This window comes from Rissa tridactyla, chromosome 2 (genome assembly GCF_028500815.1).
Source record: "Rissa tridactyla isolate bRisTri1 chromosome 2, bRisTri1.patW.cur.20221130, whole genome shotgun sequence".
Classification (NCBI taxonomy): Eukaryota; Metazoa; Chordata; class Aves; order Charadriiformes; family Laridae; genus Rissa; species Rissa tridactyla.
Genome location: NC_071467.1, coordinates 52,609,054 through 52,753,232, shown reverse-complemented (window position 1 = coordinate 52,753,232; position 144,179 = coordinate 52,609,054). Strand labels below are relative to the sequence as shown.

Here is a 144,179-nt window from a genome sequence, read left to right as displayed (position 1 = left end):
CTAAGGAAAAAAAGTTATTTCAGTACTGGCATATCTGGATAAAACTTGATTATCCTGTGATTAACTAGAGATCCGACCAGATGATCTCATTCACTTTTTTTTCTGGCTCCAAACACTATAAACTCTTGTCCTGGGCTACAGCCCATCAAAGGCCATCTGACTCTCTGGAAATACTCCTATTGACTTTACTCTGCATGAACAAGACTTCAACTCCATCTACAGCCTCTGTCCGAGTCAACGGGAGTTCCCAAAAGAATGCAGCTCGGCTTGCAGTAAATATATATACCTAAAAGACCACAAGCAGAGCTATTCAGAAAGGGCTAGTAATAGCATCTTCACAGAAATTAAATGTGTGAATGCTCTATTAGCTAAAGATATCTTCAGGAGGTATTATTCTCAGCTTTCTGTATGAAAGGTCTGTTGAAGTTAAAAGCTTTTAAAGTTACTTATAGGAGAGAAGTATAGCACGGGCTATAGGGCCCTGCAGGATTCAGCCACTGGAGAAAAGCAGTTTCACCACAGTTTGTCCATTTCCCAAAACAAAACTGAGATCAGCCCACATAATTTACATGAGTATTGGCTGGGTTTTAAATGAGAAAAGACTCATGCTCTGGGCCAGAAGCGCAGCTGGTATAACCCGAAGGATCTAGTTCATAGCAGTAATATTTTTCTGCAGTTTTAAGCCAGAGTTCCTGCAAGTTTCAGTATGACAGCTCTTAGCTTTAGACTCAAGACATAACAGAGTGCTGGGAGCAATTAACTGTGCACTTTTACCCAAAATATCTCAGTTTAAGACGCCTATGTATTTCACGGCAGAGAGATGATTCCAGTTTAAATGTTATGCTTTTTGCTAAATAGTAAGTTGGGATTTTTCTGTTCTTTTTCATGCAATGATATAGAATCAGTGAGAAATAGATGCATATTTGCATATAAAGTAAGTAAGTCATTATTGTCGTAAGAGAGGTGTTTATATAGCATTTATGTGTCTGCATTTAAATAATGCTATTTAAATAATAAGGTATTTAGGAATGTTAGTTCAGGAATGAGGAATATTTCACTTTTTACAAGTTGCAACAACACAAACATCTTGAAAACTTCGCTACGTTATTGTCTTTATGCGTAGTCACAAGAAGGGAGATTTGCATATGATGGTTTTGTGTCTTTGTGGATGGATTTGTTGTCTGCACTTTCCATCCTTAGAATATAAAAACTCAGGACTTTATGAGGCAAAGGTAGCTTGAGATATAACTTTGGTCTACTTGGCAATTCAAAATTCCCACAGACGAGACCAAAAATTTTAAAGCATATAAGGATTAGGGTCAGTTTTCCCAGTGTGGGTATATTAAATTAGGGAGGTAGCTGGTTAGCCAGGGATGATAACAAAGGCCCTGATTTTCAGGTGTGCTAACCACCTCAAATTTCTTTTCCAGAGTCTAAGTCTCCTTGGCTACATCTATTCTGCCACACCAAAATTTGGAGTTTAAGTTGCTGAACTGTGTCTCAAAGCGCTGGTTTCTACACTGTCTGAAGGAAAGGGCCAGTTTCTCCCTTGTTCCTGGGCTTTTCTAGCTGTCAGCCTATTAACTTGCTTGGGACATCAGCCAGAGCTTGAAGATTCACATAAGCAGCATGGACGATCTGATATTCAGATGCAAGCACAAGTCTGACCCCAGAGTTAACAAGTACTGATGGATCCAGGATTGCCTTCTGGAGCTGCCAGCCTTCTCCCTAGCAGAAGTTGAAGGTGCGTCCCCTCAAATCTCGTGAATGGTTGGGGCCCCATGTAGAGCATAAATGAGAGCCCAAGGTCTCGGTCAGCCTCATGCACTGGTGAGCAAAGGAGACCACGCTGATGGCCATCGGGTGTGCTTGAGCGAGCAGGCAGTAGAAAACGTGAAGCGCTAAGTACGTACATGTGAGTGTAAAATGCAGTAGCTGGTCAGGCAGCAGGGCTGTGTGTGTTTGAGAGTGATGACTGACCTGGAAAATTTACTTGTGGCTAAGATAATAACGTGTTTTCGTAAGACAGGGTTGGTTTTTTTTCCCTGATTGTTTGTGAGTTGTGCTTTGTTTGCGTTTGTTTTCAATTATTTTATTTGTAATTATTGCATTTTCCTGAAAAATTATAACTTGGGCACATATAATTGGAAACCATATTTCATCTATGTCAGAAGCATGAACTCAAGACCATTAGAAGTGATGTGTTTGCTTTTTAATAAGAAATTAACTTCCACGGGAAATTATCTTGTAAAAAAAATCCAACAAAGGCTACTTTTGCTATATGATATATTTTAGAAATGTCTTAGCAGTCTCCAAACTGCAAAAACTATGCCAGCCATTTCAAAACACTCTGGGGAAAGGCAGCTGAATCTCACTTTTAATTGTGACATGATAGGCATAGTTTCATGCATTTGGGGGAATGTAAAATATTTCTATTATTGTTTCTTCCCTTTCTCCTGTTCCCCGCCTCCTCCATCTCTCCTTTCTCCCTCACTACTCAAAGCAACATTTGGGACGGGAGAGCCACATATCAGGAATACACATAAAAAGCTTTCACACAGAGTTTCACCAAAAATACATATTGATTAAAGGCCGGGGGAACAGACTTTTTCAAGAAAAGGCTTGAAAGGAGAAATTGAGCATTTAATACAGCTGTGTGGAGAGAAATGCTGGAACACCGCCATGGGGGTTGGCAGCTGAAGAGGGAGCATAAGGGTGTGGGGTATCACAAAGGGATCAAAGTAGCAAAAAATTATCTTAAATATAAGGGGAAATAGCCTGGCACTGTTAGACTGGAATAGAATCCAACGGGAAAATTTGGTGTCTGAAGATAGAGACTGGACAAAGGACTGGAAATGCTTCCTGGGCAAGAACTGTGCACTGACAGGGAGATGGATGTGTGTCTTTCAGCTCAAATACCATGAGCAGAGACACAGGATTAGTCATGAGCTACTAACTTCCACATGGTGATCCCAGGAGGCTGCAGCCCTGACACTGCCTGTTATAAATCTCCTGTGAAGAAGCAAGGTGCCCAAGAAAGATGTTTAGCACACAGACAAAGAGATGGGAGACCCGACTTCCATGTATCTCAATACCACATCCTTCCTGGTTGTCTTATTTGTTCGGGGGCTGAGTTTCCTCTGGAGATACTTGACTCCAGGGAGGGATATCAATTATGTAGATCACAGCTGTTTCTCAAACCAGATGTTAGAAACTGCCTCCAGCAAGCTTCTCCCAGGAGCTGAGTCGCCTGTGGTCAGCTGCGCAGACAGCTCCTCCTCTGCCCTCCTCCCCATCCCACCAGACCTGAAAGCCAGTCCCTGTGCTCCTCGGTGACACCCCACCAGACTGGTTGTTATTACAAGTCAGGACTGATAAGCCTCAGTCTGACAGTTCGGAACTGTGGTTGAAAGAGAATTAGATCATTATGGAACTATGTGTCTCTTCGGATTGATAAGCAATGTTTTCATTGCAGATGAGGATGCTCGGGCAATATGTAAGCTATCAATCAGAGCTGTGTTTCATTGCAGTTTCTGTAGTATCCAGGCTGTGCTCTGTTTCCAGACTGACATTAGATAGCAGTGTGCATCAACCAACAATCTCCACTGCCCACCCAACCCTGACATGACTGCACAACTTACACAGCTTACACAAGGGGACTGGCACCTAGGATATGTGCGTAGATGCAAGCTAAAACGCACCCAGGGAAGCATGGCGTGATGTATCAGGTTGTGAATACTTGCCACAAAGACTTCCACTAATGGGGTGATGAGCCCAAGGGAGATGAGGAACAGCTGTAGAAGCTGCACAGGAACTCATCTCAGTTTGAGTTTAAGAGCCGTAGCTCCAGGGGGAACTGTCGTTCTTCTGGCCACTGTTCTGCATTACCAAATAAAAGGGCTCCTGTCTTCTCCTGCCTCAGTGACATTCCTCCATTAAGGACTTAATTGTCTCCTTAGCTGTCACTGTCTGAGGGAGGAGGATATAGCAGAGGAAAGGTCTTAGGAAACCAAGTGGAAAACAAATATCTGGCCAGTACATTTAATTCAGTAGATAAAAGGGGTTTGAATTCTTAAATGCCTTGTGTGCATCTGACCTGGATTCACATTTAGAGTTTAGGTTTTGTTTCTTCAAGTTCAAGCAACATTTAATTAAGATTTACTATACAGAGTTGCAACTTATAGTTTCCTGATAGTAGTGCAGATCCTTCCACTAAATGACATCTTTAAGAGTGAATAACACTAATTCTTTTACCTATTAAATGCATAAATAATGCTCGCTCCCTAACAACGGAATTTGGTGCTGGCTTGCCTCCTGTTACTACGTGGGTTGGGTGTTTTCACTACATCTGAGGAAACAAACCAGACAGGGGTCACTTATTCTGCAAAGTATACTTTAAAATATTTGTTTGGCACCTCTGAACTATTAATTTCCTTTCACTGCCATTACAGAAAAATACGGTTTCGTACGTAATGAACATCAGTGAGAAGCTTTCTATTCTTGCTTAAACAGAAGTAAACTTGAAGGCCTTGTCAAAACAAGTAGGTTAAGCTTGACTAATCAGCTGAACTCATTCTATTAATAGCCAAGGTGGCATCATTATTCCATTAAGCTTTGTCTGTAATATTGGGGGCAGGTAGAGAAGAGGTTAACCCAGATGAACCTTTCCAAAATTAAAATAGAATAATTGTCTTTTTTTCTATATTTCTTCAGTCTGGGAAGGAGTATTCTGCCTGGATGAACAAAACAGAACACATGAAATTGAGACTTTTTCAGAAAATTTTGTTATTTTGTATTCTGCAAACAGTTGCTTTGTTATGGCTTGGTTGAGTTTGAAGTGATGCTGCCATTCTCATGGAATACGATCATATCTGTAGTCAAACTATGTGCATTGTTCACCCTCTATAAAGTACTTCTCAGGCAAATTATGTCTCAGCTGGGACATTAAATGCAATCTGATGCAATTAAGGTAATCAGGAAACAAAGATGCACTTTTGATTTCTGTCAGTCTCATGGTAGAAAGGTATAAAATTGAAAGAGAGGTAAAATCAGGTTTTATATTTTTAGATTAAGTACATGCAAATTTATCAGCTCCATCCAAACTATGATTGATTACCTGGAAGCTCACATTTGGGTGCTATTCACCATTTCCTTCATCCATAACATGAATCACTTAATCCAACAGTGCCTTGTGTAAAGAAGCTAAGTCAGTGCAAGGGCATCCATTGACAGCATTTGGGTTTAGTTGGGTTTTTTTTGTGACAGATTCCTCTTTAGCTCTAACTGATAAGTGTTGTCTATGGCTCCAAGAGGGAGTTGAGCTTTAGATATTGCTGTGCATATTTTCTCTAAGTGATCATCAGCACCGCTGAAAAACCTGGGCACTTACTCATGAAAAATCTTCCGCAGCAGCAGTTTCTCCTTCTCATCTCTCCTAGGAAAGTGTTTCCATCTCTGAATCTTTAGCCCAACAAACAAAAATGCAACAAAATCTTTACCTAAGAGAAAAGGCCTGAGACTGATGTTTAGGCATTGCTTTTAGCCACCAGCTGAGGCAACAAACTGCAACAGAGAGCTGCTATCTATATACTGCTGAAACCATACAGATAAGCAACTAGGATAAGCATCCCAAGGTCCCAAGCATCTGGGGTTTAGGTAAGAGCTGTGTAAGCCACCCCGAGTGCAGGGGCATAAGAGAAAACCCTGTGGTTTAGCCTACGTGCCTCCAAAATATTAACGCTATCACTGAAACATTTTCTCATGTTAGTAATGTGCAAGCATCAAATGGACAAATGATCCCCATCTCTCTATCAACTGTCATAATGTTGTGGAGCTTTAGGGCGCTCAGATTTCACTGTTTCAATGAAAACATTTAATAATCTTTGTCACAGTCCTTTGTTGCCATTTCATGGCATCTATGCTTTCCCTTTAGTAGCATAATCATTTATTGCAATGGCTTCTTGCAGATGTAAATTTCCATTACTTGAGACCTTGAGGAGATCACATAATTTATGGGAACATTGCTGAGAAAAAAACAGACTACAATTCCCCATCTGTCTGAAACATTTCTGTTAAAAGAGCGGTATGTGTAAAGGGAGAGTGGATTAATAAAGAGAGATGCTATCACATAAGTAAGTTGTAGGGGCTCCCTACTTTTCTTACAGGTCATTGTGTTAGCAAAGGATTTACCACTATTGAAACCACATCTAACCTCTGTTCTTGCTACACATGACAAGTATTGTAGGGTCTAAGTCAGGCTTCAGTTCTCACATATGGAAACAGACTTAGGAATTTTTGGTCATTGAAGAAGTGTACATACTCACATTTAATTCAGAAGGGAACAGCTACCAAAGAAATCATAATAAAAAGTCATGCCCTGGGACACATAGCAGCATGAGAAAATAGTAGTTGTTTTAATTGTCATATTGTGTCCAAACTCCACTTTCAGTTTTCTTGAAGAACAGAAGTAGTTTTAGAAATGAAATATATGTACTTCATTTTGCAACATGTTCAGAGGTACGAACATGTTCAGATTAAGTACTCTCTTAGATGTTTTCGGTATTCAGGCATAAAAAAAAATATTTCAATTTTTAAAGTGTCATGCTTTTATACCCATAATTGCTGATAGCTACTGTCTTTATTCTCTCTTTCCTTTAGATTTGATATGGGGAAGTTCTCTTTCCATTCCCTTCAGCTAAAGGAAGAGCTTCCTTCCTGTTCTAGCTTCAGAGCTAATAGATGATATTTCTTTTTTTGTTCAGAGAAATTAGTTAAAACATTTTGACAGAAACTTCCTCAACAAAATGCTTTTACTTCTGCCCAAAGGCCACGAGCAACCAGTGTGAGCTTATCTTCAATACCTGGAGAACCTTCACGTGTATAACCCCATCAGAAGGATACTCTTGTGGCAATACAGTGAATGTAAGTTAAGACTGGGATAGTCGTATAAAGCGCTCACTTATCCTTCATGCATCCTGGCTTGTAACTGTTGCCAGAGCAGGGAGCAGTTTACAGAATAAAACCTTATAGTCTATTTATTTCAACATTGGTCAATATTAAAGAGAAATGTATATCAACAGTCTTCCAAGTGGGAGCAGACAGCCAGTTGCATTCACTCTCTTATGTGCACTTAAAGCAGTTGCTCTTTGCACAAAAAAACCCTTCATGTAAACTTAACTTTTGTTTGTAATGTTTGCTTGCAATTAAATAGCATTTGCTGCTAAACTTAAGCCTTGATGTTTGGACTTACTGCAAAAACAGAAAAGGGATTTTTCATGTCGTGGAGAAAACAGAAAAAATATATTTTGTCAACAACTCACAACATTTATCCATATCATATGAAAAGTCCACTTCAATGTGGACATTTGCCAGAAATACCAAGTCTATGTCCTTAGCACACCATTTTTCTATTTCTTACTTTTCAACTGGGTCCTCTAAGGTCTTGCTCTTCCATTTCTTATTCTTTGTGTTCCAAGTAGCCGAGAAGCTGATGGTAAAATGAAAGAGATTTACTGACAGACAGCTCCCATTTTGCGATTATACAAAAACCCTATTTGCATATGCAACCGGAGGCAATTGTATTAGGAATCCAGTTATGTGGCTGTGTTTGCCAACGCAGATTTTGCAAGATATCCTCATAGCCTCCCCAGTCAAAAGTTTTCCTCAAATGTTCTCTCTAAATCATCTTGCCGTTTCGCTGGCAGATGATTCACTCCTTCACTGAGAGCTGCAGCTAATCCCTCCGAGCCAAAGGAAGCTGTGCAAAGACAGCACTGTCCAGGGAGGGAGACTCTCCTGCTGAAATCCTGGGGCTGGGAGGAGTGGTTGTGAGATCTCCTACCTTTTATAGCCCTTATAAAATGCTTTGAGTCAAGCTGGCAGCATGGTATTTAATGGTATTGGGCTGCAGTGGCGTATTACCCACTGGGTGAGACACCGTGCTGTGCTCTCACCCGTAGAGCAGCAGTCTGTCTTCACAAGGGATGAGGAGTTTCGACCAAATGCCATTACACAGGTAAACATAGCATCCTTGTCTAGCTCTTCTGGTTTCTTTCATTGAACGAGATGTTTTCTTCACTGTCCTGTCCCTAAATGCTTTCGCGTTGATGCTAGCACGCTGCAATGGCTGCATATTGCTGATATGATCACAGTAAGGTAGGTATTGTCTATTCCACTAAAGCACTTGGTATACATTGTATTTTGTTGCATTTCATTTTTGTTTAATCGTACACCAGCAAAACACCAAGCACAACAAATCTGAGTAAGGACTAGAGGAATTTAGCCTACTGATGAGTGCCTATTAAAAGTAAATGCCTCTTCCTATCATCTGGTAACGTACCAAGCCTGAACTGGAGAAGAACAGAGGCATTCACTGTATTGTCTAATTTCTTGTTTGCTCTTCAGGTAACCCAGAGTATTTGCAGAGCCCTGGCCTGCTTTGCTTTTTCTGGCATGTTGGCCATAATACAGCAATAACTGCTTAGCATACCCAACATGTACTTAATTTTACCTTCTTCCAGGTTAGTCAGGACAGGAAACCTTAGACTGCCTAACGTGCCAGAAATAAAGGTATTTTTGCTGATTGTCACATTTTCCATAACTCCAAGTATAAGGCCACCTGCTTCACTGCTTTCTTCATCACATTTTCTAAATGTGCTTTCTTTCTATCTGTTTGGATCATGGAGGTAATACATTTTGGCTGAAAACTTCTGAGCTGCTTTTCCAAAAAGCAAGATCTGCTTTTCCATTTTTTCAGTGTATATTTCAGGGTGTATGTATGCTCTCTTTAACGAGAGCAACATTGCAGGGAAGTCATAAGGGAGTTTAATCCTCTGTAACCAGTTGTACAAAAGGAAGTATTTAGTGATGGGAAGTACCTATTCTCCAGGCTCCAGGCTTGGATTTCAATATATTGAGCAAAGAATATTATTGCTCCACTGTCTGGGGAATCTCCTCCTGGAGATTTCTGTGAAAATCATCTGAAACCGCAGGGTTGCACAAAAGTAGCCCTGCTATAAAAAGGCTGGTGTTTGCAGAGGGGTGGCTCACTTGCTGACCGATAACCCACTTTCTTAGGGGAAATAGCTCTCCTGCCCACTAAAGGATCCTTGAAAAATCAGAGGTGGTCAGTTCAGTCCTTGGATGGCTTGGGTGGTATTTCCACTGAGGAAAGCAAAGGCAGTCCCACACACAAGCTGTGGGGAGAAAACTTGGCTTGCAGAGTACATCCCGTAGGAGCACCTGATCCCAAGCAGCAGCCTCCCAGAGAAGGCTGTTGCTCTTCAGTTCGGTCACAAACTAAATGGTGTTATTTCTGGATAACTTTGCTTCCTTTTTTTTTTTTTCAGTCACTTTCTGAGAATTTAGTGGGATTTTACTAGTTCCTTGTTATCCACCAAGCATACATCAAAACTGCTTGATATCTATTAGCTTTTTGTTCTGTACATGTGGACGGAAGCGAGCAAGATGGCTTTGCTGCTGTCCCAAGCAGTCCTTGCAAAAACAGCCGCTATGATGTCAAAAGAAACATTAAATCTCTGGCATAACAAAAGAGAATCAAAGTGACTTACAAAAAATGTTAAAGCGGTGTTATTTTCCCAACACACACACACTCAACAGTATTGTAGAAAATTCCTTAAGCAACAGAAATGGAAAGAGAAACAAAGTTTAACATTTCAGTGTCTTACTCAGCAAAGTTTTATGAGGAAAATAGATCAGCTGAAATCGTACACTTTGTTAGTTTTTCCATATTCTTTATTCAAATAAAGATATGTGAGCTACATATGTTCCTGTTTAATTTGAAGATTTTATTCTAAATGCCTTTGATGTACATTAACTTGATATTTTCATTTGTTAGTTATTGAAAAGAGTGACACACAGGCATAATGTTGAATGTGCTGTAAGTCAGTGCAGTATTTAGTTTGTAGAGATTTAATCAGAAAAGCAAGATCTGTAGAGGGAGGAAATATCTTTTATTAGCCTAGCTGCCATAGTTGGGAAAAAAGGACACAAATCTAAAAGCTTTGCCCATTTTTCCAATTAAGTCTAATAGTCTAATAGAAAATAGTACCTTTCTTGTATCCCTAAACCACAAAAGCTACAGCAACAACAGTTAGATGATAGAAAAGATTAATCATTTGTGCAGACATGGCCACAAAGCTATGTAACCTCATTGTCTGCATCTTCCCCTCTGCCCAGATTATGAACTATGGTTATTGCACTCACAGCTAATGATTTTGTTAGAAGAGGAGAGGCCGTAGTTGAAGCGTTTCACGAGGGAAATGAGCTTAGGCAGGTAAGACGAGCCTGTCTCAGCCTCATGCAGCCGGCGGGAGGATGGTGCGTGTGGGACAGCTGCAGTATAGCACAGCACATGCAACCATTTCAGACCCTGAGCACTCACAACAAACCAAAAATAAATCCCATCTCTGTGATCCTTGTTTTAAGTATTGCTCAGGCTGATGAAAAGATGCAGGATTTGGTTTGAGTGACAAGTTTAACCTCCTGTTAGGGCAAAGGTTTGAAATTCCTTTACCTAATGAGTAATTGTATCATGCCACCCCTGCTGAGCTGCTAATAGCAAATGAGAGACATTTGGGGACAGAAGGAAACTAGGAGTCCTTTCTAATTAAGTGTGCCCCTCTCTGAGTCTCTAGATAAATTCCACAATACTTTTTAGCCCATACTTGCATACCACACCTTTTTCTTCCTTTGCTGTTTTTCCTGCATGCTCTATCCACTGCTCTGCAGGCAGAGAATTCCACTTGAATTCCTTTTGTGTCTGGTCATTCCATAGATTAAATCAGAGCCCCTTGGTTTATTATTAGGAATGCAATCATCTCTGGTATTGACATGTCTCTGGACCCTTCCTATTTCTATTTCCACCCTTAAGGTTCCTTCGAGTCTTTTATTTTATGAAGTCAAAAGCCCTATTAATCTTCTTAAACTATGATCTGTGAATTTTTGCATCATCTGGTTTATCTCCAGCACTTTTTATATGCCAAGAAATACACAGAATGTCGTGAAGCGCGCTCAGTTCTGCTCTCGATGTGTCGCCACTTCTCTCAGACTTCAGCTGGATGTGTGCAAGGTTGCGCTGAGCCCAGGAGCCCTGCAATGGTTAAGATGCTCTGCAAGGGCTGGAACTGGCTTATCACAGACTTGCACCCCAAAATCTTTGTGCCTCTTGGTGAATCGTCCCATTTCTTCTTTGTGTCCTCATCAACATGCGGTTCTGCCCCATGCCTTTAGTTTCTCTGATGTCCCCCATGTATCGCGCCATTGCAATGCGGATGACCCCCTCCAGTGTCCTTCAGTGCCCCTAAATCTTCTGGACACCACAAGCTGTGGCTGCTGGGGAAGCGCGTGCATGCCAGCCGGCCAGCTAACGTGCACGTGGGGACAGGTCGGGTGGCCACTGTCAGACTGAACAATGGCCGAGCTCTGTCTGCATTCCCTTGAGGAACAGATGCTCCTCTGGCTCTTGTTTCTCCACATGGACAAATGGTTCAATCAAACGTTTGGGAACCGAACAACTTTGAGCCCTGTGCCCTTCTGCTGAATCTGACTGAAACTGGTGAATTGCATTGCAAAGTTCTTAAGAGAAGTGTGATAGAAGACACACAGATCGTAGTACAAACAGCCTGCAAATATCACGTAGGAATCATTTTCTTGGGAAATAAGGCTAAAAATCTAATAGCCTGGGTGGAGAATGACATCAGGGAAGCTGGATTTGGCTTCCTGATTGTGAGGCTCAGCCTGTGCCTTGCCATAAATAACGTTGCTGACAGGCAGTTTTAAATTGCACAACAAATGGACCAGGGCAGGACTACTCGATGGAGCAGAGCAAAACACATGCCCTCCTCTTTCCTGCGTTTCTGCTTGTTGCTGCCAGATGCCTCCTCCTCCCCCTTCCCTTACACAGCCAAGTGTAAAGAAGAGTATCTGCACTAGCAGGCTTCTCCTGGCCTGAAGGGAAAATATGTCCTGATGGTCATTGTACCCCCCAGGTCCCCTCATGCAAAATATAGCCAACTTGTAGGAGTGGATCTTGGGCAGGTTGAGATACCTTCTCATCTACAGCCAACTCTGGTGCTGGTCTGTGTCTGGTTCTTGTGTGTGGTTTAGTTCTGGTGCATGTAAAATTTCACGTGCTCCCGGTGGTGTAAATCCCTATGGTAGACAATGGCTACTTGCAAATTTTTAAAGGCCAGATACAAAAGTTGTGAGGGCACAAACTAAATAAACGGGCAAGACAAGCAAAGAGTATGCTTGTGAAGGAAATTTCATAGTGTATGGGCCCTTTGCAGCAATTTTAACAGAAACTAGCAATTTTCTAGGGTCTTTGTTATATTCCATCTTCCTGGCACCTCCTCCACGATGTGAAATGGAGGTGGTTTGGCACTGGAATTTTGTCACTCTTCAGATATTCTAATTATCTGCCCTAACAGGAGCCTGGTTTCCTAGTTCACTGTTTCATTTTCCTCTCTTGAGACTATTTCTGGCATCTGTTTCCACATCATTATGTGAACACTGAGTGCAAAAATGTCTTTAATGTTTTAGCAAGACTCTACCTAGCTTGTCAAGTAAATGCAAATCTGTAAATTTGTAAGAAAACCTACTGTCTTTTTCACTGACCCTTTGTACCATTAGGATGAGCTTGAAAAGTGCCTTGTAACACGTATGAAAAACTTCTGATTTCCTCTCCCTTTTTTACCTCCTGACCTGGCACACCTAATGTGAAGCATCGCTGGCTTCATTTATCTGCTCTCATCCATTTAGAGCCCAGTCTTCACTGATGGTAATGGGTGTAGGGAGAGAGGGAAGGTGGCACCTCACAGAATTCATCTCTAAGAGGTAAAAAAGAAATACTAAAGAGATCTTGAAGTCAGATTTTAAGTCTCAGGCAAATTTTGAAAAGAGCAAGTTAAACACATTGGGATATTGTAAACAGACTTCAGGGATTTCAAGGACTATTTCTAAGCTGAGTAAGAGTGGCAACTCTCAATATTGCTTATATTTGCAGCCTCTCATACAATGAATACAGACTCCTTATTCTGCAGAGAAAATCGAAGAATGGTGGTATGGATAGACAGACAACGTAATAGTTATTTAAAACATTTTCTTTGATGACCTTCCCCTTCAAAACTTGCATCATTGTAAGATTATCTACAGCCCACATGGACCTGCAGAGCTCATACAGACATTTCATTTAGCTGTTTTGTGCAAACATATAGTGCCAAGCAGAGGCACTGAGGCCTTTGCAAGGCTGCCACGAAAAAGAGAGGCCAGGGACAGTCCCAAAGAGGAGGCAGGAGGAGCAGGGCTGGTGTGGGGAACAGGGGGGATAGCAGAGAGGCTGCTCCTGTGCAGCCAGCGGCGGGCAGGGGTCTAGCCATCGCGGCCTGGGAGAGCTGCCCCCACCAAAACTGCCTCCTCGGAAGCTGTAGCAGAAGCAGGAGTGAGTCTGTTTGTCCAGAACTGTGCTCCAGGCAAAGGAGGTGTCCAGGTCACCGTCATTTTGCCATGCGGATGCTCCGCCACAGCAGCTCTCTGCTTTGCCACCTGCTGCCTTCCCTGGGACAGGCAAAGAGCCGCTCCATGTCTGCTTTGCCCTCACTCTGTCAGGTTACCCAAAACCAAAACCCAGCCCTTCGATGCATGCATAAAAGATGTCCAAACATCCATTTCTGAACTCCCGAGTGGGCTTTGTAGTTTCTTTACTGTCCCTGCCCGGCTTTAAAAGTATGTGCTAAGCTACGCTCTGTCCACAAAGAGAAACATGCCAACTTAGTAAAGTAGATAATTAAGATTTTATTGAAAACATACATCAGCAAGAATGTCTACTTAAAAACTGCCTTCCCACATGTAAGCACAGGCTCTACCTTTTGCTTTCAGCTCAGGGACGGGCGAACCACGCAGAAAGGATTTACAAGGAATGCTCATTAAGAACCAGCAGTTTCAAAGAAGAGTCTGAACTGCAGCATGCAGAAATGCTAATGGTGTCATGAAGCAGAGCAGAGTTGCAAAGAGACTAACTGCCTTTTCGTCTTTGGAAGTTTCACTCCTGGCAGCTGCTACTAGCCGATTCCCCGTTCTGCCCTGCCCGAGAGGTGTGTATGTGATAGGTACCAAATATGGCATAGTAAAAGGAAAAAAATAAAAAGGAAAATACTTTGATCTTAATGAGAAAATGTCTATCTCACAAGGTTTAAAATGGAGAAATTGCTCTGTGCTTTTTCCTCACAAAATATAAACCCTTGAAAATGTAGATATGTGTAAAACGGGCCCCAAAAAAACTCTTTAAAGAACAAATTAGTTAGTTCTGTGGCATGTCACCAGGCTGTGGAATTTATGAAAACCACATTCCTTGGATTCTAAAACACTGGCCATCCCGCTGCTCTTTCAAATAATGTTGATTTTGCTGACTAGTCTCTCTGAGAGCCAGCACAGTTGTCTAATTGTAAGTAAATAATCTCGGAACAAATCCGTGTTTGACATACTGTCATACTAACATTTACTGTTTTGCAAAAGGGATTTACTTCAAGGATATTGAAAAATTCCATTGGTGTTTAAGAGGAGTAGCAATTGTGACCCTCTATAAATTAAAATGCTTGACCCTGCTATATGATATAGATGATCCAAAGTATTTCACATGTTCAGATCAGTAGAGGCAGAAACAAAACCTCCTTATGAAGGTGTGGTATTATGTTCACACAAACATCCGCAAGGGCTATGAAGGTTTACAAGGGTTAGCTATTTAAAGCTGAGACTCTTCAGCTCACGTGTAGCCCCGAAAGCTTCTTTGGGAATGTATAAGGTTGATTATAAAGGTCTACCCTCGCAGATCATATTGCCATGAAAGGACATGTGGGCCACATTCAGAGCCGCTAATATAGCACTTAAGGAGGACATTGGTGCCACTGTGATGTCAAAGTTCAAGAGCTTCATGAGCCCTTCGGACCACCTACAACCTGAGGCTGCTAAATCCTAGCATCCTGTGTATTCAAGGGAAGAAAGGGTTATGAAACCTAGGGTAAAATCCTGGAGTAGACACCCTGAGCATGGCCCATCACTGGTCTTCTGAGATCCCTGCAGGGCAGGCTGGGATCATACAGGGACTCAAGGTCCAGCAGCCCCACTGCTCCTGAATGTAATGCCATAGTAGTGGTGGCACCTAAGACAAGTGCCTGTAGCAAAGAGTTTGCTTAGCTGAGATGACACAATGCTCTTTCTAGGCCAATATAAGCCAGGACCTTGCAATCTGGCATACAGAAACACAGAATGGTAGGAGTTGGAAGGGACCTCTGGAGATCATCTAGTCCAACCCCCCTGCCAGAGCAGGGTCACCTGGAGCAGGTTGCACAGGAACGCATCCAGGCGGGTTTTGAATGTCTCCAGAGATGGAGACTCCACCACCCTCTGGGCAGCCTGTGCCAGTGCTCTGCCACCCTCCAAGTAAAGAAGTTCCTCCTCATGTTTAGGTGGAACTTCCTATGTTCAAGTTTGTGCCCGTTACCTCTTGTCCTGTTGCTGGGCACCACTGAAAAGAACCTGGCCCCATTCTTCTGACACCCACCCTTTAAGTATTTATAAGCGTTGATAAGATTCCCCCTCAGTCGTCTTTTTTGCAGACTGAAAAGACCCAAATCCAAGCTCTGAAGAGCCCATGATGCTGTTGAATGAGGACACCACAGTAGCAACATAAGCACAGCAGTCTGCATGGCCCATGGTGCCTGGGACCCCTAACCCTGCAAACCTCTGACCCTTGAGAGGATCTACAGACATGCAGGACAAGGCAGATGACGTGGTGTATCTCAATTGCAGGCTCACTTCCGGAGATTACAAATCTATACACACAAATTGAATACTGTGGCCAGTAGTAGGAAGGGTGCTGGACTGGGGATTGAGGGTATCTATCTGAATTCCCACCTCTCACTCTTTGAATGAATGTAAGAAGCTGCTTTGTGTGTTGGTTTTTCCCATCACCAGCATGATGACACAGATCCATACCTCCTTTTGGGAAACTGACGTTTAGGATGTCATCATCATAGTTGCTGTTTTCTTTTCCATGGCCACTGCTTACCGTAGCTCTTGTTTAACATAGCCATGGAAAGAATGCATCCTGCACAGCCACGGTAATATCACGGTCACTGTTTGACCTGCTTGAAAAGGGGTGCAGAGCTCACACAAGTTCCAGTGATGCAAAATTCAAACCTGTGAGCAGAGTTATCCCAGCTCCGTTAAACCAGTGCACCTTAGTTAGGCACAGAGCAAATTCTGAGTGCGATGCAAAATTCCCAAATTTGTGTGCTTTGGCTTCTTAGATGTAGGCTGACGTTTGGGGTTTTTTAAGAAGAAAGCTTGCCAGTTTCTCTCAGCCTTAGTCCCACTGCTGAATCCAATGTACCTCAAACCATTAAGTGTAAGAAGGCAAAAAGGTAACAGAACTTTGCTACTGACTTCAGACCAAGAACAATTTAGGATATAAGTTTTCATGTCATATTTTTACATGGGTGAATACTTTTTTTCTTTTTACTGTGCATTTACTGTACATGTCACAGCTTTTGCCTGTGACATGTTTTAGTTCTAACCCCTTTAATATTCCCATTATAAAGAAGCAGCAAAGATGGCTTATTGTGAACAAATTTAGTAGAAATATTCATAAGAAATAACAAAAATGTTCTGTGACTAATGAAAGCATTTGAATTAGCTATCCAGATGTCTAATCAGTCCGGCTAATAACAAGTTTGCATTTGTCTGAAAACTCAAACTATTGAAGTACAGTCAGTGTGATGGAGGTGTGTGAAGTTTTGTTTAAATTCTTGGCTCCTGCAGGGAAAAACTGTCTCTTTGGATTTGTGTACATCTGTTTCTATCTGAAACTAAAATCCAAAGAAACAGGAGCTGGAACAGTTTTTGGTGTTGATTCAAATGGCGCCTGAAAAATCAGGTCAGTTCTCCCTGGATCAGTACCAATTTCACTATTTCCAGTCAAAAAAAGTTATGATGCGTGTTGTTAAAATGTTCTTGAATGGGACTGCATAAAAAAGTGCAGCGTCAAGCCCATTCTTTTGGACTTGCGTGCTACCCATGGAGAGATCGCACATAAATGCTGCTAACAAATTTGCCCTTTGCGACCTCATGCTGTGAAGTTACCACAATAATTAAAAGAGTTCCTATATCAAATAACAAAGCCCTTTTTTTGACTGTGGAATGTGTAATGTTTGTAGATTTTCCTCTCCAGTAAGCTGTCAACATTTTCAAAGGAAAACAGGAAGACGTCTAGTGGGGAGATCACAAGGTAGGGAGTCAGGAGGTCTAGGTTTATTCCTGGCCCTGTCACCATCACAGTACGTGATGCACGGCTCCTCTGTGCTTCATTTTCATCATCTGCCACCCAACAGCGCCGTTCCTTATGGACTTTGTCTGGGCTGTGCTCTGGGTGCTGGGGGCCATTGGGAAAGCACCGGTTGCAGGAGGTGTTCACAGTCATCCAGAGGTGCCGAGCACATCTAGCAGTGTGAATTTTCAGCAAACATCGACTGCCTCTGAAAAAAAAAAAAAGGTCCAGTTTTTTGCCTCTCTGAAAAGTTCAGCTGCTTTGCAGGGAATATTAACCACTTTCCCATGAATGCATGTACTGGCCACGAAGGTGCCATTATAATAGTTGTCATTTAATCCAATGTTTCTCTTAAGCAATAAATTTTCAGCAACAATCCAATAATATTTCCATGGGATCCCAAATGGCTTCTTTTTTTTTTTTTTTCTTTTCTTTTTTGAGGCTGAATTAACAGTTACGTAATATAAGGAGATTTTTTTTTTTCCTTGTGCTTCATAAATGATTTTTTGTTAGGCACAGTGGAAAAAGAACACCATATAACAATTCAAAATGAAGCCATCTGTCTTTGTGTCCATCTAACAATGTTAACAAATATCCCACATCTAAAAGAAATATGAAGCACTATTTCTGTGCTGTGTTCATTTACTTTACTTTGAAGGACCATAGCACATACATACATATTTTAAGTGAGGCACATATTGCTTCATTTTTTCCGCAGCGTTTCATTGCTTCTTTGCCTGTGTCTCAGCAATCTTGCCCTCCATTGTGGTGAGCCTTAAAAAATAAGATGCACAAATTCTCCCAGCCGTGACCTTACCAGGTCAACTACTTCACATGAGGGGAAAGTGGAAGGGAACTGCAGTTATCACCAGGATGCAGCTATGCTATAAGTTCATGCCCTTAATTTACTTCCAAGTAACTTGTTGGCTTGTCCCATACCCTGATGGGTTTATGCTTGCAGCATGCGAGTACATTGGATGATGCAAGATAAATATGCTCCCATATGAAAAATGTCTCTCTGTTGGCATTTTGATATTGCTTGTGGGAAGAAGAAGAAAAGAGCAGAAGGGATTTCAAGCTTAAATTCATGCTACTGGGAAAGTCTTACAATTAGTCTACACCCAGTGTTCCTTAATGTGTGGTCTCCAAGACATCAGAAGGGAGACTGTGAAACAATTGCGAAAAAATTAAAAAAACACCCGCACGCACACACATTCCCACAGATGCAAACAAGGAAGCAGGCAAAAGGGGAGAAAATAAAACTAATCAATGGGTTTATGAAGCCTAGCCTTGGTATTTGGTTGTAGTGAAAACTATTTTGGCAACACTGTGCAAGGTGATCCTCGGACTTCTTTTTTTCCCCCAACCCTTTAGGTGGTACTTCAGTAAGGAGAACTGATAAACACTAGCAAACACCTTTAGTGAAGACAGAGCTTTCGCCAATAAATGGAGCTTTGTGTTCACACAGTAAAAGGACTTCACAGAACAACATCACAGAGTTTGTGGAGATAAATCTGTTCGTTGGGGAGTGCTTATTTTTATGCTCCTTTCTGATAAGACATAGGCCAACAGAACTTCAGTGGCCTTCCACCACAAGAAGGTAGGCCACCTTTGATGAAATAGCTGTGCTAGGAAGTGAAGATGGGCATCTCTGTAGCTGCAACTGTACTTTGGTTTGGAGGGAATTACATCCCTCTTGGATACCTCCTGGTATATAATGCAGCAAACTGCCCCTTGCGTGAGCACAGAGGACGGGCAATGTCCAAGGGCTTGTGCTGCTTGTGTGGCTCCTCCACCCCTCTGCTCCCACCTCTGAAGGAAACTGCAGGTGACAGACGGTAGGAAATACAAAAGAGCTTCTACAGGGCAGCTGTCTCACTCTCTGCACCTCTTCAGGCCCAGGACTGACACAGCTGAGCGAGCAGAAGTCCGGAGGACAGCCAAGCTTTAAGTCAAATAAATAAATAAATTAACGAAACGTTTATATTTCCAACACCTAATTTACATATAGCACCCACTTACAGAAACACTTCTGAAAAGTATCATTTGAGCCGCTCGAAGGATGAGAACAGTTTGGCATATACATCAGCAATCGCAATTTGTTGTCCCTGTTTATAAAAAAAGAAGAAAGAGTCCAAGGAGCCTCTTGCCTTCAAAGACGGGGGCCGGGGGCAGGCACCGGCAGCGGTGGGACTCCCACAGATGTGAATGGGCTGTGTACCAGGCTACAGGCTCTTGTTCTGGGGATCCCGATGTTTGCATGCACGCACACTCGTGCTTAGCTGATGCAACTCTGCTGTTACTATCAACAGCTTTGCTTCTTCTTTTTCATGACCATCTGCGATTTTGACTCATTCATTCCAAAACCGCGCAGCTAACTCTGCCCAGCTATCTAAAATTAAAGACCTTAGCTGATCTTAGCTGGCTTTTCCTTTTCTATTTTTTTTTTCCCCTTACTGTGGTTTCATTAAATTCTGCCCTCCCTTCTGCTCTCGTGACTGAGAGGAGCTCCTGCAGGTGTCCTAACACAGGGGAGAAGAGCCCAAAATTCCTGTACGGTGCCATCTCTATGTAGGCTAACATGCCTGAGAGACCATTGAAATCTTCTGTGTCTCTGCCTGAGACTTTCTCTTCTCCTCAGCTGTGGTGACACAAGTGTTTTCTTTGCCATTAGCTCACCATGTGGGAATCGGTGGCTTAACATGCATAGCAGTGCAGCAAAAGTTTAGAATACGCTACAAAGCTTAACGACAAAAATATGTGTAGAATCAAATAAATCAAAATCTTACTTTTGGACTGGTTTTTGTGGGCGGAAGGTCGTTCTTGCATTTCATTTTAAAGCCTTCATTCATTCCTGCAATAGAAAGCTATCTGTTTTGTTTCTAATTTGGTCAACTTCACACAGTTCTTCACATGCAACAGTCTGTAAAAGGCAAAAACTACACTAACCATTAGACAATAGATTTAAGATATCTCATTAATATCTTGTTCCTTTATCTGAGATATTTTTTAAAATATATGATGTTTACAGTTTGACAGAAAGTAATGTCTTTTACTCATTTTACAGGGCTTAGCACCAGGGGGCCCCATCAAATGGGTGTCTCTTAATCACACAGCCAAGCAGTTAAGCTGAAAAAGATGATTCTTTTTAACATAAACGTACAAAAATATGTCTTGCCAAGGCCTCCCAGTATGATGTAATACAAAAAATATATATAAACATAGGAATTATTCAGTGAAGTTTTGCAACCTTGACAAACTATCCATCATAAGATGGATCTTTTTAGTGAGAGGGAAAGTTAATCTTCGCATGAGAACAGAGCCATTTTCAAAGTAAAATAAGTGAAAAGGGGGCTGTATTTGTTCACAAGTAGCTCAGATTTGTATAGACCTTGAAAAAGCTGCAAACAAAGCAAGCCTGCTGAATTTTGCATCAACATGTGGAGAACTGCAGTAGAAACATTAGGGCTGGTACGAATGGAGCGGGAATGGGAAGGTCAGGGTGGGCTACCACCCGAAGCAGCAGCAGGGGAAGGTTTATGAGCGCAACAGCTGCCAATGGTGGCTGGATTAGCAGCCCATGAAAGACCCCACCTGATCTGTGTGCGGCTTCCCAGGACACCCAGACTGGGAGACACAGAGGTGGGACAGTCTGGAGTAACTAATGACTCTCAGCTCCTCAATGGTAGGAAAGAGGCACATACAAAACCAGATCATTGTCACCAACCTAAGAAGAAACCAGGAGATGTGAGGAGGACTTTCATAAGTGGCATCCCTTGTCCTGCCTGCCAGGGAGTCCTCACCAGACCACCTGGGTACTCACATCTGGATGCCTGAATGCATTGATTTGGGTGTATACCTCTGCTGGTGCTGGTCAGCATCAGAATATGGGCACAACTGTGTGAGTATGAATTAAATTTGTTCAGTTTTTCAAATAAAATCACCTTCTCCTCTATACAGCTTTGCCTTTATCTTTGCTAGATTGTCGCTAGTGTTGCAGCATTATTTCCTACACATGTGTGGGAATTCTGGTTTTCAAACAATGGGGCGCCTTGTTATGAATCAGCGATGACTCTGCCGCCTGCTTCCAATGAGCACGGGCAGGTTCCAGCACAATTTGCCTCTAATACGGATACAAAGAGGAGTTACGCATCCAAACCCATCATATGTTTGCTTAACTGTGTTGGATTTGTACAGCTTTCCTTTCTGCCAATAAAATACAAAAAAAAGGTAATCCTCTCAACATGCAGTGAAATCCTGGCTCCGCTGAAACGAGTGGCAGATATCCCATTGACTTCAGAAGGGCCAAGATTTCAGTGACGGCTTCTGGTCTTCCAAGCTGTTGAATGTGGAAGTTTAAAGCGAAGGATGTCCGTAAAGATGCCACCTTAGCAGGCTTTCTAGGGCTAGCACCATCAGAAAGAGCAAAAGTAGTAAAACTGCTCTAAAAAGAGCATCTTCAAGGAGCAGTTGAAGTTCAAGCAGCTACCTAATAGCTTTTAAAGAACTAAACAATACTCGCTCAAGTAAATAGGATCTTTTCCATTGACTTTAATGGCAGCTGAGTCCACCTCTCAGGAAACAAGCAGCAATATCTACATCCATGTCTGCATATGTCCTTGAAATCTGTTCATTTCCTTCACACACAGGTTTTAATAAACTGCCATCCTGTCTTAGAATAGTACCTAAAATGCTGGCTGACTTTTCCACCAAAATATTTGCTAATGAAACAGTGCTCTTTTAATCAAAATTGAAACATTTTAAAATATTTTTTAAAAAAGAAATTTAAAACATTTTAAAAAATGAACTCTGCCCCCAAATGCTTTCACAGCACAAACGCTGACTATTTCAAGAAAACAAACTGCATCATACATTATGAAACTTCGTTTTGGCATTCTGAAATTATGTTCCTATTTGTCTTGTATTCGTTTTTAAATAATTTCTATAACTTATGGCATGTTATACACTACTGCAGATGGCACATGACAACATAGCATAATGTCGTACTGACTAACATCATAGCTGAACTATTTTATTCCCTTACTGGGTGGTACTATCTTTTAAAATCATGACTGTGTGCTGCTGTCTGAGACTGAATGAAACCTCTTTCCTTGATCACGGTGTCTCCTGGGTTTTTTTGCAAAGAACTGGTATGTTACTCCCGTCCAAGTATTTCCTGTTTGTATTGGACCTGAACAGTCTGATAAACTGTTTCAACTCAACAGAAACCGGGGACAGTTACATCAAGAAGATAAAATGCTTTAATGGGTAGTAAACAGAAGCTGAACTTCATGATATTTTTCAAACAATAGAATAAAATATAGTCTCATTGAAGTCATAAACTGATTTAAAAATACTAAAACCGGTATAAAGTAATATCAATATAAAAATGTAAAAGCACAAAATAAGAAATACAGCAAACGTTTAAAAAATTTAAACCAAAATTTCAAACTCCAAAAGAAAACTTGCCATTTCCTAAATAGATAGTCTTTCTTTAATTTCTGTACCATAGGATGTAGGGAAAAAAGATTTCAAACATAATTTCTCTTTTGATTAAGAATAAAACATTTTCAATGGCAAAATTTCCTGAACACATAAATTCCATGCTTTGATCAGGACTGGTATTTACACAAACAAGTTAGAAGAAAACTTCTCTTTCCAAAATGCACCACATGGATATAATACAGCATGAGTCCAAGCATTTAATCAAAACTGTTTAAATTCAGAGTAGTATTAATAAACCATGAAGGAATTCAGTCATTGTTCCAATATCAATTCATATATCATCACTATGTACAGTGTAAGATTATATATAGGTTTCTTAATAGCCAAAAATGCTGCCCATCAGCATAATCGGGAAGCACAAGTCAAAGTAAAGCCGTGTAATTATATACGAACTATTTCAGTTCACTCTTGCCAAGAAAAACATTAACAAAAGTATTGGCTGCATGACCAATTAATTCCTGCAGAAGGATTAGCGCATCGGACCATGAACGAGGCTCTTCACCTGTGATCTCCCAGCTCCCCAGCCCCACGTTGGCTGCACATCTGTCCAGGCTTGGGTGTAAATGAGATCAGACATCGGTTGTTGACAGTTTATAGGACAGTTAAAGATGTTCAGTTACCAGAAAACCCACAATCACAGATTATCAGCAGCAGGAGGAGGAGAGAGTAGCTCTGAAGTCATTCAGCTGATTCTGTATCACCAGGATCTACAACCAAGTGAATACACCTGAGTATATCAGTCGTAAGGGTGTTTTGCATGACTAGCATAAAGTTGCCATAGAACTAGTAAGAACAGAGACTTTAATGTATAATTTAAAATGTCACAAAATTATCCACTCAATAGGGTTCACCTGGACACATACAGGTTATGAACTTTCAGCTTTCATGTTCGTTCTTTGCAGTTATTGGTTGCAGTCTTGTTTTCACAAGGCTTTTCAGATTCAGAGTCACCTTATAAACGCTTCAACACTTACAAATACTTAAAGGGTGGGTGTCAGAAGAATGGGGCCAGGCTCTTTTTAGTGGTGCCTGGCGACAGGACAAGAGGTAATGGGCACAAACTTGAACATAGGAAGTTCCACCTAAACATGAGGAGGAACTTCTTTACTTGGAGGGTGGCAGAGCACTGGAACAGGCTGCCCAGAGAGGTGGTGGAGTCTCCATCTCTGGGGACATTCAAAACCCACCTGGATGCGTTCCTGTGTGACCTGCTCTAGGTGACCCTGCACTGGCAGGGGGGTTGGACTAGATGATCTCCAGAGGTCCCTTCCAACCCCGACCATTCTGTGGTTCTATGATTCTGTGTTTTGGTAAGAGCAACCCATTACGAGAACTGCCACCACCTTGAAAAAAGCTTCCAGTGGTATAAAATGCTGCAGCCTACTTGGTTAGCACAGTGAATGACACCCCAATGCTGTATTCTTCACATTTTAGCCCCACCACATAAGAAATCCATTTCAAGATTTCTTGTCTGGTGATCAGATGCCCACATAGCTACGTCAGTGGATGAATTCATCTCCTGCATTTATCACCTCCTACAGCAGTTGTGTTTCTGGGGTGACTACCAAAGTCAGCAAAGAAGCTCCAAAGTGCAGAAAATGGAGGCCCCACAGAAGCAGTCTTCTTCTAGTTCAATGGAAATGCTGGGTCATGGCCATGCCACGTTACACAGGACTATGTATTGTACCTGGTATCAGCGCAGAGAGGATTTTCAGATTTTATGGATTTAAGGTTGAACTGGGACTGGAATCCATTCTGAGAAGACGTAACAAGAGTTACAGGCTCCCTATTTTTCCAAACAACTTATGCAAAACTCGTGCTTGTGAGTTACCTTAGCTCCAACAGTTCCTCACAGGCAACTAGTACGCCCAGCAAATGAATTGCCATCAGTGGAAACTGGGCTGTTACTGACTTCACTAGGATCAAGATGATATTAGTGCTCTGCTGTCTTTCTAAATGCATAACTCTCCTCACCTCAAACACTGTAACACCATTTATTTTGAATAAAAGAAAAATGGGGCTTTACTGTAATTATTTCCTTTTTTTTAAAGCTTGGAGCTACGATGTTAAGGAAGTGAATACATGGCAAGCCCAGATAAGCACCCAACTGTACAGCTAAAAAGACTGGCATTGGGGTCCCATTGTTAGTTGGGACATTTGTCAAGTACCATCCTCCAAATGCTTATACATGTTTAGAGCCTGGCTGTCCGTCAGTTCATCCCGGTTGTCACTTCTTCAGGAAGATGTCGAACACTTTTTCTGCAATTGGAGGTTGCACTTCCACCTCCCTTTCCTTCACCCCAAGGCTGCGAAAAGGTCCGAGGCATCATGAAGGATTACCCAAAAGCAGTTAGTCAGAAGGAACTCGCTCCCTGCAGGAGAGGGAAATGAGAGGTGGCTGCAGTTATGGCCAAGACTCCATTAGCTGACTGTATTTGCTGGCAGCAGCTCGGTTCCTCTCAGGCAAGGTAATGTTTGTTCCTGAGGCCAGCAAATACAGCCAGTTCTCACCCTCATCCCGGGAGGCACCAAGCTGCTGCTGAATCAGGGTTACACAAAGACGAATGGGTCCAATGGGAAGGGGCAGGAGACAGCTCACACTCATAAAATGAGAATCACAGAGTTAAAGTATTACTGAAACGACAAAAGCCATCTGCACTTTGGAAGGTCCTTCTATCAGCAGAGCCTGGGAAGCCTCCTTTCCCCCCAGTAATTCCTCTTCTATATCATCCAAACCTCAAATTCCTCTCTGGAAGTGAATGTGGATGGGGCTACATTTCCCTGTGATTGTTGCCGAATGACTCAAAACTTTTCCCTCCCTTTTCCTGTGAGACCAAGGGGCTACATCAGCCACCAGCAAAATTTTGCATTCTGTGTTTTAGTTCTGTGAAAGAAGTAGCCAAGAGGACATGAAAATGGCTCACAAGTTTCAGCTTGCTTTAATTGCAAACACAAATACTATCAATATGTAAAATACAATACAATAACATAAAGTTAAGCTCTTTGGCTGGGTTGAGGGAGGCTTGCAGGGGTAAACAAAAACTGTACAGCTCCGTAGCAGATTTATTCACATGTCCTAACTTTACTGCAATGTGTACTATTGCTTCTATGAGGCAGCAAACTGCCTTGAAGCACCGTTGCTGTATTGCCACAAACACCCCACACCTAATGTACATTAATCTGGGCCTATCTCCAGCAGGTTCTTCTTAGGACTTGTCTGGTAAGGTCAAGGGAGAGAGGACTACTGTCAGCAGCACCCTGTAGTCTCCAAGCTGGACCCACTGCTGACTGTAGCCATGCCAGCAGATGCAAGGCTGAGCAATGACATCTTTGCCTTGGTCTTCACCAACAAGGTCTCTCAGGCCTGTGGCTAGCAGCAATGGTCAGGGAGAAGGGAAACTCAAAAAAGGGGTAAAAGAATTGAGTCAGTGGTTTCTTGGGAAACTTTGATGTATACAAGTCCATGGAACTAGACAGGGTTTGTCTAAGGGTCTCAAAAGAGATAGTTTATATCATTGTATTATGTTGTTGCAAATCATCTTTGTTATCTCTGCAAGGTCATGGAGATCGGGGGAGGTTGCCAATGCCTGGGGAAAGACAACTGTCGCACCCATCTTCAAAAAGGGCAAAAAGGACAATCTGGGAAACTACAGGCCAATAAGCCTCATTTTGGTCCCTGGGAAAATCTTTGAGCAAGTCTCACTGGCTTCAGGGCAGATGAAGGAGAAGGTGTTAAGTGGGAACCAAGGGTAAATCATGCCAGACCAGCCTCGGTGCCTTGTGATGAAATGGCTGGACCTGAGGATGAGGGGGCAGCAATGAATGTCACTTACATCACTTTTAGGAATGCTTTTGATGCAATCTCCCAACAGAAATGTTTTGAAATTCAAGAACAAACTACAGTTTTCTGCTCCTGGGATGGGCTGACCTACTGCAATGGGACAGGCTGGTTACTGAGTGCCTGGGGAGCAGCTCTGCAGGAACGGCTGTGGGGGCTGTGGAGGACAGTGAGATGAACAGGATCCAGGAGTGCACCTTGGCAGCTTGGCAGGTGATAGCAGCTTCCTACGGGGAGGTTAGGGAGAACTTGGAGCAGGGCTCTTCACAATGGGTGGGAGGACGAGAGACAACAGGCATGAGTTGAAACAAGAGAGGTTCAGACAGGATATAAGGAGAAACTTTTTCAGCCTGAGTACATCCAGGCAGGGGCACCAGTTGCCCAGGGAGGTTGTGCAGTCTCCATCCTTGGAGGTTTTCAAGACCCAACTGGACAAAGCACTGAGCAACCTGGTCTGCTCTCATAGCCGACCCTACTTGGAACAGGAGGGTAGACCAGAGACCTCCTGAGGTTCCCTCCAACATAAATGACTCTGTGTTATAATTTTTCTATCCAAGTGATTTTTGTTCTCTGATACTTCTGCATATATTTGGGTATTTGTTTCTTTGCAAGTACTTTGACAACATCCATTTAACGAATAGAAAAATGTAACTTTATTACCCAGGGAAGTATCTCAAGGGGAAAAAAAGAACATTATGAGCAGACCAGCTGCCTGTTACTAATTTTGGAGCATGCTTTTAAAAGTCTAATGCAATACAAAACTAGTAAACCTCCTAAACTCAGAAAATTAAATGGCAACAGAAGAGCTAAACCCCTCCACTTAAACCTATAAACAGCCCCCAGGAACAGTGGTCAGGTGGCGCCTCTGGTGCCTTCTCTTGTTTTCCTTCCCCTGGGCAATGTTTCTTGCTTGCATTGCGTAAGACACTTGGGCTGAACACAGTGTCTGCTGCTGCTCCGTGCTTCACGCTCCTCCCTGCTCTTGCGGTTCTCCATTGACCAAGAAACCTGAGATCTCCAGATCATAAGGGAAAAGTTTGAAGGAACAGGTGTTCATATACTTGGTCTGCAGCTCATGCTGATTTTGGCACGTTTTGGCCAAAAATTGCTCTGTCGACAAGCTTACCTGGTCTTTTTCTGTGAAGGAAGCAGTATTACCAATGACAGCATGAAAACTCTGCACTTTAAAGTTTTATTTTATAAATGTGTAGCAGAATCATTCCCTCTCCGTCCCAACTGTCCCTGCAGTAACAAGAGAGACAGTGAGTAATATGGAGCTTTGCTCTTGGTCTCCGTGCTTTTGCCTCTCTGGGAGGCGGAGCGCTGGCGGCCTCGCTGGGCTGTGTCAGCAGCAGCAGATGTCTTGTTGCCAGAGCATAAGGCAATTTTTTCAATCCCAATACTCCGCTGTAGCACCTGCATTGAAATGGGCTAGTAACAGCTTTTGTTTGCTGAGCTTTAAACTGAAATGCCTGGAGTATCCTTCACACAAGACTGTGCAAGCCAGCTGCGTGCTGAGCAGTCATCTTCCAAGTAGGGAAAAGGATGGTCTACATTCTGCCTTGGAAGGTCTGAGTGGCTAATGCTGAGCTTGGAAGCACCAGCTGAAGGCTGTAACTCGTTGCTCAGGAAGGCTTGTAGGTATTTTTACGTAGATCTCAGAGAGATATGGATGCACATATCTCATTTCTCATAAATTTCTCAAGTAGAGAAAACTGAATTTTCTATTGGGAAAGAAACATTTGTAGGGCTTTTAGAAGACCCGACAGCCTGGAGTGACCAAAGAAAGGTCAAAATCAGCTTGTTCCCTTGTGTCCTCTCCATAGACATCTCCAATCACATTTTGGATTATATCTTCCCTTTACAGGGTTGCATGATAGATGGAAGATTAAAATCACTGGCCACCATGGTCATTCTTTCTTCATTCCTCAACTGGTTTTGGCCTTTCAGTAAAATTACCCAATACTTTCCATTATAAGGACCTTATAGCTTTGCCAAAGTTCAGTCATTCTAGCTGTAATTTCTCCTGCTGGCTGGATGCCTCTGGCTGATTTTGTTTGGACTTCTTTTGATAATTTTTTTGGAAAATTTTCAGACATTTCCAAGAAAGAACCTAGGCGGAAATGTGTATATTGTTGTCTATGTCAAAAACTTGTAGACATTTTCTTTTTAAAACTCTCGTTTCCCAGGCATTGAAGCACAGTCCTGAAATATGGTGGGTAAATGATCTTTGCGCCTGGAATGGCCTTTTCTCTTTCCCAGTGGAAATCCACACAGTGTAGAAGCAAGATGTCAACGACAGATTTGTGTAGTGAAGAAAACTTTAAGTCTTTAAGAGTCCTGCCTCACTTGCTGTAAAGGCCAGAGAAAAGGCAAAAAAGAAATTTTTATTTTCAAAGCTGGTGGCTTCAGTACTAGAGAAGAAGACTCTGACTCTGCCAGGCAGTGGCTAGGTGGCGTGAGAAACTGCACCGGGTCTGGTTGAGGTGGAGTTCTTTTTCTTCACAGCAGCCCGTTCTTTTTCTTCACAGAAGCAGCACTAAAACACAGTGCTGTGTTTTAGATTTGTGACCAAAACGGTGTTGATAGATAACACACCGATGCTTTTGCTACTGCTGAGCAGTGCTTGCACAGCATCAAGGCCTTCTCTGTTTCTCACCCTGCTGCCCTAGTGAGTAGGATGTGAGTAGGCAAGAGGTTAGGAGGGGACAGCTGACCCAAACTGACCAGAGAGATATTCCACACCATATAACATCATACTCAGCAATAAAACAGGGACGTTTTTTTCCAAAGTGGCTGCTGCTTGGAGACTGGCTGGGCATCGGTCTTCTGGTGGGAGGTGATGAGTGATTGCCTTTGCAATCCATTGGGATTTTTTTTCTTTTAGTTTTTCTCCCCGTTCACTTATTAAACTGCCTTCATCTCGACCCACAAGTTTTTCTCACTTTTGCCCTTCCAATTACCTCCCCCGTCCGTCTGGGGGACAGTGAGTGAGCAACCGGGTGGGGGCTGAGCTGCCACGGGTTGGCCTCAACCCACCCCAGCAACTCACCAACATCCAGCTCGTCCCAGTTTGTCACTACCCATGTTTTTTTCCACAGTCCTGATAGGAACCCAATGGTATCATTTGCAGAAGGGCTGAGTACTCATCACTGCCATGGAAGCCAATGGGATCTAACCTTCAAGCGTGGAAAATACTGTGCGTGACCGCAGCTGGATCGCCGGGTTTGTGCTATCAGCAGCACACCGAATGTCCCGACCTCTCAATCATCCGCATGCGGGATTTGGCTCAGAGTATGCCAGCATTGCCCTTTCCAGGTTTCATACACATGGAAATCGGGGAGAGGAAGGGCAGAGGCAGCATCATGGGTAGCTGAGTCTTGTGGGGCTGCGATGAGGACTTTTAGCTGGGTTTGCGAAGTGGAAAGTGGAAGGTGCCCTTGCGTATATAGTGTAAACATCAACTGTAACACTGAGAAATCATAGCACTTCAAGCGATTCACTTCTTATGAGACGATAACTTTTAACTTCAATCTTACTGTGGCTCAGTCCTATAAAATGGAGGTAATAATATTCCTTATCGCTTGCAAACTGTAATTAACATTTGTGAAATATATAAAGGCTACCCTGATGACAGGCATAGAGGAAATCAATAATTTTATCTTCAGCACAGAGTGTGCATGTTGCAGTGAATGAGACCTAGAGGAACAATGAAGAGAAGATAAAATATTGAATGGGTGCTCACTAAATGGGTTCGGTCCCTTCTCTGTTCTGAATATAAATGGAGTTACTGGAGAAAAATGAATACATTTTATAAACTAACTACATAGTATAAACTAACATTCATATTAATACTTTTTATCAGTAGGAATAACTATGTCTCATCAATAATTCCAAACATACCCAGGTAAGTTAAGGTCCCATGGGAAATCTTTGTCCTGGCATTTCCTAGCTTGTGAGTGCTCGATTTCACCACCTCGGTAATGTTCTTTGACAACAATTATTTGTGTGTGGTATTTATGAAGTCTGACAAAATGCAAAAGACGTGGGATCTCTCCAAAGATTTCATTAATATTTCCAGTGAATATCTAATGCCCTGTAATCTACCTGAAAGAAGACAGAAATACTGCATCAGAAGCAGCTGTTGATAATATGATCTCAGAAGCAACACAAAGGGACTATTATCACTACCTACCTTTTGGTTCACTTGTTCCTTTTGAAGTCTGTTTACTCTGAAAAGCAGAACCAATGTAAACCTGGTAAAGATGACTAAAAATACTTATTAGAGTGGCTATCTTTTATTGTCATTATGCCCCAACAAGCAAAACTTCAAAGGTTCAACATTCTCCATGGACAGTAATTTACATAAATTACAGATGTGTTCCATATAGTTAGCAAAATACTTTACAATTGCAATCATGATGTTCCCTGATTTTCAAAGTTTTTTTCTGTACTTTTTGGGTCAAACTCAGAGCTGAAGGTTGTAATTTAATATTCCCCTGGACCTACTTACACCCACTTGTTGAAGCGTCAGGGAGTCCTGGTGGGTGTAACTCCCAGGCTGAAGAGCCAAAATACATTGCAATAATGTTAACTTAATGTAGGGAGGATTCACTGTCTTTTTATTTGCTTTTCTTGCTGTGCTCGTCTCCTGTGGCCAAGCAGTATATAAGCCATACTCACTTAGCCTCTGTGTGACTCTTAGGTCTGCACTGCAAAAGAAGAAGTCAGGAAGACTAGATGACCTTTAAAGGTCCCTTCCAACCCAACAAATTCTATGATTCTATGATATATGATGCGTTTGGACTTGCCATGTTGCCGTAACTAGCAAATCTGGAGAGCTGATGCATCTGAACCAAGCTGTGTTGGTGTCTGCAAGTAGATTACACCAGCTTCCACTCCCTCTAGTGCCAGATGGCCTTATGGAGACACCTCTGTGCATCATCTTACCTCTGGGAGAAGCTGCACAGCTAGACAGGAGTGTGCAGAACATGCCCGGCTGTCCCCGAACCCCAGATGAAATGCGTGGCATGTAACAACAGCAGAAGGATGCTCCTCCGGGCTCTCAGAGCCCAACTTTGGGTTCCTGCTTGCTGGCTGCCCCTGAAGATAACTGGAAACTGAACATCACTGGCATTTGGACAGTCTCAAAACATGGCAAGATCTTCACCTTCCCCCATCAACATGAACCAAACCCTGGCCAGTATTGTTTTGACATACTCCAGCCAAAGAGACAACCCGGTTAGACCTCAGGCAATAGGAAACTATTTCTGAGGAAACCAGAATTATTTTACTGGGTGTGTTGAAAGAAACACACACTATGAACAAACAAAATGTTACTACTAATGTATAAAAATCTACTTCTGCAAGCATCCTAATAAAATTTGTCACTAATTATTTGGTCTTGGTTTTGCTGTCTTCAACATTTAAGCACTCTAGCAGTAATGGAATTACTTTTCATAATGTGAAATTTTGGAGTACAAAAGTCAATGTTTTATTGGTTTAAATATTCAGCAGACACAACAGCTACAATTGTTTTAGGCAATTTTGACAAAACACTGTGCAAGGAAATTGGTCTATAAATTGCCAGAATAAAATTTCCCAAACTTTCTGAACCAGAAATAATCACTCTTCATTCAAAATAGGAATAAAACCCGTAATGATGTGCTTCATCAAATATCAAAAATATGAAACAGTGGTCCTTAAATATCACCTGCAGGTAACTGTAATAGCTGCACTTTTAATTGCATACTGGCATTTTGCTTTTCTTTAAATTTAGTTAGGACAATGTGACTGTCCAGTCTATTCTAGAGCTGTCTTGTGTTTTCCTTCCAAGAAATCCAGTTTCTAAAAGAAAAAGGTGGCAGCAATTGAAAGACAAGAGAACTGGCGCATGGGCCTTTGCATGATCAACATCCAAACCATATCTAGAACGAGTCTGTATCTCTGAATAACTCTGGCATACTGAAAAGACAGCCAGGTGTTTTGAGGCTTTCAGAATCTCCTTCAGTTTCTCAGTTGATCACAAAACAGGAAAGGAAAACGAAAAACCCACCTCACTTGTCAGAGACAAGTCTAGCTAACTAAATACTTTCACATTATGCTGCTAATTACCCCGATTAAGAAAAGGCTCATCTGTGGATTTAACAAAATTATTAGCAAATAACTTCACCATTTGTTCAGGATCATTTACAAACTCATTACCCAGATCCAAGGATAATGTCTTCACTCTGGGCACATGTCCAAAATGGTCATTAACAACAATATGAAATTGTTGTGGAGGAAAAGATTTATCATTAAAATATGTTATAATACTCAACTCTTACTTTTCAAATGCACATTTTGTATTGAACCCAAATGGTGGTTACTTCAGACAAATGATCCTCCACATACGTTTCCCGTGTCAGAAGCAGTTCTCGTCAACGATGCATGCAATTCTTTTTCAGAATTTTAAATTTCATTATTGTCCTTTGTACTGCATGTTGTCTCAGGCAATGAGGAGGGTGCCAATCAAAAGAGAACGCCACGTGTACCTCCACGTGCGTGGACCAAGGCTTCCCGCGTCTCCAAGGCTTGCCAAATAGCCAAAGAGCTTGTGGTTGGAGAAGAGAGGAGCCATGCTGAAAAAAGCAATTGTAGGTTAGGCTGTGGGAAAGAGCCAGGTGAGGGTAATGGTCCGTTGTGAAGTGGAATCAAAGTGAACAGGAACTGAGCACATTACCTCTGGTTTTAGATCACTTCAGCAAAGTCTGCACAATTTATTCTGAAGCGCATACAGGGAGATTAAATTTCCATCTTTTTCTTTTGGATTACCGCTGGCTTTGAACATGTTTTGCAGAGTAAAAGTGAGTGCGAACCATTATAAATGAACTTCCTTGATATTCAAGAGAAGATGGTAGCAAGGAAAAAATGAACAACACACACGTCATTGGCAAGTGCTTAAAGTCACACTATAGCGCATCAACTGCAAAGCGCACACTTGGGTACCTTATTTCAGCATGTGATGAATAAATTGTAATAGCTCCATATAAACAAGCCATATTAAGCCAATATGTAAACATTTCTAAACAAGCATGATTTGTTTAGATCCTCTAGACCTTCTCTGAGTCTGAATCTGGCTGCAATGTGGGATCACTTTGTGACAGGCAGCCCGTTGCGGTAGGAAGCTGTTGTTATATTATTATTATTGGATGAAAAAACAGGCCTCACAATTTATGTCCTGAACGAGAGTAACAAAAAAGTCTGTAAAACGAATATTTCTGTAAAATTAGATTTCCCTAGAACGCAGTCTAAAGTTTCCTAAAAGTAAAAGAATATGAAAATATGCTTGAAACTTTTTCTAAGAAGATCAGTGGTTTTAACCAGAGAGGCAGTGTAATTGTGTTTGGCAAATTTCACCGTAGCTTTAAATGAAACTTGAAAAATGTAGAGTGTATAAAAAGTTCAAGCTTGTGAAGGCCCAGGACCGGACAATGCTAGTTACAAACTGCACCCTCTATTGTGTACTGTATTGCACCCTAAATATGTACATATTCTGTGGTTTACCTAGCTAGTAGGAATATCTCTTGATCCCCATGTGGTAAGAAATGGACATGAAGTTTCAGGTCTGGGAGGTCCAACTTCATGGCGAGCTTGTACCTAAGCAGAAATAAGAGGGGGAGTCTGAAAGTAGCACCTGATTTGGTTGTCCAGGGTCAGCACCTGTCTGAAACCCAGGCAGCGGAGGGAGGCTGGAGAGTGGCTGCTCTTGTTACCCAAAATCAAGTGTGCTGTGTTATCTGCACAGTAGCCATGGATGAAATTTGGGAGAACTGAGCTCAGTTTCTTTTCAGGCCACAGGTTGTGCCTCTGGGTGATTCCCAGCATCCTTGTGCCTGCGTGTCCTTGTGGGCAGAGCTAACAGGGCATAGGAAGAGAAAGGGAGAGATGCTCAAACCACAGGACAACCACACCATCTAACTCTGAGGAGCCCCAGTAAAGTGATCTAGTTCCACCCAGAATAAGAAACAGTTCAAACCTTGGGATCTGTGATGCCACTTCCAACAAAATATTCCAGGCAGGGTGGCTGGAAGAAGTGCCACGGGGACTGCTGTGTCTCTGTCAGCATTGTCCATGGCAGCACTGTCCCCCTGTACCTTCACCGTAGCCTGCCCCAGGAGACACCGGCAGCCGTACAAAAGGCTGCACCCCACAACGCACCTCCTGCAGGTAGGATGGGGTGTTGGAAACCGGGCTAAACATAAGGCAGGTCTCCTCCAGATGTAGTGGCTCAGACCATCACTTTCAGAGTGCTCATCCAACACGAGCTGGAAATTTGGGGAGCTGTTCATAGAGGCAACTGAAACACAGAGCGCTAAATCCGTTTACGGATGGAAAGGGACATGCTCTCACTGATTTTAAAAGCCAGTAATTCTAAACTATGCCTCTCAGTGGTTGGGGTGGGGGTTTGGGGGATCTAGAATTCTCCTGTTTAATCAAACTGGTTTTGATAAAGAGAGTATATGCTCGGTAACATCAATGACCCACTGATATTCAGCTCATGAAGTATGCTTGCTCAATAACCCCATCTCCATGAACCATCAACAATCTGCCTTCCCCTTCATTAATCCCAGGGTTGATACTGGTGGTGATAGTGTCTAACAGCTATACCTCCCTCTGGGGGACAGCGATGGGTCACTGGGAAGAAAAAAGGAACACTTACTTCAGAAACCAAAACATAAAATGCTTGTTTATCGAGGAAAGGTTTGACACATGAAGCAGTTCACCAGTTTCCTGAATTTCTTTACTAACACTAAATTTTTAAAGTAGTATTAGTAGAAGCTCATCAGCTGTTTAAATATATAACGTATTTATAAGAAATCCAATGTGGAATACAATTTACGCTATTAAAAGATAATACAGAAGCTCACTTTAGAAATATGAAGTGTTCCACTATGTCCACAAATTAATAAATATTTTAAAGTCACGAGAATGGAGCGAGATCTCAGGCCTAATGAATCAATAACCCTGTATGAATTCAAAATTACATTAATTAAATTAATTAATTACATTTCTTTCAATTAGTAAGGAACATGTTTTCCGCAGACACAGAAGTTCATTCATAAGTCTGCGATTTTTGGTTGCCATCCTTCAGTTCACTAAGGTTGCTGTCTGAAGAATTAGAACAGTGTTATCAATTACTGCTTTTGAGGAATTTTCTGAATTCCTGCACAGTCTGGCTCCTTGCACATTCCCTGATGACACAGGTTTAATGAAATGTTCTTCTTTTGTCTTCTTTTTTAAAGTGTTCCTTCTGCACTGTGTTTTCAAATAGAAGTACTTTTCCTTTGCAGAAATGGAGCTTCGTTATTGATTTCATCCAGTGCATGAGAATTAATGGAAAGATTCTTTCTTGGAAACATACTCATGGGCTTTGGGTCGGAGTTTTGATAGTTTTTAGTTTGGGAAACTGAATTATATTGATTCTTCAAAGCAAAAATTGTAAGTTACCTTGGGATCCAAAATAAATCACACAACGGAGAAAGCAATAAGCAAGAGCCGTTGTCCTAATCCATCCCAACACTACAGGACATCTGTAATTACCTGATGACTGTATTCAGATTTAAGTGTTTTACTCATGACTTGTATCAAAAATAGATATTCCAGTCAACTACCAGAGCGTAAACTAAAAGCTGAGTCAAGTCTCTTTGATATCTGAGCCCTGCTTTAAAGCAGCAATGGCTACTGCAGCTGGTATTCATGTATTTTTGGCAATCCCAAACTGAAGGTATTGCCTCCGAGTCAGCGAAACGCACTCAAGCAGACGTCAACTCAAGTCATCAGACCAACGGAGAGAATTCAGATTTCTAAATCTGTTCTTTAATTTTTGCTCTACAGGGGTTACTTTTTGTGGATTTAATCCTCCGTCCCTTGCTCAGGTGAAATCGTACCCGATAAGTTTTCGATGCTTTTTGACCTGGTGTTAAACTAATGCTGTAACACTGTACTATGACCTTTCTGGTACGCTATGGTCCTTACAGGAGCCACAGGCCCCCTGAAAAGACCATGTCATAGAAACATTGCTTTGGGGATCCCCACAGTCAAAAGACTGCAATACCTCTAATTGCAAATGCAAAATTGTGCATCTCCTCTCTGTGATGGGAAAGACTCTCTGGTGCCTCCACTACTTTGTCCGTTCCCAGAACACACCAGTGCACCAGTTCTGCTTCCTCAGCACTGACGTTAATAGTCGAAGCTGTATCATAGACACTTATCACCATCTTCACTAGCATAAAAATGGGTAGGTTTGCAGAAAATTAAAGCACGCCTTTCATGAAAACGGGAGCCTGGAAACAATCCATTATTCCTGGCAACATCCAGAACTAGAGAAATAAAAGACGACTGGCCTGTATATCCCTAATCCCACAAATATTTACACACATTCTTGTGTGCGTGCACTGCGCACAATCCCATTGAATCTGACGGGACCACTCACGGCGCTTCGTTTGGTGCCAGGGTGAACTTTGCACGTCCCGCAGCCTCTTCCCAACCGGTGTACGTGCACCCACAGCTCCGGGATCTCTCGTCTGGCGTGAGGCACGCTGCCGTGGCCAGCCCGGGCCGTGCGACCCTCACGAAGAGGACGGCTTTAGCCAAAAACCCCTGGGTGGGGAGGGCAGGGAGAGGGCCGTTCTCCCTGTCCGCGGCATCATGTCCGACCCAAGCTCCCCGGTCACCGGTGGGTGCCCTGCGACCCCCGCCCTGGGCTGCTCCCCACGGCCAGACCCTGCTGGCCACCCCCCCCCCCCCGCGCACCCCGGTAACCCCACGGGACGCGTCGGGGCGACCTGCGCGTCCTCCAGCCCCAGCCGTCGGCGGGACCCCGAGCCCTCCCCCGCCGCCCGGCCCCGGCCGCGGCCCCTTCCCCGGGGCGGAGGGAGGGAGGCGGGGCCGGGCCGCGGCTCGGCGGGGCCGGGCCGGGCCGCTCGGGGCTGGCGGCGAGAGCGCGGTGCCGCCGGCGGACTAGGACCGACGGCGAGCGGCGGCCGGGGCAGGGGCAGCGGCAGGGGCAGCGGCAGCGGCAGCGGCCGGGGCTGCGCAGCGGCGGGGGCGCGCCCGGCCCCCGGCATGGCCCGGCAGTAGGCAGGGAGCGCCGCCCGCTCGCCCGCCCGCCGCTCCCGGCGGCAGCCCCCGCCGCGCCCCGTCCCGTCCCGTCCCGTCCCGTCCCGTCCTATGTGACCCGCCCCGGCGCCAAGATGAAAGGTAGGGACGGGAGCGGGGAGCCCGCTGCGCCGCCCGCACACGTGTGCCGCCGGGAACCGGGCAGGATCGGCAGGGTGCGGGCAGGATCGCGGGAAGAGGGTGCAGGCAGGGAGCAGACGGCGGGCAGGGTGCAGGCAAGGATGTGTAGAGTACGGGCAGGGTGCAGGCAGGGAGCAGACGGCGGGTAGGGTGCAGGCAGGGATCTGTAGGGTGCGGGCAGGGTGCAGGCAGGATGTGTAGAGTGCGGGCAGGGTGCAGGCAGGGAGCAAACAGCGGGCAGGACAGAGTGCAGGCAGGGAGCAGCATGAGGACAGGATCTGTAGGGTGCAGGCAGAGTACAGGCAGGGTGCAGGCAGGGAGCAGATGGCGGGCAGGACAGGGTGCAGGCAGAGTACAGGCAGGGTGCAGGCAGGGAGCAGACGGCGGGCAGGACAGGGTGCAGGCAGGGCACCGTGCGGTCAGGCTGCAGCAAGGGGAGGTTTTGGGCAGGGTGCGGGCAGGGCAGCGTGCGGGCAGGGTGCAGGCAGGGCAAGCCGGGTGCAGGCAGAACACCGGCAGGGCGGGGCGGGGGGGGGAGCGGCGGGAGAGGCAGAGCGCGGGTCCGGGACTCACCGCGACCCCGGGGCTCTGCGCCGCCGCTTCGGTTTGGCTTGTGTTGGTCGGTGCCGGACCGGGGGAGGGAGCGGGGTGTCCCCGGCAGTGCGTGTGGCCCATCACTTGTGCGCTCCCCGGCACGTTTTCTCTCGGCACCCAACTTTTGTCTACACACACACACCCCGACTCCCGAGAAGAGGGCTTTTTTTTTTTTATTTCTCCCTAACTTGTTTATTTTTTGCCAGCGTTTTGCGATGTTCTTGGTGTTGCTTCTAAACATCTGGCAGTGATTAGGTGCCAGTAGAGGCTTAACTGGCTTGTGAAATGTATTTGGCATATTTCTCCTCAACATCCACCGACTGGAAAATATTTGGTCGTTGCTTTGCATCTGCTAAAGCTGAAACTTTGTTTCTTTTCCTTTTTCTCTCTTTTTTCCCCACCCTCCCTCTCTTTTTGTTTTAAATGGGTGAGTCGTGCCACTTAACACCGGTTGACCCAGTCCTACAAAGTTGTGACAGAGGTATTAGATAATACACTTTTAAAATCAAATAAAAAAGCAGATTGCCAAATTGCTACACTATAACCTAGTAAAGATGTATTGGGGGGGCTGCAAGAAAGCCTTCTGTTTATGAAAATTGATAGCCTTACAGCAAAAGGCAGAGACTTTACATGCTGGGGAATAGTTACAATGAAGACATCAAAGGGCATTATGAAAAGTTTAGGAAGTAGTTGTGAGTTTGTGAGAGTTGAACCTAGTTTTTCTTTGGAGGCAAAAATAAACTTAAAGGGTGGGAAGGAAAAAACCATATACACACAAGAAAATTGCTTTTGGGCACCAGTGTGCCTGTGCTTGGATTGCAGAGTTTGATTCCAGATGCCAGGAGGCCAGTAAACATGATGATAGTTACACTTAGTTTCCAGAGTCTAGGACACCAAATGATGTGATTATTTATTCACTTGCCAGAGTAGCTGCCTGAAGGGAGGAGAAGCTTTTTGGGGGGGTTTGTTTTTGCAAGCCCACACACACTATTTAAGATACTTTTGGCACTGTGACATGGTGTCTCTACAGGGCCATGCAACATATTAAAAATAATGTATTTACAATGTTCTTTATTTATAGGCTGCTCGTGCCAAAAGCTTTGTCATCAGCTTGTCATTATCAGCAGAAGTGTAATGGCAGGAACAAACTGAAACAATGGAAATCCAGTAATATAAAGCCGTGCCTGTTATCATGAAAGCATTACGCTCTATTTTTGTTGGGGCTGAGGCTGCGCTGGTTTTGGGGGGAGGTGGGACGCAAAGGACTGAGGACAGCAATAACATTTTTGGGCAGCCGCATAATGTGATGCCTGACAGTAGGAACCAGATTTTGAACCCACTGAAGCCAGTGTGCGTTTTGTGTAGTTTTAAGTGGGTATAGGACGTGGCCAGGTATACTGTGACTTGTATCTCCTTGCGTTCTGCCTCCATCGCTCTTCTTTGCAAAGCGTAGAAGTGGCATTTGGAGAGAAGATGTTACTCCCGCTGGGAGCACATGTTGGTGCCCCACACTTGAACAAGAGGGAGATGCTTCACTCTGGTTGCTAGTCCTTACCCTTCCCTTTCCCTCAGAGCAATCACAGCCATCCTATTTCTTTCCCCCGCAGAGTTACAGAAATCGGTAATAAAACATGCAAAGAAGAACCCTTAAATGACTGTGCTGTAAGCAAGTGAAGAGACTTTAAACAAATCATCATGTCAAGTGCCATTCCCAGTGTTATGGAAGTTAGACAGCCAAACCAAACCTTGACTCCATTTTCCTTTTCTGGGTACAGACTTGGTTTTTCATATTTTCTCTTTAAACTTGATGGTGGTGATAATTGTAGGACTTTAGAACTCAGTGTAGCTGCACATTTTTCTCAATAACAACAAAATGATCTGTTGATTGCAGCTGTCTCTGTATCTACCATCTCTGGAGAGTGGAGGAATATCTAAATAGTTACATCACTAAATATCTGTAAGGAATAAATTATAGTTTCCATTTCTGGTATTCGTAATGTGTTATGTTTTAAATCAGTAAAACAAATTGAAGTTTATGTTTAATATGCTGGCAGTTTTATTTCCAGGAAACTACACTGAGCTCACAAACTTTGTGATATTTTTTAGTAATAATTCATGTGATTTATAAAGGGTCTTGACTGCTTTAGGGTCAGATGTATCTTTATCAAATGATACTTCTAAGTTGTAGTTATTTATTGGGGTATGAAACAGTCTTTGTTGCCCAGGAAACAAGTGAAAACAGCTTCCTCATAGTCAACCACCACCACATGTTCAAAAACATTGTCCCTAATTTAAGACAGGGACAAGCGTTGTTAAAACTGAGAATTTCTTTCTATATATCTGCAATATCTTTTGTAATTATTATTTTAAACTGTATCTGTAATCACTACTGTCATGGCGGTTCTGGTGATACATATTTTTGTCTGAAATGTGGATATTGTTTGGATAATGACTTAATACTAATGCCCAAAATCAGGCAATGGCAAAGTCAAGGTGGTCATTTTGGAACTGTTGCTCCAGGATGACAGAGGAGCTCTTAATTACGATACCCAAGGTAGTTCAGCTGCTTCTTTACACTGCTTCTCCTCCTCCTCCTCCTTCCTTTCTGCTGTCGCAGGCACCTCGCTGTGTACCGCTTGTATAGCGCTGGTGCTGGAGGAGACGTCTGGTGCCTTGTGCTTGAGAGCTGGAATGTGACCAAACAGTGTCCTGTGCAGTTCCTCTCATTTAATAAAGAAGATGCGCAGAGTGAAGTCGTGGGACGGGTTCGTTCGTGGTTGTGCTCCACTGAAATCAGTGAAACCGGCACGGCCACGGGAATGGTCTAGTTTGTAGGCCCAGCTTTCTTAGCGTGGACCAGTTTGCCTCAAAGGCAGCTCTATGTGCTTCGTGCACAGAGTTTTCAGTACATTGAGCTTTCACGGGACATGCCAGTTCCGTTTACTTCAAGGTCGCCTTAAACAGTGCGCACTTAAACAGACAATTAGTGACGTATCACACAGATCGCTGATTTCATCCCTTCTCTGCTTTAACTTGGAGCCTGGATGTAATCAGCAGGTAAAGCCTGCATTTGCAAAAGCTGAGTGTGCATTGCAAACTCAGTTGCTCTTTCTTGGCTGCATTGAAAAGTCTTAAAATAAATAATCTATTTATATGATGTCTAACTTCTTGACAGATTTCGTCTTTCTCTCTGTTTTGATGCCACCGCTATTTTTAAAGAATAAAGGAGTAAACGATCTAATTTTCTAATACTGGAGAAATGCGTATCGCGCTCTCTAGTCTTCATGTGCACAAAATCAAACAGATGAAAGTCATCTGCAAATAGGTCTTCCCTGGATAGAAACTTCAAACTGCAAATTTCAAACAAATCCAGTCCAGAGCATTTTGCAGAAGCCCGAAAGCATCTGAAAACCAAGGATTAGACGTGGAGTGACCCAGTAACCTTTACGTAGTCCAGTTATAACAGAGCTTATATGAATACAGTGACATAAACATGAAACATATGCAGGAGCTCTGAGTGGTGTGTGTTGGACATGTCACAGGACCCCACCGCAGAAGTTCAAAGGCATGAGCACTTACAATAAATGTGTGATACAACGCAGAACAAATCCCCAGCAATGCTACTATACAGTCGGCATGTATCCTGAATCGGTTGGTAGCACAGAGGATTTTAAACAGATGGATGAGAAAGACGATCATGCGTGCATGTGTCAAAGGATATTCTTATTAACGATACAGAGGAAAGCAGAGTGTTAGAAGCTGTGAAAATACACGAGAAATCTAGTATTGCACAGATACAAATATTACTGTACAACTGCAATGGATATTGGGAAGAATTAGCGTATAAGCTATTTATGACAGGAGTATTTTGTGTAAGAAGTTGTGATTGTTCGTCTTTGCTTTCAATATTCTACTTTTCCCAGCCACATAGGACTAAGAATAGCACCAGCGAGCCTACCCCTGTGAAGAAGGGAGTTGTTTAAAAATCTCTTGCGGCTCTTTCTTCTCCTACTTTGGATAACATAAATTTATTCTAGACTGGGTTTTCTGCAGCTGAGAGCTGAACAGAGCCCTTTTTTGTCGCAACCACTGAACGGTTTGCCTAGATACTCACTCAAAGACCATTGTGCCCAGGGCTTCAAACACCTTTGCCTGCTAGGATAAGGAGGGAAAGGTAATCTTGCAGAGAGAGAGCGCGAGCTGATCAGGCCTTGCAGGCAGAGCAAAATCAGAGTAAAATAAAGAGAGAGCTGGAAGAAATGTCAAGGATGAAAGCAGTTCAGTGCTGCGAAGGATGCGTGCCCAGTTATCTTCAGCTTCACAAAACGTTCCTTTTCCTGAGGTTCTGTGTGTCAGAACAGAGATTCCCGCTTTCCAGCCCTCCCCCTTGGAAAGCAAAATAAAGACGCTTTTTACCAGACACTGAAAGTGAACCCGATCCTCCTAATAATGTGAGCGTGGTCTCTACGAGTGAGGGAGCGATCTAAGATGAATTGTCTTTGCAGCTTGACTGTTTCCACCAAAACTGCAGTCCCTTTTGGTGCATAAATTTGAGGTGAAGACTGGGACGTCGCTGGGGAACAAAGTGAATGAGTTATGGGAGGTAATAGAGACGTGCGTCGTTAGGAATGTGTATGCCATTTTAATGTTGTTGTTAATTGCCTCCTCTAACATACAGACAGGGAGGCACGATTTTTCAGTGCACTAATGAGAACAGATCTGTTTGCTCTTAAATCATTACACTGAAATACGATATGATTTAAACTTTTAACTTCTAAGGTCGACCCTCCGCACCATGCAGCTGGTCCTGACCCCAGTACTGCAGCAATGCTCTGTGGCACTTAGGTTTTGTTCAAGAAACACCCCCGTTTACTGGCTTCATTTTGTGCCTAAAAAGCAAAACTAGAGCAATCGTTCTTATACCTCTGAATTTCTTAATCTCGTGTCTTTTTTTTTTTTTGCATTCTTAATGTGGGCTCGCCCATCTTTCGGGCATAGCAGTGGGGGAGTAGATCAAGACCAGAATATTAGAATGCACCCCTTTGTCATGATTCTTTGGTTTGTTTCTTTTATGGATGTGTTAGGTGACGAGAGACACAATCCAAGTCTTAGGTTATGCGTCAAGAAAGGATCTCTGGTCTTGTGATACTGAAAGCAGATAAATTCCCAGATCAGCAGCCTGAAGGACAGAGGTGGGGAAAAGCCTCAGTCTCGTTGCCAGAATCTAGGCTCAAACGACATTCCAAAGGATGCTTTGGGATGCAGGGAGGTGGGCTGTCTTCTAGGACTGCCTCAGCTGAACCTCTGCCATGGCTCCACTGAAGACCAGGTACTCTGCAACCGCAGAATCTGTGTAATCCCCGTCCGAAGGAGTTTACTGCGTGACGACTCGGACAAAGGAGAGGGTGGAAAATATGGCCACAACACACACACAGCCAACAGCAGTGACATTGTGAGCATGACGTGTTGGCTTGGGACCTCGTCAATAGGGAAGGGTTTTAAGCGTGGGGTAGGTTTTTTTGAGGGAGAGCCTATCAAAATAGAAGCAGAGAGAAAGACTGGAATATGAAAAGGGGCTATAAGGAAAAAGTAGTGGAGAAAGGCAGGAGGAGAGAGAGGACAAGTGGAACGAAGCATCTGTGGAGAGAGAGAGGAACAAGCAGCCCATTAGCACAAGCAGGAGACTGTCCAGAATAAAAAGCTATGAAAACCAGTGGAAACCAATTAGACTGATGAAGTCATCAGCATCTGAAGGCTGCAGCTGCTTGCTGTGCTTCTGCTGGCTCAGTTTCACCTCTAGGTCAGCACTTTGAATGTACACCCGGTTAATGGTGACCAGAAATGCATATAAATCTGGTGACTGCTCAAAAAGCTTTTGAAATGCGATATGAGAAAGATATTGGTGTTCACTGTTCTCATCTGTCTGAATGGTTGTTAATATTACAGAAACCTCACAAGTAGACAAGTTTTGCCTTTCTGTGAGAGGGCTGAGATGGAGCGAGCAGGCAGAAGTAGCTTTTTGACACTGCAAGCGGTCCCTCGGGAAGGAGATGCACTTGTTACACAGTTCTGAGCAGGGTAAAGCAGCATCCATGCTGTTTTATGGGTTAAAGAGAGGAATATCATAATTTTCAACTAATGGGCATAGCTTCTTTCCAAAATGGTATGAAAAAAATCTGTTCTTGATGATATTAAAATGAATTTTACAGAGTTGCACTGGGATATAACTATATAGTTCCCATTAAGTCAGTGGGAAAGGCAGGGCCCTAACTATGAGAGAGGGATTTATTTTAAAGGAAACTCTTACACTGGATGTCATTGTTGCTACAAATTAGTCTTACAGTCCTGAGTTCCCAGCGTGGTATTTAGGGGTAAGTTCTAATGTACTGTAAATTGAGTTTTCAGGGAGATTATAAAGGAACTTCTAAAATCTGAGCTGAAACTTGGCTTGACAATTTTCAGCACAGATGCCTCATTCTTTGCTGAAATAGATTTCCCCAGATTTTGAAATGCAGTGTAGAATATTGGTGTCTTTTCTTAATTCAAGACTTCAAACAAAGACTTTAAACCCTTGTTGACTGCACACGGAAGTTCTGGAGATGATTGGATACCACGCTTCTGCAGCCACCATACAACCCAACATCTCTAATGGTTCTGAGGTCTAGTTTGCTTCATTGGTTAACTATGTTTAGATGGCTGAGCGGGGTGCCCTGCTAAAAGGTGACAGCTGGACGTGTACATTAGCCGCCTTCTGTAACACCTTCCGTATGCCAACAATGACACCCCCAAAAGGAAGGGGAGAAAAATGGAAACAATTTCCCTAAAATCACCTTGCACCAAAGGCTCCTCAGAGCTGGTGCTGTTCCAGCCAAGGGACCGAGCGGTGCAGTGCTTGTAGGCCCTGTATAGTCCCGGGGCAGATTTGGCATCCTTCTTGGCTCCAGGCCAGCTTTTTCTTACTTGACCTCTGAGTGACTCATAAGTGGTCCATGATTAATTTATTTAAGATTTAAGAACAAGAACTAGAAATTACACAGTTCTACTCCACAGATTTTTGCTTTGCCTCTAGCAAATTAATCAAATGAGAGTCTAATTTGTTTTAGATTAAATGAATTCCCTCTGTTCGCTGTGTTAATCCCCAGCTGAACTGCCTTTTTATAATTTCCACTCCCTTGAAGCATTGTACTGGAACTTATTTAACTCTACAACTGTGTATTTATTAGAGGTGTTGCAGCAATAATTTATAACTGGAGGGCAAGCAGAATTTGGCATTGGTACTTGGTGGGGTGTGGGCATTGCCAAAATATCTCAAAGCCTTTTTTTTTTTTTTTTTTTTTGGACCAGAGCTCTTGCTTTGTACTGACTCTCTAAAATATTTGAGGTACTGCTGCTCCGCTACAGCTAGCCACTCATTTTTAGTGGTCTGCTGTAAGCTCCATGTGACAATCTGTTGTAGCCTCCAAGGAGACTGTTGTAAACCTGATGAAATAGGAGATCTCCGGTGGTCCTTCCCCTACACGGTTAAATACAATTGGTTGCTCACATGTGTTTCTGTTCTGCCCAAAGTTCACCTTTTTTATGGACCTTCCTTCTGCCAGAGCTCAGTAGAAGCCAGTGGAATAAGAGATCACATTTTAACTAGCTTTTCATGTTTCTTCCTCTTAGTCTTAGATTCCCTCTCTTTCAGCTCACAGCTGAGAGCTCAGCAGACCAGTTTATAACTAAATTATGGCTGGTCTTTCCAGCACTAAAGAGTTAATTCTTCTGGCTGGGACATAACAACGGGTTCTGCTTTATTGTCTGCTTCAAGGAGAAGTATGCCATTCATATTTTTCAACCAGGAAAATAAGCCTTGCCTATATATAAATGCATATGTATGTAACAGAAATATTGCATTCATTCCAGTCCTCTTTGTAACTGAGAAGGGTTGGATTTAAACTAAACTAAAGTAAAATATTTCTAACTTACGGCTTTCACGACGTCAAATAAAACCCTCTTGCACCAGTTGCAGCCCGACTTAACTGTATGGGCACCGCTGATGTAAAAATGCAAAATTTCCTTTTGTTGTATCAGCCACCAGTGCTCAAAATTCATGAATTTCTTCCACTCTGATTTCTGATACTGCCTTTAAAAGCATAAGGCACAAAAACGTGCTGGAGGTTTCCTTACTATTTGTTTTCCTACTTGGTGTGTATTTTCTTAACCTCTGTAATTCATCACAGATCACATTTTCATAGTTTTCTCTAGAAAAGCTGTTCCCTTTTCAATGAAAACTTTGGTTTTCTTGTATTTCTCTGATTCAAAGATACCATGAAGTTTTAAGATTTTTGCAAAACTTGTGACAAAACTTTCATATTTTCAGCACTGGAACAGAGAGCTGAGGTCTGAGTTTCTGCCACCTCCGGTGAGCGCAATACTGCCCAAAAGGCCTGGGAGGAGCAGCCTGGGGCACACGGCTTTGCCTCAGGACTTAAACATACAGGGTTGTTTGTCAGACTCATTTTTAATATTTCAAGCACAGATTTCTTTTGAAGTAGGACTTTCAACCCGTCCTAGTCTCTTTTTTCCAAGGGATGCAGTGCTGTTCATTTCTGAACATTTAGTCTAACTTTGTTTTATTCATTCATTCTTCCCATCTTTATTTTCCTCAAACTTGTTACATTACAATTAATGTTGTAAAATATTGTATTTGCGCATGATTTGAGCATAGGACCTAGTGGCAGTTGTGACTGAAAGACGGCTGAGCTTAGTCTGTTAAATAATTTTAATAGAATTCTAAAATACATCACTGCCTGTTGCTAGATCAGCTCACCGGTATTAAAAAAGGTTTTATCTGACGTTTTAGATTTTAATGAGCAGGGAGCCAGGTCACCTGTTGACAAAACTGTCCTTGCCCATCTCCACTTCTTTGTTTCAAATGCCACAAGCGCTCTTCAAAATTAGATTAATGAATAATTAGAAAATATTAAAAGCTTGAAAAAAATGATCATCCCTAGCAAGCACAGCACACAGCGTTGCAAATATGTGTGTGTGTATATATATATATAAAGTATATAAATGCATATATAAATATATATAACATATATATAATATATGGATATAAAACATATATGTATGTTGCAAATATAAAAAAATCCAGAGAAACAAAAATATGCTTACAAATGCGTGGCCAGAGGGCAATGCCTTTGGGCTAAGCGTGAAACACCAAACGACTAGGCAAGAGGCTGGCAGCCTGGGAGGAAGGTCTTGGAGATGTGGCGTAGGATGAAGCCGCAGCATTAAAACACATCCTGGCTGCATACATCAGATATGGATCGGATAAGCCAGGTTACGCTCCGGAGAAACAAAGGAGGCGATTGTGTTACGTCCCCGATAGCAGGAAAGGGCAGGAAGCTAAGGGCTCTGGAGCTGATATCTTTTTTGTGTGCAGCCTTTATCTTTTGTGCAAGAGGGGAAGATTTTTTTCCTGAGTCGTTCACTGCTGGGATGAGAAGTTTGGTTGTCGACTGTTTATGGTTCATTATTTGTCATGTTTTGTCAGGTGACCTTGTCATTAGATAACACTTGGTACAATTGTGAGGGTTTGTTGGGTTTGTTTTTTTTAAAGGATTCTTTCTGCCTTCAAAACCAGGATGTGTTTGTTTTGCCTAAGGAGTGTCCACTGGTTCATCCATTTCTTAAATGCACCTCTGAATTGGGGTCTAGCTTAAGATATGGACAGCAATGCCTCTGGAACTGAGCAAAATACGTGTTACCTGGTGAAGAATATGAGTTTTGAGCTGTTTTGTCAAAACTACTGTCTGAGTAAAGGATGGTGTTCTGCAAAACGATGCATTTCACAGACTCCTTTGCTGCTTCAGGCAACGTCTCCCTCAGACTTCAGTGTGTGGCACCTTGAAGGTCAGTCGGAAGAAGGCGCAGGTCACATATGTTGCTGGATGTACACTCAAATGATTTAGACTTTGTTGAGCCTGGATGAGAACTGTATCTTTACTTCACCTTTGAATTCATCCCCCCAAGGCTCTCGTGTGGCCTGAGTTAGCTGCGGCACCAGTTAGCCCGGTTTCATGATGCAGAGCAGCCTGTTCATGTGCAGTAAGTCTGTGGACAGCAAAGGTCTTAACCAAGCACAGACCTCTCATTCCATCACGCCTGTTTTTCTGCTTTAAGCCTGCTTTTCCACCGCTGCTTATCAAATGTTCCTTTCTGGTGAATCCCTTGACTGGCCTTTGAGCTTCTGTTTCCTTCTCCCCTCGTGTCGGGGAAGGGTCTGGATGGAGAGGTTGCACATGAGTGAGCTTCCTCAGCATCCCCTGCTGGAAGGGTGGCACAAGGTGGCCAGGAGCTGCTGAAGCTCCCCAGGGTGCTGAGTCTCCCTCCCCACCACTGCGATGATACCCCAGGAGTAGCCGGGTTTCAGAAAGCGGGGACTGCTGTCAGTCCTCGGCAGCATTTTTTGCAGCGTGGAGGCACTTGTGCTCGTAAACGCGGCAAGGTGATGTGGTTCCCCAGCGCAGTGGTGGGCTCAAACCACCAGCCACGACTTGGGAACCCATGTCCTATGTCCTGTTTAAAGAGAGCCCCACAGAGGCTTCACCACCGCGTGAAACAGCGCTTGAGGGAGGGGGAATGGCCCTCCTCTGTTTCCCCCCCAAGGAAATAGGGAAGTGGGAGGCGAGCAGCCTGGGCTGCGCTGCCCTCCCCGGCAGTGGGTCGCCTGGTGCAGAGTCTGGTGCTGGTGGTAAGGCAGGGCTCTTGCCTTCCCAACTCAGCAGAAAGAGGGGTTGTGTTGGTAGAAGGAGGCTGAACACAGGAACGCAAACATAACCTTTTTTTTTTTTTTTTTAAGAAGTTGTGGGTGTATTCTTCTGCTGATGCCAGCCTTTTCCTTTGCTGCTGGAAGGAAGTGGGGAGAAATTAAGCTTCCGACAAAATAAAAATGTGATTATTAGCATTTTACTGCTTGCTAGCTGGTGAAGATGAGAACAAAAGGGCTTAAATGTTTTTTATTTTTCTCATCTGTTTGAGTTTTTTAGTTCTGTTTCCCATTTTTTATCGGATCTTTCCTCTGTAGGCCAAGCTAGTGCCCGTGGGAGGTGGCTGATGGACAGACAGCCATCGCCCCTGACTCCTCTTTCGTTACTCGGCATAGCCATGTGTAGCACTTTGTGCAAACGGCCCGGCTGGTGCATGTGTAACCTGAGCCCGACAGCCTCCATGGTGCAGGCAGCAGGCTGGAGTGAGTGCCGTGGTCCGGGTGAGCCTGCCCACATGGCTTGCTGGTGACAATTGTGGCCATCATCATGAGGAGGGACATGTCTGCTCTGTTCTATACATAGGTGGCCACGCAGGCCTCAGGATTGCTGCCAGGTGATAAACCATTTGTAGTCTGGATTTCTGCTGGAGATACTGGCTGGGGGAAAGGCTCCGATCCGCCTTTTCTACCCAGGGACAGAGGTGGGATGTAAGCAGTGGAGGGGAAGATCAGCAACATGCCTTACAAATTGATTAAACTTCCAAGTACATTAATTTATGAAAGTGCACCTGTAAAGACTTCTTTCCATCTTTTTCCAGTGGTAGTAGTTATAATTTGTTGCTGTGTCTTTCTTTCTTTCTCCAGACGATTTTGCAGAGGAGGAGGAGGTGCAGTCCTTTGGCTACAAGAGGTTTGGTAAGTGGCAGCAGGCCTTTCAGCTTGCTATTGCGTAGTGCCTAGGGTAAGTGAGACACTTGCTATGGAAACCTCCCTTGCTGGCAGCGTCAAAAATGCACAGGTACAGTCCCATTATCCACTTCATTCTAATATCTGCCCAGAGGAAAGTGTGATTTTTAGGCTTGGTTTATTTTCGTGGCAAACATAATGCTTCAGAAGTGGTTTGTTCCATTATTTGGTCATTAGTGTCATGAAAATGAAGCTGACACCTGAGCAGAAATGAATGTGCTGGCTGTAGAAAAGGGTCCATGCCGCTTGCATGTCCTCTGCCCAGCTGGGCTTTCCTTCAGCCCACAGACTGATGTGCAGCGAGGTTTGTAGGCGTTCCCGAGAGTGGTGGCATGGGACCTCCTGCAGGCTCATGGGAGTTGTATTGGCGGCTGAGCCAGGACATACGCTGTGCACTCCTCTCAAAAAAGAAGTAAAAGTATACGGTAGGAATGCACTCTGATGTCAAAATCAATGAGAACACTTGGTCACTTTCTTTCCTTTTTCCCACTTTCTTTCCTTTTTTCGATGTTTGTTCACTGAAAATGGCCTTCTCATGTGAAGAAGGCGGTGCCACGCATCTCTGCGCAGGGGTCAGCAGCCTTCATGGCTCCTCTTTTCAAGGCTCTTGTGCTCTCTTCTTCTCAGGGAAACATTTCAGTCTCTGCAGCCAACAGCTTTTCCTGGGGCATGCTGACTCCTGTCCCTCTGGCCACGGGGAGGTGACACAGTGGCCTCTGAGCTCTCCCAGTGCCAACTCTGTCTTGGAGCAACCAAACGAGCTCATCACCCAAGCTGCTAGCTGCCTTTGCAACTGCAAGCCATCAGGATAAAGGTTCACCTTGTTTTTTCTCTTCTGGGAAAGTGGCTTCAAGAAGAGTCACTTTCAACAACCCCACTTGGCAAACAGATAGGAAAAGCAGACTGAAAATCAGAAATAAGTCAACAATTCCCTCCGTCCCAAAAGGAGCAGGGGGAGGCAGCGTAAGGAGATGCGGTATTTGGGAGGTGGGGATCACATTCGCATGACCTCTCCTACCCCTTGAACTACTCCACTGCTCCCTGCTGTTGAGCTTTATTTTGGATAGATCAGCCAACCACAGAGCCAGCATCTGTGGCTTGGAGAGTCCTGCCATAAGGCTGCACATAGGGTTTTTTCCTCCCCCCTTTTTTTTTTCCTCTGGATTAGGCCCTGGAATAGCAAAAAAAGAAAAAAAAATCTTGAGAAACGGCAAGAAATGTTAACTGTTCATTTCTGTCACCTCCAGCTGAGTAAAAAATATTAGGATTCATTTAACACCTATAACAATAGCTTCCTTCTGTGTTGCCCACTACCTAGCTATCCCTGGTCAGCATGCTCTTGCAGTGAACTGTGAAAGGTTTTAGCAAGGAGCGGATACCTAATAGGAAAGTACTATCCTTCCTATCCCAATAGTAAGTGCACTGTTGTGACATGATGGGATTTTTGCGTGTTAACCTGTGAGTTATTTCTGCCCTTAGAAACGCAAGGTTTAGCTGAGCATTTCCAGAAATGCTTGTGCTCTTGCGCTTGGCGGGCAGCGGGGAGGGAGGAGAGGGCCAGCAGTCTGGCAGTGGCAGGAGGAGGAGATTTCACCGCAGAAGGAGGAGACAGGGTAGTTCCACCCTTAGGAAACCACCATAACCCACTTCTCCTTCATGAAAACAACATTGGTGTGGTCAGGGAGGTGTCCCAGATGTCTGCAGTCCAGAAGAAGAGCTTCAACTATAGGGGGGAGTGGGGTCATGAAGCCATAGCATTGGCACTGGTAAGAGTTGTGTAATTCAGTGGTGTCATGATCCAAGAAGCCTTCTTTGTCCATGCTATTTTTGAGCCCAAACTTCCTCCCATACCCCCTTCCCCATCTTTCCCATCATCATGGGGCAGCACAGGGAGGAGCTAGGCTGGTTTCCATACCTCCCTGTGCCAGCACGCGTGCTGTTTGCCTGCAAGTGCTCACGCTTTTGTGGCTCCTGAAGGGGTTATTTCCCCTCCCTCAGAAAACCCGACTCGGTGCGTTCCCATTTCTACAGTCCTCGCTGCATTTCCAGGCAGCCTTTGAGCAACCTCTGAAGGGAGTGGGAGACACGTGCCTTCAGCAGCACTGGCTGCTTCACCTGGCACCAGGCTCCTCCATTCAGGAAGGTGACATGCACATCTTTTAACTAAAACTCCAAATTCACTGGCCAGCTGGGTTGGCATTTCCAGCGAAGGACCAGAGGTTGCTCTTGGGCCCAAAATGCAGCCGAGTAGCTCAGGCTCCTTCCTGACCAGTAGGAAGTGTTATGCCTGCTGTCCCAACTGGTTGTCCCTCTTTGCTCTGTATCCTCGCTGGTAAGAGAAGGCAGTATGGGGAAAGTCCAAGGCAAGAACCAAGTTTTATTATATAAACCCATGATAAAAGGTCATTTTGAAAGGAGCCTGGTCCTGTCTGCTGGGCAGCGCTGTAGAAATCAGTGCTGTTGGTGTACAGCCTGCTGGAGTGGGCAACGATAACAGCCGCAGTGGGGTTTTTTTGTTTCAGGAGCCATAGCGTAAGAGCAGTTGTGTAATATATTGTGACCAGAGTAGTCCCTGGATGCCCCGTTGACATGAGACGTGGTGGGAGGACCGTGACTCAGATGCCTTTGAGTCCATCGTTTGGAAGTGTGAGGCCTTGTTTGGAGCAAAACGTGCTCCAAGGGGGAGATGGCTAAAGCACGACTGGTTTGTAAAAAACATGGCTTGCGGTGAGTCACTGCTGGCAGCTGGGAACGTGTGTTGGTCAGCACTTGGCAAGCAAAGCCTTGACCAAACTGCTTTCCTAGAGTTCAGCTGAAGAGTTTATTATTAGCTGCCTTGTTGCTGGAGCCTGTAGTTTGGTTCAAGGAAGGAAGAGATCTGCGGAGGGAAGGAAGGAGGCAATCTCCAACAATTCTTGTTTTGGGGAAGAAGCTTTTGAAAAGAGGACTGAATATACGCAGTCCTGCACTGCTTCCCCTTTCTCTGAATCTTTCAGTCCCTCATCCTGGGCTAAGCTAATTTCAGAGAATTTATCATGCTTCTTTATTTTTTAGGCAGCAGAACACTAACGGGTCGTATTAAATAACAATGAATACAGATGCAGACAACTCCAAGATGCTAGGAACATACACACCAGCATTTTTTCCCTTGTGAGCTTGGGACAAATTTGCTGCAGGGAGTCAGGGAGGTGGAGGAAGGCACTCTTTCCAGCTGACTGATGCTGTCTAATTCTTCTCAATGGATGCTACAGATGTGCAGGGACAGTGCCAGAAGTGCGATGCTCAGCTGCAATGCCTCCAGATTGCTGCAGTGAGAGAGCACGTGAGGAAGTGTGTTTCTTATCACCGTTACTTCATAATCAGTCACTGGTCAGGCTGCTTTGGAGTTATCTGCTCCAGATAACAAGCTATTCCTCTCCACTGCTTTTCCTCTACCAGATTGCCACTGATGTTAACTCTTTCGTCATTCAGTGTCATTGGTTTGCACCACCCCAGGCACACCCCACTTTGGGAAAGAATGAATGAGGAAAGGGCAAAACTTGCTCTCCAATATTACACACTTTTGGGATGCTAAATCTTGTGCTTGAGAGCTCAGACTAGTTGCTAGGTGGTAGATATCAGGATGAGATCTCTTTACGGCAGAGTTTTGACTACTTCCTATGAGATTCAGGCTCCAGGCATAGCCACAAGCAAGGGAATTGAAGGGAAAGAATGGACTCGGAGGTGGTAGATCTGATCTTCCTAACTTGTGGCATTCCCAGGTAATAGATGTGGAGATCGCTGTGAATTTTGTTTCTTTATGTTAATGCTTTAGAACTTAAAACCTGCACTTTACTACATTAAATAGAGTATTTAATGTAGAAATTTCAATGTGAAGTTATTCATTGCATGGTTTGAAGCTACAGTACAATACGGAACAGCTGAAAGCAAAGGGGGTGGTCTTTGAACTTTTGCGAAGCACATTTGTAATGTTTTAGAAAACAGCCTTCGAAGAAATGAGCCGAAAGCCCTGCTGATGAAGAGAAACCTCCCAAGGAGTCAAAAGATATGGCCAGTACTCTGTAGATAAGTAGAAGACTAAACAGCTTGTGTAAGATAATTACCCTTTGCCCTTGGGCAACGCAGCCAGAATTGGAGTCTGTAAGCCTATCCTCCATAGTAGGACCCATCTCGGTCACCCCTGTACTCTAGATCATGAGTCAGGGTCCTCCCCACCTTCACCTTCCCGCTCCCCTGCCACAGGACTGAGACATCAGTAGGGGACCAACCCTTGTGTCACCGCGTATCTGGCACTGGTCCCCTCCGGTCTTCCCCACACCCTGTAAGTCAACAGCTGACAGGAAAGGAGGGATAAAAATTACTTACTCTCAAGTAAGGCAGGTACTTTTTTAGGTACCCAGAAATGACTGGGTCAGGATCTCCCTTCTGTGCGGTTACGGCAATCTAGCTCCTGAGCATCATTCCAGGCATTAGAATTACATCTAGGAATTTCTGGACTTACATCTAGGAATTTCTGGACCAGAAATGGATGAATTATCCTGCCATGCGGTAATAAAATATGCTAGGCGAGGAGAAAAAAAAAAAAACTGGTTTAAAAATGTATTTGGAAAATATGATTTTTTTTCCCTGATGTGTGGCTTGGGAGCAGCTGAACTAGGTCCATTTAATAACTGTTTTCTCATTATATATTGTTTATAGTATTTTATGCAGTGAGAAGCTATATGTTATTTCTCCACCTTTGATAGCGTACAACTGGGGAGTTTTAGGAGTGTAACAGTTGATAAAAGCCTTCTGAATGGTTTACAATGAAAAAAGAAAACTTAGAGATAGAAAGCTTTGTTAGAAAAGGGTTTAAAAAATACAGATTTTTCTACCTATAAATAACAGTTCAAACATGATCATGGTAAGCAAAACTTATGTCTTGGGATTTTGTGATAGTTCAGGAATAGCATTTATTCATTAACACTGCACAGACAGAATTATTTTAGTCCTTATCTCTGGATAAATCCAGGCCATTGTTCACGTCTATAATAACAAGCACAAAAACCATGTCTGGCATCAGTCTGGTGGTGTGCTATATCCACACAAATCTTAAGCCCCTAACAAAAAAATAAAAAAATCTAAGCTTTAGGAATTTGTCAACTTTTCTTTATGGTTTGTAAACGACCAGTGAGGGATTTCAGGTGTCACAAGCCAGATCCCTCCCTGGGAATTCTTTCACATGTATGCCTGCAGCATGCAATCATATGGCTTAATAAAAAGTCACAGGGTCGCCGGTACTCACAAAGCCAGAGGAAAGTCGGGCACGTTGCTTCCAGTTCACTGATCTGGCCGTATTTATCAGATGAGGATTTTGTCTGTGTGCATCCTTGGGGGTAGTTAAATCCACACTGAATGGCAGTGCCTGTGTGGCTGTTAATTTTAGGCCAAGAAATTTCATTTGGAGCAACCCTTTTAAATGCCATGGCCAGTAAGGTGGAAAGGGGCTGAGCCTACCCTCTCCTGGGGTAAGCTCACAGCCCCCGGGGGTCCTGGGTTTCTGTTGGGACTTCAGTCCCAGGTGTCAGGGCCTGTGTGTGGAGGGACCACCTGTCTAAGGGTTCCCCTTCCCTTCCCTTCCCTTCCCTTCCCTTCCCTTCCCTTCCCTTCCCTTCCCTTCTTTCCTCAGAGTACTGGGGCAGTTGGCAGGTAATTGAAGTCTCAATAAATAAGTAAACAAATGCTGACGTGTGTGCGGTATTGCCATTGCAGAGGAATGTCAAGGTGCTCACCAGCCGTCCAGATGCCTGCATGCCACCAGGGTGTCCCTCCTCTGGCAGTAGCTTCTGTCTCTCGCGATGTAAAAGGCATGGGTGACAAGTGGATTAGTGCTGATATATCCAAACCACGAATTTAAAACCGCCAATCTTCCTGAAGACGGAAAATAGTTGGTGCACCCTGATAAATCCATCAGTGGCAGGCAGTATTAGTGAGATCCAGAAGTTACCAGATCTGCGTGTCCTGTGCTAACTTATTCAGGAGCTGTAAGAGCCATTCAGGTCTATGGGTTTGGAGCTGCCGCTCTCCAACCTGCCCTGCTGTGCCTGGCTAAAGGCACTTCTCCTTCTAATCCAAACCCATAAAGAGGCCTCTTACCAGTGCCGTGGGGACTAAAGTCATTCCAGCTGTGTGCTCTTATGTAGGCAATCTATTTTCTCTTAGTTATGGGTTTTTCCTAGCTAGTACAATTAAAATTCTTGACATGTTTCTTCATATATTGCATTTGCATGCTTGGAGCAATACCTGTTTGATCAATCTCTGTCTTTTACAAAGGTGTGGTGAAAGGTGGTGGGGTCACCATTATGTGTGAATTTTACTCTCTATTCTTCATTAGAGCTATAAAATAGGTGTGTGGGCTTAACAGCATGTTGTATTTACGAATGGAATGAAAAACATTGGCTACACTGTAAGCAACACCTGGGGATTTTGTATTTATTTCCATGTAAAGTTAAAGTAGCTGGACAAATAATGATGTTTGGTAACATCAGCTTGCTGCCAAAACACCTAGGCTACATTATGGGCTGTTCACAACAAAATTACCTGTGAAAATAATGTCTTGGAAGGAAACTAAGCATTGTATTTTCAGCACTTGGTACCATTATGTTTCCATGCAAAGGAGTAACATGGAAAAACTGTGGGAGAAATGAAAATTTCAGATAAGAAGCCATCACAAGAAGGAATTAAAAATAGTTGGAGATGCCTGTTAGTGTACTCTCCCACTGCTGCTGTGGGATTGTAGCGCACACCAGCATTAGTCCTGGGCTCCTCTTCAGCTTTATTCAAAATACAAGTCTGCATCTGTACCCAGCTGCGGCTATATTCTGCTCTTAACAGCATGCTATTAACTACAAGGTTGCAAGTGCTCAAATGTGTCTAATTGATCCTTGGATTTTCTGTACCTACTTCAGAGTCATTCCCCATCAGAAAGTTGCCATGCTGTGCTTACAGCTGGCAACACAGTTTTGAAAGAGGCACACTGGTGTCTCATGAGAAAAGAGGTACTATTTTCCCTTGAGAGTATGTTGTTAGGTATATATCTAACAACGCTCGAAAGTAAAACACATACCCATCGGGTGCTGCTTACATTGCTATCCTAGATTCCTTTTATTTCTTCAGAATTTCCTCAAAACATCCTGGAGCTCTAAGACCGATACTAAGTGACGTGGCAGAGGTGACATCCCCGCACCTGATTCTGCAGGGCACTGAGCCCTTTGCAAGCGCTGCTCAGCATCCCATTGAGTCAGACCCCTGAACGTGCAGTCTGCATCAAGCGGTGCTGCTGCCGTTACTTCGACAGCAATTTGTGCAAGGGCATGTAGCAATAGGACAAGGGGCAATGGTTTTAAACTAGAGCAGGGTAGGTTTAGATTAGACATTAGGAAGAAGTTCTTTACAATGAGGGTGGTGAGACACTGGAACAGGTTGCCCAGAGAGGTGGTGGAGGCCCCATCCCTGGAGACATTCAAGGCCAGGCTTGACAAGGCTCTGAGCAACCTGATCTAGTTAAAGATGTCCCTGCTTACTGCAGGGTGGTTGGACTAGATGACCTTTAAAGGTCCCTTCCAACCCAACACATTCTATGACTCTATGATTCTATGAACCTATGAACAACAAGTATGCTAACAGTGAAGAGCTGCATGTTTTAATTAGCAGCTACCATGACACATAGTTGGTACAAGATAGCTTGGCAGACAGCTTGGTAGACAGACGCACTGCCTCATACAATAAGCCCCTAGCTGTCAGCTTTGAAAGCCTTTCCTCCTTTGGCCACCTTGCTCAGAAGCCCCTGCCAGTCATTCCTGGCATCCCAGGGAAGGGGAAAGATCAGATTAAATTGTTACTATGGCATTTTGTCCACTGAACTCTCAGAAGCATTATAACAAAAAGTGCCACGATGTTTTGACGTAAGGTGTCATGTAATATTCTATCAAGCTTCCGTGCCTCTGCGTGGCTTGGTGCCTGGTTTCCCACACTCCCAAGGGAGGTGTGAGACTTCATCAGCTTGGCTTGGACCCGAATCTGGACCTGAAACCAGACCCAGACCCATCTGTCTCTGCTGTCCCCCACCATCACACTCAGCAGCCCTGAGCCCGGGCCAGTGCCCTGGGACAGGTGACACCACAAATGCAGTACATCATGCAGTACATCACATTGTTTTACTTGGCAATTTTCTTGATGGTTTTCAGAGAGAAAATTTTACATCTGAAGATTGACTTCTGTGAGAAATCTGAATGTATGGCGTAGGGTGGGAGCCATTCCACCTACTTTTAGGGAGCCTAGACACCAACCTCTTCAAAGACACCCATCCTTAAAATGGCAGTAGCAAGGAGAGGCTAAAGCTGCATGGAGGGACTTCCATGCTGAGCCAGAGCTTTGCGTTCCTGATCATTTTGAGTTACTACATAGAGATCTTCAACTCCAGATGTCTGTATTGTGTCCAATATAAATGCTAGGGAAAGCATAGAAATGCCTAAAGAAGCCTGTGAGAGAGAATAATGGGGACAGCACAAATAAAGAATCTGTAAGTATTTTAGGCTGGTTTTGCCTGTTGCAGACACTAAGAAGGAACAGTATGTTGCTTTGCTAAGTCAAAACCAATTCAAACTCCACTGTGCTGCAGTGCAACAGATTAGCCAAAGGAAAGCTGGAAAAAAATTTTATCCAGTCTCGATTAACCTTCTGCATATGGGTAAACCTAAGCAAAGCAGCCAAGAGCCAAGAAATTTCCGTTTGTCCTGTTTCAGCTTGGGTTAAGTGAGTGGGCTGAGATTCTGGAAAGCAGAGAGGGGTCAGGAGGGAGGCGTGAGCGGGAAGGAGTTTTGCTTGGTGCCCGGAGACGGCACGGACAAGTGTTGCGCAATGGGTGCGTGGAAAGGTTTGTGTCCTGCAGATACTCTTCAGCTCAGTCAGGAATGCATCTGGAAAACCCAGCCAGCCAGAGGGAGAGATCGATGCCTTAAATAAAAAAAACGTGAATGTGCTTTTTCATGGTTCAGCTTGTGACTGTTAATGGAGGCAGCTGGAGGTTTTATAAGAGATGGAGTACAAGACACAGGGATCCACTTCGCTTCAGCCCAGTAAGGCTCGTAAGGAGATTTCGTGTTAAAAGTCTTGTGCAGACATTCAAGCCTAGTGTAACAGGACTTCGTAGCATCTTTTCTGACAGCCATTTCATAATGCTATGAAGATGCAGGGCAGATTGGTGTTTTTTCAAGGATGTCTGGGCACTCGGGTCTGCTTAACAGTGTTCTGCTGCATATGTTTCAAAACCTGAAATTTTAAAAGTTTGGAAAATGCTTATTGATTTGTTTTACATAACATGTTGCTGTGTGCTTGTTACCAAGGTCTTGTCCAGGAACATGGAAAATTCTACCAAGTTTTATATTTTGAATTAGCCCAGGAATGACCATGGATGCTTTTACTTGCCAGGCTTGTTAAGGTCAATGCTACATTCATTGTGTTCAATGGCAGAAAAAATACTGGCTTTTATATTTTGCTAAGAGATTAAGGTATGATTTCAGACCATCTGTGTATGTAGTGACAACTGGCAACTGAAAGGTTCCTTACATACATTTCTGCTTTATCATAATGTCCTCATAATGGAGGACAATGTGGTTACAAAACAATAATAATACATAGAGCCAAGGGATATTTTCCTTCCTTCCTCCCTTCTCCCTAGAAATTAATTGCGTCATGTGGAAATAGGGCATATAATGCCCCATGTAACTGATTATTTCATTTTAAATCTGACCTGTAAGACTCCAGTTTGGGGTGGAAGAGCTCTTGTCCTTAATTAACATTTTGAACAGTCTGAAGCCAGAATAACCCGAACACGCAGTGTAAAAATTTCAACATAGCATCTGTGCACAGCTAAATTCACTTGTCCCCAAAAGTTATTGCATGTCACTGTGTGTGTACACAGATGTTTATATTTAAACGTATGTGCTCGGTTTCATACGAATGCATCCAAATTGGATTTCGGTCAGTGTGTTGCACTACTTAACAGCACAACCTCAAATATACAAAAACCAGACCCGTGGACATCTAGGTTGCATGTAGGATCCATCTGGAAATTTGTGCTCCAAATGCGTTCCTGGGCGTATTGTTCCCCAGGTCTGGAAAGCCAAAATTCTGAGAGGTGGTTCTTGTCCTCACCTTGTTCCAAGTCCCCCATCACAAGTCCTCTTGCTATCCTAAACAGTGACGCTTTCCTAAAACAGGCCAACTAATCATTGCTCCATAACTATTTGTCTCCTTAGGAAAACAGGTTTCTGCTTGATTAATGATAGTACGTGTTTGACCTCTTTTACAAATTTGTAAATATGACCGTATGCATTTTTCAGTGTTAGGCAAGATTTCTTTACTAAGTGCCTTGCAGAAAGCAGCAGAGGCGAGGACTGGAGAATACACAGCGTGGCTTGGTTTTAAGGGGAAACAATCAAACCAACATCTCCTTCTTCTGCTCATTGCAGAGGAGCTGAAAAAGCTTTCCCAAATATTGAAGACTTTAAAACTGGTGCCTTTTCTGAAATAGTCAAGGTTAGCTAAAAGTAAGAGAAGACTTTGACATGTCAAAGTAATGAGTTTGGGGTGTGTGAGGGGCTGAACTGATTGAAATACTGCTGAAAAAGGAGGAGGAATATACATATCTGTTGTCTTTCTCTTGGGTCACCAAACAAAACCAAAGTAAAGACCATTTTTCAGAGATCTGTAATTCAACCTTCTCAGCTCCATCCCTCCTGGTCACAGATCAGACACATCCTTTCCGCAGGATCCGGAAGAGTGCATGAAGCCACATGAATGGAAAATCCCTCTGCTTTGTGTAGCGTTCACAGTTCAAGTTTTGGTTCATCGAGGTGCAGAAAACAATGTGCTTTGTGGAGATGGCGGTCTGTGGTGCCATAAGGGAACCCCATGTTCTGCTTTTTCTTTTCAAGCAGTAGCAGGAGCAAAGCAGAGGTGGCTCCTGTCCTTTTTCTGTTTAGCTGGAAGTCTGTCCCTTATCCCCTCCATTCCCTCTGCCCATACAGGTTAGGTCTGGAGTAGTCCATCAGCAGCTAAAAAGCATGTGTCAGGCTCAGTAGTGAGCCCACCAAGAGGACGCAGCAGGGAAATGTGGTAGCTGCAGGAAATGCCTGCCATTGTCAGAGGCCGATTGGCACCCCATAAACCCCGTAAACTTCACAGCTCGCCTCTTGTTTCAGCAAACCTAGACTCCGGGCCAGGAACGGATGAAGGGGGGATGGCATGAGTTTTAATGCCCAGCGTGTTGCCCCTGTGCGTGCTGATGGGAGGGCGTCAGCTGGGGCTCACCTTTGCAGCAACAGCCACATCTGCTCCTCTGCTGCAGCTCTGCATCCCCTCTCCTGAGAAACTCATATTCTTGTCAAGCTGCTTTGTGAAATACAGCACGGTGGGGCTGGTTTTTTTCTGTCTTCTGCGCAAGAGGTTACTGTGGCTAGTTCTGTGCTTTAATACAGAGAAATGGAGCTGTATCCTCCACAACAAGCCCTTTTTTATTACACGTGGTCTGAATAGCAACTGAGCCTCTAGTCATGCCTCCAATGGAAAGAAGACCCCTTATGAAAGCCTTTCGTTTACTGCAGGGAATGAATTTTCACGTGCATGAAACCAGATTACCAAAAAAACCCTCATAAAATAACCGAAAGAGCTACCAAGAATATGTATGTGCCCAGTGGGTGTTCAAGGTGGCCTAGAAGAGATTAAGTGGAAGCGTGGCCTAGAAGAGATTAAAAGGAAGCAGAAGAGCTGACTGTGAAATTTAAAAGGCATCTTACGTCAAAGGAATACTTATGTCACTATAGTTCTCTTCATTTTGAGCTGGCTGATTGTGCTGATAGGGCACTATAATAATTTTAAAACAATATTTAGAAAGAAAAATAAATAATCTCTAATGTCTTTTCAGTTGTTCTTCTGGGAAGACTTGTGGTGACTTAAAAGAAAATACTCAGTGAAGCAGTGAATGGGAGACATTTCCAGGGTGGGTGTGTTTTGAGGTTTGTTTGGGTTTTTATAATCCTTGACTCCTATGTCTTTTTTTTTTTTTTAATACTTTTCATATGCTTTCAGTACAGTGGCCACTGGATTAAGAAACTCCTCCAAATTCCACCAGTTACAGGAGCTTTGCAGGGTGATGTGTTATAGGACTATCACCACCTTTCCAGACATGCCCTTAGGACAGCTCTGCTGGAAGGAAGCCGGGATCCCACTCCAGTCCTGCAGCCTTCACTTGGGCAAATTCACAGCAAAGATTTTTTTGGCAGGTGCTTGTCTCCCCTTTTGTGATCGGATTTGCGTATGAAATGGATTCATAACCTCTAAGCGACTGTGTTTCACTTTTTGAGATTGCTGTTTCTAGAGCTCTCAGCAGGGACCGAGGATAGTGCTGTGCTTATTATGGTCGTGTGAGGAATGTCCTCTTTTCCCCAAACACCTTCAGTTTGGAGATTGCATAGCTTGCTCTCCCTCTCCCCCATGCTGAGCAACACCCCTTCACATCACAGGTGGGACTTCTTGTTCCTAAAACATTCTGCTGCAAAGTCAAAAACCAACACCTAGAGGCAAATCAGCACTTGGGGGAATTGGTGATGTGTTTGCACAACTCCCCTCGAACTATTTTAAAAAATATACTCCCAGTCCTGCAGACCTGATCTATTTTATGAAAGACTACCTGTCCCCTGTCCGATGGATACGTTTCATTAACTCGGCTGCCAAAATCAAGCATTTGAGGGCACTGAAGTCGAGTCAGTAAAGCTGAATGAGATCAGCTGGGCTTTTCCTCCTGCCCCGTGCTGGAAGCACAGTGCCGAGAGCAGCAAAAAATGGAGAGCCAGGCTAGAAGGCGACGGAGATGCCCTGCGGCTGCAGGGAGGCTCGGGGCCCCAGCAGCAGCGTGGCAAAACCACGCAGAGCCAGCAGGGAACAACGGGGAGAAGGTCGTCCCAGAGCTCAGCCAAGGGACTCCGTCCCGAGAGTTTGGCTACTTTTACTTGGACGCCGTTCAGCAGGGTTCATATTTCCGAGCCCATTCATAGAAAGCGATGTAAAACCCTTCGGATGGCTCCGACCGGCGCCTGTTGGGGCCTTTCCTCTGCTGCCTTGAATTGCGTTTATTTTAGGTACTGGGCTTGACCTCATCAGCACAGAGCATGCAGAGGGGGATGCATTTGAGGACAGGGTTAAAACCATCTGTAGCCGGGAAGCCGGCAATGTCCTGGGAGAGGGTGTTAAACCCAGGGAGTGCTGATCTGTTTCCTGCCTTTGTTATGATTTCTGCCCTGTAACCCAATCTCGCCCGAGAACCAGCCCCAGCCCGGCCCAGCTGTGTCAGCAGGGCACGGACTGATGCTGCCGCCGCCACTCACGCCGGCACGGCCAGCCTCCGAAATCCCAGAGCATTTAGCAATTTGCAGGTTAAACCGTGCCAGGTCTGCCCCCAGAACTGGTGGGCGCCTGCTGCCTTTGCCCGCAGGCTCGGGAAAGCGGAGGGGAAAGGAGGATAGTGGACAGTGGAGGGGATGCTTGCCCGTCAGCTGCGTTGTGTGCTGGTCTAAAAGGGATATAGAGGGCTATAAACATAACTCATGGTTTTTTTATATGGGTCCCCACACAGCCCTTTAGGAAAATCCCATAGAAAATGAGTATGGCATTTAAGACTGGGTGGGGACTCTTTTTTTCCGTGTTCACCTCCAAGGCTTTTAGAAGGCTTCATGTTCTTAAAGGAAAAAGAGCATTATCCGTGTGCTTTTGCACATTTTTAGCACAGTGCGGTCCGTGTAGTCTCGCAAACGTGAATGAATAAAATGGCACGCGGTGTGGCGAGAGCAGGGAGAGCTGTGCCATGGCCAGACAGTGCTTGCGCTCAGCGCTGCCCCGTGGTGTTTCACCTCCCACCCTCAGAGACACCCAGGACCTACATGTACATCAGTTACCTGCCTCTGAGAAGGGCCGCCATCACCCTGAACCCTATCAGCTGTTCAATAGTCGAGGTAACCCAGCGCCCAGGCTTGCTTCCCTTCCCAGGAGGGAGGTGTTCAAGGCCAGGCTGGATGGGGCTTTGAGCAACCTGGTCTAGTGGGAGGTGTCCCTGCCCATGGCAGGAGGTTGGAACTAGATGATCTTTAAGGTCCCTTCCAACCCAAACCATTCTATGAGGAGCGCTGCGAGGAAAAGCCCAGCTGCTGCCAGAATAAAGTCCGATGAATTGATCTGGGGAGAAGGATGGGGTGGAGGTGGATGGCACGGTCCCCCGCGCTCTGTGGGTCTGGGTCCGCTGGCGGAGATGCTGCGCTGTGCCCGGGAGCCCTCCAATGCAGGAGGGTAGCGCTGGGTGACAGACAGCAAGAAAAGCTCATCTTCTCATTTTGTTTGTTTTCTCCTCTTTCTTGCAAGACTGATGTGAGCTGGCCCTGCCATCTGATCCGCTTTTTGATCTTTTTCTAGCATGGCCTGTGTGTTTTGTAAAGTGTTTTGCTGCCAGAGCTGACCACTACTAAGAGAAAGAAAAAGCAGTCGGCAAACCTCCCCGTTTAAAAATACTCCGGTTTAAAGCTTTGCAGATTACATTGCTTGTTTTTCAACCAGCTTATAAGGACATTGCCAGCAGATTTCCAGTAAACTAGACATTTAAGTCAAAGCGGCTTCTCTGAAATATTTGAACAGTGGTGTGGGAAAGGTTTCGGTGGGGTGGAGGGGAGGACAACCTGTAATTTATCTGCAGCTCTGCCTGGTGCAGATGAGATACCCACAGCAGACCATCGTTCTCTTCAGGTTATGTTTTGTTATGAGGATTTGGGATTTTCCATGCTGAGTTCCCAGGCCTTAAAATACTGACTATGCATTTCATCTGTAGTGCAGTAGGCAATGAAATGTTTTTTTCTGGGATTTCTTGCTTCGGGCTCTTTTTGAAATTCATGGGAGCTGACTGTAATATCATTTTCTCATAATAATTTTAAATGGGTTTTAGAAATATGAGGAGAGACGAGAATTTTCCAACTATTTCTCACAAATGACATTCCTAGGTCACAGACAAATCTGCTGTAAATAGGTACAACTCCGCTGATTAAAGCAGTGTTGTCCCTGCCGGTGTTGAAGTGTGAAATGGCTTGACTAGGTTTGTGTCATCCCACCCCACTGTTGGAAGGCAGGGAGTTAAATGATACTTGTGCAGCCAGCTGAAAGGCCTAAATAATCACAGTAAGACCCATCATTTATTTTCATTGTATTTCGTGAATTAGAGCCCGGCTCTCGGTGAACAGGACTAGTTTCCTCTAATTGCACGTGCCGTGCTGTCCATTAACACTTGCCACAGGAGCTCAGGGTGCCCCCTGCAGAAACTAAGGCATCGAAGTATGTTTTAAGATCCTAAATACCTTTGTGGATCTGTACCTGGACATTTTAATTTTGCACCTTTGTATTTTGTTCTACATATTGTAAAAATGAGGATAGTTTACATTAGTACAATATTATATCTAATAAGTCACATAGCGTCCTCTGTCCCCATGCCTTAGTTCAAGAACATGATATAAATGCATAGACAAGAGTTTGCTAAGACCTGAACACCATCAAAGTATTATTGCATCTCACTGTGAATGTTTTAAAGTTTTACGATAAAAAAGTTAGTCCTGTCATGGAGTTTTGCATCAGGTCAATACGGGTTTTATAAAAATAAATAATGTTTTGTTTAAAATCCAGTACTGGATCTTACCACTGATCAATAGCATTAAGAGAGTCTGTTTCCCTTTACTTACCTAATAATTTGGTATTTACTGCAAGCTGATCATCATTGACCATCTCAAATGATGGACGTTCCTACATTCTCATGCTTGTATTATTAATTTTTAATGAATAAAAGAGATGTTGAATGTGGCCTTAGATGACTGGGTGAAGGTGGGCTAACAGATAAACTTGGGTTTGTATTTTATGCTTCAGACAATATCCATCTTCATCTCTATTTGGTAATATGTATTATCCCACTTTGTATGTTTCCTTTACTGGGGAAAAAGTTAAAAGAAACCAGCCGGATAACTCAGAGTTTGCCACCTTGCAGCTCTGTTCTCTGAAAATCTTAACTTTTTGCTGTGTGTCGAGGAACCAGGTTAGTTACTTCTTGTTATGCCCCAACTGACTTGCAAATATATCCCAAAGAAGAAATAGCAAGGAGACCAGGCTTATCTTACTTCCTCTATTTTGCTCAAAAGAAGCATCAATATTCACTCAGCTCCCTTGAGGCAGCCCTCTGTCCTCATCTTGATTTTAGAAAAATGTGTGTTGCTGCTTTGATGCGAGCGGCCCGCCAGCCCATGTGCACGTAGATGAGCTGCTGCGGCCGCATCCATGCTCCCATCCGAGCGGCAGCACCCCACCGGCCCTGCGAGGCTGGGCTGCTGGCACCTCCCCGGGGGTTTCGCTCGTGGGATTCCTTGGAGCGCTGCCCAAAATACAGAGGGCAAAAAACAGAGAGCTGAGCAAAACGGGAAGGCTTAAGCCTTGCTTTTAACACGAAATGCGGCCGTGAGTGTCACCAGCCTGCGTGAAGGGTGAGCTCATGCCCGTTCCCTCGACAGCATTTCCATTGCAAGCGGAGGGAGCGCGCTGCGAGGAGACAGGGCACCTGCTTTGTCCCCTCTGCTGCTCGTTGCAGGATCACCATGCTCTGGGCTAATCAGAACCGACAGCAATTAAGAGTAATTGAGGTAGCCTTTCTAGCTCAGTGATTTCCCTGTAGCTTTTAATAAGGAGAAATCAGAAGGAAAAACAAATGCTGTTGTTTGCTAAGCTCTCACGAGCTGTTTCTGATTGTCTCGGGATTCAACAACTCATTAGATGAAGAATTGGCTGCGCTTGCTTTGAGTAACACCAGTTTTCTGCATGTCTGTGTGATGAGATTTTTGTTTACATTCTTTAAACATGTGGAATGTTAATTTTTCAGGGTTTTTTTTTTTCTTGTCTTGGTACAGGGTTCTTGGGTTATTTTGAGCCCGAGCTTGTTTTCCTCTATTATGTAAAAGAAGTGAAGATAATAGGAAGCATGATGTGCTTTCCTCTCATGATACTGCAATTAAAGGAACTGCGAAGGCAGGACTGGCCAAAACAGGATCCTTGTCACAGACTTCTGGTCACAATAAATCACTGGCTTTGGATAACATATTAACAATGTGATTTTGTTTGTTTGTTTGTTTTGTAATATTGTCTGTGTTTAGCATAATGAGGACAAATAAATACCAAACGAGTTGCAAAGGTGCAACATGTTCGTGGTGGTGGCAGCCCTGGCTGAGCAGCTGCCTCACCTGCAGCCCATGCTGGGCGGTCTCCACTGGGACCACGTCTGACATACCAAACCCGTGAGCAGTGTCCGGCGGCTGCCAATGAAAAGAAAAAGTGTCTAGAGAAATTTTTCTCTTTTATGCCCCAGTCCCAAAATGTGGATATTTTGTTTTCTCCTTGTTTGTTTTGGCCTAAATTCAGGACCCCAGAGCAAGAATTGCAAATGGTTGGTGAGAGGGGACAAAGAAGGATCCACTTCAACTGCTCATCCTGCTGCCTACACAGCAGAGAGCTCCTCATGCCCTCTGGTCTGAGGATGCCCTTGCCACACCATACCTGTGGGCAGATCTTCATATTCATGCATACCCATGAATTGGGGTCTTCAATAGCCTCTATTCATAAAGCGCAACGAAAATGGTGAATCCTCTGCCAAGTTCTCCTCTTAAACACCAAACATTTTTTACAATCAAGCCATTCTAGCATAACTTGGGGTCAGTGATGAGCTGTGGTAGAGCGTAGTGTAACAAAGGGGAAAATTGTTGGGAAAATTGTACCAGTAAATGCATAAGCTTTTCAGATACAAGAAGGAGGCCGCTGCTGATAAATTCTTCTATTTTACCACAGTTTCTCCTGGCATTTTTCACTTTTTTGACATCAAGTTTTCACAAATAAAGGCCTATAGGCTGGCGTTTTCATCAGACACCCATCGGGCAACTCAGGGATTGTTTTAGAGGGTCCGTATGCTCTCGGTCTATCTGTAAACAAAATACGTATGTATTTAGCACATCTTCTAGAGAAAACAAATAGAATCTTATAGATAGATAGAATCTTATAGATATGGATCTTACCAGGCATGGAGGTGAGGCTGACTGGTTGGTAGTTCCCAGGGTCCTCCTTATTACCTTTTTTAAAAATGGGTGAGATATTCCTTTTTTCCAGTCACTGAGGACTTTGCCTGTCTGCCATGACTTTTCAAATATAATGGGGAGTTGCTTGGCAGCTACATCAGCCATTTCCCTCAGGACCCTGGGATGCATCTCATCAGGTCCCAGGCACTTGTGTGTGTTCAGATTCATCAGGTGGTCTCAAACCTGATCTTCTTTTATGATGGGACAGACTTTATTCCCCCAGTCTCTGCCTTGAGGTTTAGGGACTTGAGAGACATGGGAAGAGTAATTATCATTGAAAACTGAGGCAAAATAATTGTTGAGTACCTCGACCTTCTCCATGTTGTTTGTCACTAGTTCTTCTGTCTTAGTTATCCAGGGAGGGCACATTTTCTTTCACACTTCTTTCATGTCAACCCACAATGTTGGCTTCACTCTGTGGGTGACGCTCCCCTTGTCCAGCTCAGTGCAAGAGTTGCCAAAGCAGACCAAAGTCTCCATCTTGGGCAGCATCCTTTCGTTGAGTGCCACTGATGGCAAGTGACCAAATGCAATAAGGTGTAAGATACTTTGCATCAGCGAAACATGAAATAACCTGCCCCTTCTTTGGGCTGCTATGATTTAGATACTGGCCTTAATGCAAAAGGATGAAGATCTAGAGTTTCACACTGGTTGTTGCAAGTAGGTGCTTCACCTGTAGACTTCTTTTTTCTCTATGTCATCACTTTTAGCAGTAAATTCAGGAACTTAATGAAAGACTGTGTGGAAAAGGTATTTTTTCAGTCTATTTTCACCATGATTAATGGCCCATATATTTGTGATGTGGAAGATTGTAAGCACCAGATGCTTCTATCATTTAGATCTCATTTTGGGTATAACATACCGCAAATATGATTGCATTGCACAGGGATGAATTTAATCTTAAATTCCAAGTATATTAGTTTGTTTTTACAGGGAAATACCTCTGTTCAAAGAGAATGCAACACTGACATATTGCTCTAATATTAGACCTTGTCAAAAATTTTTGACTGTTTTGTCCCAGAGAAAACTCTGGTATTTTAACTTTTTGTTTTGTTCCCCAGAATAAAGACAACATATGATTTGCCTCCCACTTCCCCCACCAACAAGGGGCAATTATAGAAAGGATTGTCTTGGAAAAGCCTGGACTGCTTTAATTTGAGGTCTTGAGTTGATGTGCAATTTCGGAATTCCTGAATGACTGAGCTATTCCACTTTATTCTGGTTTGATTTTAAATTTTGTCTTTTTGATTCATGGGAAAAACAGATTAGATAAATTATGTCTGAATTCTCACCAGGAGGCTGAGCTCCCCAGGCAGATATGCATGGGGTACCACAGTGATTTATTTAGAAATAGCGTCCAGTTGTTTCCTCTTTTTGTTACCTTGTAACAAACACATTTTAATTGAGTAATATGATTTTTCAGTTTTACAGAATGTTTTGATGCTTGTTCATTATAATTACTTTGTCCAGCATCTAAACATTATCCACAGCTTATTTTAGCTTTCCTGAAAGAAAAATCTGAGAATGTTTGTAAAGTTAAATCTTTCAAATCGACCTGCTTTATTCCATAGACATAATGTTCTAGTAAAAACTTCCACTCGGTTTAATTTTAAAAAAAAATATGTCAAATTCTTCACAATGGTTTAATCATCAGCACCCTGCTCTAAAAAAATATTACAGACTGTCCCTCCATTTATAGAAACTATGTATTTCATATGTGCAGAAAAGCTGAAAAGTGACTAAAATGTTTCATGCTTGCAGTAAACAACTGTTCCCTTTCCAGTGTCGAGAAGGTGGGCTGTTGCTGGTACTGGTGGTGCTTATTTCAGTAGCATCTGCTGCTGACCCAAATTCATGCTAAGAACCATACAGGTGCCAAAGAGCTTATGGTCTCAGTAGTTGAGATAAGCAAAGAGTGGGTAATAACCTGCAAGCCAAGGGAAGGAGGTGACAGCAGCAATTTGCACCTCCATTCTGCAGGCTTCTAGGCTTGAGATCTAAACAGCGTAAGAAATAAAAGACAGTAGAGTTCAGTGAAAGTTGAGGTAGCATTTTAGGAGCATCCTTGATTCCAGGAGAGCCTCCCCACTGAATGACTGAGTCCTCAAGCCTTTATGAGCAATAAATAAATTAGTTCTGCTATTAGCTGTCATATAAAAGTATATTTTCATCAATATTGCTTTCCACAAAAATTACTGTGAACGGGCAATTGCTCCTAGGCCTATTTGCAAACAGCTAGTAAACACGAGGTCGAAGTATTATCCAAGCAGATTCATAAAGGCTTTTTTCACTTGTTTGGTTTGTTTCATGTACCACATCTAGGTCTGTTGGTACAGGCCAAGGAGGGTCTTTGTGTGTTGATCATATTCATCTAATTTAAACTTCATAATCTGGAACCAACACAGGGACATTTTACTAAGAGGTTTCTGGTGACTTTTTTTTTTTTTTTCAGTTTTAGTATCAGAATACAATGCGAGTTTATTATGCGCAATCAAAAAATCACCAAGAGAGTATGTAGTAGTGCTAAAATTGTAGTTTCTAGATGCATCCAAAATATGCCCTGGAGAATAAAAAGCTTTCCAAAAACTTGAAGAGCCGGGGAGGGGGACGGAGGATGGGGAGGGATGTACCATTCCCATTTCTGCTGATCAGTTCAGCAACGGTTTAGCGTCAAGAGATGTGGTTGTGGCTACAAAACTGCTCAGCTTCCCACACGGATCAGGGCTGTATTTGCCCCGAGCGTCGCATGCTGCAAGAGAACTTGTTGACAGACTCCTTGTTGCAGCAGCAGCGGCGCAGAAGGTATTACAGCTAATTCAGCGTGTCTCTGGCAGGGGTTAGGCAAGTCTGAGGCTTCTGCGGTATCGCTGTGCTTCCACATCAGTGTTTGTGAGAGCTAACTCCGCCCTTTATAAGCAAATATAAACAAACCAGTTCAGGTTGTACAAATTCCAGGGGTGGTACCAGTGCTCGCAGCTGTGGCAAAGCAGGAGCGTAACCTGTCCAGAACAGAGGGACAGTGTTTTTCCTGAAAGGCTCTAAAGGCAGAGAAGATGGAACCTGCTGAAAACACATTTTTACTCTGATGAAAAAACAACCATCAAGTTACTGCATTTTCTGATATTTAATTTATTCTGTTCGTTATCTGAAATGATGGCACGGGCCACTTTTTATTACAGTTTATCACTGTTCACATCAAAGAACTGACTTTCATGTGGTTATACCATTTTCAGCAGAAATAAACAAACTGAATTTTATCATGAATGAATAGAGCAGCAAGTATGATCGGACTCTCAGGCAGTTTTTCCTGACAGAAATCCGTGATATTCAATTATACCTTTGTTCTGCGACTGTGGAGACAGGCAAGGTGCCTGCTGAACCTGATGCAAGTCTTCCCTTGGATTATTCAGGCAGCTGAGTCCATCAGCTCTGCCTGGTTTTTTGTCTGAATTAGGTTAAATGGGATGTAGGCGGGTAGAGTAAAGCAAGCTGGACAGTGAACTGCAGCGTTATGGCTGAGGTGTTGTGCACCCCAGCTCCCAAAACGTGTAATGTGAACAGGATGAGTATTTTGCTTTTTCTGGTGAAGTCTGGAAGGAGTCTGGCTGACCTGCTCTGTTCCTCTCCAAAAGCTTTTGGACGACTCAGAGGAGCTAGGGAACGGCCAGTGGGGGTCAGGAATTAAATTGCAAGGAAAGTTTTTAGAGTCGTTTTAGGGTGGGCTCACTGCTGAGGGCTAATGAAGTGTAGCTGTCCTTGGCTAATCACGGGGTAGTAAAGGAGGGGCTGATTCACCCTTGGGTAACTTGGGGGGATGGAGCTCTTCAGGGAACAAGAGCTACCCTGGGTTGATGAGGCTGCTTGAGCCTTTGCACCCTGGTTTCCACCAGCAAACGTGCTGCGGGCTTGTGCCAGCGGGTAAGAAACCTCCCTACCCAGCATGAGCACTCACAGCTCGCTCTGGCCTCGGGGCTTGCTCCTCTCCCTCCCTTCCATCTCCTCCCCAAACCTCAACAGGCTTTTTCATGGAAACCCAGTTTCCAGGCTCCTGTGACCAGCAGAGTGTGTCTCGAGTGACCCTGTTCCTGGGGTGGCTCCCTCTCTTTTGGACGGTAATACTGAGTTGTTTAGCCCATGGGCCAATTCTGTGCAAATTAAACCCTTGTTGCCTCCCCATGTGAAGGGGGGGGTGGTTTGGCATGTGTCCTTTTCTGTTTAGAGCACTTTCGGGGTGGTCATAACACTTCTGAGACTTGCACAGTGTGTGTCCCAGGCAGCATTCAGCACATGGGCCTCTTCCTCAGTTTGCCGTATCCAGCTCTGGACAACGTGCCGACAGGGTGGGTGGCAAATTGACCACCTCCTGCCCACCCCCTCCCCATGCCTGCAGTTGGTGGTGGGGGTCCTGGAGCTGCGCTTCTGGGTCTGCCCCTGTGTTCGACCTCTAACCCTGTCAAACTGGGGAATTTTCACTTGATCCATCTCACCGATGTAACTTGTCCAGCGTCAGGCACCTATTCATGACTTTTATCATGGCTAACTAAACTAGGGAGGTATTGATGAGAGAGAATTTTGTGTCCTGGATCCTCCATTAATTATTACTTAAGGATGACTGTGAGCTGCAGGCTTTCTCCACTTCTCCCCAGTTTTCACAAGGGTATCTCCATGAAGAGATTAAATAGTCTTCCTCAGGATGTGGGAAACGGGGTGAAGGAAAGGAAACAGTCTTTTGGAAGTAGGATAAAGCAGCCTGGAGAGATATGTTAACCTGGGCACTGAAAAAACTCTGGATTCTTGAAAATGTTTTGCAGGGGCCATCCCAAAGCCCATGTAGCTTCAGTAATCCATGATCTCTTCCAGCTGTTAGCATGAGCACCACAGCATAATAATCACCTCCGTGTGCATTACTCATTCTCCATTTTATGGTTTGTCTCTGTACTTATTAGATCATTGACAGAGGGAACAAGCCATCCGTTGAAGGAGACCTGGATGTAATTATGCATAGTTCAACTGGATCCTATTAGTGTTAAACAACAAAAGATGTTACACGTAATCCGAGTTAGTAAGCTACCCAGAGGAGTACAGCAGAGTCAGGAGGACAAGGACTGATGCTCAGCAGAGAGTGCTGCTTGTGGAGATGCAGTCCTGATGACATATTAGCCATGGTGCATGTTACCATGGGTCATTAATTTTGGCTTAACGTTTGTTCCAGGTATGAGAGAGAAACACTGAGATTATACAGGAGTTGACTAACGACAAATAAAACCTGACCTGGCACAGGAGAACAGGAGGCTTTTGTAGTCTATCATGAGCACATGCCCAAAATATGAGAAGACATAAAATATTTCAGCCTTGCGCCTCTGCGATATCACGGGAATGGGTGTGAAGGTCCTGGGGAATCCTCTGGACCTGTGTAACAAAACAGTAGGAGCCAGCCAGGCCGCTATCAGCAGACCCCAACAGGGACTCCTCATCGTGCAGGTGGCTAGCACTGCACTCAGAAGTCTGCCTGTCTAACTACGGTGCAGTGCAGGGACGCACAAACACATGTTAAATTATAACCAACAGCATCCAGGATAGTGCTGCTCGCGTTCTGCAGTAGTGTCCAAGGCAGGCTGGTTAATCCCCAACCCTGCCGAGCACCAAGCCCGTTTTCTGGCTGACTTGCATCCAGTGTGTGGTTTGCACCCCGGCTCAGATTGCTAATAAATTCAGTCCACTGAGGTGCTCTTATAAAGGATCAGTTTTACGCTCTGGCTAGATGCAAGTCTTGCCAGTGTAACTGTGCTCAAGCACTTAATTTTGCACAGATTTCCTCTTAGCACTTGGAGACCTATAAATGTGGAAGTTGAAAGGTTAGAGGAGAAAATCCCTTAAAAGTGAAGCACTTGATTTGACGCTTAATGTTCTCGATATCAGTGCAATACTGTAGGCCAACTGTAGCAGTTTTATTCCACCGTAAAAATGATAAAAAGGATACAATTTTCAGTCAATTGTGCAAGCTTTCGTTGTTAGTATGGTTGTTAAACGAAGCTTTCTGATTTTAATAAGCAAGAAACAAAATAGCTGTGGAGTTTAGCTTGTACCCCACATGTTCCAACACAGTGAAACAATATAGGAGTTAGGGCCAAGAGGCACAAGTACTGAATGCGTTGATGATGAAAATAATACTAGTAGAATTAGAGAAACATCCTGATTATTATTATTTTTGTTATTATTGTTTCATCACGGGCCATTATCGTACAATTTTTCTTTCAGAACCAGATTTCAAAATTGATTAAGGGATTTTCTTTACCCAGCCATACTTCAGAAAATGCCATTCTCACAGCATATACTTACAGAAGAAGATACTTGGTTACATCTTGCGCATCCATTTGATTTATCAAAGGCATCTGAAGCCAAAGAAAATTTTTGCTAGCCGCTCCTGTTTTTATTAGAAAAAGAGAAATCACTCTGTCTTCAGCACAAATCTTTTGATTTCTCATGTGTCGTGTCATTGATAAATTGCATATTCATCAACAAGGTGAGGAGAGATGAAGAGTTTTTATGAAAATCTTTTCCTCAAAACCAGCAGGAATTCACTGGTTGTCTCAGAGGGATCATTGATCTCTTCAACAAGGGGAATACGTGTCGTCATCCTTTTGGTACCGGCGGGCAGACTGAAACCGAGGCAAGGAATTCGCTTGCAGTCATGGCACATTAGTGTTCCTGAGGAACCTGTGGAGCAATTGGCAATTCATTTGAGCTCTGATATGGGGCAGGAGGACAACCAGGACATCCTGTTGGTCTTCTAGCTCTAGTGGGAATGCCTGAGTTGTGTTGGGAATTTCAGTTAATGTCCACCTGAAAAGGTGAGGAGCAGAACACATACTTTACAGCGTTCGTGTGGTTCTCCACCTCTGAGAACCACAGAGATCAGGAGAGAGAGCTGGAGACAAAGCAAGGCTGGTGGAGTGCATCTAGTTAACTTTACCCAAATATATCTGAGATCCATGATGGATGGATCCATTTATTTCCAGCATGGAAATAAAACACAAAACACATTGAACAAGTAATTTGTAACCCAAGAGATAAGTGCCAGAAGTTTTGGGATGCTTACTAAAAGTTTAGTGTTACTGTGGGAAGTTCTTAAATTGCAGCAATGGTGTGAATGGCACTGTTAGAGAAATTTGTAGATATTTCTAAAGCTTGTAAAATCCTTGGATGAAAAGCAGCATAGCAGTGCAAATTATCTTTCAAAATGTAGTTACAAGAAATAACAGAAGTACCTATATGTCCAGCTTGTGCTGTGACTAAGAAACTTCACAGGTCTTTCCAGTGTATGGTCCTTAGTAAGACTCCCCAAAAGGTCCTAGGCCCCGGAGCAGAGTTTCTTGGTTGTACTTTAATTATATCATGCAGAACAATGTATTTTAATTAAATATGTAACAGCTTCTCTGGAATACATCCTTTAGGAATTCTTCCTTCTTCACCATATTGTATTTAATCCACAACTTCGGCCGTATGTCTCAGCTAATGGCACATTCAGAAGGAGCAGATGCCAGTTGTACCAGTGATAGAGATGAGTTGCATCCCAACAAAACCTGTAGGAATCCAAGCTCCACTGTGTTTCAGGAAGGAAAAATCAGAGCTCAATTGTAGATCAAATTTGACTTTGTAATCTTGGTTTTCATGTGCTTTCACATGTCGGAGAAATCTATAGTTTGGAAAAAGTTAAAATCTTAAAATGCTAATTGTTCTAGAGAGGTGTCTGCCATTCAAAATAAGGGACATTATTTTGTTGCTTCCAAATAAAAACCTAATTTATTTGTCAATGTACCAACTTCTCCAATCATCTCTTGTAGCTGTGTCTATCTGAGGTGAAGGAAATTTTCAACTGCAGGAAGTAAGTGTAGCCCAGTTTGGTTTTTGTTTTTTGTTTTTTTTTTAATGAAACTGCAGAACAACTACACATTCTGTACCAACTCAAAAAGTCTGTGAAGAAACCCCCTGAGAGGGGTTTGCTGTTGTTTTCAGAAAATCCATAATGCTATTTTCAGATAAGAAGTTACGCTGTCGGAAATAAACAGAAACCTCCCGAGCCCTGTGTTGGAAAGATATGATCCAGATTGTAGGCCAGTCTGTTAGAAGACAATTTGATCTACCATGTAGGCCCACAGACTTTGTCCAGTAGCTGTGTGTTACTTCGCTTGTGAGTTGAGACAACTGGTGGTTCACGAACAGCTGCTGTTTCGTTTCCAAGCCACGTTGTAGCAGGCAAGTGTGTGTTTGTGTGGACTGAGTTAGGAGCAGCCTTCAGCTGGTATTAGTACCTGCTGACAGGCAGAAAATTACATTTGCAAATGTTTTATCAACAATATCTGATGCAGAACCTTTTGTAATGGTAACAGTAATGTATCGTCTTGTTTACTGCACTGCTGAGATTTGGTACATTGCTCTCCCCCCCTAATCATCGCACGATGCAGGGATTTGGAGAGGCTGATGAGTTCACCTGGGTGAGGAAGGCTTTTTCGAGCCATGCACTTACTGCAGCTATTGGTGAGGCAGAATTAACGTCTTGTAACCCACCTCCCATATTGCTAATTTGTGCTGTTCTCCAGCCCCTTCCTGGGATCGCTGGAGCTGCATATCCATAGGATGGGAGGAGTCTAACGCATGGTCTCCAGATCAGTGGAGCAACACCCCAAGCAGGTATATACAGGATCTAGGATAGAAAAGCAGTCACTTGAGGCAGCAAGGAAGGTGCAACTCTTCTGCTGCTGGTTGCTGAGAGAATAAAGAGTAAAATCTGTCTTTAGACTGGCAAGGATGAGATCCAAGCTCTTTGTCTCACCCTTGACAAGGGTAGTCCCCCTGTTTGTTAGTGTTCATGACTCTCCTTAACCTTGGAGAAGGGAAGAGAAACTTTGGAGGAGTGTTTCCTCTGATGAAACGCGTACTTGCTGAGCTGGCTGAGCAACATTTGTTGGTTGTTGAGCTCAAGATACATCTTAGGACTTCATGAACTGTTGAAAAAAATCCCTTACTGACACTTAGCCGAGGTGGCCATAGAAAAGCAGCATGGCTTGAAGGGCTGTCGTAATTCCTAAAATTGTTTTAAACACCCTGAGCTACTGTGGGAGAAGTAACTCTTGAAACAATGCGGGTCCTTCATGGCCGTGTAACCTGGGGAGTCTGTGCTGCAAGATGCTTTGGAGGCTGCACTTCTGCTGGAGAGGACCCTCCGGTCTGCCAAGGCCTGGCGCTGCCGTTAGCTAAACGGGAATGTCGCTGCCTGTGATGCCAACAGCCAGCCGAAGGGCTCTGTTTTCCTCTTTGAACTGAGGACCCCATAGCAGAATTTCTTGGTTACACAATAAAATAATAAAAACGCTAGTTTAAATTTCGAATTAGTGAAGGACTATTTTTGGCTTTCTCAGAGACAGCATCTGTAAATAATCAGGCAGAAGCCTTTCCATAAAACAACACAGAAAAACCTCAAAGAGCATTTAGATTCTGCAACATTTAAACAAGATTTTTAACCCATGGGGAAGCCAAAATCAACACAATGCTTCCTGCACATAAAAGCATGGAATTTCTTAGCAGTGTGGGGGCAATAAATGACTATCACATTTCCCTCCTTTCTAAAAACTAAATATTTTTCAATGGAAATAGTAATATTAATGGAAAAAGAAAAGAGGACCGTGAGTTATGTAAGAATTGATTTAAGCCCTGAACCCCCATACATTGCAGACTGGAGGCTAATTAAAGAAAAACTTAAGCTGTTCCGTTTTGCTCTAATTGTCCTCCAAGCTCAAGAGATCAAATACGCTAGATGAGATCCTTCTTGTAATCATCCACATTCATGACCCAGGTTTCAAGTTCATTCCCGCTGCTCTCAGCCAGGTCCATCCATAATGCAAACAAAAGAGGCGAATGATATACTCTTGATTATGTCCTCTACAAAGACAGGAGAACACGATGACTAACAGTTATACATATATATGCTCCTAGCAACCTCTGACCACAGTGTTTGCCCACAGTGTCTATGAAATCAGAAATTGATCCATAACCAAGTACATATGGATGGGATATTTGCTAAGGAAAAATGTAAGCATTGCCCAGTGTAAAAAAATTAATACTTTATTCAAGGTGCTGTTACCTTGGTTTCTTGGCTCTTGCAGGACGAGTGCTGTTGACTTAAGGGGCTGCCGAATCAGGCTCTTGTGCATTTGCATGGAAAATTGTTTATGAACAACTGGCAACATTTCTGGTCATTACGTGCAACTGACTGAAACCCATAGATTTCCAAGCTGTGGACGAATAAACCAGTAAATAGCAAATCTGAGGGGGGATGACCCGTGCAGGCAAACAGAACTGAGAAATGTTACAGTTTAATACGGCTCCGTGAGCAAGCTGTGTGGTTTCATGAACCACCCCTGGCTTGTGAACCGCTGCTAGAGAAGGGCTGAATTAAGCATTTATTTCATCTGTGTGAAACTCTGTGTAAAGAAGCAAAAATCACAGTCTTGCAATTCCTGTTTACCAGTCTGGTTAGTTTTTAGTTGTTATTTAGAGTGACTAATTATCTATTTTCCCACAAAGGATGGATTTTTGTCTTTTCCCAGATGAGGCACGGTTATGAAAAGTTTCATAGTAAAGGAGTCAAGATAATGGCATGCCAAACTGTGCCTAAATCTGTTTTTCTCTGCTAAATGATTTACTCATTTTGATATTCTGAGAGATGCCAAAGCAATTTCCCCCCCAAAAAATTAGTGTTTGCTTCATTGGCAGCTTTCAGAGAAAACAAAATGTTGTGGTTCAGACATAGGAAAAGATTTTCACAGAGATACTGAGCTTACCAAAGTGCATCCATTGTGATGGTTTCCCAGAACCCTCAGTAATGGGTCAGCCAGTGTTGGTGGGACCTGGGAGCCTGGCACAGTTGTAGCTCTTGGCTGAACCGTGTCTTCTGGCCACCTCCTGCTTTCTGGCTGCCCCAGGCAGGTAGCGCTGGAGCACAGGCACGTAGAGCTGTGCCCCATCCCAAACCCTGTGTGGTCTCTCTCCAGCTCAGCGCTGACATTTCCAAAGGGACAAAGGACATCTAAGCTGGTTTGCACCTTTGAAAATCCTGAAAATATCACCACATGAAAATGCTTTGACGAAAGTAAAACATAAATAGAGACTCCATCTTCTGGGGCTGGAAGGGTTTTGCTCTGTCCCACAGTAAGAATTTCTTTCTTTTTTGTTTAACTGTCAGGCTTGGGAGCACCACAGATTGGCACGCTTTGGTCATGGCACCATGTGAAAACCAAAAGTTTGTGCTGTAATTACCTTCTCAGTGTAGCTTCCTTTTCAGACCAATGTAAGCTGCCATCAGAAGAACAAAAAGCTGGCATGGGGTTTGTCACCACGAGACTGGCAGACCCGCAGGGATGAAAGGTTGTGTCACCCCCTATGTGTTTTCAGCACATTAGTTTACTTGTTAAAGTGACTCATGGCTTTTAACATTTTTCTTGGAACTATAGCACTTATGATTTAAGAAAGATACACTGTAAGATTCTCTTAAGAAAGATACCCTTAAGAAAGATTCCCCTGTAAGCAGGAAGGATGCTGATCAGAGGAACTCACACAGGAGATAACTGTCAAAGTAGGGCAATCCTGCAAGTATTCTTCAAAGTAAAGAAAGTGTCACTTTGCTGCAATGTGGTTGTTATAAAGGTTTGTTAACTCGGTTAACACATGTATCTGCAATATATAATGTTTCAGGTAGTGTAAGCTGGTGATGATAGATTTTTAGTACTTAAATTGAAGACATAAAAATCAGGCATATTTCCCTAAGTTAACTGACCGTACCTGTCTTATGCTGCTGCATTTTCATGCAGGTACTCCAACTTTTCATATTAAATGAAGCGCCCATGCAAGTCACAACTCCTCATGGTACTTTTCGTGAGTACAGAAAATCAAGGTAGGAACAGGGTTGATGTAGTTTCGTAGATCAAAAAACAATGAACAAGATCATGCTGTTCAAGTGTTATGAAACATTTTCCATCATCTTAATTCAATAGGTAATGAGCACAGCATGATCAACACGGAAGTAATAGTATACAATATGGTTTTGCAATTTTTGTTCATATCTTACCCATTCACTCTCTTCATACCATGTGGGTAGCAAACAGATGTATTACATTACACTACATTAAATCCTGTGGAGGCAATAGTCTTAAGTGCTGCGTCAAATATTTATAATGTGGAATTATTTTAGGACAGGAGCCAAGCGCAATATGGCATCCTTCATAGTGTCTCTCTTGTTTTTGTAAGAAGTGGAAGCTCAGCTACTGCCTTACAGTTATGCTTCTTCTCTAACCTTCAACATCCCTTTTCATTTGTCACCATCTGAATATGGTTTAATTATTATCATATATTAGTGTCTCTTTTGCTTTCTTTATTAGCTTTCTCACTTAAGCTGGGAAGGGCCAAGTTTCCAAGAGCTCCTTTCCAGCTCTACCACTCGTCTGGGTGGGCAAGACCCCGCTCTCTCGTGCCCACGAGGCGCAGCACGCCTGCAGGGCACATACGTACTGACTCTGTGTGCTCCAGCAAGCCCACGGCTATGGACCAGGTGCTGGGAGCAGCCGGCTTGTAAGTCAACAGTGCGTGCTGGGTGCGAGGTGATGCCGTAGCCGTGGCCATGACGGGCGCCCCAGGACTCAGCTTATTGGTGCTTCTGGCCCACGGGTGAGGGTGCAGCACTCGGGGACAAGGGGAGATGTGTCAGGGAAAATAAGCTTGGCACATTGTGCCAGCCGTTTTACACTTTAGGCATTGCAGGGAGGTTATGCTTCTCAAGACTATATTCTCTTCGGTGCACAAGACACTAGTAATTTCAATTGCAAGAGGAATTTCCACCCTTAAATCTGCTTTACCTGCATAACGCTGTGTTTCTAGACAATGTCTTGCTTTTCTTTTCCTTTGCAAAAATGAAGACCCTAACCATAGCAGCCTGTCCTGAAAACTAAAGTATCTGCAGCTATTTTCTCTTTAGAAAATTGACACGTTAAAGGAGTTTGTTGTTCATTTGCGGCCACGTGTCTTCTATTTATGAGTCTGTTTAAATGCCAAACTTTTGCATGCTTCTTTTACTTCCTTTGACTTCCAAGCTTATCCAAATCACTTTTTTTATGGAATTAATTTACAGGTCAAGTTAGTCATTAGAAATTCTTCACTCGGAAATATTGGCAAGATTTTTACTCTTTATTCAGAAATATTTCTCTCTGAGCGTGTTACTCAATCAAATGTATGACTGACTTCATAACTGAATTGTTCAATTCTTTTGATTGTTTTAATGATTTACCCACACATGCAGGGTACCAGCTTCACAGTTTGACATTCAACAGGAGAACGTCCTTTTGTTTGTAGATGATTTTCTGAAGACTTAGAATGTTGTTATTTTCATGCAGATTAAAGTTTTGGAGCATCATCCTTGTCTACAGTAATTCATAGGGTTTAAGTTTGGTTGAGGCTGGAGTCTGTTGCAGTGTCCCTGTTCGTGGAGCCAGCTAGATGCTGACCAACACCCTCCAACACACTCTTCACATAGGGCCTACAAGCAACTCACTGACTGCTCTTGTGGGGGCAAGTTCAGCCTGCCTTATTCATGCCCATTTTTCTTTGTTGTAAAGATGCAGCCTTGAACAACATAAGTGTGCTTTGTCTTCCTCTTACCACCTCCTTGTGGTTGCGCGTTTCAATATTTAACATGTTGGCAGATGCATGGGAGCTTGTGGGTCAGAACTTCCAGAATAAGAGCGTTGCTTTTCATAGCCTACTGCCCTGAGCCTCTTGGAGAGATTGATCCTTCCCTGTGTGTGTGGCTAATGTAGCATGGAGGATACCCAGACATCTCCACAGGGTTGTAGTGAACAACGTCAGTCTCACACGTGGACACATAAACAGGACTGTTGGCTATCACTGTATCACTTGAAGTGAGACTTTACATTGATCAGCATTGGTATGGCTGTAGCTGAAATACAAGGAAAGGTGAGAGGAGAGGAGAGGAGATGGAAAGAGTGCAGACCTGAGTGGTGAGATATGGCTGTATTTTGTATGACAAATCTGTGTCCTCTGCCAGCTGTTTTCTGAGCTGGGCCAGTCCTTACCTCTGCAGAAGAGGGTCTGCATTCATTTCAGTGCTATCACTTTACTGGAAATTTTTGGAGAATGTATTCAGCTGCATCTTGGTATTTCATTGATATTTGCTTGCCTTAAAGCTGATTTCAAAACTAAAAAATTTCCAAACTAAAACCAACAGCTTCTCTATTCTAATGGCTATTGCAGTATGAAGGGGGGCAGCTATGAGCAGTGTGCAGCAGGGAAAACGAGGACAGCCTCCAAGTTTCTCTGTAAAGGCCCTCTTTCAATACTTCCAATCCCAAATCCTAATGTGAAAGTGCCATAATTCTTATCATGGTATCTTGACAACCTTAATCCTTTCTGCTGGCACAGGCTGTAACTCACTCTTCAGACCCTGTCTCCTGTTTGAAAATGGCTTCAAGGAAAATGGAAACTACTATCTGTTGTTACTTTAAAAAGGCAATTGAAACATAAATATCTTGGCACAGAAGTCCAAGTCAATCTATTTTTTAGTTTCTCAAATTCAGTGCGGCATTTTCTCATTCCATAAGAAAGGAACACTCTCTGAGGTTTCCAGCTTCTCTGTGTGGGCTTATGAGCCAGTGAAATGGAGGGGTGGTTTCTACCAAACTTGGCTCAGGTCTTGTGTAGCGGCTCGGGTCTTGTGTAGCAGCTCATAAACACCGTGATTTGCATAACCTCTCCAGCATCTGAGGGAGATAGACTGTCAGTCAACACTTCTGGCATGCCAGGGTCATTCTTAACACATTTGATCTGAAAGGGCACCCACCAACAGGGTGAACTTCATCTCCTTCCACTGATGTGACCCACATACCATCTGAGATGGGGAATGATGTTTTCAATCAAGTCAAAATGAAGATGACTACAAGTTGAGACCATTCAGTCTCTGAGCCTTTTATCGATCAAACTGCATGTGTGATATTCTTGAAACTAAATTTGCAGGTCTCATTGAGACATAAAATACCCAGACTGTCAGTCTGGTTTTCATTTGCACTCCTTCCAGCTCTGCTGTAATTGAGAGCAGGCCTCATACGGTCTATCTATAGCTTCCATATACCTCTTTTAGGCCTGTTTGCTTCCTGGTTTCATACAGCATTAGAACAGCAATGAGAAACAACTTAGGAAAAAAAATAGAAACTGTACAGAATATGTTTTGCTTTGGCAGACCAGACGATCCTGAAGAGATTTTGCATTTTTAATTCATGCTTGCTTTCAAAGTTGCAAGGTGATGCTTTTTGCTTCTTTGAGTTCAGCAGGATTTAGTTGTTGTGGCACTTTTAAAGTCACAGAAGGTTTGCATCTGCAGCTGTAGATGATACAGTGCTTTCAAGAGGCTGTGCCTGCATGACTTGCTCTGAGCCCCAGTAGAAGCCAATGGAAGGACATTGTCCATTCCAAGCCAAGGTCCTGGCTCCTGCGCTGGTATTCCTTGGCTGTACCAAGAAAAATGGGTGAGGTACAAGAGGGCAATGTGAAAAATTTAAATTAAACTATTTAAAAAAAAAATTAATGATGCAAATGACTTTGTGAAAATTGTCACATCTGGGTCTGAATCCTTTCTTAAGCCACATGGCATTTCTTGGGGCACTTAAGAGACAATTAACTGGAACTCCTGCTTTCATGCTGAGCATGTTGTTAAGTGCTATCCCTCTCCTTTCCCAGCAGGCTTGAAGGAGGGAATTCTTTTAGTCAGGCCTTCTGAGGGTTTATCCACTGCCCAAATCAATGCCTGCTATGGCAAACAGATCAGCTTCATTCTTTACATATTTCCTCACCATTTGCCTGTCGTTGTTCATTAAGGTTTTTTTCTAGTTCACTTTAGACATAATGAGTTGTTGGATGCTCTGGTATATCCTGGTATATCCCTGAAGTCCATTTAGTGTCTAGTATTTTTCCAAAGTTTTTATTTTCAGAAGCATTCAGATTCTGCCTCTGTCTTTGATAGATTTCCATCTTTCACATCCACATATGATGACAGAAGTAATATCTGAGTTGGAGATTTGTAGTTTGGTCTTTTAGCAATAGATGTTTGCTGACCATGTATTGTTTCAAGTGGTAAATGCAGCTGTTTTCCTGCCAATTTGTGGCCTCATCTCCTTTTCTCCACCTCCAGGGGAACAATATGCTGTTTCCAAGGTATGGAAATGATTTAATTTCTGGTACTCATTTCCAAGTAATATTTGTACTAAGATGTCGGCAAGGTTCTCATTAGATATTTTTTTAATAACAAAATGTCAATACTTTGTTTTCGTGATGCTAAATGCTACTTAGATACTTACATGTTGGCTGGGCTGTCACTGAGAAGGGCAGGACTATCAGCAAAACTGAGCTTATGTTGGTAAACTTTGTGATAACTGTATTATAGACCGCCACACTTTCTTCCCCTAGGAGTGAAGTGCAAGTCAACTAATGGAGATGGATATGGGGATATTGCTCTGGAAAGTCCCAAGGTGCTGGGCTTGGGAAGACCAGGGAGGGTATGCACCCTCAGGGGAGTGCCCCACGCTCCCACGCAAGTTTGCCATGGTTTTATTGGGGAAACACTGTTACCCCAGAACATTTAGTATGATTAATAGCAAACATTGGATCGGATGTAAGGAGAAGAATGTGCTTATAAAATTAAAGCCAGATCCAAGTTTGGATCAGTCTATGATAATGCCTGCCTTTTGCAGACCTGATTGCATTAATCAATTTAAAAAGAGACTGAAACGCCATGGTGATGAACATCATTCGGAGAGAGACTGTTAAAGTAGAAGGGAGCTCAAATGCACATCCTTTCTCTTCTTCATTTCAAAGAATTTATTTTGAATAAGACCCAAATGACAAAATCAGATTAGTTTTCTAGTGTTTTTTGTCAATTGATTTTACCTCTTTTTGACAGCTGCATCCCTGCGCAAATGTAAAATCTGAGCTCCCCACTGAGCCCTGAGTTTGGAATAATTCAAACCTCATCTGAAACTCTTTTTCCAAGCTTCAGTACTGCCATTCTTTGTATATATATGAAGTTCAAGCCATTTTGTTACATGAAAGTGATTGAAAGAAAATTTTTCTTAACTGAAGACTGGTTGAATAATGTTTAATGTATTTAATTCCAAACAATCGGTTCCATGTGTGATTATAAAACTCTTTGCTTTGCAAAAAAGTGGGCATCTCTTTATTACAGTTTTATAATGCAAATACATCTTTCTCTCTCTTAAGTCTTGAAGACTATATGCAGCTAGCAGGAGTACTAAAAAAGGTTCATGTATACAATGTGCGTGTGGTTTTGTGTACATATACAGAAAACACACACGAGTGTTACACATATCTATGTTAAATAGTATCCTATAGAGTTCTAGGTACGTTGTTTGCCACAATTATGTTGTTTAAGGTGATGGTAGGTTTCCAATCATATTCCGCGTATGTCACACTGAGAAACAATGAGAGCTTTCCAAAATAGTTTAGATGCCATGTAATTATTTTAGCAGCTGTGGTTTCAGTTACCTTTAATTAGTTCCCCCTGCAGCTCTAAATAAAGAGAGGCTTCTGTTAGATGCAGTTATTTTCTTCTGCAGATGGCATGGTAAAGTGTGGCAACTCATAAAAGGAGGCTACTGAACACTACACGGCAAACTTGGGGCTCTAAAGAATTGTGATTATTAATTAAGGATAGTTCCTACATGGATTATTCGTGATTTCCGGTCACCATGGTTTTCTGTCAGAATGATCAGCTCTAGATTTTATGCCAGCTGGCATTCTTAAAACAGTTAGCTTAGATGCTTACAAGCTGGTGAGATAACCCTCCACCACAGAAGCAAATGGTGTTTTGACATGGCCCTTCATTTTCCCTAAAGCATTTTCTTGGTTGAGTGACCCTGGCAATCCTAGAGAGCATGGCTCAATCTCTAAGAGCATGTGTTAAGCAGACGAAAAAGTCTTTCTCTTTCTCTTATGAATAGGACAAATTCTCAGACCCCATTCGGGCCAATACGGTTTTAAAACATTTCAGATGGGAACTGTAGGGCTGCATTCTGTTTCTTTGGGGCTCTATGTGCCTACCTGCATCCACAGGAGCAAACACAGGCACTACTTCTTTCCAATAAAGATGTCATGTCATCATTTCTCATAGAATCCTTTAGGTATTTCAAGTCTATCAACTTGGTGACTCTTCAGTCGTATAAACAGTAGCCACATGAAGCAAAATACGGACTCACAACAACACAACTTGAGTTTTAAGGGTTAACTTTTTAATTTTTGTTTTTAAAAGGTAAAAGTAAATATACATAAATAAATGTCTGACTTGTATTGTTCCTGATTGACAAGGAAGGCTGGTATCAGAGTCATGTCTTTATTCCCTGAGAGTGAGCTTCAGCCCAGAAGGCGCTGTGAGATGTAGCGCAGCAGGTCTCAGTGGGCAGGAGAGCTCTGTTGGCTTCACCCTGCAATTTCTGGGTTGTTTAATTAATTAACGAATTGTTTCTGTTGCAACCACAAATGTTTCAGTTTGCGCTGTTACCCAAGGTCAGAGCTCGCCTGACCTCCCTGGCAGAGGAAGAGAAGAGTAAGGAAATGGGGAAAAAAGAGAGTAAGTAAATCACTTCAAGGAAGCCTTGTTTCCCTTACCCCCAAACCCAGCAGAGCAGAAAAGGCTGAATTGAAAGGGAAAAGGGCTAAGACTGAGGTTGATTAAGAGAGGTCCAGCCTGAAGACAAGGCAAAGAATGAAACAAGTAAGACAGAGAAAAATAAACTACATTAAGAGTGAGCTCGGATGAGAGAGTCGGCCACCGGCCAGGAGGGAGCAGCTGCGGCAGGAAGGCTCGGATCCCATTGAAAGAGAAAAGGGGCCATCTCTCTGCTGGAATGAAAGGGAAACAAAAAAATAATTCACCTTTAGAGGCACAGAAATGGGATTCGAGGCTAGGGGAAAGGCAGAGAGCAATGAGAATTTGTGAATGAGACGAGTTATTTTTTTCCAAAGAGCAAGGCAATGGCTGTTAAAATCCTCCCAGAGAGCTGCGTGATGGTGCAGATAAATCAGACCGGCCAGAGCGGGTAAGCCACTCCGAGCAGCTTCATGTTGCGTTAGGACCCTTGAATGAATGCTGAGCATCAAGCAAATTTCCTCATTTTTACCAGGGGAGATGAGACAGATGACATACCATATTGATGACATCATGCCTCGCTCCAGATGTGAACAAAGAGGGACGAAAAGTGTAAGATGGATGTTTCACCACAAGCCAGAGTAATCCTCAGTGCTGAGGGGGACCATGAGGTTGCAAATCTCAACACACTGAGGTTCAACAAAATAAAGGACAAAAAGAGGCAAAGCAAAACCCTGGGCGATTCTGAGTGAAAATTAAAGGTTCAGGCAACAAAAAAGGGGTGTCTTGAATTAAATATTTGTGCCTTATAGAAAATACACCGTGCACGATAAGTGAATGTCACCAGTGTCACAACAAAAATTTATACTGCATTGTGTAAATCTGGTAATTTTGGCATAGGCTGGAGGAGAAGAAAGAGTGTGGAGACAGCATTTCACCTGAAAGTGTCCACAAGGAGGTTAGCTAGAAAACTCCTGTGGTTTGGATGTGGCAGAGCACTTAGCTGCTGTTAAAAGGAAGAAGGCTGTTGATGTCCTACTTCAAGAACTGTTTCAGTCCCATGGTACCAGAACTGTAGGTTTTAGGGCCCTGCGCTGGAAGGCAAGGAAAATTTTCAAGTGCACGTATCTAATGAACGTAGAAGCAAAATATCTTCTTTAAAAGTCTGCTGGACTGCAGCTCCTAACTATCACAGAGCTCTTCAAACTCCCCCTTCCTGAACTTTCCCATTGATTAGCAAGGCACCAGCAATCCAGGATGTTCCTGGAATGCACAGATGACAACTTCCTCCTCCAAATGGTAGAGGAACCAACAAGAAAAGGTGCTATGCTGGACCTCGTTCTCACCAACAGGGAAGGGCTGGTGACCAACGTGAGGCTCCAGGTTAACCTTGGCTACAGTGACCATGAAGCGATAGAGTTTAAGATCCTCGGGGCAGCTAGAAGGATGTATTCCAAGCTTACGACCCTGGACTTTAGGCATGCAGACTTTGATCGCTTCAGGGAGCTGCTGGCCAAAGTGCCGTGGGACAAAGCCCTAGAGGGAAGGGGGGCCCAGGACAGATGGACAGTATTCAAGGATCACCTTCTCCGTGTCCAGGAGCAAACTATACTGACAAAGAGGAAGGCAGGAAAGAATGCTAGGAGACCTGCCTGGATGAACAGGGAGCTCCTGGACACACTGTCACACAAAAAGAATCTTTACAAGGAGTGGAAGAAAGGACAGCTAGAATGGGAGGCATACAAGGAAGCTGTCCGAGAAGCAAGAGACCTGGTGAGAAAAGCTAAAGCTCAGTTAGAATTAAATCTAGCCAAGGAGATCAAGGGAAACGGCAAAAATTTCTACAGGTATATTAATGGTAAGAAGAAGACTAGGGAAGGTGTGGCCCCCCTCAGAAAGCAAACGGGAGAACTGGTGACAAGTGATATGGAGAAGGCTAAGGTTCTCAACGACTTCTTTTCCTCAGTCTTCACTGGCAAGGGCTCCAGCCACACTCCTGGAGTAACAGAAGACAATGGCAGGGGTTGGAAAGAACTGAAGATCAGGTTCATGACCATCTGATAAACCTGAAAGTGAACAAGTCCATGGGACCCGATGGGATACACCCACAGGTACTGAAGGAACTGGCGGATGAGGTTGCTAAACCGCTCTCTATTATATTCCAAAAGTCATGGCAGTCTGGTGAAGTCCCCACTGACTGGAAAACAGGAAACATAATCCCCATTTTCAAAAAGGGAAAGAAGGATGAACCAGGGAACCACAGGCCTGTCAGTCTCACCTCCGTGCCTAGTAAGATTATGGAGCAGATCCTCCTGGAGGCACTGCTGAGGCAGAAGAATAACGAAGAGGTGACTGGGTACAATCAACACGGCTTCACCAAGGGCAAATCGTCCCTGCCAAACGTGGTGGCCTTCTATGAGAAGGTCATATCATCAATAGACAAGGGGAGAGCAACTGACGTCATTTACCTGGACCTGAGCAAAGCCTTTGACACTGTCCCACATGACATCCTGGTCTCCAAGCTGATAAAATATGGCTTTGATGGACAGACAATTCAGTGGATAAAGAACTGGCTTGACGACCACACCCAAAGAGTGGCTGTCAATGGGTCCATGTCCAAGTGGAGGCCAATGACAAGTGGAGTCCCTCAAGGATCAGTACTGGGACCGGTCTTGTTTAACATCTTCATCAGTGACATGGACAGTGGCATGGAGTGCACCCTCAGCAAATTTGCCAATGACACCAAGCTGTGTGGGGCGGCTGACATGCTGGAGGGAAGGGATGCCATCCAGAGGGACCTTGACAGGCTGGAGAGGTGGGCCCATGCCAACCTCATGAAGTTCAACAAGACCAAGTGCAGGGTCCTCCATCTGGGTCGGGGCAATCCCAAGCACCGATACAGGCTGGGCAGTGACTGGCTTGAGAGCAGCCCTGAAGAAAAGGACTTGGGGGTACTGGTAGACGAGAGGCTCAACATGAGCCGTCAGTGTGCACTAGCAGCCCAGAAAGCCAATCATATCCTGGGCTGCATCAAGAAAAGTGCGTCCAGCAGGTCGAGGGAGGTGATTCTCCCCCTCTACTCCAGTCTCATGAGACCCCACCTGGAGTGGGGTCCAGTTCTGGAGCCCCGACTACAAGAGAGATATGGATGTGCTGGAACATGTCCAGAGAAGGGCCATGAGGATGATCAGAGGACTTAGAGCACCTCTCCTGTGAAGACAGACTGAGAGAATTGGAGTTGTTCAGTCTGGAGAAAAGAAGGCTCCAAGGAGACCTTATAGTGGCCTACCAGTACCTTAAGGGGGCCTACAAGAAAGCTGGTGAGGGACTTTTTAGGATGTCGAGTAATGGTAAGACTAGAGGGAATGGATTAAAACTAGAGATGGGTCGATTCAGACTGGACGTTAGGAAGAAGTTCTTCACCATGAGGGTGGTGAGGCACTGGAACAGGTTGCCCAGAGAGGTGGTGGAAGTCCCATCCCTGGAAGTTTTTAAGGACAGGCTGGATGGGGCTCTGAGCAACCTGATCTAGTGGGAGATGGCCCTGCCCATGGCAGGGCGTTGGAACTAGTTGATCTTTAAGGTCCCTTCCAACTTTGACAATTCTATGATTCTATGATTATTGCTAAATAAGATGCCAGACGTTTGCTTCTTCAGGTGAGCCATACTATCTCCAACCAGCTTATGAGAAGGTTGAGACTCTTGCATGATCTATCAGTAAGATTGACAAATCCTGGGGAAAAAAAAGGACAATTATGGAATATATATACTAAAGTATGGGAAATACAGCATACAAACTCATCTCAGGATATCTCCAGAAAGGCCACTTGATTCTGGGAAAGAATAGAAGTAATACAGCCGTAAATTCTTCAGTGATGCAAATACTAATTGGGGACATAACCAGGAGAGTGGTGCCACCTCCTTTTCTTTTTCATGATCTCAGAACTTTTTATACATTTTTTTTCACAATGGTAGAAGTTAATTCATAGTGGACTTCTTTGAATATCTTGGTAGTGTTGCCTTCGTCTTTGAATAGGTGATTTATCTTTTGTGCCTGATGCTACAAGAGCTCACAGCTGTACCAGAAATAGCTGTTTCTCAGCACCGCATAAATTGTCCCAGATTTATACTGACCAACTATGCAAAGACATTCTGGAGTTTTGCAATATTATAATGCCTGTTACAGCCCTCCTATAAACTATAAACATTAGCTTAAAGAATGGTTGCCATTTTTGCTATTTGAATCTTTTGCAACATTGTCCCAAATGTTCCCGAGTACTGTTGTAAACAAACAAACAAACAAAGCCACAGGAATGGCTACAACTAGGCAGTATAAACAGGCTGCATCCCAAGCAAAGTGAGGGCTAGCTAAATTCAAACAGTTATGGTTGCATTCTTATGCAAAAGAGGTTGGTTTGTAGTCTCAAAGACCCTATATCCCTGCTTAGAATCATAGAATCATTCAGGTTGGAAAAGACCCTTGGGATCATCGAGTCCAACCATCAACCCCACTCTACAAAGTTCTCCCCTATACCATATCCCCCAACACCACATCTAAATGAATCTTAAACACATTCAGGGATGGTGACTCCACCACCTCCCTGGGCAGCCTATTCCAGTGTCTGACCACTCTTTCTGTGAAGAATTTTTTCCTAATGTCCAGTCTAAACCTACCCTGTTGCATCTTGAACCCATTCCCTCTTGTTCTATCGCTAATTACCTGTGAGAAGAGACCAGCACCAACCTCTCAACAAGTAGTTGTAGAGAGTGATGAGGTCTCCCCTCAGCCTCCTCTTCCTCAAACTAAACAGTCCCAGCTCCTTCAGTCGCTCCTCATAAGATTTATTCTCCAGGCCCTTCACCAGCTTCGTTGCCCTCCTCTGCACTCGCTCCAGCACCTCGATATCTCTCTCGTATTGAGGTGCCCAAAACTGGACACAATACTCAAGGTGTGGCCTCACCAGTGCTGAGTACAGGGGGACAATCACCTCCCTACTTCTGCTGGTCACACTATTTCTAATACAAGCCAGGATGCCATTGGCTTTCTTGGCCCCCTGGGCACACTGCTGGCTCATGTTCAGCCGCTTGTCAATTAGAACCCCCAGGTCCATTTCTGCCAGGCAGCTCTTCCAGCCACACTTCCCCAAGCCTGTAGTGCTGCATGGGGTTGTTGTGGCCCAAGTGCAGGACCCGGCACTTGGCCTTGTTGAGGCTCATACCATTAGCGTTGGCCCATCGATCCAATCTATCCAAGTCTCTCTGTAGAGCCTCCCTGTCCTCATGCAGATCAACACTCCCGCTTAACTGGGTGTCATCTGCGAACTTACTGATGATACACTATGTCCTTATCAAGGTCATCAATAGAGATGTTAAACAGAAATGGTCCCAACACTGAGCCCTGCAGAACACCACTTGTGACCGGCCACCAGCTGGATTTAACTCCATTGACCACCACTCTTTGGGACCGCCCATCCAGCCAGTGCTTGATCCAGCAGCTCGTACGCTCATCCAGGCCATAAGCAGCCAGCTTTTCCATGAGAATTCTATGGGGAACAGTGTCAAATGCTTTTCAAAAGTCTAGGTAGACAATATCCACAGCCTTTCCCTCGTCCAAAAATCAGGTCATCTTGTCACAGAAGGAGATCAGGTTCATCAGGCAGGATCTGCCTTTCATAAACCCATGCTGACTAGGCCTGATCCCCTGGTTGTCCATTATATGGCTTGTAATGGCACTCAAGATGATCTGCTCCATGACCTTCCCTGGTACCAAGGTCAGACTGACAGGTCTATAGTTTCCCGGATCCTCCTTTCTGCCTTTTTTGTAGATGGGCGCTACATTTGCTACCCTCCAGTCCATTGGGACCTCCCCAGTTAGCCATGACTTCAGGTAGATGACAGAAAGTGGCTTGGCGAGCATGTCTGCCAACTCTTTCAGCACTCCTGGATGTAACCCATCTGGTCCCATAGACTTGTGTGCATCCAAGCGGTGTAGCAGGTCACTGATCACTTCCTCTTTAATTGTGATGACCTCATTCAGCTTCCCCTCCCTGTCTCCTAGCTCACGAGGCTGGGTGACCAGGGAACAGCTAGTTCCACTGCTAAAGACTGAGGCAAAGTAGGCATTGAGCACCTCAACCTTTTCCTCATCCTCTGTGACTATGTTTCCCTCTGCATCCAGTAAGGGAGGGAGATTTTCCCTAATCCTCCTTTTGTTGTTAATGAATTTATAGAAACATTTTTTATTATCCTTAACAGCTGTAGCTAGGTCGAGCTCTAGCTGTGCTTTGGCTCTCCTAATTTTCTCCCTGCATAGCTTCACTACATCTTTATAGTCTTCATGAGAGACCTGCCCCCTCTTCCAGAGGTCATAGACTCTCCTTTTGTTCTTGAGATTCAGCCAAAGGTCCCTATTTAGCCAGGCCGGTCTCCTTCCCCGCCTACTTGTTTTTCGGCACATGGGGACAGCCTCCTCCTGTGCCTTTAAGACTTCTCTCTTGAAGTATGTCAGCCTTCCTGGGCTCCTATATCCTTCAGGGCAGCCTCCCAAGGGATTTTGTCAAGCAGTCTTCTGAACAGGTCAAAGTTTGCCCTCCAGAAGTCTAAGGTGACAGTTTTACTAACCCCTCTCCTTGTTTCTCCAAGAATCGAAAACTCAATCATCTCACGATCACTGTGCCCTAGACGGCCTCCAACCTTTACTTCCCCCACAAGTTCTTCCCTCTTCACAAGAAGGAGGTCCAGGAGGGCACCTTCCCTGGTCAGCTCACTTACCAGCTGTGTGAGGAAGTTATCCTCCACACATTCCGGGAACCTCCTGGATTGTTCCTTCTCTGCTGTGTTGTATTCCCAGCAGATACCTGGGAGGTTAAAGTCCCCCACAAGAACAACGGCAAGTGACTGCAAGATTTCTCCCAACTGCTTATAGAAAGCTTTATCCACCTCACTGCTTAGTTATGACAGGCTTTCCATTGTAGTGTTTACTGTGAGGAGCTGCAGTTAGATGAACTGGAGATTAGAGTACAGCCCTGAGGAGATGGATGTCCTCAGCTTTGGCTCTTCAGTGTCCAGCACAACACCTCCCAGATAACCATCATCTGCTACAGACCTTCCACCTTTTAAGGTGGTAACTTGATGCAATCACACCCGCATCCCTGCTCAGCCTGGTGCCTTCTCTGAGGTGTATCCTGATTTCCCAAGGTGAGCAATGCACATACATCCCGAGTTATGGATCACCAGCTCCTGCTCAGTCCGACCATGCACAACACAGAGCAGAGCAGAGTGGAGGTGGCATTGGCTTGCATTTCATGCTCGTGTGGCAGGGACCGGCAAGAAGAAGCGTGAAGGCAGAGGGACACTGTAGGAGCCTGACAATGAGATCTGTGCAGAGGGAGACATCGGGATGATGCTGGAATAAAGAAGCAGGAAAGGACAGGGGTGTAGAGGAGAGGGAAGAAGCAGTGAGGTCTAGCTCTAAAAGGCTTGGGAATACACTATACCCAAAAGTGAGATGCTGCCTAAGCTTTATGTGGATCAAGCCCTTGGTTTTCCAACCTAAGCGAGCTGGCGCAAAGACGCCAGCTTCCCCGCATCTCAGCTAGTCTAGATTAATGCGACTTTGAACATGAGAAATGCAAATCTGTGCAGTGTGTTGAAAGAGTTGTGACACGTCGCCTGTGGTGAGCAATTCCTAGCAAGTGGGAAGCCACAGTGTGTGGCAGCTGTTGCCTCTGAGTGATCTTCAGTGGTAGCTCCAAGCTTGAGTGCATTGCAGTCATTACATCTTGAAGAAAAATTAAACAGAAGTGGAAAGCTTTGGCTAACTGTGGCAGGACCTGGGCCTGAGGAAAAGGTTGTAAAGCCTTCAGTGAAGCAAATACTATGTGGGGACATAACCAGGAGGGTGGTGTCACTTCAAAATCATGAGCTTCTTGCGTGAGAGGAGAATGAGAGTCTTCAACAGCAGCAGAAACAACCCCTTCCAGTGCATCACTGTCTTTCCCTCTTGTACGTCAGTAATGTACACCTCTGGCATTCCATCCCAGGTCAAGCCAAGCTTCAACAAGAAGAATCAGTCCAGTCCAAGTCCCTGTGCACGCCAGAAACTGAAGAAGAAAACTGTTCTGCGCTGCTTTAATGAAGGCAAACTTGAAATACACTTTTCACCTCTGAGTAACGTAGCAGCCCCCCAGCATTTACCGAACTGGACCGGTGGCACTAGAACGGGCAAAATAAATTGCATACACATTTTTCATTTCTCATTTGATTTCTTCAAAGTCTGCTCTGTCAAACCACTGTGGAATGTTAACTAAACTTTTAATATCTATTTACATGGCTGAACAGATACTTTGTATATACTTATTGCCTCTAGACTTTTTTTCCAGTGTCACATTGTGATGCAGTTGAAGCATTTTTTTAATCCAACCCCAAATTTCCATGGTCTTCTCAAGATAAAGCCAGAAACTTTAACTACAGTCAAATATTATACTAGTTTGGTAACAGGAACATGAGAATTGAGGCATAGTTAAGATAGACTTAGCTTTGGTTTTGACCTATCCGTACCCAAGTGTTTCTCTCTAAGCTTCTCCAGTTCTCTATATTATGTTATTAAAGAACATAACACTTGTGAGTGGCTATATAAACATCCCCCCCACAGTGTGAAACGAGGCGGCGTGCAGAACGTGTGGTTGAAGTTGTCAGCTACATATACTTCTCCACATGAAGAAATGGAAATCTCAGTGACATTCAGCTGTTTTCAATCTGCTGAAGTATTTTGGTTTGGGGTTTTTTTTTATCCTTTTTGGGTTTTAGTTAAATTAAAAAGATGACAGACACCTTATAACTTCTCTGTAGAATTTATAGTAGATGTCTCTGTCTGTAATTAGTACATCACACAGATGTGCTGCAGTAAGTAGGTTCAGATGAGCTTTCACATGCGTACTGTAAGACTTGGAGTCTAGCTTTGTGGGTCCCTTCTCTGTACGTCCCCTCACAGAGACATTCTGAGATATGTCAGAATACAGTCTGAGACAGTCTGAGAGCTGCAAGACTCCCATCCGATGCTGTTACCTTTTCAAAATATTCTTTAGCAAAACAAGACAAGGAGGCAGTCTTGGGATTCTTGGTGTTTCTTGAAGTCTCTCAGAGGCTTTGAAAGAACTTTTTAATTTGTTGAAACACTTTCAGGTGGAAAAAAAAAAAGCTAGAGATGGATCAGCGATTAAAGCATTCATTGGAAAGCAAAAAACACAGGGCTCTGTTTTGACTCAAAATCATGAAAAATTAAATGTAGGGCTAGCCCTGCACAGCTTTTGAAAAAGGTTAAGAAGAATAATATGAGGAGATTTCCCCTCTTTGCTCAAGGAGAAACTAATATCCTTAGCCTTTTGCTCCAGAATGGCAAAGGTCTGGATTTGATACTGGGAATTTTCTCTTTGGTATAGTAAGGAGCAGTTGCAGACTGGATACTGGCTGTGAGATCAGACCTTCAAATGGCTTTCCTGAACATCAAAAATACTGAGCAAAGCTGCTGTCTCAGCGCAATTATCACATGGCCTGAGCTGGATCTGAGGCTCTGAACGTCAGTGGAAGCTTAGTCCTGGATCAAACGTCATGTCCCACAAAAAGTAGGCTTACTTTGGGCATCCTGTAGCGATGTAGTTGTTTATCCTTGTGCTAAGAGGAATACAAGGCTTGTCTTGTCATCTAAGCAGAAAGGCCCTGGCGGACTTTGTGTGCACAGTGTTCTGTGAGAAGGAGACTTTGGTCTCAGGAGAACATATCATCCTTCCACATTACTAATCAATCACAGCATTTTTCATTTTTAGATGTGAAGGCATTTGCCCAAGACCACTGGCATCTCTTCCTGGCCCCTTATTGCTTTTCATGACACATTACACTTGTAAAATGGCGCAGCTTTGAAGTTGTCTATGCAGGAAAGTGAAAGTCTTTTTATTCTCCTGAATAAGAGTAACCACGTGAGGACTTAACTTGCTTTAACTCACATGCAACGTGCTTCATATGTCTAATTGATTTATCTTAGCTTTCCCACACGTCCTCACACAGGCATGCCTCAATGCAGCTTGAAAGGAGGGAGTGCAGCCTTATGGCTGAAAAGCTGATGGTAAGTAATTAAACCTAGCAGCAGCGAGAACCCCTGAGACAAAATCTTTGGCAGTTTTCTACACCATGTAGTGAGCGTGGGTCACCAAGGGCCTGTAAATAGCATCATAATGACTGGTTCCTCAGCAGGGATAAACATGTGCTTTGAGTTTTCTAAATGATTCAGAGGCGTGCTGTGAGATAACTACTGATAACAAGCAGATGTGAAGTTTGCTTTTCAAGACAGGGAGGCTGAGGGGGAAATTCAAGTAGATTTTGGCTTATGGTCCGCTCAGAAAGCCTGATTTTTGAAGATCATTAAAGCTTCCTTTTTTTGCAGGGGAGGAACTCAGTTGTCTTTGATGAAGGTAATGCTGTTTCAAACCAGTTCTTGTGAGGGCTAGTGAGATACTGTAGGGAAAACTTTCTGTGAGTTTGAACCTGAAGACAAAAGCGGAACATTATTTTGCAAGATTAGGAATATTGTGTCACTTTAAAATTCATTTTACGCTATGCCAGTGTCTTTCCAAAAGCTTTCTCAAAACTTGCATGCATGTAAGTCCTTTTTTATTTAAAGGCTGCCTAAGTGTTGAAGGATGCGTTTCATCACACCAGGCAGCAGGACACAAAACAGGGATGCTGAGCTCGTGTGCCCATACTGGTGCAGCAGTGCTGCTCAGCGGCATAGCTGCAGTAATGCCGTGGTGCTGTGAGTCCAGGGACAGGGTCAGTGTTAAACTGGGGCTCTCAGCACTGTGTTTCATGTTAGCAAGATAGATACGCCAGCAGTCCTGTAGGGTGATTCCTTTGTGAGGTCTCAAAGGTCTCCCAAGTCAAAGGCTCTTACCAACAGGTCAGTCGTTCTTTCTCAGGGAGGTTTGGGGTTTCGCTAATACTGTGGAGTAAAATAATTTATTTAAAAAGCCAAAGAATATGTCAATATTTTTCTCAATTAAATGAGTTATGAGCAAACTGAAAAGTGAGGTGAAGGCTGTTGAAGGAGAGAGTGACCCGTTTAGGAAGAAAAGTAACTGCAGACATTACTTATCCACAGTGGCTCCTCTGAAACATGCTGGAACAGTTGTGGGGATAGATTTTTTTAAAACGCAATTTTTCTTTATGTTGTTTAAGAGTTGCCTTTTAGGTGGCTTACCCTGATGCCTCACAATACTTTAAAAAAACCTTTTCTCTAAAACAGCAAGGGAGAGGAAAAGTTTCTCCCTGCACTTTTTAGAGGCGCTGGAGGGAGAGAGGAGTGAAAAGACATCACCAAACCATATTGGAGCTCATCGGTTGCCATCCAGAGGGACCTTGACAGGCTTGAGAGGTGGGCGAACCTCGGGAACCTCCTGAGGTTCAACAAGGCCAAGTGCAAGGTCTTGCACGTGGGTTGGAGCAATCTCAAGCACAAATGCAGGTTAGACAGGGAATGGATTGAGAGCAGCCCTGAGGAGAAGGGCTTGGGGGTGTTGGTTGATGAGAAGCTCAACATGAGCCAGCAACGTGCACTTGCACCCCAAAAAGCCAGCCACATACTGGGCTGCATCAAATGAAGCGTGGCCAGGAGGTTGATGGAGGTGATTTTGCCCTTCTGCTCCACTCTGGTGAGACCCCACCTGGAGTGCTGCGTCCAGCTTTGGAACCCCCAACATAAGAAGGCCATGGACCTGTTGGAACAGGTCTAGCGGAGGGCCATGAAGATGATCAAAGGGCTGGAGCACCTACGCTATGAGGACAGGCTGGGAGAGTTGGGGTTGTTCAGCCTGGAGAAGAGAAGGTGCTGGGGAGACCTTATAGCAGCCTTCCAGTACTTAAAGGGTGCCTACAAGAAAGATGGGGAGAGACTCTATCAGGGAGCGTAACTGATAGGACAAGGGGTAATGGTTTTAAACTGGAAGAGGGTAGATTTAGATTAGATATTATGAATTCTTTACTGTGAAGGTGGTGGGACACTGGAAGAGGTTGCCCAGGGAAGTTGTGGATGCCCCATCCCTGGAAGTGTTCAAGGCCAGGCTGAACGGGGCTTTGAGTAACCTGGTCTAGTGGGGTTGTAACTAGATGATCTTTAAGGTCCCTTCCAACTCTAACCATTCTATGACTGTATGATTCTATGTGTCTGGTGCCACTTCAGTTTTGCTTTGTCCCAGATTGCCTAATAGAAATGCATGGGTTCCTCCCAAGCAATGCCTGCCAGTCTGTACTGTGACATTTACTCCCTATTTGAGGGCTGAACCTCCAAGTTCCCTGGTGATTCATGCTGCCTACATGGGAATTCTCACCTGGTTTGAGGGTGGAAGAAGCCAGCTAGGTCTTCAGGCTGGGACACTCCAGCACAGTGGGTCTCTGGTGACACTTGAGCCCTCTGCGCCCAGCCAGTCTGAACATGACCAGCTTGACCCACCTGGCTTTGCAAACACTAGTTACAACTTGAGGGCAGTTACCACGTGCAAGAGAGAGGTAGCCAGGGTGACGACTGATGCAACGGGAAAACTGAGTTCAGATAAAAAGCGCTTCAAATGTACAAAGGGAACAAGCATGATATATTATTAATATTTTCCCTTCTGATCTCCCTCAACCCAAAGACGAAGCCAGCATGGCTCAGGCAGCTTCTGTGCCCTCAGGGAGTCCTTTGCACAGGCATCCATGTGGTATCTATGTGTTCACTTTTTGCAGTTGAGTCCGTTTCCTATAAGCACAGCAGCTGATTACTAGCTGTAGCGAGGTACCCTCTTCAGCCTCTCCATCTAGACAGTGACTCATTTTTATAATCCTATAGTTTGGTGCAATTAACTGTTTCAAAGAGCTTAGAGTGGTTTAAAAATGCATAGGCTCATAATTTTACAACTAGAGGGGACCATTATGATCGTGCAACCTGACCGTTTGCATAATACAAGACAGAGTAATTGCTGAATGATGGTCATAAATTTTTTTCTGGAGCTAAGGCCTATCTTTTAAAAAGACATCCAGTCTTAATTTTAAAACTTCATGTGACAGAGAGAATCCATTAAATGTCTTTTCCACCGTTTCCCACTGTTAATCATCTTCTCTGATAAAAGTCATCAGCTTGTGTCTACTAGGGATATGTTTAACTTCACTGTCCACTACATTGGCTCTTATCATGACTTTGTTTACTAGATAGCCCTGTATGATCAGAAAGGGTTTCATTTACGAACAAAACATGAATAAGTCAGCTTAGCCTTGTCTTTGATAAACTCAGTAAAATGAGGTGCCTCTCGTCTTAAGGCAGGTTTTTGTCATCCTTTCGTCTGTGCTGCCCGAGCCATTGCTGCATTTCAGTTTTTCGGTGAGTAGATGCAAAAATGGCATATACTATTCCGGTAGCGTCACCAGACACAGTTATATCACGTCTCTGATCTTGCTTATACACCCAGCCATTGCATTTACTCTCTCTTCAGTTACAGGAATTCCTGTTGTTGGGCTCCGGCGGTTACCCACACTGCCTTCATCGCTTGCTGAAACACAGTCACTTGTCCCTCCTATGGGATCGGGCCCTTGCTTTGTATATTTAGTTGGCAATATTCAAATAAAAAAAAAAAAGACAATATTGGCCAAGTGAAGTCACTTGCCTCACAAAAAATTGAGCTGCTTTGCAGTCTGACTCATCTGTACTTTCCAAAGTTTGTGTCCTCTGGTGGGGTTTTCAGCCATGACCCACAGATTGTGGTGAGCCCTGCTAAGTACCCACCGCAGTCGCCAAATATTTTATGCTGTACAGACATATTCTCCATATCCTCACGTATCTTGTTGGAGATTACATTGCCATTTGAAAGGATGTGGTGTTGAATACGGGTTTCACGTCAGGCTGTTTCTGGCTCGGCGCCTCTTTGATGTGTCCTCTTTCAACAGCCAGGTGGGCTTGAGGTCAGTACAAAAGCCGCTCTGACAACTGCAGCCTTCAGATAACAAGTTTGTCAGCTCGGTGGAAACTGTCTTTTGATATACCGTCAACATCTGTTTCTGCTGCGGCCTCCTTACATGACATGATGCGATTTGGGGAAAGCAGATATTCCTCTGAGCCTCTGTTGAAGTGGGGTTGCCATGGAAATGTGTGGATTACTGTGTCTCCTGCTCTTTCAGGGAACAGGTTGGGGGGATGTTGGAGGGTTGGTTTTTTTTAACAAAGTTTGTTCTGTAGTGTTTCGGAAGCCCTCCTTGTCAGATTCCAGGCAGAGTAGCTATAATACTATATTCACCAAGTCATTTATAATATACTTTAGGTTGCACCATTCAAACTGTAACATATTCAGTAGAGTCCCTGCCCAGAATTGCTTCCTAATTAAGGACAGGGATATATGTGGCATGAGGAAACCCAGAAGGCAACCAGGTGGCAGCCACATGTGCAATGCAGCCACTGAATCTTGAGGGCACTGGGGACTTCTGCAGAGGACTAGGGGAGGGAGGAGAATGGCATGGACCAGGGCTGGGGCTCCGTGCACAAGGACTAGGTGCTGCTCCACTCACGGGAGACAGAACTTCCAGGTGCATGTTAGAAGTTTTGCAAGTGAAAGGAGGGGGGAAAAGGCCAAAGTGTGAGAAGAGAGACATGAGGAGTGGGAGGATGGCTAGGAACAGACCTCTCTGGAGCAACCAGCAGGCCCATGTGTGTGTGTTGCGGAGATGGGGAAGGGAGACCTAGCAGAGGGATGCAGGAAATACGATGGAGTCAGATGGGGAAAGGGTGGGGGTAGCAGCTGCCTCGCAGCTCTTGTGGAGGAGGTCACAAAGAAATGCAAGGAATCCAGTGGCAAGGGGATTTTACTCATTGAGTCGAGAGGTGGCCAACCTAGGGTCTAAATTCTAGGAGAAAGAAGGTGAGGAAAGCTCATTGTAGAAACTTTTAAAGAGAGAACCCGTAAGATTTAATGACAGCTTCATCCTGAGTTAAAAATCTGAGATTTATTCATAAACCATCAAGGAATGAACCACTGATGCTCCCTTTTGAAACAACATGGAAAATTAACATGTTGTTGAAAACACCTACAGGAAGGGTTTCTGGTGGCTTTAATCTCACGTTGCACAAGGCTTTAGCTATCGCAGGGAGTGCTGGAATTGCTGAGCAGGTGAGAAACATCCTGCACAGGCAGGCGGGATACCAGCAGAAGTGGTGTGTAATATCTAGCTGTATATACGTTCATACAGGGGAAATTAGCTGTGTGATAGGTACTGTCAGTACAGTGTCAGAGACCTGCAGAGCTCTCAGGATGTTTATGAGGGGGAAAACAGGAACGTGTGAGGAAGACTGAAGATAACTGAATAGTGAGTTACTGCAACACATGTGAGTCGCTCAATTTTTACCTCATCTGGCTAAAATTCAAAGTGTGGTTTCAGAGGGCTGATTTATCCCAGCCTGGTTCCTGTGTCTCTGGTATCTACCGAATTGGCTAGCTAAATTAGAAGAGAGGCCTGAGAGTAGCAGGGAAGCTGGGTCAGGGTGGAGGCATGTGAGCTGGGATCACATTATTCTTGAAACTTTAACCTTCATAAGAACGCACTTGGCTAAACGGTATGCTGTTCATTACGAGGTGTTCTGAATGCGGATCACTTGCTAAAGCTGTTAAGTGCGCCTCTAGAGTTTTCTCACATCCAATGTGCATCAAGGAGGAGGATAGTTTAGGTACAGGAGGCGTTACAACCGTGCATGGTGATCTTGCAGAGAGACTCTGCTTTGCATTAATTTCTCCTAATGATACTACTCCCTACAGGCCAGACTTTATATTGCATGGTTTCAGAGTCCCCGAGGGCGTTCCTGGAAGCACTGCCTTGACAGGGAACCGGGAAGGGCTGCGTAAAGATTTGGTCCTGGGAAGATATAAGCTGATTTTGAACATAATTTTTGTTCTGAATCCATGACCCCTTTTTTGAAGTCCTTTTGGATATCCCACAAAATACCTTAAAACAACAAAGCCAGAGCTTTTGGACGTGACTTCTGCAGTTTATTTCAACAAGTAATATCTTAAACGCTTCAGGTGCTGTTCTGTTTTCACTTGTACCAATTTAGATCTAGTGTTACTACCCTGGAGTTATCCTGATTTGCACTGATGTAGCAGTTGAGAATTTGGTTCAGAAGAAAGATTTGCTCAGGAAGGCAGCAAATAGCATGGAAAACCTGCGATTATGACTTTGCTCGGTGTATCTCAGCAGTACAGGACCAGGTATTTCCAACTACTACCTGCTAGGAGTCAATTTTTGTTCCTGTGCTATTTAAGGTGGACAGCATGACTGGCAGTCTGTATTTAAAGGTCAAAGGTGTAAATACAGAAAAAGATAGTAAAAAAATCTCCAACAAATGTAACAGAATACTGTAGATCTGGTGAATGTGGAATATTTTAGGGTCGAAAATTAGGTTATGCTAAAAATCTAAATTTGAGGCAGAATTTTTGTGACTAAAGTAAAGAATATTCTGTTGGAAAAATGGCAACATTATAGAAAAAAAAATTCTGTTTTCTCTTCTGTGGTTGCTGAATCATAGAATTTTTTTCTCAGTGTTTTTATCAAACATGTAGGTTTCTTTTTCTAGAGCTTTTGTTTCACTCTCTCTGCTCCGTCAAAATCAGAAACTCCAGGCACTTTTTGATTGACAAAAATAAGTAAGGAAGTGGGATTAGTCCAAAGTCTTCAAAACAGGGACCTTGGCTATGAAGGCACTTGCTAAATAGTAATAACAGACCAAACTTCAAAAGAGCCGAACCACCACCAACTTCAGTTAGCCTCCTACTCATGTATTTAATGTTAAAGTAGTTCTTCGATGAATGGTCCCAATTTCAATAAGAGCTGCCAGGTAATTTTGAAATGTAGGCTGTTTATTTAGTAACTTCCCTGAACCTGGAAGTGCTTTACATTCTTGTGGCACGAGAGCATCTCTCTTTCATATTCCACGTAGAGCCGGACGGTATACCAATCTTGAAGAAATGCTTGCTCTGCTGACCAGCATGTCTGAGGCAGAGGAAGATACATTTGAAAAACTGCAGGGAGGACAGAACTAGAAAAACCCACTAATTTCCAATTTCTCCTCATTTTTACCAGCAGTGGAGTTTTGTGCTAGGTATCCTGAAACTCTGTATTATAAAACATCTTTAAATAATCTGTTCACTTGAAAGCCATAATACATTAATTGTGTCATCAAACAATTGCAGATTTAGGGACAAACTCTGCCGATTTCTGTGTGCCTACTGGTGCAAATGAATTGGCACATCTGCATGGCCATATGAACACCAGACTTGATTTATGTGGTGAATTTGCACTAGAGAAAATTATCTTAATTCATGGTAATAATCTTCTAGAGCTGAGTTTCAGTCTGTAATAGCTGCTAAGAAAATTCAATCTGTTTAAATAAATGTACATTCACCAAAGAAAGTCTTGATCAAACAAAGTAAAAACATAAATTTTAGAACCAGTGTCTTTGGTAGTTGTCCCGCATAACCGAAGGATGGGCTGTCCTCTTTTTTTTGAAAAAGAGCTGAAAAGCAGGGAATGGACAACAATCAGCACACCAAATTTTGGTCTGAGTTTTATCTGTTTGATGGCATTAACTCCATGAGGCTCCACTGGAGCTGGTACAAAGATAATTTGGCCTCGCTACTGTAAGAAAGTAAAATAAGTTAAATCTGCAACTTATCTTGAAGGTGGAGTGAGCCAGTGGGAATCGTAACACTGAGCCTTAATGAAAATCCAAGGCAACGTTTCTCACTTTGTAAGATTTCCAGGTACTATTCAGATGAGTTAAGAAGACACTGGGCCTCAGTCTGTCTTTTCGCAGCACATTAAGCATCCTTGTTGAAATGTAACACTGTTAATTTAAGAGGCACCCTCAGTACTACAGTGGCATTTTATCTGTTAATAGGTGTCAGGCTGGATAATATACTATGTCTGGGCGCTCAGCCTTCCACATTTTGCTGCCTACTAGATGAAAAAGGTGGAAAAAAACCCAGTAGTAGACCTACAGGCTGCAGAAAAACTCAGCGTGAGTGTGAACGTCCCTCGAGCGTGTCGCCCTGAAGCGGAGGTGGCCACATAGTCTCTGTGGCGCCGGTCCCCCTTCGATGACGAAGTCACTGCCGTGCTGCAGATTCCCAAAGGCGTCTTCGCCCCTTCTCCCGGCACGGCAGAGCCATGGCTGGGAGCAGAGCGCAGCAGCCCCCGGCTGTGACTAACGTGGTGAATGATTCAGGTTGCAGCTCACAGGGAGGCAGGTTTCTTGGCTGTAAAAGACCGATGTGTTGATTACCCGTTATGCCATGAAAAGCTGACAAAAAAAAAAATCATTTTTGTCTCTGTTCTCTTGCAAGTTGCCGGAACCATCCCAACAGATGCAGATAAAGGAAAGTTTGTAAGAAAACAGGTTTTAATGCTTAAGCCTTCATGCACAGTCGTCCGGTACTTCTAGCAGTCTTCCAGCATTTGATTTACTATATCATTCATTATACTTCTTTGGTTGTAATCAAATCATCCTGAAATGCAGCATTTCATTTTACTGCCATAAGTAAGGGGTGCAAATACAACAGAAAATACGCTCAGAATAGGGACTGTAGGAACCGGTTGGATCTCAGTAGTTTTCTGTGAATAAAAAGTGAGCTCTGTCTTAAAAAATATTTTATTAAATAGCTTCTACAAGCCTGTCAAAGTTGTCCTAGACAATGTTCCTAGAGAATGTTCCTGTTTCACATCCTAGTTCTAAATCTTTTAGTAGTCACTGGCACTGTTATCAAATATTCATTGATTTGTGGAATCGTGATATGTGAGATTTAGTGCTATTATCTCTTCCCAATCTGTATTAATTGACTGAAACTGAAATTGTTCTTCCCTCGTACTTTTCCATATGCTTTGTCTACGCTTCAAGGAAAAAGTTGAACTTGGACAAAACCAGTTTACCTCCAGAATTTGGTGAGCAGCTCTGAAGAAGGTCCTGCAAACCTTCTTTAGGACTTTGCTTCAGTCAAACAATGACTTTGGTTTTGGCTGAAGCATATCTTTTAAATGAGGAGTCAGGCTTGATCTAAAGACATTAAAATACAGTATGTTTATTTAAAGGAAAAAAAAAAAAGAAGGGCCAAGATGAAAAATGTGTTCTTTCACCCCTAGGTAAGAGACATATAATTGCCTTGGTTGTTGTCTCTCCAGATGGGTACCCAAATGACAGGAGACCCTGGCTGAGGATGGCCAGGTCACACACTGGAGATAGTGCCCGCTCTCATGGAAAGCAACAGAGCAGTTTCTCAGCAGCAGTGTTTAGCAAACAGGACTGAAGAGAAGTCACCAAAGCTCTTTAGCATTTTCTGGCAGTATTACAGAGCCATGATTCAACATAATGGACTGTCCCTGAGCAGTTTCTCCCATTGTATTAATAGAAACAAGCTTTTAATTAGCCTTCAGCCTTTAATCCTGTTGATTCACTCTGTTTTGTTTCTCAAACAGACTTACTACATGCTTTATAAGAAAAAAAAAACAATCTCTGGTGTTCCAGCGTGCAGAGCTACACTGACCCTTATCATCTGCTGTCCCCATCCAGTGCCATAAAACATCTGGGAGCATTATCTGCTTGCTCCCCGTCTTAATCCTGGGCTCAGCTGGATCCGAAAGGCACGTCCCCCTCAGGGCAGTAAGATCCCTTGTCATCACCATTAATTTCCCCTAAAGACATATATTTTCTGTGCAGCAGGCCAGCGCAGAGACACACCTATTTCCATTTGTAGGGATTAGAGCCAGAACACTTAACTACTCTGACCTCTTGTGTATGATAGGCCGTACAATTATATCCAGTTACTCCTGTACGAAGTCCAATGACATTGTTTTTGGCTAAAACATATCTTTTAAATGAGGAGTCAGGCTTGATCTAAAGACATTAACATACAGGGAATCCCCTGTGATGGTAATTTGTTCCAGTTGTAATCACCCCCACTGCTTGAATTTTTGCTTCATTTCCAAGAGGCATCGTTCTACCTCCAACTTGTAGCCAGGGGCATATGTTACTCCTTCTGCCTCTTCATAGAAGTGCCCTTCAGTGCCAGTGCTCCGTTAAAACACCTAGGATCTGCAGCCAAGTCTTCTGGTTTTTCTTTTTTTTTTCATGTTTTCTTCCAAGTAAGAAAAGCACTTTGTTCAATTTAAGCCTCGCACTGTCAGCCCCAGTCCCCTGGTAAGACTCGTAGTGGGGGAAAAGCCTTGCAGCCTGCCCCCTATGGACATGAGGATCATCAGCTCAACAGCAGCTCCCTCCCGTATGTCCCACCTTGCAGCTAGTGGCCCTTGAAGCTCCTGACGCCACCAGGAGCTGCCCTTGGTCACCAGCCACAGGAAACCTTTATTCTTGGCCTTTGCCTGGCCCTGAGCTGCTGAGCTTGTCCAAAGTTGTCCAGGTTCCTGGTGCTGTCTCCAGCATGAGAAGGCTGGAGAGCCACACCAGTGGGTTGCAGTTTCCGGGTCCCTGTATTGAGCTGGGTACCCATCAATGCTGTGATGCCCAAGACTTCTCCAACTGCCATCTCATTGCACCAAGATGGGAAGCTGGATCTGCCCTTTTTGCCCTAACATCTGCTCTTTCGTAGCTTTCTTGTCATCTCACCCCTGTTATCCTTTTTGGAGCCGCTGCTCTCCAGGCACAGCACACAGGGTTTATGCTTTTTGTTCCCACCATACCCTTAGCTACATTGACATTCACTTTCTGTAACCGGTCCCAGCTTATCCTGTGATTCAGCTTGCTTGAATGGCTGCCCTGTACTCAACATTAGTTGTGCATTAAGTTTTGTGTTCCTTTGGAAACCTTACAAAGTTTGTGTCCATGGCTGAGAGAGGCCAAAGAAGGATCTCCCACAAAGCTGGATGCCATTTTCAGACAGTACAAAATATTATGGAGCAGCTAAGCAGTTTAGTAACTAATGAAATAATGATTAAAAATGAAGTGCTCTTCTGTCCTCTGGCTTCTGTCCATGTACAGCAAAATTTTGACCTGAGTTTGCTCATGCACCTTGGCAGAACGCTTAGAGGAAATTTCCGTAAGTGCTTTTAACTTTTCTTTAACAAAGCTCTCGACAAAACACGGAGTGGAAGAGAGAAGAACCTGCATAACAAATTATGCTACCTGTACAATTTCTACAGGAGTGTAATGCCTCACTGGGCATATCCTGCCTCATCTTTTGATGAAGAGCTAGCAGGACATTTATCAAGCGGTTTAATCTGGTTTAGGGTTGCATTAGCATCGTGTGCACAACTGCGCAACAAGATCTTCTAAAATTGCACAGACATTGATCTTTCCAGTAAAAATTAGCATTCATGTAATAGGATATGAAGGAGCTGAATCCATTCATTCACCTTAAAAACATTTTTGAAATTTTTTCGTTTTGCAGCACTAAAGAAAATCTTATCTAAGCTATTTAAATAGAGTAATGCATCATTCAAATGAGCAAACAGGATGCCACTTTTCTTGTGGATCAGGCCAGAAGTACAGAACAAGAAGAGTATGGAAAGTAGTGAAAACCATTAGTCTCTTACAGGAAAAGGCTACATCTTATGTGTCCAACCATTTCTTCCTTGGAGAGCTTGAGTAGGATTCAGTCAGAGTACCAGGAGGTGATGTATGAAGTATGCTTAGCAAACAAAATACATCTTTCATTAAAAAAGAAGGTTCTCCTCATGCTTAAAGCTCTGCTTTTCATCGTCCTGTTTGTAGTGTGTGCCTTTAGCTATAGTTTATGGTTTTTCAACATTTCCAGCTCTGCTTTTCAGGAGTGTATAGTTCAGCCATGGAAAAAGTCATCCTGGGCTGAAATTTGGCATACAGGGAACCAGCCAAGAAATAAATGTTCTAAGTCAAAGAAAACTGCTGAGAAACAGACATTTTTAGAAAATACTTTCACTCTTCATACATGAAAATTACCTTTAAGCCTATTATTTATAATTTTTAAAGCAGTACAGGGAAGTCAGTGCCTGTGGACTCCGAGGACACAAGGAAGAGTTATTTTGAAGTTTATTGGCTTTTCCTTAAATAGGTAATAGTGCTATGTGTTAATTTTTGTAATCCAAAGTTTCCACTGAGCTGCCGCTTTGGCTGCTTCACCTGCTCTTCTGTTCTATGCTTTTAGCTTAACATGGAATAAAAGACGTTTTCCAGCTCCCTGGTTGAGTGATATACCTGCACTGATATAAATTGCAGGTAACGCTGTGGAAGCCAGGGAGGTTACACTTGTGTAACTGAAATTGTGGTAAGTAACAAGAGTGTTTAGTGCAGTTTAGTGCTGAAAACATTTGACACTTGCATTGAGCAAATAAATTATAGTGGCTCCACACTTAGGTTGAAAGACTGCGGGTCAAGGGTGTGATGTTCTCCTCTGCTGGAGTTCAAAAGAGCAGCTGCAGAGTATGACATAAATAACAGCAGATATTGACTTCTTTGAGAGTGAAAAAGCAAGAGGTATTGACCCTGAAGTTAAATATTGACCCCAGATTTGCTTCAGTCATTTTTATTTTTATTTTTTTTGCTTCAAGGAGCAATAAATCTTGGTATTTGGCAAAAATTAAGAATTGAAAAACAAATTCAGGCTTGACACAAGTGTGTGCAAGTCTATTAACTTCCTAAGCATTTTCTACCTTTCACAATAATTACAGAACGGGACCGTTTTTCTCGTCTTTTCAGGGCCATGTCATATCAAAATAGGGAAACTCGATTATTGCAAATATTACTTGAAGACTTCAACATTCTTCAAAAAGTAAAAGATAGGATAAATTTACAAGTCTAAAAGAATATTGGAAACCAATCGAAAAGTTATAAGGCAGATATTTAGGTTTGCAGTCTGAAAGTCTTTGGCATTACCTTCAGGAGGAATAGTTTTTCAAAATTCGAAAATTTACACATCTCTTCTGTCTGAGTTCACTCAGTTCCCTTCATTCTTTCCTGAACTGTTGCCCTCCAAAGAAGTAAACATTATTTTCAGTTACCTTGGAATTGCTTTCACTGAAACACAAGTTATGATTTGTTGTTGGTTTTTTTTATTATATAGGATTGTACCTTTCTCAAGAATTTTTAATATTATATTTACCCATAAATTAAGGAAAAAAAACCCACAGGTCTCCCTTACAACTTCTAGTCTAAAATAAAATTTTCCAAAATCCCACTTGTAGCTATAGATTTGTGTTACGCCTTCTTAATTAAAATGTCCTTTAGTACGTGGAATTTTCTCTTCATTAAAGCACGTAAAGTTTATAGTGAAAACTTCTAATTTTTTTATTTAGTCTTCTGGATAAGAAAAGCATTTCGTTCTCCTGATAAGACTTGTAACAATGAGCCTGAAATGCCTGGTAAGTCTCGAGTCCACCATCTGCAGATGTGGAATCAGAGGAGCCCCTGGCCTCATGGCAGCCCCCTCCCCTTCGTCCTGCTCGGGAGCCAGAGACCCTAAAACTCCCCAGCTCCATTAAAAAATATTTTGCAAATGCTTAGCTTTCCTTTATTTCCTAAGCTATCAAGCAAAGGATTCTAGACATTCTTTTTAGCAAAACCAGCAAAAGGTATGTGTTTCAAGAAGATTATTATTATTGCAGATAATATTATTACTATTATTATGGTTACTGTAGCAACACGTTTAATGCTTTGTTAGGGGGTGGGTGGTGTAATAAATTTCCCATGATATAAAAAAATTGCAGGTTGTTATAAGGCATAGGTACACCCTGCAGGTTTAGTCGGTTAATGCTTTTAATGGATTTATCAACTTTGGTATTTCCGTGATTGCAGTAGTTTTCACCTACTTAACACGCTGACTGTATTGACATTAGGAGGGCAGCGGGTAGGTGCCATGTAAGTAGGTAGTATGTTTGCTGTACTCCTGGCTAGTTGTTTATCTTGTCTGTGACTACAGGGCTTTGCATGCCCTTCTGCATTGTTTTTTCCTCACCCATAACAAACAGATTTAATTCAGCAGTTTCCAGTGTTTGTCAAGACAGTGTAAATTTGGCTATTGCTTCATTAGGAGGGAAAATGTGAATCGCATTCATCAGCCACGCTTCCATCTCTGTGAAAGAAACTTCTTTTAGTAATTTATGGAATAAAAAATTCCTCTCGAGATACAGGTGAATAGTAAGCAGGGCAAAATCACAAAAATTGTGATGTTATTTGGTGGAAAAAATCCATTCGTCAGGACTGTTTTCTCCTTACATTGTACGGCCATTGCACAGTGGCACAACTGTGTGAAAAATGTTCTGAATACCTGAGGAATTCATCCCAAGTCTGCTTTTTATCCAGGAAATTGGACGCGAGTGAGGTGTGTATGAGCCAGGGCATGGGGAGAGCTCAGGAGACTGAGATACTGCAGGACACAGAGAAGACAGGAGAGAAAGCAAAGGGGAGAGCAGAATGAGAAAACTGAAAGCTGGTAGCTTTGCTGGGTCACACGCCTAGAAATCCAGCTTCAGAGGGGAAAGCATCTGTTTTGAAAAGATTATATTCAGGAAAAGGAGGCAGAGACTGAGGTGGGTTGGGGGAGGTTAGTTAGGTTGGAGGATGGGAACAGGATTTATTGTCTCAGCCATCAAGCCTGCAATATTTCTTAAGAAAAAGCCCTACCTTTAGAAAGGGGTTTTGGAAGGGCAGCGAGGTGAAAAGTAAATCCTAGCCCTGCCAGCCCCTCTCCTTTGGAGGTGATTTAATGCCATGTTCTCGATTCGGCCGAGGGGAGTAAGGCAGCACACTTGCAGAGGAGCAGTGTTTATACCTGGACATAATTTCCCTCCTGTGGTTGAGCATGTAGCCTCAGGAGATTAGGAGTAAATTTACAGCCTGTGGATTTGTGACCGTGAGCTTCGTTCGATGCAGTGCCTGTGGGAAGCCTTTCTTCTCTGTTGGGTGATGGTGTCTCAGCCAGGCAGTCTTGATACCATCATGGACAAGGCTAGCCAGAAGTGGCAATTTGCACTCACAGCCATAATTAAATAAATTAGTATAACGGGCTTCCAAAGACATACTCTGTTTTCTGCACTCACTTTCTTCTGTGAGGCCATACTGTGTTGGTCCTCGTGGCCCTCTTGAGTGGGTGTAAGTCCATTCACATGGTCATGTTCCAAATAAGATGCCTGTTGTTATGTATCCAGCACTAATAGAAACATCTTCAGTTCTTCTTTTATGTGCACAAAAGTCTTTTCAATTCCAAATAAGGTCTTCAGATATACTTTTCAGTTGGGAAAGAGGCGATTTTTATATTAGAATGCTTCTTAATGAAGGCAACAGAAGCCTTGCCACTAAGTCTGGCGAAGGGTGGATAAAGGTCTATATATTAATTTGAGCCATCAAATCTTGATTAACTTTTTCAGTTCTGTTAATGTCAGCTTTTCATCACAGCATTATGACTGGAACATGTAACAAAGCCTATATAGAGAGATACATCTGCATTTTAATACTAAGAAATCAGAGTCTTTGTAACTTTCTCAGACTTTTGGTTTTCTACATGAGCTTGGGCATACTTGTTTATAGCCTGCAAGCAATTACTTTTTCCTGCAGAAAACATCATCAAAAGCAGCTTTGTATTTTTCCTTAACAGAAAAAGAGAAATACAGCTTTTATGTCATCAAATACGGTTGAAACTTTACTTTGTTCCACTGCACCAGGTGGTGGAGGAGAGAAAAAAAACTGATAAATGAATGAGAAGGGCACCCAGCCTGCTTCTGACTACCTGGTTAAAATTCGTTTAGATTCATACGAGTTACAAGAGTTTAAAAGCACACTGCGCAGAGACACGTGGGGCTTTATAATGCCCTTAAACGAACGACCTGCTTCGACGGCATTAGACGTGCACATGTGCACGTACGTACCCGCACGGAAACTTCCATGGAACAAATGGTCTCCAAGTATTCCTGTTTGACTTGTGCAGGCACATCAAAAAGTTTAATTTCTGTAGATAGCTGGAATAGCATTTGTGGCAGCATTGGTGAATACAGAAATGTTGCCTCGTGCAAGGCTGGAGTCTTCATTTGGTGAGGGTGAGCTATTCTTTGGTCTGTAAACCAGTGATCCAATGTTTTTAGCACTGTCCTTAGCATAATGTTAAAAGTTCCGGAATAAGTTAGTAAAACCAAGGGTGAAAGCTTCCCGTGAAGAGAATGGCTTTTCCACCTGTGCTCGTGGAGTTCACCATGTCCACGGTGAGTGGCTCTGCAGAACAGGTGTCACTGCTGGCAGTGTCGGCACCTACCACGCGCTCAGCCCCAGACAAGATCGTGTTGCCCTCTTAAAGAAACATATCTCAAAAGCCACAAGGCACAGATTTATTATTTCTTCTACCTACCGGTTGATGTAACACTGTTACTAGGGTCACTAACACCTACATCTGTGTTGTAAAAATAGAGAAATAGGGGAAACAGACACTGTAAGTGTGTTACCTTTTTTTTCAGTTGAATGTAATTTCAATTACGGCAAAAACACGTGTACGTTAATCATCAAATTATACCATCTTAATTAGGAGCTATGTTTCATTAAGAAGCTTGTTTATTTAGAAGTGGAGGGCCCAGACTTAGACAGAAATGGCATTATTTTGCCATCTGGCTAAATGCCGTAACACTGAAGGACAGATCCCTTCTGTGACTTTGCTAATGCTTTGTTCACTCTCGTTTTAATTAATTCATTGGATGGAATATCCTCAGGTTGCCTTAGGAGGCTGTTGTACAAACCAAAGATCTGGCTTTGATCTCCCTATAGATCCGGCTGTGTATCATCTTGCGAGTCAGTCTAAATTGTTCTCTATTAGGATACAGTTTGAGAGAGGCTCTTTGCTGTGATGTACTGTGGCTGTCTTGCCTGTCACTGAACAGGTCTTTAATTCATATGTGATTTTTATTTTCTTTTAACTGTTCTCGTTTTTCTCTCATCTTTGGAACAGCCTAATTAGACTTTTGGGTTTGGTTCAAAAGACGTGCACTGAGAGATCCCTTGCTTGATTTTCAGTAACTGAGGACAGACGCATCTCTCTCGTTCCAGATAGTTATTTAAAAGCACCAGCACTTGCTGGGTTTTGTTCTGGTCTGAGTTAAGCTCTAGACGTGTATTTAAATCTAATAGTCTATGGGATGTTGGACCCTCTGGTGGTGTGATATTCTTACCGCATTGCTATGGCTGGACCTTAAACTGTTGCAAATCTATGATCTTTTTTCTTAAAATTTACCACTCCGGTCCTTCAGTTCTGCTCATAATATTTGCCTAACATACAGTTCAGATACTCAGCAGTCTCTGCTTAGCCTGTGTTGTGGTTGGGCTTTTTGTATCCTTTCAATTAAGATATTTAGTGTTTAATCACAGTAGGCCATTGTTTGGTAATACTATATAATTAAATGGTGATGGTTGTTGAAGTGTGTAATTAGGATTTCTGACAATTCATTGTGAATCTCTGGTCTACTGTGAAGAAGAACAAAGCCAGAGAGAAAATGCTGGCTGGGTTATATAAATAAGTGAGAGATGATGGTCAGGCTGAAAATGAGGGTTCTCCCTTCCTTTAATGAAAGGGTTTGTGTACATTACATAGAATAAAGTATTTTTTAGGCTGAAAGCTTTCCAGAGATAATAGTGTTGGTCCTCTGAGGCTCTTTATTGTGTCAGATGTGGGATTTGGATTTACGGGAAGCGGCCGCTGCCTCCGACAGACTCAGTCTGGTGGAGGAGAATTTGCCTGGCCTCTCCTGCTTCAGGCTGCAATGTGAAGGGTTTTTCCAAGGTTTCCCAGAGAAGAAAAACACCCATTTCCACTGAAATACCCTGGGCTCTTGCGAAAAAGTGCCCACCTCACATCTGCCTCCAGCTTCAGGGGACAAGGGACATAGTAAGCCCCGCTGGTCCCAGCCCCAGAATTGCCCCCCTCAGTGGTGACAGCATGTCTTTAGGGACAGGATTATGAAAAATCCTGTAAATGATGAATTCATCTATTGTCTTCTGACCTTCAGACTTAAGAAACAACTCCTCCTCGCTTTTCTGGTTTTCAACAGGCTAGGAGTATGCTGTTCTCCTAAAATGCAAGCTGAAAGTCTCTCACCATGATACAGCTGCAAGAAGGGGGCACCAGGGTAGAAAAGAAGTCCCATGGTGGGATGCTTAGGATAAAATCACAGGCACGGGCACCGCTGGCCCCAACAGGAGTCACACAGCTCTTTTGAGGCATAAATTCTCAGAGCAGGCTTTCGAGGTGTGGTTTTGCCTCTCCAGAGATTATTCCTACAGGCCGTCAGCTATGTAACAGGGTGATCGGGTTACGCAGGCCACCCTTAGAAACCTGTGAGGATGGAGTGGTTTGGGGTTGGTCCATTTATTTATTAATTTATGAAGAAAGAGGCTCTGTGTCTTGCAGTGTTTACTGGAAATACAGAGTGGCTGTTTCAGCCACTGTCTTTCTGCCATGTTTCATGATTTTCCACCTGGCGTAGGAAAACTGGCACGAGTTAGATGAGTACATACCCACCGCTTGGATTTCAAGTTCCGCTGCCTTAATCGCTTCCTAGTAAATAGCTAGAAACCTTTTCAAAACAAGCATAGCTTGCATTTATCCATATTTGATGACAAAACCAGAAGCAAATCTAGTAAATTCCAGAACAAATGACAGCATTTTTGTGCTAAATGTTTTTTCCAAGGGCATTGTAAAAATCTGAGAATGAAGTTAAGCAGGCTGTTGCAATCCACCTGCCCACAAGCCAGCACTGCACCACCTGGGTGAGGAGGACCATTGCCATTGCGGAGACAGGGCTTGCAAAGGCTGTGGACGTGGGAGGAAGGCTGGCACTCCTGTGCCCCCCAGGGCCAACCAGAGAGGAAATCATGGCAAAAGCCAGCGGTGCGGGGAGACAGGGAATGGGGGTTGCGGTCAGTTCATCACACATTTCTCTGCCGCTCCTTCCTCTTCAGGGGGAGGACTCCTCACACTTCACCTGCTCCAGCATGGGGTCCCTCCCACAGGAGACAGTTCTCCACGAACTTCTCCAACGTGAGTACTTCCCACGGGCTGCAGTTCTTCACTAACTGCTCCAGTGTGGGTCCCTTCCACGGGGTGCAGTCCATCAGGGACACACTGCTCCAGTGTGGGTCCCCCATGGGACCACAAGTTCTGCCAGCAAACCTGTTCCAGCATGGGCTTCTCTTTCCACATGTCTGTAGGTCCTGCCAGGATATTGCTCCAGTGTGGGCTTCCCACAGGGTCACAGCCTCCTTCGGGCATCCGCCTGCTCTGGCGTGGGGTCCTCCATGGGCATATGAGTGGCATAGGTGGATATCTGCTCCACTATTAACCTCCATGGGCTGCAGCGGAATCTCTGCTCTGGCACCTGGAGGACCTCCTCTCCCTCCTTCTTCTCTGACCTTGGTGTCTACAGAGTTGTTTGTCTCACATATTCTCACTCCTCTCTCCAGCTGCAGTTGCCCATTTTTTTTTCCTCTTCTTAAATAAGTTCTCAGAGGTGCTACCACCGTCGCTGATGGACTCAGCCTTGTCCAGCAGCAGGTCCATCTTGGAGCCGGCTGGCATTGGGTCTGTTGCACGCAGAGGAAGGTTCTAGCAGCTTCTCATAGAAAGCCACCCCTGTAGCGCCCCCACTACCAAAACCTGCCCATGCAAACCCAGTACATGTATGATAAAGGGCCTTGATTTGCCTGGTCGATAGCTCTTCCCAACCAAGCCCTGGGGATGGATGTGCACTCGCGAGGGAGCTGTGGTGTGAGGAATGGCTCACTTTGAATGAAGGCAGCAGCGTGGCTCTCCCAAACCAGGCGCTTCACAACTGCAACCTAAGGGCTCAGCGCTCCCCTGCAGACCGCTCGTGCAATAACCATGACGTTTGCTCTTTTAGCCACACTTACTCTCCCCAAGAGGGGTTGTCCAGCAGCATTTAAGTCGCAGAGCGGGAGAGGGGCTGGGGCACTGTGCAGTGGCTAGAGGGGCGGCTGCTGGGGGAAGCCCCAGTGCATACTCTGCTTCCCATGGCTGCAGCCTCCTGCTAGATGTGCATCCCGTAACTTGGGGACGGGCATGGACCTTTAGACATTAGCTAGGAAAAAATTTAGGGCATCTGTTCATACCTAGCTCAACTTATAGCCTTTACAGTGTAAGAACATAACTCTAAACTGAAAGAAGGAGATTTATCTCAAAATAATAATTAAAAAAAGCATAAACCAGTCTCAGTTCTTGCCATTTATAACCATTATAAAGAACAATTGTTTTCCGAGGTAGGTTAGTCATAGGGAGACTTTAATTCATCAGTTTTGCTGACTGCAACAAAACCATTCATGGAGGATCACTGGAATTGTTTTCCTGAAGGACAGGTTAATAACCTGTAACACCACACAGAAGACAAGACAAAAATCTCACTTTTAATTTTGTGGCTGGATGGATCCAGTAATCTCAAAGCTGTACAAGGTTTATTGTTGGCAAAGAGGCGTCTGCTTTTGATTTGAGTGTGCTACTGTAATATGCTGGTTTTGTGTCAGTACAAAAGCTTCTTTGTAAAAAACATACACACATATATTTTTCTGTATATCTGAACGTAAATATGTGTGTGTGTGTGTGTGTATGTTCACGCTTATATACCTGAATTTTAGAATCCTCTCTGTCCTAAGAGACAGACTTACTTTCCTAATGGCTAGTCATGCATGCTAGTAAAATACTACCATTTTACACTTGGGTGCCTGAATTTAAGCACTTATGGGTTTTTCAAGGCATTTAGTTGTTTAAAACCTAGAGATGGGTTCCTCATGGGATCATCTACTTTTGCAGCCACTGGGAGCTTGTTGCAGTTCTGCATGCAGAAGTACCTCTCAGTATTTGATTCCTACCTACCTGTTGAATCATAGAAACGTAGAATCATAGAATGGTTTGGGTTGGAGGGGACCTTAAAGGTCATCTAGTTCCAACCTGTCTGCCATCGGCAGGGATACCTTCCCATGGCAGGGGGGTTGGAACAAGATGTACATAATTTGCGTTAAATATAACTATAAGATCTACTGCTCATCAGTTTTGAAAACATTAGTTTTGAGAAATCTGTCATTTGAAGGCTGCAAACTAGGCTTGCAGTCTTCCTTCCAAAGTTCAAGGGGTGTTATCTCTTTTCAGTGAATCACACTGGGGAAAACTGTATGTAGTTTCATTTCCTGCACTACATTTCTTCAATTATCTTATCAGTACATTTTTTTGTCAGGGTTACAAAGGGAGCCTTGCATCTTTGTCAAAACTGATCCACTAGCAGAAATATTATGAGGCCACCTAAGAACCTGCAGCAAGAGCCAAGAAAAAGACACAGAGGCAAATACTTCTAAAAGAATTAATCAGCAAAAAAATGAGTGTGCATATAATGTTTGAGTGTTCAAAGATGTGCTCCTGAAGCCTAATATGGTTGAGGAGTCAGGCATTTTGTAAGGTGGTTACTCCACGTCAAAGAGCAAAGATGCTTAGTCTCTCATGAAAAAAACACGGAAAAACAACAACAACAAAACAACCAAAAAAAACCCCAGTTTCTCCTCCAGCAAAACCTCTGCTTATCTGGAGCCCAAAAGGAATCTGCAGATGTATACCCCCTGCTTGAGAACAAAGTCTTCAGTCACTGGAATGCAATGCTATAAAAACAAATACTACAAAGCCTGGTAACAGAGGGATGTCTCACTTGCATATTTTTTTGTGACCATCTTGGTTTGCAGCGAAGGGGCTCCCCAAAGCATGTGAGCCAGCAGGATCCCTTTGTACTAGGTCGCTGTCTGTTTGGCCAGATGTCTTCCCAACAGTGAGATAGAAAAACCAGAGCTCTTATTAAAATAAGTCGGGGAAAGGAATGGAAAAAAGCATGTGTCCAGTGAAATGAGGCACATTGTGTCCCATCTGATCTTTATTAAAGGTTGCTCAAATCAGCAGTGAGAAATGCACATCATGCGGAAGTGACCCTGGCTCCCTGGGTTTGCAAGTGAGTGACAAATGTCTGGGAGCAGACCAACATTGAAAACACGTGTACAGGACACGGAGAGGAGTGTGCTGCACTACGAGCAACAATAACAAACGGACAAGAGCTGACTTCAGCCCAGAACCCCCTTTTGCCGGTTTTACATATGTTCTGTCAGTGGCATGGGTGGCTGGGGTCTTTCCCTGTACCTTTACTATACAGCTTTCTAGACGAGAGGTTGCACATTGCATGGTAGGACACTGCGTTTTGTGTAAGCCAGGGAAGCAAACAGTCAAGTGGGTAAAACTGGGGGAAGTTTTGTCAAACTAAAGCCCAAGCATGGGCTCCTTCAAGTCCTGACTCTCAGGTTTTTGATAAACCTGTATAGTTTTATGCCAACCTGCTGGGTTTTGTGTAATCGCAGCATTTGAAATGGTGTCCCATCTGTTGTTGCTTAATTTTTTTGGCTGTCACATCTTTTCAGAGCAACCCTTCAATAAAATTCAGTGTTCTCACAGCACAGACTAAATGCAGCTCCTGTATCAGAATGATTTTATTTGGGCTTGGTCCTTAAACAGGGCAGTGGGGAAAAGCAAGAGGGCAAGCTGAAGCCAGGCTCTGTGCTTCGGGAGGTTGTGGAGCCCTGATTACACTGTAATTCATGCCTATACAGAGAAGGTTGCATTCCTGGCTTTTACCTTTCCTCATAGCCTGGATTATTTAACCGCACAGAAAGACCTCAGAGTGCATCTTCCAAATCTTTTCTTCAAGGAACCTCTTTAGTAATCTTTAGTAATATGTATATATTTAGTAAGCTAGAAAGTCAGTTGTAGAGTTAAGAGCTATGTATTTGCAATAAAGAGTAAACTTAATAGCTCTGATTTTACTGTGTCCATCTCTAGGCAAAGGAAAACAAAGGAGCCTGTTAGAGCTCCCTGGGTTTTGACTCCAGCCCTGGACCTGGGGCACATAGATGAGGGTAGTGGGGGTTCGATATCAGTTTCAAGCTGACAGGCAGAAAGTGCCAGCAGGCAATGCAACACACCGTTTCAGCCCAGCTTAGTTAATGGAATTGCTCCTGCCTGTACGATCGCTGTAGTACACTGTGTTTATGTTATTGATACCAACAGCACTGGACTCTTAAAGGATGGAAAGGTCTGGCTTTTGTTGGGGTGCTGTTCTGATGTCAGTTTGAAATATGCTGAAAGTAAAAGTTCCAAAAAGCCAAAGTGCTGTTTTATTGAACCAGCGATAGAGAGGACTGAGGCAAGTGAAACAAGATCCTTATGAAGCACTGGAACATACATGATGTTAGATGCTGAACTGCAGTACATCCAGTGACATCAGCGACGTTCCAGCTCATTACACTACACAGGAAGCCGGAGTATGGTGACAGAAAGCAGGCCATATCATAAAATGAGTAATCTTAATATGAGACTGTAATCAAGTGAAACTTATTCTATGTGCGGTTGCTGTCAAAGGTTTTGTTTTAATTTCTGCCTTTCTCTGTGCTTTGTACCTCTGCAGTCTATCAGTCTTCCCAGTTATGGATCTGGCCCGGCTTCCGTTAACGTTAAAATGGGGAGAATCAAGCTTTCTGTTATCTGTGTGTTTAGAAGGTGAATGTGATGTGCTTTGTGCCCCCGAAATGTGGGGGATGTTCAGAGACTTACAGGATTGGAATCTGAATTTTAAACCCTTGGGCAGAGGAACCTTGCATTCAGCACACCAGGGCTCAAAGAGCCCATGACTACCAGCTAGCAGCAGCAAAATGGTGCTCCAGACACCTCGATTTCCAACTGTGAAATAATTTCAGTCTCTGAATACCCACTACAAACCCTTAGAAAACTGCACTTTCCCTCTCCAGCTTTTTCAGCAAGCAGAGCTTCCCCTCCAGCAAACTCCTGGAGACTGTCGACAAAACTAAGAAAACCAGCCCACAAATTGGGATCCATACATAACAATAGCAAATAATAATAGCAAACTTGGCTATTGAATTACGGACTCTTCACCATTTCTTTTACAGTGCAGGAGTTATTGGCCTTACAAATCCAAGTCACCCAATAAATGGGCTGTGGAACTGCTCGTCTCTGTGCCAGCCCCTTTCCTGCCCACCTGCACCGGCAGGAGAGATGCCTTTCCCCTCTGGAGTTTCTGTTCTTGGGTTTATGCTTACAAGTTTTGTCTTATTTTTCCCTCACATTTCTGTTCCTGAAAAAAGAACCAGTGGTTCCTAACTGATATTATGCCTAAACTCCAACGAACACAAATCTATGACATCACGTTCATCACATGGCAACGGAATGTGACATCATAGCTGAAAGTTTAGAACAAACATGAGATGACATAATGTGGAAAGTGGGCTGACCTATGAGAGATGTATTTCTGTCTTAGCCACGGCTAGTATATATGCAGAGAGAATTGAGGAAAATGCCTTGTCAAATTAACTTTGTATAAATCCTCTTCCTGAATCACTCCAGTATTGTAATCCCTCCTTCAAGTACCCTGGGCTTAAGGAAGTCACTGGAAAACGTGGTTCCTTGAAAGAGAAATACAGTTGACTTAACTTGATATGTCGGTCACCCGTCCTCCGTGAACCCATGGGAAGTGGCCCGTGCTTTTCTCTTAAAAAAATGAAAAATAAAAAAAAAAACCACTCTGCAGAAGGTTGTAAGTGGGGAAAAGTAAAATCAGCCGTGGGTTAGGCCTCGGGGGAAATATAAGTTACTCATAAAAAGCTACGGAGCAAGTTTTGATTAGTTAAGTAATCTGGTACATAGAATTTATTAGAGCTTAAAGCTTTCCTGTGGGAATCCCCTAATAGTACACAAATAGAGTAAAATGTCAAAGAAATGCATTTTCTGACAGACACAGAAAGCTACATTAATCCTGGCCTGCTTAACACACATCAGAAGGAGGGATAAATCCCACCCATTCGCTCCAGCACAGTGGTCCAGTTTGCATGTTTTTACACGTTTGTGTTACTGATGAATTTCTTGGTAACTTAATCAACACTTCCAACACTCTTGAGCTGTTCCTGAGAAGCACGTAGAGAAAAAAGGAATATTGATTTCCTAACAGACTCAAAGATATCGAACCATTCTGCAAATAGCTCAAATATAAAACAGTAATGGCCTGTTTTCTCTCATCAACTTGAGGCCCTTTTTCTTAAACTTGTCCACAAGGAGAAATTCACCGGCATTTTTCTGTTGATGTAGGCGTACCAGTAGCTTTACCAGTATAGCACCCCTTTCTTTTCTGTGGAAATAGTATTGTCCAAACCCACAAAAAATAAGAAAAAAATCTCTCTCATTATGGAAAGAAAGCGTTCACATGGTAACCATTTGTGGTAATGGTTGCAAACCAGGGCCAGTACTCCTACCAGGTTTTCACAATGCTATTTTATTTCTGTAGTGTCCTTCTGCCAGAGCTTTTACTGTTTCCTATTGCCCCTGTAGGGAGACTGGATGCTAAGAGCAATCTGCTGTGGCGTGATGCCTGACAAAAAGGATGCTAATAAACATTTGACTTCCAAAGCTCACCATAGTCTTGTTAGCACAATCGGAAAATAGTCCTGCCTCTCAGGAAAGCCACAGGTTTTCCAGTGAAGCAGAACCTACTTCTCTTCCACATGCTAAAATCCCAAAGTGATTGTATCACTAAACTGATACCTCAACCACCGTGGAGGCTATCTTGGCAGAATAGGCAGATATCTGTTTACGTAAATAATTTTTTCTCTAGAAAATGGAGGAGAGGAAATGGGGAGATAAAACCAGAAGTGTGTTCTTTGGTGTTGTTTAAAAATTCTTAAAATCTTCTTTTGCAGGTATTCAGGAGGGGACGCAATGTACCAAATGTAAAAATAACTGGGCACTGAAGTTTTCCATCATCTTATTATATATTTTATGTGCCCTGTTAACAATCACAGTAGCCATTCTGGGATACAAAGGTATGTATGCATCAAGCCCAACATTTCATTTCAGCCAAGCATCCAAGCGTATTTCCACTTATTAGATAGACAGGCAATTTATCACATGTCACCTTAAATATCAATACCTTGTCAATGTTGGCTTTTTGTACACAAATAACAACAAACTACAGCCTTAGATTTTTCACTTTCAAACAATTATGAAGTTTTGAAACTAGATTAGGCATTTGAAAGAAAAGAAAAAAGTTAGGACAAAATGATCGTTCTTCCACCATGAAGAAGTACTAACTGGAAGACTAAAAGCTCTGCAACATGTGCTATACCTTGATTTCACGGAGCTTTTTTACATATATCACACTTCTCCCGAATAAATGTCCTTCTTAATGGGAGAGTCAGGAATAGTCTTACTAATGTAATATTTATCGCAGGAACAAAGCGTAGGATCAGTATTACTTTGAAATATCTGGAAGAAAGATGGGACCAGGAGGTGCCAATGTATTGAGTTATCTACAATTATTTTGATGAACAAAGACGCTTAGATGCTTTTTACAGTAATTTCAAAGATTATGGTAGTTGGGCAACCCAGTAATGGAGAAAATTTCATTTGTGCAAGTCATCGGTAGGGCCCATTGGAAAGCACAGCTTAAAATTCCCATACGTCTTGATCACTAATTACCTGTAGCCACTTAGGCATTCTTATGAATATTTTGATGTAAATGTCTGCTTGTTGTGCAGTCACAGCTATAATAAGTTAAATAAGTAAGACATGAGTTTCTGGTAAGAAAAAGAAAGTCAGTAATGCCATTGTGAGCAGCATGTTGCAGAGAAAACCAAGCTAGCTTTAAACTAGCTGCTTGAGTATGGCTCTGAGAGTAGCTTCAGAACCCCTCCAAGAAGCTGGGTAAATATTCATGTGATTAGCATGCAGTGCGTCCTGTGCCGCCAACAGCTGCACTCGTAGCAGAGCTGACATCACCTCTGGTCCTTTGCCAGCAAAAGAAAAGGAAATTGTAGAAATAGAAAGGGATAAATACTTATTTAAGAGGATTTGGTACAGTTTTGAGTGGGAAGAAAATTAAAACTACTTGGTTTAGATGGAAGATTTAGCCAGGGAGAGGAGAGAATGTGAAGGACAGATAGAAACACATAGGTATTCCTTTTTCATGGTAAAGCAGACGGAATGTGGCAAATTAAAATCAAATGTAAAGAAAAGTAGTACATATATAACCGGTCATACATTCTCCTGAAGAATGTGTAACTGGTCTCTGGAAGTCAGATTCTGAGAGAAAATAAAAAGACTTTATGGGATTCAAAAACTTGCTCTTGATCTATGAAGATAAGATAATTTGGTTATATGGACTAGGGGAGGACAAACTTAGGCCTTTTGGAGGTATAAATCTGCAGAAATCTGCTTGCAGAAGATGAGAATAGGATCCTTCTGGGCTATAACCCAGCCACTAAACACCTGGGATTTAGCAGAATTTTCGTCAAGAGAGTTTTATACCAGGCCATTAGTTGTGGGGCTCACCAGAAGACTCAGACCTCACTTGGCATCAGAAACAGCATATCAAGTTGGAGGGACCATTGCTGTATATCTTGCTTTGGCGAACGTTTGTTCATGTGTGTGTAGGAAGTAATAGCAATAAGGAAACTGTCCAAAAGATCTCTTTGGGAGAGGGAATTTCTCCTCCTCATTTCAATCCACAGTTTTCAAGCTGCTTTCTCTATAGGGACCTCTAGCACTGTGTTTTCTCCAGGCTTTGCTCTCATCTTGAGGGCCCTTCTTTACTACTCTGATTTCTAAATCTCCTTCTTCTACTGAGTAGCCATTGGTGCCTGACCAGGGACTAGTCTTTCTGTCATAGCAATACCAAGCCACATCTATCCAAGGCAAGGACAAAAGAATTTCCTCTCTCACCCAAAAATGGGAAGAAGATTATAGGAAGGTGGATAATGCACATCTTGCTCACAGACCTTAAGACATTTTGGTGACCACGGCTCACCAACTTGGTGACTGCTCCACTTGAATGCCAAGGAAATGGCATATGGTGGAGAAAAGCCCTGTTTAGTCCAGGGTATCCCTTTTGTAATGCCAAGCAGCAAATGGTCTTATGTCAGGCATTACTTTCACCCTCTTTACCTTCAGCTCTGCAGCACCTAAGCGCTAATTTGCAGGGAAAACATGAGTTAGACAAAACCCCAGCTGGTGGTACATATTCAAAGGAATTACTGCAATATTTTTGATGATTGGGAAGGAATTAGGCCTTAAAGGAAGAACAAAACTCAAAATAAAATTTTATAGAACTCTCGAACTCTCCTCTCTGCATCAGACTTTGGCTTGTCTTTTTTATTGCAATATTACGCTGAAAGAAGGAATTCTGCTGGCATCAGGGATTCTTTCAGTCTCGCAGCTAAGTTTCCATTAAATTTGCCTCCCACACTTATGTTTATAAAGCCCAAAACTACTTTTAAAACTTTCATTTCCTACGTGGTATTTAGATATCCTTTGTGATTTAAAACGTTAAAACTACTAATCAGTGGATTAAATATGGCAGGCAAAAAAATAACTCAATGGGAGGCAAAGTCAACATAGAACAAACCTCCAAACTGATGGTAAAAATTACATAGTAGGTTGGAGAAACCTGAAACCAAAACATGAATTAAACATCAAGGTCATGAAGGAGTAACAAGCCGAGTTTACTATTAGTTTGCTTTGAGAAGACATACTAAATTATGGTTAAAAAATGTTTAAAAAGCAATCTGTAATTTTTTACGCCTATTTTCTTAAATTAAATGCAAAATACAAAGTTATAATTTTTCTGGCACCAGCCAGTGACGGATAAGCCTATTGAAGGTGAATGATCTTCCTGTGACTCATTGCAGTGAGGGAGGCTAGCATGCGCTCAGCTTGAATTTCTGGTAGTTCTCATTCTCTGGTCAGTCCTTGTTTTTAAGTTTTTTGACTAATGCCTACCATGACTTTCATCTACTTCTATTATCTGTCTCCCAGACAGAGTTTGCCTGCCATTACCTAGGGCCAACACATCCCGGTGAGACGGTACATTTTGTCCCTGCTTCTGAAACAGTAACTCGCTTGCAGACAGTCCTCATTGTTCCGGTCAGCAACTACTTGAAATTTTTACTTCTTTTGGAGGGTCTTTACCACATTTTCCACAGTGACCTTGTCAGAAAGTGAGATGATAATGTAGAGAGATCTGACCAAACTGAGAATTAAGGTGAAGCTATCCAAGAGCAAGTTTAAGGCATAGACAGACTTTGCATTTTTGAGAGCAGCAGACTGTTGGGAGCAGCAGACTGGCCTTCATAAGGGATGTTACGGCTGGTCTGCCTCTTTTGCCTTTACCTGTTTCTGGAGAAGATGGGAAGAAGCTCTTCAAGTAAACCCCAGAAGTTGACTTCCAATCCTGAGCGTGCTCCACATGCTCCCCTACTACTGAAGGCTCCATCCAGAGATGGTGGTGGGAGCTACTGCCAGGGAAGGAGAGGCATTCACAATAATAGGACATCCATCCATATGACCCCTTTGGACAGCAAGAGCAACAAAACCTACTTTGGCCACAGCTCTCTACTCGTTCTCCCCAGAGTTCATCTTTTCCACTTGCAGGGCGGTAGCAAGAAAGAAAATAAGCTACAACTTGCTTGGGGAAGGAGTTTGGGCATGAGATCAAGTCCCTCAGGTCCACCATTTGTTTGACCATGGAGGCTAAGATCCTGCCCCTGTACGTAGCAAGTATATGCATTGATTTGTCTATGGGGTGACAAAATTCAGCTTAGCCTGCATCACGGGGAATCCTTGAGCTAACCCTGCAGAGGGTTAATGTTTGCAGAGACCTTTACTGTTTCTGCTGCTGGAGCTGGCTGGTTTGAACTTGGCTCTGGCCTCTCTCCTCTACACTTCACACGACAGGACTGACTTGCCCTCTGAGGGGAAACAGAATTAAAATACAGGAAATGGTTTGCCTGATATAGCTAATTCTGTACTTCTCATCAGTTAATCTGGGTAAGTCATCGCCAGTTTAGTGTCAAATAGACAAAAATCAATACCTTCTGTATTTGAAAGCAGCCTTCTCTTTCCAGCCTCTCTAACCCAGCACCTTCCAGCTAAGTGTCACGTCAGCCCTCTTGATCCAGGGCTGCTGTCTGGCATCCAATTACACACTACAATTAGAAGCTATTACTTTCTGTAGGAGACAAGCTGCTGGGGACTGAAAGACCTTTTAACAGTGCTTATTAATGATCTCTCAGACACAGTCCAGGCGTGGTCTTCCCCACATATCAGGGCCAATTGTCAATAAGGCTTCGGATTAAAGTGTGTAGATTCTAATTGTCAGTAAGGCTTCTGATTAAAGTCCTGCTTCGGCAAATTTTTGGTGTGTTCCACACAAAGAACGCCCACAGCTACAGACCAGCTTTGGTACTTCTAGTGCGGGGCGGTGTTTTTCTTAATTTTCAGCAATGAAAATACCGTACACTGTTGTATCTTTAATTCCATTCAATCTCATCTAACTGCCAGTACAGGCTACTATAAATTGGTAGCATTTCTACGATTTTCATTTGCTTTGGACTCTTCAGGGGAATATTTTAACCCAAGATTCCAGTGTTAGATTTCATTCAACCATGAAAACATTCTTGTTGTTATAGGACAGCATAAAATCTCAGTTTTTGAAACTTCAGATCTGAAGTAGAAACTGGCATTCATTTGAACAGCAAAAGGAAGAAACTACATTTTCCTTTCACTATTGATAATATATATTCATTTGCCAACTCCAAGTGTGTTGCATAACTGGAGAAAACAGGTGAATATTATGCTAAATCTGAATTAACGAGACCCACAGGTGATGTCACATTCTTAGTCAAGGCACAGGTCCAGCAGAAACACTTGGAGTAGGCCTGCTTTTTAAATCTGGATGCTTTCACGAGGTTCTGTCTAAGTGCCCAGAGTAAACCATGTCCTTCACAATGACTATCCAGAAACAAAGCAGAACACCACAGACTGAACAAGGAGCTGCCTAGAACTAGCCAGGAGGGAAAGCCAGGTATGGTCCCCACGCTTACTGCACGTGATGCATAGGTGTATGCATGCATCAATGGAGTGTGAGAAGCAGCTGAAAGACCTTTGCTGATCTGGGCTCCACCCTGGAAGACAGTTGGGCAGGACAAACAGAGAGTCAACTCTGGCTTCATTTAGGAAGAACAGGATACAGCATTTGACAAATAACTTTAATGGGCAGAAGAACCAGTGAAACATTAGTGCTACATTGTGGGATGAAATGCTTCCTAAAGCAGAAAGCATTGAGCAATGGTCCCTCTGAAAAATCAAAGCCATTACCGTAGTCTAGATCTGGTGTTTAGCAAGCCATGTGCCATCGTCCCAAATGCAGAAAGCCGCACTCTGACACCATCTTTACATACACAGTAGTGTCTGCTTTACTGGCTTGTTAACAGTATGGAAAGGAGATGGAAGGGAATTCACCAAAGGGTGTCTGGTCTCTCTGAAAACCTTGATACTTCTTCTCTGTTATAACTCCACTTACCTGAGTGCAGTTGCACCAGAGAGAATCTTGGCCTGCTGTTTCTCCAGTTGGCTTTGGGGAAGCAATGAAAGCCTGCTGTGTAACTGTGGTACCCAGAGTCAGAAAAAGAAGGGCAAAAGTTAATTAAGAAGGAGCACTTGGTGGACTACACTTTAAAGCTCTGGGATTCTTGTGGTTTCTCATGAGCAGCAAAAGGTCCTCTAAATTTCCACTTCTTGTAAAAACCCCAATCTTTACACAGCAACAACTTCTATGAGGCTATTTCCTAGCTGCAGATTATCTCATGGACAGAAAGAGTTAGCAGTACCCCATACCCCACACAGGTTTACAGAATTGGCTTCACTATCTCACGACTTGGGAAACACCTTATTTCTTCTATTTGAAACAGGGAGACTGGCACAGTAACTCCTGTAGCCTCTCCCAGGGTTGGTGCAGATCCATTCTGCTCCCAGTGCAGCAAAAGGGCTAAATAATCTGCCGATGAGAAGAAATTTCTGCCCTGTGTGTGGTTTGAATGCAGAAGCGCATAGACTAGGTTTGGCGTGGAAGCTGAAGGGTGCCTCTAACCTTGCAAGCATTTCACATTTTTGTCACTGTAAGCCACTCCAGGCTCTTTATTTGTTACTCTGCTTTTTCCATTCCCATATCAATTCCATCAAATAATCAGATTGTCTCAGTGACAAGAAAATGACTCGGACATTACAAAATAAAGAGCATGTCAGCCATAAATCTGCACTTGCTGAATGACCGTCCTTTCAATCTTAATGAGGCAGAATGGTTTCAAGACCATTTTGGATGATCTGTATCATTATCAATGTTTAAAAGTTGAACCCCAAAACATTTAGTAATTGCATCTTCAGACTGCTATCACAAACCAAAGTTTGTTAGCCAGGTGGTAATTTTTAATGATTAAAAGGCATAGGAAAAAAAATGTTCTTTTGAAGGAGAAATGGCTCATAGGAAAATAAAAGGAAGTTTTCTCTCATACATGTGAACCTTTAGCAACCAGTCTGCCTTTGCCACACAGCACTGTGGTTGGAGCATGGAAATACTGTCAAAAGAAAAGGACTTGGTTCATGAGGAAAACCCACAAAGAGGGATTTCCTCATTCAGGAGAGATATTGCTCATGAGCACTGGGCAACTGGAAAAATGGTGGGTCCCACCAGCAGATAGGAGCTCATCCTTCCAACATTTCACAGAGCAATAGCAGAGTGTAGTGGCAAGCCAGGCAATTCTAAGGTAGTTTCTTTTTTCTTTCGTTTGATAGTAGTGGTGGTTTTTTGGTTTGCTTTATTGTTTACTAGACTTTTTTCATAATTTCACTTTTTTTCTTTCCATAACATACTGTTCTCTTTCCCCTAGTTGTAGAAAAAATGGACAATGTGACAGGTGGCCTGGAAACATCCCACAGAAGATATACAGAAAAGCTCACAGAGGTGGAGAGTGGTCTGAAGAAATTAGGTAATCAACAGACAAGCAAAGGCCTTTTGTATTATGGCTTTGGGGTGTTCTTCTGGCAGATAGTGGCAGGAAATTTGCCTGAAAAATCTCTGGCTATGACAAGATACGGCACTTCTATTCCAATTTCTCAAGTACTTGGGAAAGCACTTAAAATAGTTAAGATCAGCTCTACTTAGGACAGCATTTTAAGCGTACTTCAGTGTTTACAGTTCCCACTGAAGTCACTCTGAAATCATTTATACTAAAATAAACAGACACTTAAAGGTTGTCCTCAGGAGAGAGTCTTCTCAGTGGTAGAGATGTAAAACATAGCAGAAGTGGTTCCACAGCACAAGAGATTCTACATAAAATGAAAATCTGTCACCCAGTCATCTTGATGCTGGTTTAGCAATTAAGATTCAAACCTGAAGGCCATTTTAAGGGGCGCACAAATAATCAGCTGTTGAAAACTCCTATGTCTGAGGCAAGCTGATTACTTCCATAAAATGTTTCTTAATCATCTCAGGGAATACAGGACACAAGGTTGTTGTGAGTTCAGGTCTCCTAAGTGCTATCACAGTTCTCAATTTGCAGGAAGATGGAAAAAGATCATGGATAAGGATTCTACTCACTAAGTGTACATTTCTACTTTTTTTCCTTGTCTGGAAAGGAAGCAGAGTTGTTTATTATAAATTTCTATATACGTAGACTTATAATTTATATAATTAGTTTTTATATAAATATTAATACGCACATACATGCATGTGCTTCTTGAAATAAGTTTTGTTTAGCTTCATAAACCGTATATTGAGACGTGTATTTCTAGGAGAAATTACTTGCTTGCAGCCTGATCATAAATTTTTACAACTTATTCCCCTCAAAAAATAGCTGGATTCTGAAGTATTTTCACGCTGCTTTTAGTTCAAAGACTGGGAGTAATTCAGTGGCATGTACTTTTAGTGATACATACACAGAAGTAAATGTTACACCTTAAAGCATATGCAACCTTTTGGGTTATATTGGGTTATTATATTATGCTGATCAAATTTTCACAACTCGGAGCACCTTTGATTCATTCACGCCCACACCTTTTTACACGCTGCCGGATGGATGGCCAGGGAGATGCTCAGGACCATCCGTTCCCATTTAAGTGGAGGAATTGCCATGGAGGAGGTAAAAAATGTTACGAGGCAATGTGTGTGGGAGGCATAAAGGTAAGCGAACTGCTGTAAGGCCAGAAGGGTAACAGCATGTGGTGAATGAAAGACAGGCCTTCAGGGATTAGCTGTATGTGGACCTGGCAGTTGTCAGAGCTGTGTGAGGAACACAGTATAATCATCTGAGCTATAACAAAGAGGTAAACACAGAGTCAGAGCTGAGAAGATCCTGGAGTCAGACAAGTGGCAGGGAACTGTGCTCCGGAAGATGTCCATTTGCGAAAGACTCCATAAACACTTCAGACTGAAGTCTCACAAGCCACCATTTGGTGTTCACCTTTGTGACTCATTCAGATACCCCAGAAGAAGGCTCCATACACAGCTGTATTCACTGTAGTTTATGAAAATCCTTCTGCCCTCTCTTGGAGTCATCTTAAATGACGGACTTCAGACCGCATAATTCATAAGTATAGCTATACTTAGATGAGGACAAAAATATATGGACTGTGTGTAGGAGAGGGAAGTAATTGAGGTCAAGAAAGGGAATCTTCCCTGAGAGTGAGTGTTGACTGCTTATTTCCTTGATTTCTATGTCCTGGCTGATGAGCTGTACAGCCTCAAAAGCTTAATCATACCCAGGCAAGCTTCCAGAAGTATACTGTAGGGCAGTGTAAGCAAGAGCGGAGATGTTCCTCTAAGATTAAAGGTTTTGCCTTCCTGAAACTCAGAACATGAGGAAACAATAATAGCAAAATAAATGTCATTAAAAGCAATAGTAGTATGTTAGAGAGAAACACAGAAATACATCATATCCTGTCATATCTGGAGTAGCCTGCTGGCAAAGCTTTTCTCTCTAACCCAGATTGTTTTAAAATAGGTATTAGAAATTTTTTAAATCTCAACCCAAGAATTTAAAAAATTAAACGATACGTACTAAATCACAGTGAAGATATTCCACCTGCCAGGAAAAGGAGAAAGAAAATATGAACAGCTAAAATTTACCTCTGAGCTTTCAGCAATAGCCAGTTGTAACTTCAAAACATAAACTTACGGATAACTCTGTAATATTCTGAATTCTGCTTACCATTCAGTTTTCAGTAAGAATACAAGCACTACTTGACTGAGTATATTCATCAATTTCTACCAGTAGCTCTTCCTGTATGTGACAACAGAATCACCATTTTGTCCTCCTCAGCAAGACACAAGGTCTTCATCTCTTTGATTTTTTGTCTCTCTTGTGGCAGAACTTTCCTTAGTGGTTTCTCTTTTCTGGAATAGATAGCATAGAAGTTCTGTTGACAGAACATTTTGACAATCTGACTGTATTAAAATGGACTGTTCTTTTTTATACTGTGTTTTAAAATACTCATCCTAAAGTCTTTCAAATTTCTTTCTGTACAACAGATGACCAAGCTGGACAAAAAGCCATGAATACTAACACTGAACTGTCTAGCTTCAGATCTGACATACTTGCTCTTCGTCAGCAGCTTCATGACATTGCAGAGAAAACTACCAGAAACAAAGATACACTGGAGAAGCTGCAAGAGTCTGGAAATGTATTAGATGATAGACAGAGCCAAATGAGAAGTGCCTTGGACAGTAACTCTTTCATGATCATCAGTGTCAATAAGACTCTTCAGGCATATACTGGCTATATCAACAATCTTCAGCAAGACACAAGTAATATTCAAACAAACTTGCAAAACCAAGTGCATTCTCATAATGTGGTCATCATGAACCTGAACAACTTAAACCTGACACAAATACAGCAAAGAAATCTTATCAGTGTCCTGCAGAAGTCAATGGAAGATACAAGCTTAGCTATTCTAAGAATCAAGAATGACTTTCAAAATCTACAGCAGGTTGTCCTTCAAGCCCGGAAGGACACTGACTGGCTTAAGGAGAAAGTACAAAATTTGCAGACTTTGGCCGCCAACAACTCAGCATTGGCAAAAGCTAACAATGATACACTTGAAGACATGAACAATCAGCTCAGCTCCTTCAGTGGGCAAATGGAGAATATCACCACAATTGCCCAAGCCAATGAACAAAATCTAAAGGATCTCCAAGAACAGCATAAAGAATATGAAAACAGAACTTCTGCCAAATTCAACCAGCTAGAAGAGAGGTTTCAGGTCTTCGAAACTGATATAGTCAATATCATTAGCAACATCAGCTACACTGCTCATCATCTACGGACACTCACTAGCAATCTCAATGAGGTCAGGACAACTTGCACAGACACCTTAAGTAAACATTCAGATGAGCTGATTTTTATGAACAGCACACTAGCCAATATTCGCTTAGATTCTGCATCTCTCAAGATGCAACAGGATTTGATGAGGTCAAGGTTAGATGTTGAAGTTGCCAATTTGTCAGTAATCATGGAAGAAATGAAGCTGGTAGATTCCAAACACGGCCAGCTCATCAAGAACTTCACTATCCTACAAGGTATGCAGCTTCTCTAGTGATGCCCATAATGGTCTACACTGAATGCCTGCTTGCATTACTTCTTTAGTTCTGTGGAAGTTAGTTAGCGCATGCTGGTACAGAGTTTTCCATTATCTAATCCTAAACTTTGGAAATGTAAATGTAGCTTGGATATTCCTTACTAATTTTCCTGTGCCTTCTCTACCTACCTAGAATGGGGATGCTATGAAAGAAGGTTCTGACTTAGCAAAATTTTATTCTGAGTGACTGACTGGATCTGCTTTTGATTTAGTTTCTAAAATAAGCTAGTGAAGGTGTGGAACCTCAAGAAACCAGTCCCTGCTAAGGAGGAAATGTCTAAAAAATATACGTTGGCCTATTCCCAGAAAGGTCCACCCTTACTGAAAAACAAGTTGCTATTTCACTTTAAGCCAGTTGTTAGTCTGCCAGAAAACATCCTACTTTGCTTAGTTTTTAATCCTGGGATATTTTATTTTCTCCAGAAATAAATAGCATCGAGTTTAGGAGGTCTCTCCCAGCCAAGTATTATCCCAGATGAAAAGAACGCTCATATTTCCAACCTGATGTGAACCAGTCAGGCCTAAAACTCCAGTCACAAATATAAATCCGTTGCTCCAAATAAACTGAGGCTGATATAGAGCCAAGATTACGTGTCAGTAACCTTAACTTTTCTCATTGCAGACAGGCCTAAGTGACTCCAGGTTAGGAATTTATCTCTGGAGGAGTTTAAATGATGTAGGATGGGGGGGGGGGGCGGGGGGAGGGGGCGGTATTGGCAAGGCATTTGCTCATCCGTGATCAGAATCCAAAATTATATTGTTGTTTATTGTTGTCACAATATTTCCATTTCCTATTGTGGGTATTGCTCTCTTTCCTGTTATAACTGGCCAATTAGCAAATAGTACTTCTGGTCTTTTCCACAGTTGGCCTATTGCTCGCTATCCATCATTTTGTCTCATTTTGACAACCCATTATTGACAGAGCAGCAAACAGGGTCATTGCAGGAGAAGGAGTCCTGTAGTCTAAGAGTGGAGTGATGGGGCTAGAAGGAAAAGGGAGCATAGCAGAGTGAGGGAACAAGAGCATCAATGAGCAGGACCGTGTGCATCAACAGCACGGAGTGTGTCTTGCAGGGACGGGCACCTTGGCTGGTCACCTGGAACATGGGGTCACCATCCAGTTCACAGGACAAGGTGCCTCAGATTATTTTCTTCTGTATCTTGTATTTCACGGAGACTGAGGAAAGAGCAATGGTATATAGTGCCTGAGAAGCAGGCATACTTTTACAAGCACTGCTCAAAGTAGCTCAAAGCAGCACCATTTTCACAGTGCTGAACAGCCAGTGTTGCTGGTCGAGATATATTAAACAAAGACCCAATGTGGGCCTTTTGTTTTGTTTTCTGTCCATATCCCCACTTTTCATGTTTACATTGTTTCAGGCCCTCCTGGTCCAAGGGGACCTAAAGGTGACAGAGGCCCTCAAGGTCCTCTTGGCCCTGCTGGCCTGAAAGGACAAAAAGGAGAGAAAGGAGAGCCCGGACCACCAGGACCTGCAGGTGAAAAGGGCCCACCTGGTCCAGCTGGGCCACCAGGAGAAAAAGGAGGGAAAGGTTCAAGAGGATCGCCTGGCTCCAAAGGTCAGAGAGGTTCTCCTGGCAAGACGGGTCTTCCTGGACCAAGCGGAGACCCAGGGCCACCAGGTCCACAAGGCAAAGATGGTCCACCTGGGCCACAAGGCCCACCAGGATTTCAAGGCCTGCAAGGAACTGTGGGAGAGCCAGGGGTACCAGGACCTCGAGGACTACCTGGGCTACCTGGAGTCCCTGGGCTGCCTGGTCCAAAGGGCCCACCTGGCCCGCCAGGGCCACCAGGTCCAGGGATGCCAATGGCACTACAAAGTGAACCTACGTCAGTGCCCGAGGCTAATGGTAAGCTGTCAACACACCACGTCCATCTTCTACTGAGAAACAAATATATGTAGCAGAGGGTGCTCACCGCTTAGTTACTGGTTCAAATAACCTCTGCTACCTTAGACTAAGTCTCTGCGATTTATCACAAAGAGCCCCGTTAAATGAAGCCATACCTGTTGGTCTTCCTTCTGATGACCTGAAACTCATTTAAGTTAATGTTTACGGCTAAAGAAAAAGCAGCAGTGGTAGGAGTAATAAATAATCCCCTTGACCACGCAGTTTAGCCTTGATTTCACAGAATCAGGACCCTAATGAATAAATCCCCAAACTGTATGTAAGTATTTTAGGTGGCAGCATGCTGTAGATGAGTATGGGATACTCTACTATTTAGTGGCCCTCTGCAGAAAGTTATGGCTGACCCATTGCATTATCAGTAACTGGTTTAACACAAAAAATTCACATCGCAGGTTGTTCTCCTCATTGGAAGAACTATACAGAAAAGTGCTACTACTTTTCAATTGAAAGAGAAATTTTTGAAGAGGCAAAGTTATTCTGTGAAGAGAAGGCATCACGCTTGGTTATCATAAACAACAAAGAGGAGCAGGTAATTACCTTCTCCTTCTGTTTTTCAAGGAGAGAGTTTGCAGTTATTTAACATGTGGAAGCCACAAGGCAAGTGGGACGCTGAGAGCATCATGAATTCATATAGTGAAGCAGACACAGTGATTGACTCCAGTTAGCGTTTTGTCCACCCTCTGCCTGCTCAGCAGCTTCTGCATGTGCAGAAGGGCAGTGTGAGCAGAGCTGGTGCTGACCCTAATGGTGCTGGGCACAGAGCAGCCAGGAAGGCTGGCAAGAATTGTAGGAGTTTTGAACCTTTAAAGATGGAGTCCGTTATGCCTTGCATATTATCCAAAATGTGGTTTTTGCAGTGGTGAATATAATTTAATTTTAAATTTCCTGATTCCATACATGCAGTCTGAGACTACTGTGACTCAAAGCCATTTTTAATCTAGCTATACTTTTAATAATGTTCAACAAAATTATTTGGTGGCTACATAGCAATGGGAATGTCAAGATACAACTCTTTGAGTTTTTCAGTTTGTATCTATAAGATGTTGGCTGTGACTTTATGTCAGCCTGATTTTCATGCCCAGCTCTCTACCTCACATGCAAACGCTGGTGGATTCTAAGGTGGGCAAGGGCTCACAAGGCCAAGTCCCGACACATATCTTCAGCTTAGAAAAATTTCTCTGGCCCTTCCTATTCTGATAACCAAGATCCTCATGAAACCACAGTGGGTTATTGACTCCAAAGACAATTGTGTGTGTTTGTTATGGACTAAGATCTTTCTTCCACAGCAATGGATAAAAAGGCAGATTTTTGGGAAAGGCAGCTTCTGGATCGGACTAACGGATTCAGAGAAGGAAAATGAATGGAGATGGCTGGATGGATCCTTACCAGTTTACACGTACGTAAATAAAAAACAATGCTGTTTATTTTCTGCAGATGCTATCACTCTTGCTGACACTTCTACAAGCAGCATCTAGAAATTATCCGATAGATCCAGAGGGTTGTAGATGCCAACGAAATAATTCGTTACTGAGGGTGCTGCTGAACTGGTTTTTTTCTCTCTCTCTTCTCCACGCACAAGGCTTTCTTTCCTTGCCAGGAAGAAAACTGAATGTTGAATGAAAGAATCACAGAACTACATAGCGCAGTGTTTCTTGCCAAAACATTTGCTCCTGACTTTTATTACAAAGTTGAGATAGAAAGCACAGACAGTTTTGCTGTCTTGGTTTGAATTTTCCTTATTTGCATTACAACTGGCTATAAATAGAGTGCTCGTTCTGATAAAAAATGACCAGCCTTTAGATAAAGCCCAAATCCAAATGGAAAGCATTAAGCATAAGGAAAATGCATGAAACGAGGGTGTCTAAGCTCTGGCCAGCTGAGAACTGAACTGGCAGCTCTCCAGGAATCCTAGGGCTACACCTAATTTGTCCTAAATGGAACAGATTGCAACCACCCAAATTTTTAATACTGAGGAGTGGACTAAAGAGTTTATAGAGCTGAGCATGCTGTGCTCCAGAAAAACAGGCTACAGTCAGTCAGATGTTACAAAATGATTAGCTGTGATCTCATTGGTGTTCATTTTGATGAGAAACATGGAAAAACTCAGATGTATTTCCAAGGAGCCGTCATATTTTTCCCTTTTTCTCCCTCCCCGTTTTCATCTTCCTTTCTCTTTATGGCAGCACTGTGGCTGATTCCCACTTCAGCCACTGCTTTCCACTTCACCGTGATTTTAGGTGCCCTGTTGTAACCTCAGAGCTGTCAGTTACTGATTTTCAAAGTATTTTCTTACATCTGGAAAGCTGTGAGTCTTCCCAGGTGCCTGGTCAAACGGTCTGTGTCAGGCAGGCATGTTTTCAGCTGAGCACGGACCGTATCAGCCAGCAATCACAAGCTCCCTTCAACAACCTGTTTCTTCAGGAAAACGGAGCTTTCAGGTCCCGAGGTTGGAAGCGTTTCTTGCTTGTTAAACAAAAACAGGACGAGGAAACACTTGCTGCAAGCTTTTTACATGCTGCATTAGGTTTCCCCATCAAAGCTAACGATCTCAAAAAATACGTGTGTATATATACTTTATACATTCCTTGTAAGTCCAAAAGTTCACTTCCCATCCAAATATGGGTCCGTAAAACAGATAAATCTTAGCTGTGCCTCCCGCAGGCCCGCCTCGGTGCGGTTGGAGGGCTGAGCGCCTTTGCAGTGAGCGGTGGCAGGGTGCTGCCATCCTGGGCAGCACTGGAGAGCCTGCCGGCTCTTCTCAGTCCCATCTGCCAGCAGGAACGCGGTGTGCAGGCTTCACAGGATTGGAGCAATGCACATGGAGCACTCCCACTGTATGTGCATGTACATTCAGAAACTAAAATAAAAGTTCATCGGTCTAATTTTAGGTCTCTGAGTTTTGGCAGCCCGAGGCCGAATAGATTCCCTTCGCTGTAATACATCTGTTTTCCATTTTCAGCAAGAGTCATGTATTGTTTGTTTCAACGTGTATTTCCCGTTCAGAACAGATCTCATGATGTTTTCGTTAATTTCTTGCGGTGAAAAGCTGTCATGTGTGCTGCGTTGTGCAATCATATCTCTTGCTTTTTGGTTGAAAGAAACTGGAAAACCGGGCAACCTGATAACTGGAGCCATGGGCACGGGCCAGGGGAAGATTGCGCCGGGTTAATCTATGCTGGGCTCTGGAATGACTTTTACTGTGAAGATGTTAACAATTTCATTTGTGAAAAAGACATGGACAAAGGTAAGCAAGGCGCTTGGTTTGATTATTTCACCCTACCCCTAGGAGGCCGAATTCAAGTAAATTTTCCACAGCTATAGGGGAAAAGATCCAGGCATAAGGCTAGATGCTATGGCAGTGCCTTGTTCAGGAACAAGGGGAATCACACCGGGGGCACTTCTACTCTGATCGAGCCCAACGTGGGCTTTTCTAATACTCTGCACGATGCAGATGCTGGATTTATTGCAATAAATCTTGTGCTTTTGTGTTCTTTCACCACAAGAAAAGAGCAGCCTTCAAGCTAGTTGTAGGCATAGCATGCTCTGCGTCTTGACCGTCTCCTGTAGACTTCAAAAGCGCCTAAGATTTCAAGCATGATTTGGCACGTGTGCTCCAGACCCTGGCCACACTGGAAGCTGTTTTTATAGGCTCAATGGTCATGCAGGGGGGAAAGCTGGCCTTAAGATGGCTCAGGGACCAGCCTTTGAAAACCCAAAGGACTCTGTTTTGAGAGTTTGTGCAACAGGAGGTACTTGGTGACCGCTAAGGAGATCTTAAAATCCCCACCGCTGCCAGATGTCCTGTAGGGCTGAGAAGCTGGGTCCACAGGCCATAAGCAATTCATCTGTTGCAGATGGCACGGAGGACTCATAAACTGCCAATGTGGCCACGCAGTCACCCAGGTGATTGCCACGGGCCGTTTCTTTCTGGTTATACAGGCATTTCTGCAATGGCAGGGGGCAGGTCGTTCCCATGGCCGCTTAGAGCCCGGCCCCACCATCACAGAGCTAGGTGGTATTTGTGTTCATGGTGGGGCTCTGCCCAAAACATTCTCTCCTCCATACAACCTGTTCAAACGTTGCTTTGCCTGGGGTGCCTGGCTGCTCCAGTTGCAAACACGTCAGCTGAATTTCAGGGAAGGCAGATGGAAATGTCAGCTAGAGCCAAAATCACATCCCATCCATAAAAACTGCCCCCCTAAATCAAAACAAAACAAAGTGCTGAATAAGCTTTGTGTGTGCGTAACTCTGGGTGTCCAGAGTAAAGGACTGTGTGTAACTAACAATGTAATTTGCCCTCTTTTTCCTACATACGTTTGTTGTTTTAGGAAAACTTCACGGTTTACAAATATTTATCCTCCAGGACTTACAGGATCTGAATATGAGTCCACTTAAATTTTTAACATACCTTGATCTCTGTAAGTTTTCTTTTTGGAAATGCATTTAATCTTCACAGGTTTTTAACATGATTTTTTTTTTCTCTTTGTTTTTCTTTTTTTCCTCTCATACTGTAGGGCAAATATTTGGAGTGTAATAGGCTGTGACTGTACAGATACCTACATATTATGGAAATTTACCTGAAGAAGAAGAAAATCCTGGGAGAGAGCAACATTGCCTACCAAAATTGGGGGGAAAAAACCAACCAACCAAACAAACAACAAACAAAAACCAACAAAAGCAAGCACTGAAAACTGGTTTAAATGCATAAAGGAATTCAGCAGCAACTGTTCTCCAGCATCCTGCAATTATTCAAGGCCTTTCAACCCACAACATGAGGAAATACCGTTGGACTAACTCTGTTATAGATTTTCTTCCCAACCAGTAACCACATACATAAGTAACTTTTGTCTTCTGAGAAAAGACATTCTGTCAATCTGAGTAAGACTGTTGGTCACTTATATAGAAAAACATATAAAGCAACTGTGTAAACAGTATGTTTCATTTTCTAAAATCCCAAATGTAGGAAAATTATACAGATACACGAATATATAGATTTTATATAAATATATATATATAGTCCAACTCTTATCAATAATATGGAATATACTTTTAAGAGCTTTTAAAACTTTGTATTTTTGTACAAAATATTTGCTTTTTACAATTGTTCTCTTTTTTACTGACTTTTTTTACAAATATAGTGCACAGGGGCCAAAGAAAACAATAAAGGTACTAATAATTCATTAAGGTTTGCTGTCAGGCCTAGCTCAGCTATAGAGAAATATTTTTCCAGTTAGAAATATTTGTACTTTCCCAGATGATTTGTTCTGGTTAAATAACTTTTAAAGCAGATTTTAGATAGTGTTTTCCTTATTATGTGCAGTCTAGTCTGCATGTGTAACAATTAAGTTGACTAAGGACTAGATACTCATTATAGCTCTGATCACAGCCAGTGTTCCACCAGGGTACTATGCAAAGACCATGTTAATAAAAGCTTTTCCTTTTCCTTTTCCTTCCTTCCTTCCTTCCTTCCTGCCTTCCTTCCTGCCTTCCTGCCTTCCTGCCTTCCTGCCTTTCTTCCTGCCCTCTTTCCTGCCTGCCTTCCTTCTACTCATGAGTGCCACAGGAATAAATCTCCACATTTTTAGAATGACTCTGAAATGTTTTCATGCCTTCTCCCTTCTTGTGAGGAATTCTACCCCAGTAGGAGCTACCCACATTGCAAGTCAAGCCCAGATGAAGGATTTTATGAAAACAGAAACGAAGGAGCTGCACACACTGAAATATGTTTCTTTTTAAGAGAGATTTCAAAATTTGGTGAGAAAAACATGCCACACTCGGAAAAGTCGAATCAATTTGCACTTCTCCAAAGTGCTCTGTAAATTGATCTCTCTGTTTTCTTGGACCAGTACTTCTCTCCCAAACAAACTAGAAAATAAAATATGCTGCAAAACAGAAAGCAGTGTGGCTAGGAAGATGATATCATCACCCAGACAGTTTCCTCCACGGTCCCATGAGCCGTTGTCTAGGCAGCAGTGCTGCTTATCAGGAATTAAAAAATTAGCAACCAGTTGAAGTTCATTAGCAGAAGCCCTGGTTTCGGTTCCCAGTTTTTATACTCTTTCCATGGCCACACTCTATACCACGAAGAAGAGTTGTTTTTCCATTGCCTCCTGACCTGCCATTTACCTTGGCTGAACGCAGATAAGTTTGTTGAAATACTCCAGCTCTGTTGGAAAGAGACAAGATCTTGTACTTCAGATTTTCAAATATTGCTCCTAAGACCAACCAGTTAAAGCCTGCTGCTTTCCTGCATCCCACACCCCCTCCACTGTTCCTTTTTTGGGGGGATGGCTTTTAATTTTAACTATAATTTTCTTAAAGAAAATACACAAAATGTTACGTTTGGGAATCTGTCCCGTGGTCCATATTAGATATGAGACAGGAACAACATGAAAATTGCATATGTTTAGTTAAAAGTGGAAGGTCTGTGTATTACAGCTGCAGAAACCATGTGTTGCCATCTTGGAGGCAGGGCTTTCCTTCAGGCAGTCTGGATTTCCAGAGACTTTCTTTTGCCTTTTTCATCAGGTTTTGAATACAACATGATTCTGCCGTACACCCTGTCATGCTGTACCTAGGACTTGTGTGTAGATACACGCTGTAGTGTTTACATATATATTTACAGTGTCTGTGGAGATAATGTTAAAGTGCTATTTTTGGATAACGAGGTACAAAACTATGACTTTGCATGCCCAGAGAGCCTCACAAACCCTGGTGAGTGGAGCTTTGCAGAGCCACGCTGTGTTAGAAGCACTGCTGCCTTTGTTTGGAATGCTGGCTTATTTAGGTGAAATAAGCCCATTCTGAGCGTCTGCCATGTTCAATGAACTTCTTCTTGCTGATGTGACAGAATTCTGTCAACAAAAAAAGTTAATGAGAAACCTCTGTGTAATCCCCAGCTGTACGGTTTCCTTGCCACGATTTAATTCCTCTCTGCCTTCAGCGATAGCAGTGATAGTACCTATCGAGGTGAGATGATCCAAGAGTTATCTAGTGTCCTCCAGTCCCTCTAAAGAGATTTTCCACTCAGTGGTGATCAACGGCTATAGCTGCACTTATGCCTGCATAAGGTTACAGAAATGGCTGTTTATCAGTGATTGAAAATGAGCAAACGAGCACAGCAGCTATGTTAAACTACAGGCAGTTGGGTGGCCTTAGCATGGAAATAACCATTAAACCAGGAGAGTTTAAGGATGCAACATGTTTATGAAATGGAGCACCTCTCCTATGAAGACAGGCCAAGAGAGTTGGGGTTGTTCAACCTGGAGAAGAGAAGGCTCCAGGGAGACCTTATAGCAGCCTTCTTATAAGAAAGATGGGGATGGACTCTTTATCGGGGAGTGGAGCAGTAGGACAAGGGGTAATGGTTTTAAACTGAAAGAGGGTAGATTTAGATTAGATATTAGGAAGAAATTTTTCACTATGAGGGTGGTGAGGCACTGGAACAGGTTGCCCAGAGAAGTTGTGGATGCCCCATCCCTGGCAGTGTTCAAAACCTGGTTGGATGGGGCTTTGAGCAACCTGGTCTAGTGGGAGGTGTCCCTGCCCATGGCAGGGGGGTTGGAACTGGATGATCTTTAAGGTCCCTTCCAACTCTAACCATTCTATGATTCCGTGATTCTATGAAATACTCATTTCAAAGTGAATATCAATGCTGGTTTGTAATTATCTATAATAATGCTCTAGTTATCCACCAAAACGTGCCTGCGCTCAAGCTATCTGTTCACAGGTTTGAGGCAAAGAGTGTAGCTGCTCGGCAAAACTGGCTGGAGAGGGACGCTGCAGTTGCACGCCTGGCGTGTTCAGTCATCCTTAAAATCTGGCCTGAGCAGCCAGGCGAGCTGAGACAGGCCATCCTTCTGACCCAGTATTCCTGGAAGAGGGAAACAGAGGTGTCAAATGGCAACAACGATTGAAATCACTGGGAGGATTGGGAGAGTGTTAAGACAGCTCAGGAACCTGTCAGAGAAAGGAGATTGGCAGGGATGCAAGCAGGACACCAGAAAGGGCCAAGAAATTATCATGAAAGTCAGAGCTGCCACACGGGGTCTGGAAAACATCCCCGTTTAATCTGCTTTCTGTATGGTTTGAGCGATAACACAGGTTGCATGGAAAGTCTTAAGTGATAGGAAATTATTTTGTCCCAGCTTGAGTTTTGGCTTTCCTTCTTATGCACAAATAGTGTAACTTGGCATACTCAGCACACATTTCCATCGCCCTTTTTCTTGTTTTACATCAAATTAAATGCAAGTTCAGATACCCTGGCAAGCACTGGGACTGCTGCAGGAAAGGAAGGGAAAGGCAGAGGGGGTGCAAAGTCATTGTGATTTACATCCAGTGCTGGATTTCTTAATGTCATTTATGACTTTTTTCATTAATTTATTTGGAAACACCTTCAGCTGATTAGAGCGTATAAATCTCAAGCTCTCATCCCCTTTG

General features: G+C 43.3%; 1 protein-coding gene across 1 annotated transcript; it reads left to right on the top strand.

Moving 5' to 3' along the window:
• The first annotated feature begins 37,760 nt into the window (after window positions 1-37,760).
• COLEC12 (collectin subfamily member 12) lies at window positions 37,761-140,398 on the top strand. Its single transcript, XM_054189727.1, has 10 exons — window positions 37,761-37,925; window positions 50,179-50,229; window positions 123,050-123,172; window positions 130,070-130,168; window positions 132,709-133,755; window positions 135,195-135,683; window positions 136,133-136,269; window positions 137,027-137,136; window positions 138,839-138,984; window positions 140,255-140,398. The coding sequence occupies exons 1-10, from the start codon at window positions 37,919-37,921 to the stop codon at window positions 140,272-140,274; spliced, it is 2,229 nt and encodes a 742-aa protein (XP_054045702.1). The 5' UTR covers window positions 37,761-37,918; the 3' UTR covers window positions 140,275-140,398.
• The last annotated feature ends 3,781 nt before the right edge of the window (window positions 140,399-144,179 follow it).

What these genes read in the sequence shown, in the direction of transcription:
- COLEC12 (XM_054189727.1), top strand. An exon ending in GAGTGGTCTGAAGAAATTAG is followed by an intron (nt 130,169 to 132,708) that starts GTAATCAACAGA and finishes TCTGTACAACAG; the next exon opens with ATGACCAAGCTGGACAAAAA. An exon ending in TAAACAACAAAGAGGAGCAG is followed by an intron (nt 136,270 to 137,026) that starts GTAATTACCTTC and finishes TTTCTTCCACAG; the next exon opens with CAATGGATAAAAAGGCAGAT.